We start from the raw sequence: 144179 nt of genomic DNA, 5'->3' as shown, positions 1-144179 counted from the left end.
TGGACGTTACATTGAACTGCGTTATGCGTCTCTTGATGCGTACTTTATGACGCATACTGATCGAATGAAAACGGCGCATGCGGCACATTTAAAAACAAAATAAACATTACTGAGCATGTGCAAACATTCTAACGCAGGGAAATACGAGTATAACGCACAGCATGCTGCACTTTCATTTAACGTGCTGCGTTATACTCCAACGCAACGTGGGCACTGTGAACTGCCCATTGATTTATCATTACTGTGAGTTGGGCTGCGTTACAGGCTGCTGTAACGTGGGACTTTAACGTCCCACTGTGAAAGCAGCCTTAAAATAAAAAAAAATACTTACCTAAAGAGGGGGGAGGCTCTGGGTCCTGCAGAGCCTTCCTATTCCTCTCCTTGTCCCCTCTTTCCAGCGCTGTCTCCGCCGTTTAAATCTCCTGCCATAGGAGGCTTCGGAAGTCGTTGGCAGCCCAAGTGGTCCCGAAGACGGGCGGCACCGCACTGCGCATGCGCGAGAGAGCTCGCCCATCCATGCGCACTACGGAGCTGCCCGTCTTCACTAGTGCTCAGGCTCCTGTAGACCCATCAGTCGAAGACTGCTAACAGGAGTGTCTGCGCTGTAACAAAAGGGACCAGGAGAGGAACAGAAAGGCTCTATAGAACCCAGAGCCTTCCCCCGCCTTAGGTAAGTATCTGTGGTTTTTTTTTTTTTTTTTTACGCTTCAGGTTCACTTAAAACTCTATCAGGTTCAGGGCTGATTTTCCATAAGGCACTGTAGGCACCTGCCTACAGGCGCCTGATGATGAAAAGGCGGCTCACTCCCATTCCCTAGTGCCTCCCTCCCTATGCAGAGGGCTGAGCAGAGTGTAAATGAGACACATTCCACTGACGAGAGTCCCTTCAGTCAGGGGCACCACTAGCTACTTAATACGGAGGGTACCTCTGGCTACCTAATACTAAAGGGCACCTGTAGCTACGTATGAATGGCAAGGAAAGTAAGGGAGAAGTGACAGCTGGGCCAGCCAGCACACTTGCGGTGCGGTTCGGTGGGGGTTCGTAGGTTCATGGAGGGAGAAGTCTAGGGTGCCAGGACATCTGTACCTATAGGCTCATGTGATGTAAATCCAGGCCTGATAAGGTTCCATGCTGAAGCTCAGTTCTCCAGCAAGCTGCTTGTAGTTTTGGAAGCTTGGTAACCCAGGCCGGGTTGTGGGCTTCTGTGCATGCATGGGCAATGTGCACCGTGATCACTCTTCTGTCGTAGGGAGCGCTCTGCACATGTGCAGTAGTACAGACTTTAAACAGACTATTCAGCATAACATAAACATTGTATGTATCTCCTTCTCACAAAAAGTTATGACTTGCCAGGTCTCTCCTCCCCATTTCATCCCGTGAGCCCTTCCAACGCACACTCTGACGAAGCAGCAGGCGTGTGAAATGCATCAGTGGCGGGGCTATGTACCTCTCTATTGGAGTGCTCTGTTTAAAAAAACAGCCCCTCACTCGCATGTTTCAACAGCTGATCTAGCACTGCTCTTGATAGCTGAAGCTAGGTCTATGTCTTCAGTGTGTGGCATGTGACTGTCACTCCCACCTTGTGGTCTGTGAAATCTAATTAGGTGGTTGAGCTGGATAATATTATTAGTCAATTGCTTGTGCACATGCCCAGTACAGAGAAGCTTGTTGGTATCGGAAGGGAGCACTGCCAAAAGCAAAAGAGGATCCTGGGCAACAGTGGTGGGCTCATGGAGGATCTGAGAACCATCTGAACCACCCAGGGGCTTCCAGCTACTTAAAGTGAACCTCCAGACTAAAAATCTGGTGTTTCTTTAACAGTGTCACAGCATCAGAACTTTGTTTTTCTTACGCAAGCCTCACTTTTAGCTGCACAGAAGAAAACTGCCTGGGCATTTTTCCCCTGATGCTGTGCAAAGCATGATGGGATGGTGTTGCTGTTCTTCTGCTGTTTTGGTGCACATTTTTTTTTTAATTTGAGATTTGAAGCCTAGCGTGCGCAGCTGGGAGGGGTGATCAGTACACAGGACAGTTGGAACTGTGTCTCCTGCCCCTTGTCACCTCCTTTCAACCAAAAAGATGGCAGCCCCCATGAAAAAGATGGTTGCCCCCATGAAATCACAAACATTTGCCTGTTCTTTTAAAACAGGGTGGGTAAGAGATTATATTGCCCTATCTATTTTAATTGACATAACTAATGTAACTTAATGGCAGTATGTTTGTTTAGACTGAAGTTCCTGAGGTTTTTCAGACCAGGAGCTGAGAAGCCGGTCATGCTGTACATGGAGGCTCCACTAGGTGGTACACTCTAGCAGGATTGTAATTATTGTGTCATTTCTGGGTGACATTACAGACAGGTTGCAGTCTCGGTGTCACAATCTAGTTTAGTCACTGGCAAGGAACAAGCATGCAGTCAGCGCATCTTGTGTACCTGTTCCAGCTCAGAGTCTCACCAGACAGTGATGCCAGGAGTGACAGCCCTGGAATGTGCATGGCTGTAAAATAAACTATGTCAATTCCCTCTTATCAGGCCTTCCCCCCCCCTATCCGTATTGCCCCCTTCAATCGGTAATGAATGTGGCAGCCAGACTGATCAACGATTCTCATCGCAGCGCCTCTACGACTCTGCTCCTTAAAGCCCTTCTCTGGCTCCCCATCCACTTCAGCATCAACTTCAAAATTCCGTGCTTGGCTACAAATCGGTGCACAGGACCTGCCTGACCTACAACTCAGATCTTGTCCACAGGCACATACTGGCCCGCCCCCTCTGATCCTCCAACGACCTGCATCTGTTCGCACCGTGCATATCTCACTCCCATGCACGATTGTAGGACTTCACTAGGGCTGCCCCCCCCCCACACGCTCTGGAACTCGCCCCCACCTTTAATATCTACAAACGAGCCCTCAAGACTCATCTTTTCCTACTCACCTACACCCCCCCTCCCTTCGGTTCAGTATCATAATATGTTCGGCTGGGCACCCTCTCAACAGACGCACCTGTTGTCTCTACTTAGACAGAGATTGACCCAGAAATACACATAATTGGCAGCATTTACTCCCCAAATTCACTTAATTTGGCCGTTTCCCACAAAATGAGGCAGCGTTTTCCCACAAAATGCACGTAATGTGGCAGCATTCCCCCCCCCAAAAAAAAAACACAATTATGCATTCCTCCTCCCCCCCCCAAAAAAAAAAAACATAAAATAAGGCAGCTTTTCTCCACAAAATACACATAATGTGGCAGCATTTCCCCACAAAATAAAATAAAAAGGCAGTGGTTTCCCCAAAAATACACATAATGCGGAAGTTTCCCACACAATGCATATAATTGGTAGCATTTCCCTACCACACATAACTAGGAAGCAGTTGCCCAACAAAATATACATAATTAGGCATGACACTGAAGCAAAAAAAAAAAATATGATATAATGAATTGGTGGTGTAGTTCAGATAATTAGTAGCAAAGAAAATGGTCTCATATTTTTATTTTCAGTTATACAGTTTTTTGTTTATAACATTGCATCATTCTCTAATATTTGCAATTTACACACTACACTCAGCATTCTAAATGAGTTCACAGAGCAGGCTAATGACCTTTTGAACTTTCCTCTGCAGGAAAAAAAACAAAATACAGACACTTGAGATAATAAGCTTCAGAAGACAGAGCTCTCTGAGACTTTGAAAGTCGGAGAGATCAGTGAAGCTCTTTTGCATAGAAAACAACTGGAGTTTCTTAACTCTTCCTGTACTGGAAACAATATTAGACTCATATCGGTGCTGCTAATGTTTTATTTCTTAGCAGTACTACACATACAAATCATTATATGATAAGTTGATTTTCACTTCAGATTTTCTTAAAGAGACTCTGTAACATTAAAAACCTCCCCTGGGGGGTACTCACCTCGGGTGGGGGAAGCCTCGGGATCCTAATGAGGCTTCCCACGCCGTCCTCTGTCCCACGGGGGTCTCGCCGCAGCCCTCCGAACAGCCGGCGACTGTGCCGACTGTCAGTTCAATATTTACCTTTGCTGGCTCCAGCGGGGGCGCTGTGGCTGCTTTCCGTTCCGAACTACACGGAAATACCCGATCTCATTCGGGTCCGCTCTACTGCGCAGGCGCCGGAAACTTGCGCCTGCGCAGTAGAGCAGATCCGACGGCGATCGGGTATTTCCGTGTAGTTTGGAGCCGACAGCCGTCAGAGCGCCTGCGCAGGAGCCAGGAAGGTAAATATTGACGTCACCGCTGCCCGGACTCCACGGAGAGCTGCAGCGAGACCCCTGACGGATGGAGGACGGCGTGGGAAGCCTCATTAGGATCCGGAGGCTTCCCCCACCCGAGGTGAGTACCCCCCAGGGGATCTTTTCATGTTACAGATCCTCTTTAAGCAAAAAAAAACAAAACACATTAGGCAACATTTCCCCCATAAAATATATTAGGCAGAGTTCCCCTTCAAACTTTTTTTTCTCGTTCTTCCAGTTGTTGCCTCCTAATATCCTTGGCATCATAGAAGGCACCTAAAAATTATGTTTTATTCCACTGTTTTTTGCAACATGTGGTCTTACCTTAAGGCTATGTTTACACTATAAATCGCCAGCTCTTTTTGAAGCGCTGGGCAATTTTTTGCGATTTTAAATTTGCGTTTCCCTGCGCTTTATAAGCGCTTTTCTAAGTGCTTTTGCAGAGGGTTTTTTTTTACTTCCTTACAACAGTCAGGTAGTGAACTCCTGTACCCGGAAATGAATAAATACAATGTATTTCTTCATGAAAGCACTTGGGAAATTGCTATACAAAGTGCTTTTTCAAGCGCTTTGCGATTTCCCATACCTACCATTATAGGCAAACCGCCCAGAAAATGGTACAGACAGCACTTTGGGGAGTGGATCGGAATTGAACCGCTCACATGTGAACACTCTCATAGGGAATCATTGCACAAGCGGTTTTTAGGGCGATTTCTCAAATCGCCAGCGCTTAAAAAACGTAAAAACCCTCATAGTGTGAACAAGCCCTAAGAGGATTGATTAAAAATTTGGGGAGATTTGCACGAGTGCTCCTGGACTCTCGTTCTTCTGTCCTCCATCACTGCTCCCCGACCTCCATTGCTGCAGCTCTGGCTGCACATCTCCCGTGCTTTGCTGACAGAGCAGGGCTGCAGGAGAATGGTGGTTGGAGCCGAGCACTGGAGACACAAATAGACTCTAGTGCTGGGCTTCGGACACCATTTTTCCATAGCCCTTCTGCCGAGAGTCCCGCAGCCATGCTGGACGCTGCACCTACACACCTGGGGGCAAAATCTGCCATTTTGTCTGCTGGCCGCTGGGGAACTCCCTGACAGGTGCCGATGTACACCCAGGGGCCACAAACGCCAGGCTGAGGGACGCTGCCTTCAGAGGCGGGACAAGGTCCTTCAGCACCCAAGGCTGAGACACCAAAGTGCGCCCCTCCATCCCTCCCACCCCAGCCGTCACACACTGATCGCTATTAGACTAATAGGTGCCCCAAGGCCCCCCACCTCCCCAACACCTTAATATCTAGTTATCTGGCTTGCAGTCACTGTCATGTATCCTCTTTTCTTATTTATTTCTGCTTCAAACACAATTGGGAATGACAGCTGAATGAATTGTGCGCCCCCTCCTACACTGCGCCCTGAGGCTGGAGCCTCTCCAGCCTCTGCCTCGGCCCTGGCTGCCTTAGCCCTAGTGCACACCGAGCAGTTTTGGTAGTGTTTTTAAAACCGCTTGCGTCTGCGGATACGCTTGGGTAATGTAATTCAATGGGCTGGTGCACACCAGAGCGGGAGGCGTTTTGCAGAAACGCATACTCCCGGGCTGCAGCATTTTTGGGATTGTGGAGGCGTTTCTGCCTCCAATGTTAAAGTGAACCTCCGGACTAAAAATCTACTCAGCAGAACTGAAAAGGCTTGGTGTTTCTTTAACAGTTTCCCAGCATCAGAACTTAGTTTTTCTTACCAAAGCATCATTTTTAGCTGCATTTTTAGCTAAGCTCCACCCGTCAAAGAAAAAAAGCATGGTGGGATTTCCTATGTTGTTGTTCACGTTGCCTAGCAACTGGGAGGGGTGATCAGCACACAGGACAGTTGGAACTGTGTCTTATGCGCCCTGTCACCTCCTTTCAACCAAAAAGATGGCTGCCATCATGAAATCAAACATTTGCCTGTTCTTTTGAAACAGGGTGGGTAAAAGATTATATTACCTATCTCTTTTAATTACCATAGCTAATGCAACTTAATGACAGTATGTTTGTTTAGGCTGGAGTTCCTCTTTAAGTATAGGAAAAACACAAAATGCCTGATAAAATGCTAGTTCAGAGCGGTTTTCCAGGCGTTTTTGTTACAGAAGCTGTTCAGTAACAGCTTTACTGTAACAATATCTGTAATCTGCTACACAAAACCGCAAAGCACTAGCTGAAACGCTTCATAATAATAAGAAAAAATGCTTCAAAAACCGCTAGCATTTTGCGGATCTGCTAGCGGTTTTTGGTGTGCACTGGGCCTTAGAGCTGTACCCCGTTAAATTTCTGCACCTTGGGGACTTCCTCTGCAGGCTTCAGAAGCACTCGTGCCCATACTGTGCTAGCTCTGTCTTTTACACCGGAAGTATTTATTAAAGCGGACCTGAATTCAGCACTTACTCTACTATAAAAGATAAGCAACAGCATAATAATAAGAAAAACAGTTCTTTGATACAGCTGATATACATCCTGCAATAAATCTGCAGTGTGTTCACTTCCTGCTTTCATAGAAGCAGATATAGGGTTAACATCCTGTGTTTACAAATTAGCAGCTCTGCTGTGGCAGAGGAGATTCCTGAGCTGACACAGCTGAGAGATCAAATTACAGTGGTGATTAGTCACAGATGAGGGGGAATTAGACGGGCTAAACTCTCTAAATACATATAGGCCTCGATTCACTAAGACAAATAGCATGCCTTATCAAAGTTTACATGCCTTATCAGAGTAGCATAGCGAACTGGCTAATTAGCAATGACGAGAGCTCCACTCGTCCTGCCCTGAGCCCCTGCGGGTTCGTAGCGCTCGCTATGCTACTCTGATAAGGCATGTTAACTTTGATAAGGCGTGCTATATGTCTTATGCTGGGTACACATGTTGCGATTTCCTGCTCGATCCATGGGATTGATCTGGATCGATTATTTCCAACATGTTCGATCAGTTTTCGATCGATACAGCCGTCGATTTTGCATGTTAAGTATGCAAAATCGACGGCTGTATCGATCAAAACCCGATCGAACATGTTGGAAATAATCGCTCGATCCCGCGGATTGAGCAGGAAATCGCAACGTGTGTACCCAGCATTAGTGAATCAAGCCCCATAAGGTGCATTTATCTCTGTTTTCCTTCTGTCCGGTGCAAGAGTTCAGCTCCACTTCAAATGGACTTTTTTATGAACTGCAACTGGGGCTTATTTTTGGAGTAGAGCTTATACTTCAAGCATCCAGAAGAATCATGCTAATACACGGTACTATAAAAATATTCGATTTTCCCGTTTATTCGACCAAAACGATTGAATCGAATGAAAGTCTAAAATAATCTTTTTTTTTTTTTTTTTTTCAATCAAGAAAAATTAACGATTATTCAGTTTTTTTCAATAAAAATTTGATCAGACATGTTGAAAAAAATATTTATATTCGATCAAACGGAGTAAATCGAACTAAATTATCTAATCAAAAAAAAAATTTGTACCATGTATGGGCACCATAAGGCTTATTATCGGAGTAGCAGGGGCGTAGCAATAGGGGGTGCAGAGGTAGCGACCGCATCGGGGCCCTTGGGGCAGAGGGGCCCCGAAGGGCCCACCCTCAATTACAGTATTAGCTCTATTGATCCTGTGCTCATAATAATAACTTCTATAGATACTTTGAACAGTGGTAATCATTAACAAGCTATTCCCCATCCCCTTCTTGCACCTCTGACACTGTAGTTGCTATTGGCAGGTTTTGGTCCGCCGTATCAATTGTTATGTATAGAGTGCTTGGGGGGGCCCCATTGTAAAACTTGCATCGGGGCCCACAGCTCCTTAGCTACGCCACTGCGGAGTAGGTCTTTTTTTGGGGGAAACGATAATCATTGCATTATCTACATCCATCCATACAATGTGGGTGTTTGTACAGATGTAGTGTGTGTGTTTTCGAACAAACATATGCAGAAAGTGTGTGAGATCCTAACACAGCGGATTATGTAACAGTGTGGCTATGGCCTCATTGTCTGCTTGTTCCAGAAACACCACGTCCTTTGCCAGCACCAATCACAGGCGCTTGCAAACTTCGCTGCTGCTGCTGCTCTGAAAGTTGTTTGCTGGATTTGTGGTTTATAGGCGGGTGTCATTGCTAGAGGAAGAAAAAAATAATAATGAACTGCACACACACCACACTAACACACACATACAGGCTGGGCAGTGCATAGACTCCCTGCAGGCCTCTGACCAAAGGCATGTTCCTTACCCAGCCAAAACAAACAATCTGACTTTCTCCTCCCCCTTCGCTTGAAATATCAAACTGGTTGAGACTAGATCGTTCAAGCCTGTGCTCTTGGCTGCAGCTTCCCATAGCCCTTTGCTGTGTGTGTGTCTGCAGGCTGCTACAGGCTCTTGTCTAGCACCCCAGTGTCCCTCCTCTCATCGCAGTACAGGATACACACTTTACTAATGGAGAAACGCAGCCACTGGGAAATCTCGTACTGCGTCAAAAGGAACCTAAAGTTACAGATTGCCCAGCAAGCCCGTGGTGAACCAGAACTCCTGGGAGTGTGTAAGGGGCTGAAAAAGGACCAAAACAGCCCTCTTACCAAAATGTTAGGAAAAACAAAAGTGTGCCTTCTTAACCACTCTGCGACCAGCCGACCACCTGACGCCGATCGGCGGCCGCTGAGTGGCTTCCTTGATCCTCAGTCACGCCAATAGGTGTCATCTTGCAAGGAGCAAGATTAGACGGGAGCTCACATGAGAGCGAGCTCCCGTCATTGTAAACAAGCCACCGCAGCGATCAGCCTCCCAGCAGCTGAATACCGCTGGCAGGCTGTTTACCGCATAAAGGATTAAAAATGTGTATATAGCGCTGCCATCTGACGCAGCACTGTACAGAGAACAGCCTTAACTGTCACTCGGAGGGGCTCACAATCAAATTCCTATCATAGGCATATGCCTTTGTATGACAGTTATGTGTAGTGTATGGATCGTAGTGTAGGGCCAATTTAGGGGGAGGATTAACAAAAATGCTAAAATGTCACTTTTTTTTTAATTAAAAATAAACCTGTTAATCGCAGCAGCAGTCAGAGACCTCCAAAAGAAAGATCTATTTGTGAGAAGAAAAGGTGGTAACATTCATTTGGGTGCTAAATTGTATGACTGAGCAATAAATCGTTGTGAAGTGCGGAATTGTAAAAAAATGGCCTGGTCGCTAGGGGAGTATAAACCTCTGGTCCTCAAGTGGTTAATTAAAACAGAAGGTATTTGCGATTATACAGATTGGCGTGAGCCTATGATGTCTCCCACGATGCATCACTGCTGAATATGCAAATCATCATTTGTTGTCCTTGTAAGCTAGCCACACCCCCAGAAGCGCTGGAATGCAATGATGTGTCAGCTTGTTAATTGTACAGAGCCACAATAGTTCAGTATGCATACAGACTGTTTTGGACTAGATGATCCTCAAGGCATGGCATGGATTAATGTGGCTTTATGGGGTAGGAGGACTTAAAACACCCAGATTTACAGATTACCCAGCAAACTCATGGGTAACCAGAACACCTAGGAGTGCATCAGGGGCTACAAAGGACAAAAAAAAAGCCCTCTTACTAAAATGCTAGGAAAAACAAAAGTTTGCCAGAAGTAATTTGCGATTATTCAAAGGAACCTAAAAAAAAAAAAACCCTTCTAACAAAAGAGGACGGCTGCTAATTACAGTATTTAATATGGCTTCCTTAAAGGATCACTATTGTGAAAACTTGTAAAATTTCAAATACATATGTAGAAAATGTACATTTGTCCCAGAGTAAAAATACACTACAAATACCTTTTTTCCTACGTCTATGTCACTGACAATAGGCTGTAAATATCTGATGGATCTGACAGGTCTTGGACTATGCCATCTTCTTCATGGGGCTACTCTGGGTTTCATTATTTACAAAAGGACTTCCTCAACGGCATTTTCTCAGTCCAATTGCTGAGATAGTGTGCAAGTGAGTAGGGAGGTGGGCCTGCATCTTTCTGTACATCTTTTCCATAGAGTGCTTTTGTAAAGAATAAATAGAATAGAGGAAGTACTGAAAATCCCCCGTAAAGAGGTGGACTATTCCAAAACCAGTCAGATTACTGTAAGTGACAGCATGGCCACGCGCGTGCTCGCTCTCGCGCACGTCATCGGGAGCTCACTGTGCAGGCACAGTACAAAGTTTTCTTGTACTGCACCTGCGCAGTAAGCTCTCGATGACGCACACGGCCGTGCAGCCGTAGTTCTATTCGTCTAGTAGTTAGACGAATAATTAGTAGGTTACCGGCGGCGGGGAACGGAGCATCAGAGAAGGACGGAGCGGGTCATTACAACTGCAGGGGGCCGATAGAAGCCCCAGGTAAGTGTCATTTTTAGCTTTTTTAAAAATACAAGAGAACCCCTTTAATGAAGTTCTGTGGTGTTTTTCAAACACACTGATATAAACATACTAGACAGCTAGTATCGCCGGTGATTAACGCATATTGGCAAACGTGTAGCCTGCACCATTTTCAGCCGATTTCCCAGCGATCACTTTTCAGTGCTATAGAAGCGCTAAACGCGATTGTGGAAAAATTGCTGCAGTGTCCAGTGATTTCACCGCGTTAAATCGCGGAAAAATCACTCCCGCAAGCTTTGCACTTTTAAGTGTGAATGGGCCCAAAGAGAACCCGAGGTGGGTTTTACAAACTAGGTCTGCATATAACGCCCAACACACAGCGTGTTGCTAGCAGGCTGTTTACATGTATACTATCACTCTCCACCGCTCCCCCGCCTCTATGTCGCCACTCCCCGCCCGTGTCCCTTACCTCCAATCAGCGGGGAGGGAAGGGACGTGGGCGGGGAGCGGTGACACAGAGGTGGTGGGGGAGCGGTGGAGAGTGACAGTGTACATGTAAGCAGCCTACTGGCGAGACGCTGTGTGTTGCTAGCACGGTGGTTTACTTTGGGGGGCACAGCAGAGCAAAGGGGGGGCCTGGGGAGAGATAATATAGCAACGGAGGCTGGGCATTATATGCAGACCCAGCCTCTGTATGCAATTAGGATTTGTAAAACCCACCTCGGATTCTCTTTAAGTACCTCGGGCTTAAACCCCCCTAGTGGCCAGGCCATTTTTTTACTAATTAGGCCACTGCAGCTTTAAGACCTCGCTGCAGGCCTGTACAACTCAGCACACAAGTGATTGCCCCCCTTTTCTGCCCACCAACAGAGATTTCTGTTGGTGGTCTGTGATCGCTCCCCCAATGTTTTTTTTTTTTTTACAAATATTTTTACGTTTATTTTTACAATAAATTTCCTTATTTTTTTAACCCTCCCTGCCTCCTCCTGCCAGCCTATCAGCCTATGACAGCAGATCGCTTTTCTGCCACCAAGGGGGACAGCCGTGTCACATGGCTGTCCCCAGTACAGCGCTGCCGTAGATCGCAGCGCTGTACGGAGTAAATAGACAGCGAAACTTTTCCCAGTCGCGATCGCTGCTGGGAGACTGATGGTGGAGTGGAGCTCTGTCATTTTGATGGCGCCCAAATTCCTGTCTGAGCGCCACTATAGCCGTAATTCCTATTACGCACTATGGCGGCACATTTTTGCACCCCGCCCAAATTTCCATGTGCCATTTTGAGTTGACTTGTCTGCCGTTTGCCAGATTCTGACATTGTTGTACAACCTAGCATTTGTTACTTCCTCAGAAAAAAGCTCTACAAGCTCTACAAATCTGTGTGACAAGAGGAGATAACTGATTGGTTGCTGTGAAAAACACAAACAGACTTAATTCAGAAAAAGAGGTGAGGTCTGTTTTGAAAAGAGACGAAATCCAAGAATAATGGCTGCTGGAAATTCCTGGTTTAAACTGAACTTTTCCCTCTCAGCAAAGTCTCCTCGGATGTCTTCTATCTGGACAAGTAAACAAACACATTCAGCTACTGCCAGGCCAGCGAGATACTACGACTGACCACACACATGTCCCTTGTTCCACCGCACCCCGCCCACTCATGTTCCTCACAAGACAGTCCAGGCAAAGTTTTCTTATATGCATTGAGCAGAACATAATTTTAGAACATTAGATCCAGCCAGAAACAGAAATGCTTTTTAAAAATCATTTCCATGAACTTTCATTAAAATCACAGTAAAATTCACGTAAAAATCGCTGCATATGCAATTTGAGCGGGCGCTGCAATTTTTACATGATTTTTACTGCGATTTTAATGAAAATGAATGGGATTGATTTTTAAAAAGTGCTCAGCATTCACAAGCGCTCATAAAAGTGCTTATAGTGTGGATCCAGCCAATCTGTTAGCATTGCTGATGAGCACATGTTAAGCACTATGAGCACTATGTTAAAGAGAAACCGTGACCAAGAATTGAACTTCATCCCAATCATTAGCTGATACCCACTTTTCCACAAGAAATCTATTCCTTTTCACAAACGGATCATCAGGGGGCTCTGTATGGCTGATATTGTGGTGAAACCCCTCCCACAGGAAACTGTGAGGACCATGGTCCTGGCAGTTTCCTGTCTGTGAACCTTGTTGCATTGTGGGAAATAGCTGTTTACAGCTGTTTCCAACTGCCAAAAAAGTAAGCAGCAGCTACATCCAGTGACATCACCTGCCAGCAGTAAAAATGTCACCATGTCATAAATGTCTGAATGTAAATCAGGGACAGGGAAAGCTTATACAATGGGCAAACACTGACTAAATCATTTATACCTAATCATTGTAAAAATAAAGCACTTTTTTAAAAAAAAATTACATTATTTTCGCTGGAGTTCCTCTTTAAGCAAGTAATCAACCCACTTTGGTTTTGTTGAACAAAGTACCAATGCACAAGAAAAAAAAATATGGGTCTATTGGTATCGAAAAAATAGTCACAAGCCCATGATTAGAGAGATTTTTTTTAAAAAGTTTGTATTGTATTTTATTAATGGACTACTTCCAAAGACATAAAAAATATCTAACAACTAAATAAAATCTTCCTGGCATAACTGATCGTTACCAGTACCCTCTGCAAAAAGTTACAAGAAATGTGTATGATTGATTGACTGTAAATGGTAGAATAATCACAAGAATCACACTGGGTAGCCAGCAACAATAGTGTACAACAGTAGTGAGAAAACCTTCCTAAACAACTATATAGTCATGTGGAGTCCATTAATCCTAGATATCTTTGAAAGTACAATGCAAATACACAAATAATCAGACAATACAAGTGCAAGAACAATAAGCAATCAGATACAATAAAGTGTTCTGTGCAATCAAATGTGTGCATACACACACATATAAAAATATAACATGTGTATGTACATGCACGCATATGTAAACAATAACAAACAAAAGATTTCAATCACTGTCCTCCAGAAGCGGTTAAAGAGGAACTGTAGTGAAAATATCATAATGAATACAATTGCTTATTCTTTACAATATTCATTTATAGATTATTTAGTCCGTGTTTGCCCTTTATAAAATCTTTCCCTGATTTACATTCTGAAATGTATCAGTGGTGGTGACTTCTTTAGTTCTGCCAGGTGATCTGTGCAGAATGTTTGTTACTGAGAGTTCTATGCATAGAGGGAGATGCTGCTTGCTTGGCAGTTGGAAAAAGCCATTATTTCCCACAATGCAACAAGGCTCACAGATAGCAAACTGTTAGGACCATGGTCATGACATCACACTGTGGGAGGGGTTTCACCACAATCTCAGCCATACAGACCCTCCTGATGATCTATATGAGAAAAGATAAAGATTTCTCATATGGAGAATAATTGGATAAATGTTTTACTTTTGGACGACTGTGGATTTGCGCATACAGTATAAAATATGTTTTTCTGTTGGTTTTGAATGTATTTTAATGTGCTTTAACCTGTTTCGGACGCAGGTAATTGAGATCTACAGGCTTCTTGGAGCCTCTTACTCCTGGCAGGGGGTAGATTTCAATGTCCCATGGCCGCGCGCTCCCGTTGCTATCTCTGCTCCAATGACTGCTGAGCTCCATTCACTGGCCAGTTTTAATTGGCTTCTGACCCTGTGATCAATGTGAGCCAATCACAGTCGAAAAGATGGGGGGGTCAGAACGTTCTAGTAGGGAAAGGGTTAAACTACTTGCAACAATAGTAACTGGTAGCCTATCATAGAGATGACAGCTGGAAGGTAGCCTATCCCAGAGGTAACAGCTGGTAGGTAGCCTATCCCAGAGATGATAGTTGGTAGGGATACTATCCCAGACATGACAACTGGAAGGTAGCCTATCCCAGAGATGACAGCTGGAAGATAGCCTATCCCAGAAAGGACAGCTGGTAGGTAGCCTATTCCAGAGATGATACCTGGTAGGTAACCTATCCCAGAGATGTTAGTTGGTAGGTAGCCTATCCCAGACATGACAGCTGGAAGGTAGCCTATCCCAGACATGACAGCTGGTATGTAGCCTATCCCAGAGATGTCAGCTGGTAGGTAGCCTATCCCAGAGACGATAACTATAAACAGGTAACTTGTACCAGAGATTATAACAAGTAACCTGTAGCTTATACCAGAGATGAGGGCAGGTAACAAGTAGCCTATGCCAGAGCAGAGGCATAGCTACTGTTTTCAGCGCCCGCGGACAAAGACAGATTTTGCACCTCCCCACCTGGACAAAATATGAGTTGTCAACATCAGAATGTTGACGTGCTCATGGGTGGAGTCAAATGTACAAATGCTGTTTGGATAGCCAGATGTACCCCCTAAAGATAGCAATATGTGCCCCCTTCCCCCCATTTAGATCGCCAAATGTTCCTCCCTTTAGATAGCCAGATGTACCCGCATTTAGATAGCCAGGTGTGCCCTACTATAGATAGCCAGATGTGGCTCCCTTCAGATAGCCAGATGTGGCTCCCTTTAGATAGCCAGATGTGGCTCCCTTTAGATAGCCAGATTTGCCCCGCTTTTCTGCTGCTGTTAACGCTTCTGCATTCCTCTGCAGAGGGAGGGAGAGAAGCGGGGGCACTTCTAGACAGCCAGAGAGCAGCCTCTCACGCATGTGGGGGTGCAGCGGCCATGCTGAGCCCCCTAACAGTGCTGTGCCTGGGGACATGTGCCCCCCCCCCCCCCCCGCCCACCCTTAGCTACGCCTCTGTGCCAGAGATAATAAAAGGTAACTGGTAGCTTATCCAAGAGGTACTAACAGGTAACCCATAGCCTATCCTAGAGATAGGTAGAGGTAACTGGCAGCCTATGGCAGAGATGACCGCACAGCGGTTGTGGGTTAGTGACTGGCAGTCATTACAGAAATAGCACAGAGTTCTTTCATCACAGCTGGGGGAACCCATGAAGCCCGTCCTTGGTGTATGGGTGGAGGAGACCGGCTCAGCATGCCCAGCTGCCTTGCACAGCTCACACTACTCCTGGGGAAAGCACTAATTTTAGCTGCACAGTGACAGTGTGTGACAGTGGCAGCTGGATTCTGGATGCGGGGATGGCACAGGAAGGAGGGCAAAGTGACAATTTACTTAAAGTACTAAGAATTGTCACCGCAGCTGAGGGCAGCACTTAGTCACGTCTGGGTGTCACAGCAAGCTGAGCTATTTATAGTGTCTCCCTAAAATAATCCGTCCCACAGAAATGTCCATTCATCATGAGCCATAATAACAGCGCGACCCATCACACAGATAGGTGGGCAGACGGACACAGAGGCAGACAGATAGCGGAGGGCTGCCACTGACTTAAAGGGGGAGTCTACTCTTGCTGTGAAAATTTAATCCATTTAGTTAAGCTCTACAGCTCTAAAATTATGTTTGCAGTTCGTTATTGGGCATATAGAGCAGGTGCCTTTGTACATCGAGCAATATATGGGCAGATCGACCAAGAGACAGACCTGCCTCAGTCTGATCGGAGAGAGATCTGTCAGCTGGCCATGCACCGCAGGCCGATTCCCAATCAATTTCATGCTGAAATTTCTCAGGAATGGGCCTTTTGACACCAGAAGAATTTTTAGGCATAGGCATTACAGGCCACTGCCTGGAGTGCCACTGGTCCTGGGGGGCACATAGCCCAGATAAAGCCCCACCCCCTGAACTAAGCCACTCCCCATCCCTGAACAAAGCCATACCCCCCACGCGTGTTTGAACCTCCTTCTGTTCCCTTGTGCCTTCTTCTGTCTCCTTGTGCCACCTTCAGTACCCCTGTGCCACCTCTGCCCCCTTGTGCCTATTTCTGTCTCCCTTTGTGCCTTCTTCTGTCTCCCTTTGTGCCTTCTACTGTCTCCTTGTGCCACCTTCAGTCCACCTGTGCCACCTCTGCCCCCTGTGCGTCCAGAGACATCCAAGAGATGCACAGTGAAATGGTGCCCTAGGCAAGCAATGACTTTGAGCTCACACTTGATGGCATGGCCACCTAGCTTTTTTGGCAAGATTTGTTGGGAGTTAGTATAAATTAGGCCCCTAGACTCTCTCCAGGCCATAGGCACCTGCCTAAGTTGCCTTGTGGATGATCTGGCTCTGTGTGCCTCCTGCTCTCCCCCTTTGTGCCTCCCTCTGTCCCCTTGTCCCAATATTTGTTCCCGTCCTCCTCCTGCGCTCCCCCAGTCCAGTGTGTAAAGGCAGAGTATGGCGCAGCAGAAGCTGTGCTCTAACCTCCCCTCTGGAATCCAGAGCTGTGCCTGTGTGACCATCCTGTCTGTTTTCTGCTCCCTCCAGTGCTGGCTCTCCTCATGTAGTGTGTAATCACATTACATGCAGTAGGAGATGCTGGGCACTAGGGCAAGTAGTGAGCAGAGAGGCGGAAGCACAGCACTGGACTCCAGGGGGGGAGTGAGAGCTCAGTTTCTGCTGCACTATACTCTGCATTTTACACACTAAGCTGGTAATGCAGTTGTTTGTATCTCAAGCACTCCCTGTATTATGCATCCACCCTATACGGCACATGGTTAATATTCTTTAGTGTGTGGTGTTTTATTTTCCGGGGGGGGGGGGGGGGGGGGAGGGTTCCCTGGAGTGACAAAAAGGCTAGAAACGCCCATGTGTGACGCGGCATCCACCGCCTTGCCGACCCTATCCCCCCCAGTAGAAAATGTGCCCGGTGCAGTATACTTTACCTGTCGTTGTCCACCGTTGGCTCCGCCCTCCGTGCACATACATGCACCCCACGTGGTTGGTAGCATAACGTGGGCGCGTGTGTCGCGCCCACAACCCCAAGGGGCGCATGTATGTGCACAGAGGACGGAGCCAATGGCGGACACTGACAGGTAAAGTATACTGCATGGGGCATCGGGGGATACATTTGGCATGGGGGGGAGATCAGCGCCCGGGGTTCCATCGCGTTCGTCACTCGTTCCGATATTGTACACTGTTACCACTAAGAACCCGACCAAACAAGCAGTATGGCCAAGTCGCATGATGTATGGCCAACTTTAGGAATCACAAGCCCATTCTATACATTTTCATTGTGCTTTTATCTGTGGGGCTGCCAGGCCCTTTAAATAATGCATATGATTTATGTAGAAAGGGTTAATTTCCTCAGTGAAGAGCTGGCCTCGGTAAACCCGCCGGTATTATTCCAGAGAATGGCAAGCTTTCCCTGGCTGGCACGCGGCACTCTAGACATGCCCAGTCAGCAGATGCGCCCGCACCTTGCTGTCATTCTCTGATTGTTACACATAAGAGTCATTTACATGCAGGAAGCTGCCAGTGCCTGAGGCAGAGCACACAGTCAGCGATCCTGGATTACTGTTACCTCACAACTGCTTCACATTCTCATCAAACTCACACAGGGCTGAGACAGCTACAATACAAACTCACACAGGGCCCAGGACTGCTACAATACAAACTCACACAGGACCTGGGACAGCTTCAATACAAACTCACACAGGCCCAGGACAGCTACAATACAAACACACACAGGGCTGAGACAGCTACAATACAAACTCACACAGGGCCCAGGACTGCTACAATACAAACACACACAGCTCCAGGACAGCTACAATACAAACTCACACAGGGCCAGGACAGCTACAATACAAACTCACACAGGGCCAGGACAGCTACAATACAAACTCACACAGGGCCCAGGACTGCTACAATACAAACTCACACAGGGCCCAGGACAGCTACAATACAAACTGGCACAGCTCCAGGACAGCTACAATACAAACTCACACAGGGCCAGGACAGCTACAATACAAACTCACACAGGGCCCAGGACAGCTACAATACAAACTCACACAGGGCCAGGACAGCTACAATACAAACTCACACAGGGCCAGGACAGCTACAATACAAACTCACACAGGGCCCAGGACAGCTACAATACAAACTCACACAGGGCCAGGACAGCTACAATACAAACTCACATAGGGCCAGGACAGCTACAATACAAACTCACACAAGGCCAGGACAGCTACAATACAAATTTACACAGGGCCTGGGACTGCTACAATACAAACTCACACAGGGCCCAGGACAGCTACAATACAAACTCACACAGGGACAGGGTCACCTCGGTAAACCCGCCGGTATTATTTCAGAGGATGGCAAGCTTTCCCTGGCTGGCACGCGGCACTCTAGACATGCCCAGTCAGCAGATGCGCCCGCACCTTGCTGTCAGTCTCCGATTGTTACACATAAGAGTCATTTACATGCAGGAAGCTGCCAGTGCCTGAGGCAGAGCACACAGTCAGCGATCCTGGATTACTGTTACCTCACAACTGCTTCACATTCTCATCAAACTCACACAGGGCTGAGACAGCTACAATGCAAACTCACACAGGGCCCAGGACTGCTACAATACAAACTCACACAGGACCTGGGACAGCTTCAATACAAACTCACACAGGCCCAGGACAGCTACAATACAAACTCACACAGGCCCAGGACAGCTACAATACAAACTCACACAGGGCTGAGACAGCTACAATACAAACTCACACAGGGCCCAGGACTGCTACAATACAAACTCACACAGCTCCAGGACAGCTACAATACAAACTCACACAGGGCCAGGACAGCTACAATACAAACTCACACAGGGCCAGGACAGCTACAATACAAACTCACACAGGGCCCAGGACTGCTACAATACAAACTCACACAGGGCCCAGGACAGCTACAATACAAACTGGCACAGCTCCAGGACAGCTACAATACAAACTCACACAGGGCCAGGACAGCTACAATACAAACTCACACAGGGCCAGGACAGCTACAATACAAACTCACACAGGGCCCAGGACTGCTACAATACAAACTCACACAGGGCCCAGGACAGCTACAATACAAACTCGCACAGCTCCAGGACAGCTACAATACAAACTCACACAGGGCCAGGACAGCTACAATACAAACTCACACAGGGCCCAGGACTGCTACAATACAAACTCACACAGGGCCCAGGACAGCTACAATACAAACTCACATAGGGTCAGGACAGCTACAATACAAACTCACACAGGGCCTGGGACAGCTACAATCCAAACTTACACAGGGCCAGGACAGCTACAATACAAACTCACACAGGGCCAGGACAGCTACAATACAAACTCACATAGGGCCAGGACAGCTACAATACAAACTCACACAAGGCCAGGACAGCTACAATACAAATTTACACAGGGCCTGGGACTGCTACAATACAAACTCACACAGGGACAGGGCCCGGGACAGCTACAATATAAACTACGCTGACCATACGTCCCGCTTTACCCTGGACAGGTCCCGGATCTGGGGTCCCCTGTCCCAGGCTGCATGAGGTCCCGGGAAACGTCCCGGCCTCGAGACTCTGGCCACCGCCCATTGCATGAACTGGCCGCGGCGTCTAATAGAAGCCGCACCAGTTCATAGCCCGCAGCCCCGCTCCAGCCTGCATAGTCTTCCGGCAGGCAGAGCAGGGCTACGGGAAGATGGCGTCTGAAGCCCTGTATTGGAGACTATTTGTGTCTCCAGTACAGGGCTTCGGGCACCATCTTCCCCGTGCGTTATTTTCTGCTGAAATGCTGCCCACATTGCGTTTATTTTCTGGTGAAATGTTGCCCAAATTGCATTTGTTTTCTGCTGAAATGTTGCCCAAATTGCATTTGTTTTCTGCTGAAATGTTGCCCAAATGGTGTTTGTTTTCTGCTGAAATGTTGCCCAAATGGCGTTTGTTTTCTGCTGAAATGTTGCCCAAATTGCATTTGTTTTCTGCTGAAATGTTGCCCACATTGCGTTTTTTTTTCTGGTGTCTGGGGTAACTGTTGCTGCATTTATTATTTAATGGTCATAGTTGGCTATATTTGCTGCTTTGGGGTTACGGTTATGCTCCGCCCATACAATGTCATGGCCACGCCCATTTTCGGACGCCACCCAATCCCTCCCACAGTACCGCGCTGCAAATGCCCCCCCCCCCCCCCGATCCCCACGCCCATTTTTCAAGGCGGCGCGCGTAGAAAACCCCCCCCCCAGTGCCCCCCGTCCCAGGTTGGACCCACAGAAATCTGGTCACTGTATATAAACTCACACAGGGCCTGGGACAGCTATAATACAAACTCACATAGGGTCAGGACAGCTACAATACAAACTCACACAGGCCCAGGACAGCTACAACACAAACTCACACAGGCCCAGGACAGATACAACACAAACTCACACAGGGCCCGGGACAGCCACAATACAAACTCACACAGGCCTAGGACAGCTCCAATGCAAAGTCACACAGGGCCAGGACAGCTACAATACAAAGTCACACAGGGCCCGGACACTCACACAGGGCCAGGACAGCTCCAACACAAACTCACACAGGGCCAAGACAGCTCCAACACAAACTCACACAGGGCCATGACAGCTACAATGCAAACTCACACAGGGTCAAGACAGCTACAATACAAACTCATACAGCAACAACAACAACAACAACAAATACCATTTGTAAAGCGCTTTTCTCCCGTGGGACTCAAAGCGCATAAGCATGGCTCAGACCATCGTGGTACAGAGGAAGACATTTTATAAATCTGGAAATGCCAGGCTAAACAGGTGGCTTTTCAGTCTGGATTTGAATAGCTCCAGGAATGGTGCTGTCTTTACTGGGTGTGGTAGGGAGTTCCAGAGAGTAGGGGCAGCATGGCAGAAGGCTCTATCTCGAGATTTTTTGAGGTGCACTCTGGGAGTGACCAAGTTTACAGAACTTGCTGATCTGAGGTTGTGAGAGGTGTGGTGCAGCTTCAGCAAGTCCTTCATGTATCCAGGGCCTAGACTGTGCAGGGATTTGAATGTCAGCAGTCCAATCTTGAAGAGTATTCTCCATTCTACTGGTAGCCAGTGCAGTGAGCGAAGGATCGGTGTAATATGACAGTGGCGAGGCTGGTTTGTTAGCAATCTGGCAGCAGAATCCTGCACTAATTGCAGGCGACGCAGGTCCTTTTTGGGGAGGCCAACATAAAGGGCATTGCAGTAGTCCAGACGTGATGTGATGAAGGCGTGGACTAGGGTTGGAAGATCCTCTGGGGGAATCAGATGTTTAATCTTTGCAATGTTCTTCAGATGAAAGAAGGAGGATTTAACTACAGATGAAATTTGGTTTCTGAAACTCAATTCCCCATCGATTAGTACGCCAAGGCTGCGCACAAGGTTGGAGCTGTTTATGTCTGAATTCCCAATCCTGATTGGTGTTGCTTTAGGATAGAGCTGTTTTGATGGCGGGCACTGGCTTTGGACAAACAGGACCTCAGTTTTGTCAGCATTCAGTTTCAACCAGTTATCATTCATCCATGCCTGTAGCTCAGCTAAGCAAGAGTTTATTTTTGGGGTAGGGTCTGTTCCACCAGGTTTGAAGGACAGGTATAGCTGTGTGTCATCGGCGTAGCAGTGGTACGTCAGGCCATGTCGTTGGATAAGTGTGCCGAGTGGCAACATGTAGATTGCAAACAGCAGAGGGGATAGGATTGATCCTTGTGGCACTCCGAATTGTAGAGGTGCAGGTTTGGACATTATGGGACCTAGGGATACTCTCTGTGTTCTGTCAGTCAGGAATGATCTGAACCACTGGAGGACTGATCCACTGATGCCACAGTACTCCTGCAGTCTGTTAAGCAGGATTTCATGGTCAACTGTATCAAAAGCCGCTGAGAGATCCAACAGGATTAGGATGGAGCATTGTCCTCTGTCCCTTGCCATGAGCAGATCGTTACAGGGTCAAGACAGCTACAATACAAACTCATACAAACTTACACAGGGTCAAGACCGCTACAATACAAACTCAGACAGGGCCAGGATAGCTACAATACAAACTCAAACAGGGCCAGGACAGCTACAATTCAAACTCACACAGGGCCAGGACAGCTACAATACAAACTCACACAGGGCCAGGACAGCTACAATACAAACTCTCACAGGGCCATGACTTTCCTGCCACAAATCACGGTTCGGGGGGGGGGGGGGGGGGGAATGATGCTAAGATTTAGGTGGGAGGGTTAGGGTTAGGTGCTGGGGGGGTTAGGCATGGGGGGGGGGGGGTCTTACGGTTATGCACCGCTGGGGGATAAAGGTTAGGCATCAATTGAGGGAGGGTTCTGTGTGAGAGTAGGGTTAGGTTTAGCCATAGTACGGTAAATATCAGTAAACATCACTGATATTTTACCCTCGGAATCCTGCAATAGAATGTTGCTAATTAAAGCAATAATCCACTAGCAGCAATCCCCTTGCACCTTGTCAGCGCTCCTTCCATTCCTTTGCCTATAACTTTATTACTACTTATCACAGCAAAACAATTTATATCTTGTTTTTTATAATAGTATGGATATTTAATGTGAAAATAATATATAGATAGTCCCCTAATTACAAACAACTTGAGTTACAATGGTCCAAAGATTCAAAGTTGTCTTCATGTACAAAATATCCAATACTGTTTTTGTATTATGTTTCTGTTGTTACACGTTACAGTGTTGTATGAACTGTTACAAGTAGTTCAAAACACTTTAAAAGCACATTCAAAACAGAAGAAACATAGTTTATTTTGTATAACCAAATCCAGAGGTGTACGAAAGTAAAGCATTTATCCCGCCAAAGTGCTAGCGCAATACAAACATGAGGGTTTACCTACACATTCTGTTTATAGTATTCCAAATTTTTTTGCCCTCATACTACATGGAAGTGAAAAAAAATTGGTCAGTGATTGGATAATCAAAATTGGAAATGTGTACCTGGCTTAAACGTCTGATACTATATTAGTGCACTATCGACCTTGTCTTTGTCCATTAAAGCAACTGTCAAGTGCCAAGTCAGATTTCTTGTAAGTGTAAACTTATTTGGCCAAATAAAATGATTTTGATTTTCGGAAATTCAGAGCTGGATTTCACTGTGGTGAAATTAACATAATGAATAAAATGTGTTATTGTTTACAATATTTATTGATAGGTTATTTAGTCAGTGTTTGCCCATTGTAAAGTCTTTCCTCTCCCCGATTTACATTCTGAATTGTATCACTGGTGACAGCTTTAGTTCTGCCAGGTGATCTCTACGGAATGTTCGTTACTGAGAGTTCTATGCACAGAGGGAGATACTGGCTGCTTGGCAGTTGGAAACAGCTGTTATTTCCCACAATGCAGTGAGGTTCACGGACAGCAAACTGTCAGGACCATGGTCATGACATCACACTGTGGGAGGGGTTTAACCACAATATCAGCCATACAGATTCCCCTAATGATTCTTGCTGACTCGTGGTCAGTTTTTTTTTTTTGGGGGGGGGGGGGGGGTAAGGTAACTTTTTAAACGGAAACCAGAGATCATGAAAATAAATAAAACGATACTTACTCTGGGCTTCCTCCCACCCCGTCCTATCGCAGTCTGCGATTCAGCCGCGGTGAGCCCCGTTACCAGGCTCAGTGACATCAGTCCAAGCCTACTGCGCAAGCACAGTTGGTCCGCACATGCGCGGAAGACCCAGACTGGATGCAACTGAGCAAGATACCAGGGCTGATCGCGGCTGAATGGCAGACCGCAGGAGGACTGCGTGGGAGACGTGTTTATGGGCAGCACGGCGGCGTAGTGGCTAGCTCTCTCGCCATCCAAGCGCTGGGTCCCCGGTTCGAATCCCAGCCAAGTCAACATCTGCAAGGAGTTTGTATGTTCTCCCCGTGTCTGCGTGGGTTTCCTCCGGGCACTCCGGTTTCCTCCCACATCCCAAAAACATATAGGTTAATTGGCTTCCCCTAAAATTGGCCCTAGACTTGGATACATACACTATATGATACATAGACATGTGGCTAAGGTAGGGATTGGATTGTGAGCTCCTCTGAGGGACAGTTAAGTGACAAGATAATATATACTCTGTGCAGTGCTGCATAAGATGTCGGCGCTATATAAATACTAAATAATAATAATATGGGGCGGGAGGAAGCCTCGGGTAAGTATCGATTTTTGTATTTCCGTGATCTCTGGTACACTTTAAATTGAAATACAAAGTTACCTTTTAATAACATTGATTTACAAATGCTCTGGAGGAACACTGATGAGTTTGCAGCAGTTCTCAATGGAAGTGTAAATTCACTGCAAGGCCTTGTTTACAGTGATAGTCGCGCCTTCTCCTGGGACGCCCGTCGCTGAGTATTCTGCAGTGACACAGGCTGTGCCGTGTCAGCGAGTTGTGTCTCCACACACAGAGGAAAGAGGCCAGATTAACGGGTGGGAAGCATCTTTCCTGCGATCACTGTTCCCCATTGTGTTCTTTCCTTACGCTGTGAAGCCGGCAGACAGAACACTAACCCGTGTGAAAGCAGAACTCTGCTGTCTAGCAGCTCTGCTCTCTAATGTGTCCAGCTATACATGTGCGAGACAGATACTTCTACCCCCTTTCCATGCATTTCATACCCCGTGAATGCAGCCCACACCCCCTGCACAACTATTTTCACACTTAGGGCCTATTTCCACTAGTTCTGCATCAGTTTTTCTGCGTCCAGATTTCTGGATGTAGCTACTGGCTATGGAAAGCGATGCATGATGCAGAAATCTGCAAATCACGATTAGTGGTAACAGGCCCATAGGCTTTCATTGGAGTCAGTTTTTCTGCATCCAGAATCCACCAGTGTTGCCAACTCATCCCTTTAATTACTGACATATCTAAGTCATACAGGTTCTGGGGCTACTTACACATAATCGGTGCATTAACTGCATCTCTACCTAGCCACGAAACCTGTATAATTCATATGTGTCAGTAATTAAAGGAATGAGTTGGCAACACTGGAATCCACGTGTAGTGGAAACAGGCCCTAAGGCCCGGGGCACACTTTTAATTGCGCAAGCGCTGTGCCGTGATTCCTAGGCATTTTGTGATTGGCTGCTTACAATTAGCAATTCCTACATTTTTGTAGCTGTAAATAAAGTTAGATATACTCAACAGGTGTCCAAATGTCTGGCTTCCGTCCATAGCCCCGCCCTCCAGCAGAAGAGGTCATAGGTGCTTCTCTAAGACCAATCAAGTATAACTAACTTTCTTTAAGACACAAAACATTCGGCTCTGCAAATTCGCTTTGAAAAGTGATTTTGCAGCACTTGAAGTGTACCTGAGACTTAAAAAAAAATAAATAAATATATATATATATATATATATATATATATATACAGGGCCGGCCTTAGGTTTCCCAGCGCCCTGAGCGAAACCAGATTTTGGTGCCCCTCCTTCATCCTTTTTACGCACACACGCAGGCTCATATGCAATTCATCTTTTCTCCTGAGTTATCCACTAGGATCATTTTCATCTTTGCTTTAAAATAACTTTTCAACATTTTACAAATGAAAAAGTACCTCAGAGTTGGTGAAAAAGTTCTATTAAGATCCCCCTCTTTAGTGTATATAATCAGATCCCCATTTTAGTGTATAAAGGCAGATATTCCTCCCCTTAAATGTATATAGGCAGACCCCCTCCCCCCCATCCTTTAGTGTATATAGGCAGATCCCCCTTTTAGTGTATATAGGCAGATCCCCCTTTTAGTGTATATAGGCAGATCCCCCTTTTAGTGTATATAGGCAGATCCCCCTTTTAGTGTATATAGGCTAGGCAGATAAATAGTGTATATAGGCAGATCCCCTTTAGTGTATATATAGGCACCCCTGACTGCCCCCCCCCCCCCCCTTCCCCAACTGGAAGGCAGTTGTGGAACCTTACTTTTCTTCTTGACTTGTCCACTGTGTAGCTCAGGTCAAAGGCCGGCCATGTATATAAAAAATATACATACCTGGGGCTTCCTCCAGGCTGATCGCTCCCTCACTGTTCTCATGCGCTGTCTGGATCGTCTGCAATTCGTACCGTAAAGTCCTCCGGTCTGGGGTGTAGTGCGCGTGAGCAGTCTGGCTTTGCGTCGATGGAAGTGTAGTGTTCCTGGCCAAGGGAGTGTGATGGGAAGCACGTACGGCTGGCCTGTGCCTGTGCCGGCTGGCTGGGGTGAATTGCGGATGATCAAGACACCACAGTGAGGAAGCAAGCAGCCTGGAGGAAGCCCCAGGCATGTATAATGTTTTTTTAAATCCCCCTGTCTCAGATACACTTTAAATACTTTGCATTGAGCACAAACACGCCTAATATGCTGCATGCCCTGCAATTTTTCTGATCACAATTGCACTAGTGGGTTCAAACACATTACAATTCATTGGCAAAGTGTTTTTTTTTTAATCGCGGGCGATTGTCGGCGATCCAAAAAATGCTTCCAAAATTGCTCTTGTGCCCCAGCCCTGAGGGCCCATTCACACTTGCTGATCGCAAAACTCTAGCGATTTTGCTAGCGTTTTGCTCTGGCGTTTTTATTAACGCCAAAAAAGCACCATTCACACCTGGCGATTTTTTAGCGATCGCATTTTGCGCTTCTATAGCACAAACGTGATCGCAGGGAAATCGCCTGAAAATGGTGCAGGCTACGCGTTTGCGTTTAGCGTTTTTGGGTGATTTGCGGCGATTAGCACAAATCGCCCAAATGAGAACGGGCACATAGACTTTTATTACCTTAGCGCTTTGGAAAGCGCTAGCGTTTGAGCGTTTTGCCGAAATCGCCGGCAAAACGCTCAAGTGTGAATTGGCCCTTAGAGAGCTTTTCAGGAGCTTTTTTTGATTGCCATTGCTTTCGGCCTGAAGCTTACTAGTGCGGGTTTCAGATGTTAATTCCGCTTTTTCGAGGAATCAACAGTGATTCAGAACAGTGCTGGTCGTAATGGAAAAATCTACGCTTACGGATCATTACGCGTAATTTTACGCTATTACGCATTACGCAATTACAGTTACGGCGTAGGAAATTATCTATGGTTCATCACTGTAATTACGCGTTAACTTACGCAGTTACGCGTAAGGATACCGTAATGTAGGCGCTTACACTACGATGTTACGCGTAGTGCCGTAATACCCATTAATGCGTATTTTTTGACGCATACGGACGATGTGTACGCAATAGCCATCAATGTGACAGTTATTGCGTACACATCATTCGTATGCGTCAAAATGTACGCTTATACTGAAGGGCGGGAGTTGATACTATTGGTTGCTTAGGATGTTGACTGATTGGCTACTCTTAGAAAAGGGGAGTTTTTACGTTAGTAATTACGCGTAAAATTACGCGTAAGTCTTCGTAAAATTACGCATACCTAGCAATTACAGTAGACAGCGTAATTACGATACCACTTAACTGCTTACGCGTAAATAATTACGCGTAAGACCGTAAGTTACGCGTAGCACTTACACGTAAATTTACATTGAATTACGATGCGTAATTACGCTCATGCGTAATTTCGGCCCAGCACTGATTCAGAAGGAGTTGGGCTAATGTAAGCCTATTGCGGAGATTCCACAGGAGCAATTGCGATTTGCCAGAATTGCAAACCACGGTGCCTGCAGCATTTGTGGATTAATTTCATTTAATTAATCTCTTCGGTTTGCTCTGTGATTTCTGTGAAAAATCTTTAGCAATTTTGATCTTTATTGAGTCCCAACTCTTGCAGTGTTTTGAGGAGTGGTCGGACAATCCTGTGGGCTTTTTTTTACACCAAATTGCAATGAAATCACTCCAAAATCAGTTAAGGCGGCCATACCCAATTGATTTTGGTGTTTAATCAGATCGACTAATTGACTTCACAGACACAACGTTTAAGGTCAACCAGGCGCCAACTACAGCCGCGGTAGCGATTCAGAAATTAGTTACAATTACCTTGATTTTATCCGCGATTTCCTGGAGTGATGGCAAAAGGCCCTTCATTGCCTTGTATAGCGATCGCTCCAGTGCAATGGCAAAAGTGCAACAAGCAGCATTGCTTAGGACCTTGCCCTATAGTGCTGCACTGGTGCACCTTGACGATCGGCAAGCGCTGCAAAAGTGTTGCTAGTGGGCAATAGCTCTAAAGATCGCTGGCAGCTCTGTGCACTCTACAGCAGTGATCCGTCATGTCGGTTCTTCAATATGCCTGAGCAACATAATGGATCTTTATTTTATCGTACTTTTAAAGTGTACCTGAGATGGGGCCTTAAAAAGAAAATATACATACCTGGGGCTCCCTCCAGGCGACTGAGCCTGGAGAGCCAGGCGCCGTCCTCAGTCGCCGCCTGGTTCATCCGCAGCTGGCCCTGGTAAGGTGTCCAGTCGGGGGCAGTCAGCACAGGCACAGTCCGGCCACGTGTGCTCCCTCAGTACTGGGAATATTCTGCACCTGCGCAGTAGCAATGCGCAGGTGCAAGACGCTCCAGGCAACGGGAGCGCAGGACTGCACATGCTCAGTTGTCCCCAGATCGGAAGACTTTCCGGGGCCAATTGCTGATGAATGGGGGGGGGGGGGGGGGTTACGACGACAAGGGAGCGATCAAGCTATAGAGGGCTGGAGGAAGCCCCAGGCACGTATATTTTCTTTGCAAGGCCCCATCTCAGCCCCAACTTCATCCCGTAGCTGACACCCCCTTTCCCATAAGAAATCTTTACCTTTTCTCGAATAGATCATCAGGGCGGTCTGTATGACTGATATTACTGTTCAAGAGAAGGAGAGAGAGGAGAAGAGACCGGCACTGCAGTCAACTGTTTATTCCATAATGCAGCAAAATGACATGCATGAAAATACAAATAAGTGCAGACTTGTGACATACCAATCTTGACGGCAGTGTGGGTGGTGGTGGGTGCTGGGCACTGTATGCCTCTCCTCTCTCTCCTTCTCTTGAACAGTACATGGCTATCCTATTGACCAGAGCACGCAGTCTCAGCCATTCAGTGTGAGAGGCATTGTGGGTTCTACCAGCTCCTTGCTCAAGAACAATTTCTTGCTGCAGTCCCAACCTAAACAACTTCTCTACCCATGACTGATATTACGGTTAAACCCCCTCCCACAGGGTGATGTCATGACCATGGTCCTGACCGTTTCCTGTCTGTGAACCTCATTGCATTGTGGGAAAGTACAGCTTTCTCCAACTGCCAAGCAAGTAATATTTCCCTCTGTACATAGAACTCTCAGTAATGAACCTTCTGTACAGATCACCTGGCAGAGCTAAAAATGTCACCACCAGTGATAAATTTCAGAATGTAAATCATGGAGAGGAAAGATTTTACACTGGACAAACACCGACTAAATAATCAATAAATTAATATTGTAAACAATAAGCAGCACGGTGGCGTAGTGGTTAGCTCTCTCGCCTTGCAGCGCTGGGTCCCTGGTTCGAATCCCAGCCAGGGCACTATCTGCAAAGAGTTTGTATGTTCTCTCCGTGTCTGCGTGGGTTTCCTCCGGGCACTCCGGTTTCCTCCCACATTCCAAAAACATACGGATCAGTTAATTGGCTCCCCTAAAAAAAAAAAAAAAAAAAAAAATGGCCCTAGACTACAGTACTTACACTACATAATATAGACATATGGCAATGATAGGGATTAGATTGTGAGCTCCTTTGAGGGACAGTTAGTGACAAGATATATATATACACTGTACAGCGCTGCGTAATATGTCGGCGCTGTATAAATACTAAATAATAATAATAATAATAATATTACTCCTTATGTTACTTTTCACTACAGGTCCTCTTTAAGCTTTAATTTGTTATTTACATTTTCAAATGTTATCTGAAGGATGAGTCGTTCATTGTTCGTTTTGAGCGATTTTTTTCCTCCCTGCATGTGTGAGGGGTTATAGGCAGTTGACTTCATGCTGCATGTAGGAGTAAAGACCCATCTTTAGTACTGGTATCATTTAAAGGGAACCCAAGCTGAGAGGGCTATGGGGGTGCCATATTTATCTCCTTTTAAACAATGCACATTGCCAGGCTGTCCCCCTGGCCCTCTGCCTCCAATACTTTTAGCCATAGACACTGAACAAGCAGCAGATCAGGTGCTCTGACTCGTCTGATTAGGTTAGTTGCATGCTTGTTTTGGGGTTGTGACTCAGACACTACTGATGCCAAAAGATCAGCAGGACTGCCGGGACACTGGTATTTTCTAAAAGGAAATAAATATGTCAGCCTCCATATCACTCTCACCTCGGGTTTCCTTTAGAGGGGAACTGAAGAGAGAGGTATATTGAGGCTGCCATGTTTATTTCCTTTTAAGCAATACCAGTTGCCTGGCAGCCCTGCTGATCCTCTGCCTCTAATACTATTAGCCATAGCCCCTGAACAAGCATGCAGCAGATCAGGGGTTTCAGACTTTAAAGTCAGATCTGACAAGACTAGCTGCATGCTTGTTTCTGGTGTTATTCAAATACTACTGCAGAGAAATAGACCAGCAGGGCTGCCAGGCAACTGGTATTGATTAAAGAGAAATAAATATGGCAGCCTCCGTATACCTCTCTCTTCAGTTCCCCTTTAATTACAATCAGATTCCTACTAGAAAAATAATGGGTTGCAATTTCTCCAGTAAGTCAGTCGGAGAAAGCTGAACATTAAAGGGGTCAGCTGCTTATCCTGCTGCATTCCTTTTCATCAACTAAACCTCCACCATTCCCAGCCAGTCTCTGAAGATCCCTGAATGTCCAGATATGGAAGTTTAGCACATCCCCCACCCTTGCCATATAATGACCTCGGCCAGGAAACACAATTATGCAGCCAGCCAGTCCTGATCTGCTGGAGACCCATGTCAGGAAGCAATGTTCAATGTGACCATGTTAGATGAAAAATGCATTGCACATGCTAACAATCAATGCGAATGGTAATGCAATTATTGTCAACTGCAGATAAAGGCCTGTACCAACTACATGATTTTCCTGTTGACTGGCAATTTTTTTAAGTGATCGTTTAGCGATTTGTGGCAATAACGACTGCCTCGCGGGAATCAGACCTTTAAGATCTCCGATGGCTCCCCGCAAAGTACCCATTCCTGTTTGTCGTGTCACGTGACGTTGTGCATACCCGCTGGCAGGAAGGTGGCTCGGGGAACGCTTGTCGACGAGGGTCATCACTGGATCCATTTTCCTGTGACGCTATGGTGAGTATTCAACTTAAAGGGACCCTGAGCAGTACATAGAATAAAAAATGTAACTTACCTGGTGTTTCTTTTTTAAGGGGTCACTATGGAGAAAAAATTGTAAAATTTAAAATATGTGCAAACATATACAAATAAGTAGTACATTTTTTCCAGAGTAAAATGAGCCATAAATTACTTTTCTACCATGTTGCTGTCACTTACAGTAAGAAGTAGCAATCTGACAGAAGCGTCAGGTTTTGGACTAGTCCATCTCTTCATAGGGGATTCTCAGGGACTTATTTATTTTCAAAAGCACTTAGTGAATGGCAGTTACTCTGTCCAACTGCCAAAAAACTGTGTAGCGAGCAGGGAAACTGGCCAGCATCATTGTTTAAATCCTTTTTAGGGAATATCTTTATAAAGAATAAAAGCCTTGCTGAGAATCCCCTATGAAGAGATGGGCTAGTCCAAAACCTGTCGGTAATGTCAGATTTCTACTACCTACTGTAAGTGACAGCAACATAGGAGAAAAGTAATTTATGCCTCATTTTACTCTGGAAAAAAACGTACTTCTTATTTGTCTGAAAAGAAGGTAGGATAGAAAGGTGCTGGCACTGCAGCTAGGGGTTCAGGGAGGGTTGCAGGGTGCAGACCAGGTATCCGGTGAGATGCAGATAGACCAGCGTGCTCAGCCTCAGATAGACATCATATGCAGGCAGAGAAAAGGATGAGAAATGCCGGCACTGCTGTAAACTGCTTGTTTATTCATAACACATGGTGCAACATCGTGGATTCAAATGTTTGCATATTGAGACATAACATACCGGTTTGCTGGTAAAGCTGTGCGGTGGGTGCTGGGGGATGAGAGCCTTAGGGCCGTTTCGCTCAGATGCGCTTCTACGGAGGCTTCTTATTTGTCTGTTTGCACATATTTAAAATTTTACAAATTTTCACCGTAGTGCCCCTTTAACCTCCTTGGCGGTAACCCCGAACGTAGTTCGGGGTAAGTCGCCGGAGGGTGCCGCTCAGGCCCTGCTGGGCCGATTTGTTTAATTTTTTTTTTGCTGGACGCAGCTAGCACTTTGCCTCCCAATGACATCCCGACGTCAGTGACGTCGGTGATGTCATCCCGCCCTCCAGGAAATCCCGTTCTTTGAGCGGGATTTCCTGATCGGAGATCGCCGAAGGCGATCGAAGAGGGCGGGGGGATGCCGCTGAGCAGCGGCTATCATGTAGCGAGCCCTGGGCTCGCTACATGATATAGGAAAAAATTTTAAAAAAAAAAACTGATGCGCTCCCTCCTGGCAGATTTTTTTATACCGCCAGGAGGGTTAATGAACAACAATCTCCTAACCAATCCGATCAGATGAATGATACGGGTCTGATTTTCATGCGCTCTTTGCGTGCATTTTGCCCATAGCAGAAAACGCATGAAAATTGCATAGTATGAAAGGTGATGGCCGCACAATAACATGCCGGGTTCACAAAGAAGAATCGTTTGTAAACTGGGACTACCTATAATATTTAATAAGTGGTGCTGTGTTAAAACGTTCGCAAGTACACAGAGGTTAAAACGAGCGATTGGATAGTTCAGAACATTAAAGCGGACCTGAACTCAGGACTTCCTCTCTGCTCTAAAAGATGAGCAACAGCATAATATCCTTAAAAGAAAAAACATCTCTTTGTTACAGATGATACATATCCTGCAATAAGTCTGCAGTGCGTCTACTTCATGCATTCATGGAATGAGACAGAGGGTTACCATCATGTGTTTACAAGTTAGCTGCTCTACCAAGGCAGTAAGCTGACACAGCCGAGAGATCAAATTACAGTTGTGATTAGTTACAGATGAGGGGGAACTAGACAGGCTAAACTCTCTAAATATACACAGGGTGCCTTTCTCTGTGTTTTCCTTCTGTTCTGTGCGAGAGTTCAGGTCCATTTTAATGCAGGAAAATTTGCTATTTGGGTAGAGACCGCCCGAAGCGGAGGCGCAGGCCTAGCCAGCTATGATGTGGGCTGAGTGCAGCCTGGGGTACGCTCTGTACATTGCAGAGTCTATAGCTGGCGTGCCGGACTTCTGACGCCACATATAAGATTAGATTTACATGCTGCAGCGATCAAATGTTGAGGCTTATCCTGGCTTATTCTGCTCTGTACATTCTTGTAAAAACCGCACAGCAGCCGGGGATAATTGCAGAGAGAGGGGAAAATGTGGCGTGTATTCCTCGCCAAATACCATGTACTGTATAGAGCTACAGTATATAAAATGTATGTACAGTGTATATATACACCCATACAGTGGAACTTAATGACCTATCGCCCACAGCAGCTGATAAAGCCCAAATCTACCCAAAAACTTTCACTTTGGTTTTTGAAAAGAGTGAGAAGACATTACTACGTAATGTTTTTATTGTTGTTGGTGTGCTGCTGAGAATTCCCCTCCCATCCTACAGGTAACTTATTTCACTGGTACAGGAAGTGGCGTAAATCTCTACAACCGATACGCAGCCATTAACAAAATCTTTTTTTAGTTCTGGGTAAGTTAAAAAACCTAATCCATATCCAGGCAAATCAGAAAACAACCTTAAAGGATAACTGAAGGAGGAGAAAAAAAGTACTTACCTCAGTAGAGAGAAGCCTCTAGATAATCTTGAGGCTTCCCCATCCCCTTCGCCAGAGCAGGGACAAGGTCCTCCAGCACCCAAGGCTGAGACACCAAAGTGCGCCCCTCCATCCCTCCCACCCCAGCTGTCACACACTGATTGCTATTAGACTAAGGGCTCGTTTCCACTATCGCGAATCTGCATGCGTCCAACGCATGCAGATTCGCACATGTAATGCAAGTGAATGGACCTGTTTCCACTGTAGCGTTTGCGTGGTGCGTTTTTATGAGCGGTGAAAAAACGCACAAAAGAGCCAACGAATTCGCCTGCTAGTGGAATGCATGCGAATCGCCGCTAATGTATTTAATAGGGAAATCGCATGCGTTTTTTTACGCGTTATTTTACGCGATTACGCATGCGATTCCGCATAGGAACCAATGTAAATTAACACAGGCAGTGACATGGTTAAAAACGCACATAGCCTAACCTATGCGAAATCGCATGCGTAATCGCGTAAAATAACGCGTACAAAAACGCACCTGCATGCGATTTCTTCTACGGTGGAATCCAGGCGATTCCGCACCGCTACAGTGGAAACGAGCCCTAAGAGGTGCCACAGGGCCCACAACCTCCCCAACACCTTAATATCTAGTTATCTGGCTTGCAGTCACTGCTATGTATCCCTTCCCCTTTTCTTATTTCTTTCTGCTTCATACATAATTAGGAATGACAGCTGAATGAATTGTGCGCCCCCTCCTACACTGCGCCCTGAGGCTGGAGCCTCTCCAGCCTATGCCTCGGCCCGGCCCTTCGCCTCCAATCCAGCGCTGGAACTCCTGTAACCGTGTAGATGAGGGCTTTGATCACATGGTGCACATGGCCACGCTCCTGTCTGTTAAGGAGCCCTAGTGCAGCGCTGGGCAAACTACGGACCCGACCTGTGTGCGCTGTACATCCAATTCCGGACGGATTCCACTCTTTCCCTACTCCCTCCCTGCAGAGTCGCAATTGAGCGATTAGTGGGGCTTAACTCACCTATATAGCGCTTTTTGCGTCGCGTCTCCATAGTAACAGGACATAACACGGCAGCGTGTCACCTGACGGCCTGTTACTGTGGAGACGCGACACAGGAATCGCAATGTGAGTAAACCCCTGCTAATCGCCCGCTCTCGACTCTGCAGGGAGGGAGAGGGAGAGAGGAGGAGGCCAGGCACGTTAGGAATGTGGCCAGCAGAATGCGGCCCGGGCTGTGCAAACGTTGCCAAGGCCTACCCTAGTGGCTCCATACTACTGCGCAGGCACAACTTTTTATTTCCCTTTTAATGCATTCCCAAAATTGTATTTGCTTCAGCTGCAGTGGCTTGGCATTAAATACGATTATTTAACTTGTTGTCGATGAGTACTTCTAAGTCCTTCTCCAAGTTTGATGTCCCCATCTGCATCCTGTTTATTTTGTATGGTGCTAGACCATTGGTACGACCGAAATGCATGACTTTATATTTTTCAACAATAAATTTAATCTGCCATATATACAGTGGGTTGCAAAAGTATTCGGCCCCCTTGAAGTTTTCCACATTTTGTCACAATACTGCCACAAACATGAATCAATTTTATTGGAATTCCACATGAAAGACCAACACAAAGTGGTGTACACGTGAGAAGTGGATACATGATTCCAAACATTTTTTTTTACAAAGAAATAACTGCAAAGTGGTGTGTGCATAATTATTCGGCCCCCTTTGATCTGAGTGCAGTCAGTTGCCTATAGACATTGCCTGATGAGTGCTAATGACTAAATAGAGTGCCCCTGTGTGTAATCTAATGTCAGTAGTACAAATACAGCTGCTCTGTGACGGCCTCAGAGGTTGTCTAATATTGGGAGCAAATACACCGTGAAGTCCAAAGAACACACAAGACAGGTCAGAGATCAAGTTATTGAGAAATTTAAAGCAGGCTTAGGCTACAAAAAGATTTCCAAAGCCTTGAACATCCCACGGAGCACTGTTCAAGCGATCATTCAGAAATGGAAGGAGTATGGCACAACTGTAAACCTACCAAGACAAGGCCATCCACCTAAACTCACAGGCCGAACAAGGAGAGCGCTGATCAGAAATGCAGTCAAGAGGCCCATGGTGACTCTGGACGACCTGCAGAGATCTACAGCTCAGGTGGGAGACTCTGTCCATAAGACAACTATTAGTCATGCACTGTACAAAGTTGGCCTTTATGGAAGAGTGGCAAGAAGAAAGGCATTGTTAACAGAAAGCATAAGAAGTCCCGTTTGCAGTTTGCCACAAGCCATGTGGGGGACACAGCAACCATGTGGAAGAAGGTGCTCTGGTCAGATGAGACCAAAATGAAACTTTTTGGCCAAATGCAAACCCTATGTGTGGCGGAAAACTAACACTGTGCATCACTCTGAACACACCATCCCCACTGTCAAATATGGTGGTGGCAGCATCATGCTCGGGGGGTGTATCTCTTTAGCAGGGACAGGGAAGCTGGTCAGAGTTGATGGGAAGATGGATGGAGCCAAACACAGGGCAAGCTTGGAGGAAAACCTCTTGGAGACTGCAAAAGACTGGGGCGGAGGTTCACCTTCCAGCAGGACAATGACCCTAAACATAAAGCCAGGGCAACAATGGAATGGTTTAAAACAAAACATATCTATGTGTAAGAATGGCCCAGTCAAAGTCCAGATCTAAATCCAATCGAGAATCTGTGGCAAGATCTGAAAACTGCTGTTCACAAATGCTGTCCATCTAATCTGACTGAGCTGGAGCTGTTTTGCAAAGAAGAATGGGCAAGGATTTCAGTCTCTAGATGTGCAAAGCTGGTAGAGACATACCCTAAAAGACTGGCAGCTGTAATTGCAGCAAAAGGTGATTCTACAAAGTATTGACTCAGGGGGCTGAATAATGGGTGCTCCCCCAATAATGAATATGATGGTACACAATATCCCTAGTCTTGGGTGTGAGGTCCGTGGTCTCGACACCCTGGAACTAGTCTGGAGCATAACACAATGATAACACAAAGTCCCTAATCTTGGGTGTGAGGTCCGTGGTCTCGACACCCTGGAACTAGTCTGAAGTATAACACAATGATAAACAGAAGTAATCTGGCTCAGTGTGAATTCCCAGGTCCTCCTGGTTCTAACACACTGTAGGATCTGACCAAGGACTGAGTGCTTCCACGTAAGTGTTCCCAACGGCAGACAACCTGAGACTGACCAGAAGTGACTATATATAGCGCGGCGCTCTCCGGCGCCACCCATCAGCGATCAACCAATAGCCACTTGCTTTGAGGTCAGCTGACCAACCTGGTCAGCCGATCCCTCCTTGTTTGTCATAAAGGTTCTGCCTCTCAGCGCGCGCGCACGTATTCCTCAGCCTGTGTGAACTAACAGGCCTAGCCACACCAGACGCACGCTGCTGCGTGCAAACCACCGCGCTGGACGCGGAAACAGCCGCCTTGCCGCCAGTACACGCGGCGGCTTTTCCGCGTTTTATTACAAGATTCTTCTGCAATATGCCACTATCTTCCTCAGTGTTGATAATTCTGCACAATTTTGTATCATCTGCAAAAATAGCAACATAACATTCTACTGAATCTACTAGGTCATTAATAAATAAATTGAAGAGCACTGGACCCAGTACAGACCCCTGTGGGACCCCACTGCTAACAGTCACCCATTTTGAATATGAGCCATTGACCACAACTCTTTGTTTTTTGTCCATAATAGCCAGTTCCCTATCCATGCACAGTTGCACACAGACTCTTCCCCAGTCCTTGCGTCCTCAACTTTTGCACCAGACTTTTGTGGGGAACAGTGTCGAAGGCCTTTGCAAGGTCAAAGTATATCACATCTACAGCATTCCCAATATCCATATTAGCATTCACTACCTCATAAAAGCTGAGCATGTTAGTCAAACAGGACCTGCCTTTAGTAAACCCATGTTGATGCTTTATTAATCGCTGGACCTGGTTACTACTGACAGAAGAATTTTGTCAGCTATAATCTTACCTGGATACCTGCCTGCGTCCTAGAAAGCTCACCACTGAGCTTCTTCAGGCTAATAAGGTGAAGGAGATACCCAGGTGCTTACAAGGATAGGTAATCCACTTTCTGCAGCTAAAAGCGTCTTATTATACAGATGTATTTGTTTATGCGACAGTCTGAAGGGATGTACGGTTTTTAGAACAGCTTTGTAACGATTGTGGAACTTTCTCCGTGATCAGCGCACAACGCGTGCGCTGACACGGCGGAAATCCTCCACAAGCGTGTAATTGCAGGCACCCAGCAAAAGGTGCTATGCACCTGTAGAGGGAAATTCCTGTTGGCAGATGGCGCTGGGGAGTGCAGAGGAACCAATCCTCTGTACCTCCACAAATGCCAGACAGGAATTGTACGAAGCGCAGAACGCAATTGCAAGAGAGGCGATTGCGAATGAGAACAAGCAAAGGAACAGGTTGTAGGTGTGTGCGCCAATCCAGTCGCCACCCCGCGACCGCGCACACACAACAGCAGATATGAAATAGGAACGCGATCGCGAGAGGTGCGATCGCCAGACATGACACAAGGCAGATCAGGACAGAATACGAGGTGAGCAAAGGCACAGCAAATAATACAATGAGGAGATACAGAAAATAACAAACGCTAGCTAACCGCGAACACCGCACTCATTCGCAACAGTGCACGCGGTTATGCGCGGTCTCCACGTGTTAAGCACAATAGAGACAAGCACGCCTAACTAACCATTAACAGACAAACATGAAACAGAGGACGGGAGCGCTTGCTTAACGGTTACCTCACCGAGGCTCCAGCAAGCGTAGCAGACAAGACAGACACGAAAACAGGGACAAGCGAGAGATAGGATCCACAGCACTAGCGAAAAGTGGCTAGCGCGATCCCAGGAGACAGAACAGAAGGATCCACAGCGCTAGCGAAAAGTGGCTAGCGCGATCCCAGGAGACAGAACAGAAGGATCCACAGCGCTAGCGAAAAGTGGCTAGCGCGATCCCAGGAGACAGAACAGAAGGATCCACAGCGCTAGCGAAAAGTGGCTAGCGCGATCCCAGGAGACAGAACAGAAGGATCCACAGCGCTAGCGAAAAGTAGCTAGCGCAATCCCAGGAGACAGAACAGAAAAGATAGCTGGTAGCAACCGCTGCACCAGCTATACTCCAAGAACAGAGATCAGAACCGTTTCCTGTCGACCACCGCTGGGACAGGACAACAGCATCAGAACAAACAAACAGATAAACAATCTTAACTGCACTAGGGAATCTGCCTATCACAGTTTCCAGGAATTACTCTAAACTGATCTTCAAACCAAGAGCATGGCTGACACTCTCCCGAGCGTTTCACAGGAAGACTCCTTATGACCAGCCAAGCATTGTGGGACACACATAGTACTTATAGTACACACCTCCAATGAATGTGGCCAGGCAATTTGCATGACAACGTATGCAAATTCCTCAGCAAGCACAAGCTGCAAAACTGACAGAAGCTCTTCTTTCCAGAGTCCTGCAGCATGCAAACCTACACAATGGTCAAAAGGCTGCCTGCCTGCACAGGCAGCTGAGCAAATCATCACAAGCTTGGCTGCGTTCTTCCGCCACAGTCCATTCAGTTTTCTGCATACTAGAACTGAGCACCAGGGACGATTTTCATTGGTCCACTACTCAGTGAACCATTGAGCATCCTCCCTAGGGAGGGCCGATTCCCATTGGTCTATTGAAAATCAGCAGGAGCCGGATGAGGTTTGGATCGGTTTTCTGGCATTTGAATTCAAGGTGGCGGTGGAAGGACAGGAATGGATGGCGAGCATAGGCGAGCACCGATTCCGTCAGCCTCTACTTTGGCCGATACAGAATTATGGGGCAGGACTAAATGTGTTCCATTTGTCGGGACAGATAGAAAGGATCCATTCTGAATAGACTGATGTGAACAGATCCTATTACTTTGCATAGGATCTGTTCACCTCCATGCCATTTCATTACGCTGAACCACACATGTCAAACTCCGGCCCGTGGGCCAAATCTGGTCCTCCAAGCCATCAGATTTGGCCCTCAGGTGGTTTCTCCACTTTGCATTATGTTTGGCCCACTCTAGACCACCAGAGAAGCTATATTGGAGAAATCCCCCGGAAAACCATATGGGGAAGGGGACAACACTAGACACCAGGGAACTGTATAGGAGAGGGAAGGGGGCCACTAGACACCAGGCAACTGTATAGGAGAGGGAAGGGGGCCACTATACACCAGGCACCTGTATAGGAGAGGGAAGGGGGCCACTAGACACCAGGCAACTGTATAGGAGAGGGAAGGGGGCCACTAGACACCAGGCAACTGTATAGGAGAGGGAAGGGGGCCACTATACACCAGGCTCCTGTATAGGAGAGGGAAGGGGACCACTAGACACCAGGCAACTGTATAGGAGAGGGAAGGGGACCACTATACACCAGGCTCCTGTATAGGAGAGGGAAGGGGACCACTAGACACCAGGCAACTGTATAGGAGAGGGAAGGGGACCACTAGTCACCAGGAAACTATAGGAGAGGGAAGGGGACCACTAGACACCAGGCAACTGTATAGGAGAGGGAAGGGGACCACTAGTCACCAGAAAACTGTATAGGAGAGGGAAGGGGACCACTAGTCACCAGGAAACTGTATAGGGGACGGAGGACCATTAAACATCAGGGAATTGTATAGGGGATGGGGGGGAAGAGGGGCATTCGACACCAGTCAACTTTATAAGGGAGGGAGTTGGACACTACACATTGAGGTCGGCCCGCGACTTGGGTCCAGAGTTCAATTTCAGCCCACTTTGTATTTGCGTTCGACAAACCTGCGCGAAACGGAACGTGTTTAGTGCCAGTGTGAATGTGGCCTAATACAGCTTGTTAAAACGCTTATGATATATAGAGATAATGACTGTCTACAAATAAGTGCCAGTTAGGGCCTATTTCCACTAGCCTCAAATTGCGGCCGTTGTCCACACGCCATTTTGGATGCAGGATCGCAGCCCATTAAAATGAACAGGCTGCAGACTAATTGTGTGCGGGGGAAAAATGATTCATGCTGCAGTTTTCCGCGGCATGCACCCGGAAACCCAGAGCCATGCATGGCACAGCAAAACGATGCAGATTCAAATTCGCATCAGTATGGGTGCCACGCCCGTTTTGTAAATGATTGTGGTATACCAGTAGAAATGAAGCCTTAAAGCAACCCTGAAATAAAAATAAAAAGTCAAAATAAACACACACAAGTCACAATTACCTCCTGTGTAGTCTACTCCTCAATCTCTTCTCTGCATCCTGTTTGTCCACTGTGATCGATGGGATTCTCAGTCCTACATTTTGCAAATGGCTATTACCCCATAACAGCTTCCTGGTGAGCACACTGTTAAACTGTAATATCACCCACTTGAGCCATAGGGAAACATGGGCATTACATTGCACATCACTTGTCCTTTCAGTTATAACTGACAGCATCTGATAACTGACAGCAACTGATATATAGTTCCATTCTGACAAAATGTTTTTAGAAATGGAAGGAATCGTTGTAAGAAGAAATTGGTGAGCTTCTGAGAGGAACTGACAGCGAGGTATGTATGTAATACTCATTTGCAGGTACATCGTGTTTCTTTTACACAATTTTACTCGGTTCAAATTCAGGTCTAATTACCTCCTTCAACTCGTCAGAAAGGAATGAAGTGCTCTATAAGTGTGACGAAAAAAAACATGTTCCAGAACTAAGAAAAAAAGTGCCCAGTTGAAGCGATTGTATTTGTATTATAGCTTTACCATGGTCTGGACAAATGAGACCCTTCACTTAGATACTATTGCCACGGCTACAAAGAAGCAAAAATAAAATTAAACTTCTGGCAATTATAGAAATCCACAGCGGGCTAGAATGTTAATGCTTCGCTGAGAAGTTAAAGCGGAACTCCAGACAGCAATACGATAACATGGAGTATTTTTAGGAGATAACCTAGAATCAACCTGTATGGAGAAAACCAGAAACCCTATGAAGGTGCGTACACACGAATGATTACAGTCAACCGCAGAGGTTGGGACTCCATCCCTTGGATAACATTTTGGGACTGAGTGCTGTACAGATACATCGCTAGCCTACAGACTACTGACGCGTTCAGTTGCCATGGAGGGGGGGGGGAGAAGGGAAGACATGCAGTGCATGACTGAGTGGGAGGGGTAAGGAGAACAATGGGTTTGGCTGAGATGTTTTTTCACTCTGTAAATAATACCACATGCCATTCATTGGTCCAGTTGTGATGACGGCAACAGAACACCAGATGCGCAATCCTGTATGAAGAGATGAATGGCATGCCAGTGGCTGGCCGCCCTGCCTGCAGCTGTACTTCATGCAGCCTGTTGTGAATGGTTTGGTTGCACACAGGCATAGCCGGATTTGAGGCAAGGTCGCAAAGGCCATGGCCTAGGGCACCAGGAAGCAAGGGGCGGACAGCCACTGGCACCACCAGATTTGGTCAGAGTGATGAAATCTACAAGGAATTGATTTCCAACATGATTCCTTTTTGATTAATTTTGACCTAAAATCAATCAAAAGTATCTAATGGACTGGATAGAAGATTAAAGAATCATTATCGCAAAAAAAGAAAAGAAAAAAAAAAAGTAGGCAGTTAAAATCTGACAGAACCAACAGGTTTTGGGCCATCTCCTCATGGGGGATTCTCAGGGTTTTCTTTGTTTTCAACAGCATTTCCTGGACAGCAGTTTAACTGCCAAATTAGTAAGATACCAGCCAGCCTCCATAATCACTTGCAGACTATTTTTTCATTTAGACTTTGCAACTGCTGTTCAGGAAATGCTGTTGAAAACAAAGAAAACCCTGAGAATCCCCCATGAGGGGATGGACCTGTTGGTTCTGTCAGATTTTAACCCTCCTGGCGGTTTGCAAAAAAATCGCCAGGGGGCAGCAAATCTTTTTTTTTTTTATTTTTTTTTTTTTTTTCATGTAGCGAGACAAAGTCTCGCTACATGATAGCCGCTGCTCAGCGGCATCCCCCCAGCCCCTCCGATCGCCGCCGGCGATCGGAGATCCGGAGATCCCGTTCAAAGAACGGGATCTCCCGGAGGGCTTCCCCCGTCGCCATGGCGACGGGGCGGGATGACGTCACCGACGTCAAAGGGGATTCCGATCCACCCCATAGAGCTGCCTGGCACTGATTGGCCAGACAGCGCACGGGGTCTGGGGGGGGGGGGGGCGGCTGCGGCGCGGCGGATCGGCGGGTAGCGGCGGCGATCGGGCACTGCACGCAGCTAGCAAAGTGCTAGCTGCGTGCAGCAAAAAAAAAAATTATGCAAATCGGCCCAGCGGGGCCTGAGCGGTGCCTTCCGGCGGCATAGCCCGAACTCAGTTCGGGCTTACCGCCAGGAAGGTTAACTGCCTACTTTTTTCCGCAATATTGGTCCTTTAAAGGACAACTGAAGCCTGAGGGATATGGAGGCTGCCATATTTATTTCCTTTTAAGCAATACCAGCTGCCTGGCTGTCCTGCTGATCCTCTGCATCTGATACTTTTAGGGCTCGTTCCCACTATCGCGAATCTGCATGCGTCCAACGCATGCAGATCCGCACATGTAATGCAAGTGGATGGGCCTGTTTCCACTGTAGCGTTGTTGAGGTGCGTTTTTTTCAGCGTGAAAAAAACGCACAAAAGAGCCAACGATTTCGCCTGCGTCGGGAATCCGTGCGAATCGCCGCTAATGTATTTAATAGTAAAAACGCATGCGTTTGTTACATGCGTTTTTACCCGCGATTTCGCGTGCGATTTCGCACCTTTTTCAATTTTATTTAGCCCTGGCAGTGTCATGGCGAAATCGCATGCGTGCCATGCGAAATCGCATGCGAAATCGCGGGTAAAAACGCATGCGGAAACTCATCCGCATGCGTTTTTACAAGCGTCGGAATGCGGCCGAAATCGCGTCGCAACAGTGGAAACAAGCCCTTAGCCATAAACCCTGAGCAAGCATGCAGCAGATCAGGCATTTCTGACATTATTGTCAGATCTGACTGGAGAAGCTGCATGCTTGTTTCTGGTGTTATTCAGACACTACTGCAGCCATATAAACCAGCAGTATGGGCCGGTTCACACTCAAAGAGCAAATTGTGAATCATCTTGCCGTGATTTGCATCTTTTCCCATTCAATAGCAGCAGCGCTTTGCTGATTGCCAGCGATCAGCAAAGCGCTGAAAAGCGCACAAGTGCAGAGGAATAACTAGACTTACAGAGGAACTCCAGTGAAAATAATGTAATTTAAAAAAAAGTGCTTTATTTTTACAATAATTATGTATAAATTATTTAGTCAGTGTTTCCTCATTGTAAAATCTTTCCTCTCCCCGATTTACATTCTGACATTTATCACATGGTGACATTTTTACTGCTAGCAGGTGATGTAAGTGGAAGTAGCTGCTGCTTACTTTTTTGGCAGTTGAAAACAGCTGTAAACAGCTATTTCCCACAATGCAATGAGGTTCACAGACAGGAAACTGCCAGGACCATGGTCCTCACAGTTTCCTGTGGGAGGGGTTTCACCACAATATCAGCTATACAGAGCCCCCTGATGATCCGCTTGTGAAAAGGAATAGATTTCTCATGGGAAAGGGGGTATCAGCTACTGATTGGGATGACGTTCAATTCTTGGTCACGGTTTCTCTTTAATGGGGCTCCCTTTGTCCCTGAACCCCATGAGAGTCACACAATTGGAAGCCAGCGGATGGTAGCGGGGAGTGTTCTGCTGTGAAGCAGCCTCTGTAAGCAGGGAAAATATTACCCGCGCACCTGCACACTTTTTTTTGGGGGGGGGGGGAGGGGGGGTGAATGGGGAGGGTTCTTTGCTAATTGGCTGTACTTGCAGTTGGGGAGAGGGAGGAGGAGGGTCCCTCAAAGCCTCTGGGAGTCGCGAGGGTGATTGCTACACCCATTGACGAGTGTGAACCAGCCCTATGCCAGGCAACTGGTTTTGTTTAAAGTGAACCTTAAAGTGGATCCGAGATGAACTTTTACTCATTACATAATTGGGTTCCTTTCCTATTGCTTATAGGGCATTCCTCAAGCCAAATACTTTTTTGTTTTTGTCTTAATACTCTAATTCCCTATAAACTAAAGAAGCCACACAGGTTTTCAGAGAGCCAAGGCACTTTCAGACAGTAGCAAGGGCTCATGGGAGCTCAGTCTGGGCAGAAGGGGGAGGTATTACTAACCAGAGATTTCAGAGGCAAAGAGGAGGAGGGGGGATTAGGTTTTTTTGCTCAAGATGCAGATAAGCCTGCCTCTGTGTAATGTTTACAAACAACATGGCTGCTGTCATTGTATCACAGGAATAATCAATCATATTCTATTAAAGCTGTTTGCAGCTAGATTTGCTGTGTAAATTATCTAAACTATAGATAAGATATATAGACAAGTTACTTGTTATAGTTAGTTTTTCATCTCGGAAAACAAACAAAAAGAGTTTCACTAACCTGAGGCTTCGACCCCCCCAGAAGTCCTGTGCCCGCAGCATACAAAACCGATCCTCCGTTCCCCAGCTCAGTTTCGATTCTGCCGACAGTGGGGGGGGGGGGGGGGGGGGGTGCAGATCGAGGCCCCTGGGTAAGTGAAACTTTTTTTGTTTACAATTAAGGTTCTCTTTAAAAAGAAATAAATATGGCAGCCTCCACATTTTTGTCACTTCAGTTGTCCTTTAACACAGCACTGCAGTATTTAGCATGAAGCCAATTCCCTGAACCAGAATTGCCATTACACCTCTTGCACAAAGCCTGTTTACACACCAGGCTTGTATGCCTGTTGTGATGATGAAAGGGACTTGTCACTAAATGTCACCTATTTACAGTTCAGCATACATTTTTATTTTAGCGTTTGACAAGCAAGCAAGAAAGTGACAAAGATCTTCCATTCATGCGCTGACACCACATAATAGAGTCACCTCCAGGGCTTTTGTAGAGTATAAAGGCAGTGTCACATGGGAGGCATAGCTGCTGCTACTAGTTGCAGCTGCTGATAATCTTATCCTGTGCAGATGAGGCCGGTTTTACATCTATTTTTTGTGTTGTGCGGTGGGGATGTGATGCTGCAAAAAGAAAAAAATAACCTTGCACCAATCTAACAGGGTCGTATGCATAGCGCCGATGCCGCCCCCTCCCCCCCCCCTGCTCAGTGATGTACTCCATGCTGGGCAGGAAGTACGTCACTGGGATGACGCACCACACCCGTGCTCCGTAGTTTTTCTGCACGGTGCTTGGGGTAATGGACGTCTATTGGCAACGCGCACAGTGTAAAACGACGGAATGTGGCGCAGCGCGCATGCGTAGCCCAACAGGAATTTACCCTCCCACACCTCTGTTCCTCTCTGATTGGCCAATATTTCTCCTGCTAAGACAATGCACTTTCTATAGTGAAGGGGGGCAATGCATACATAATCAGCCAGAGGAGAGTAAGGCCCCATTCACACTTGCGAAACGCTAGCACTTTTGGTAGCGTTTTGCTATGGTGATGATTAAAGTGAACCAGAGACGAAGCACCCTTGTGTATTTTACCATAGAAATCAGTGGGAACATTAGAGAAAACATTTACCATGCTCTCTGTTCCATCCTCACTGCTAAAAGTGTCTGTTATCTAGCTGAGATAAGAATCCCGGAGTGAGCATTGAGTCTGGCTTTGCTATAATGACTCAGCTATAATGATTCCTGAGCAAAGCCAGCAGGGGGCAGGCTTGGACTTGAAGACAGCAAAGAACACAGTCTCAGCTATAATTATTCTGTAGCAAAGCCAGACCGACTGCTTAGTCGGGATTCTTATCTTAGAGGTGATAACAGGCAAATTAAACAGAGAACAATGTAACAAAGAGCAGATTAGGTGTTTACTGTCATGTTCCCATTGATTTATAAGGTAAAATACATGAGGTTGCTTCATCTCTGGTTCTCTTTAACGTGAAAAAAATCGCCATTAACACTTGCCGATTTTTTCACAATCACGTTTAGCGCTTCTATAGCACTAAACGCGAATGCCGGGAAATCGTCTGAAAATGGTGCAGGATACAAATTTGTTTGGCGATTTGCGTCAATTGCCAGCGATTAACGCAAATCGCCAAAGTGAGAACGGTACCATAGGGTATTATTGCACTAGCACTTTAAAAAGCGCTAACGCTTGAGCGTTTTGCCAAAATGGCCGGCAAAACGCTCTAGTGTGAATGGGGCCTAAGGGAGGAAATGACATCAGGATTGGCTTCAAAATAGCCACAGTTAAAATGGTAAATGCTAAGAAGGATTTTTTCTTTTTTTTTAATGTAGAAAAATCACTAAACTCAAAACGTGGACAGTGCAATACATATATTATGTAAGTAGACCAAGTATTTGAACTCTAGTACAAGAGGCTTGCCATCAGAGCGTAGGTCTTTGCTGGGAACACGGATGCACTGGGAGGAAAAATGAGGGATTAAAGACTAGAGGTAGACTCCCTGAAGAAGCAAGTATGTTTTCTGCTTACAGGTTTGCTTTGAACTCTGTGCCCGGACTTCCACTTTAAGGTCACGTGCCAGATTACTGGACTAAACAGCTACACTGAGCAGCTAACAGGCACCAGATTCTGCCGAGCGTATATAGCCTGGGGGGCTGCTGACCGAGTGGGGGAGGCAGGATGTGAAAGACGAGGCTGCACATGAAAATGGCGTCATATTGCGACTTCTGGAACGGTCTGTCTGGACAGAGCAGTTGGTATGAATGAAGGGAAAGTACATTTGTAAAAATAATAATAAAAAAAACCCTAATCTTTAACCATCACCATAGATCTGGTCAATGCGATGAAAATAATTCTGACAGCGTGCAATCTTAAAGTGTATCTGTAAGGGCTCATTCACGATTGAGCGGGAATCGCGCAATTCCCACAAACCACTAGCAGTTTTGTAAACCGCGTAGCTGATGTTTCCCTATGGCAGTGTTCTCACTGCCGCGATCGCGGGCGTTTTGCGATTAGCGGTAATGGCAAACGCGTTACGTGCAGCATTTTGGCTGCGACTTCATGAGCGATCACGATTACCATGTATAGAACCGCAAATCGCAATCGCTCCCAAAACGCTAGTGTTTAGTGATTTTTCCGAGTTAATCATGGAGAAATCACTCTTGCAAAACGCTAGCGGAATTCGCTAGCGTTTTGCGATTTTAGGTGTGAACAGGGCCTAAAACAAAAAAAAAGTTGAAAGTGATTCCTAAGGCTGGATGCACAGTGGTCCATTGCACGTGTTATAATGAGTGTGAACTGCAATGGAGACTAAACATACGTTAAAGCAGCCGCGACAGAAATACTATCCAAGGAAAAAAAACCCCACATATCTAAGTAGATAAATACTTGTTCTACTTACATAACATTTGCATAGTACTTTGCATGTTTTGATTTCAATGAATTAATATATAGTAAACAAAGAGAAAAGTGTTCCAGGCATTTTCCAGCTTTACTGCCTCTGACTGAAGCTAATCCTGATGTCATTTCCTCCCTTACTTTTTTTTTTCTCCTGTCTGAAATGGTGTAAGCATTGCCAGACCCACTGAGCTCTGTACTAGGAACTGCACATCTGTCATATCTAGCTTGCTTTGTAAACACGTGAGCACAACATAGATCGTTTTTCAGCAGCTTCTGCAGAGGAGTGAGGTGTATTTCCCTTCTCAGCCGCCTATTACTGGTACACTGTACTGCCCTCAGCCAATCAGTGAAGAGCAGAAATGTGGGAGGGGAGATAACAAGCTTCTCTCTCCCTGGCAATATACCAGAAAGGAGCCAGGCTGACTGAGACAAGATTCATTACAGCCGACACATTTTTGATTATATTGGAATACTTACAGTGCAGACTGCATGTAGACTACATATTAAACAGAGAAGTGGGTAAATGGAATTTAATTTTAGGGCTGACAATCCCATTTTAATACAAAGCCTGCATGCAGCAAGTTAGAAAAATGTGATCCGTTATAATGCAGCGCTGTGAACAGCCCCAGCCCACCCATGAGGCGGGTTCCTCAGGCGACAGAAGTGTGTGTGTGTGTGTGGGGGGGGGGGGGGGCGGCACCTGCCTGGCCAGTGGTTGGGGGCGCCAAGCTGAAGGGGGTAGCAGGCAGTAAGGGGTCAAATACCTGTGGAGCACAGTGCCGCACCCCATAGGTAGTACAATTGCCCCCAGTATAGGTAGCCTGGAGGGGGTGGCCGGCAGGAAGGGGGGGGCAGCAGGCACAGCAGTGGGGTCAGACCCACCACCTCGGTATGCGCTTCCCCATCAGCTATTACTGCAGTGTACAAGTAGGCAGCAGTCGGGGAAGCGATGACTCTCCTCCTTCCGCGTTCCAGCGCTCATCACTTCCTGCAATGCCATCCACTGTACAGTACACGAGCGCTAGAATGCGGAAGGAGGCAAGTCATTGCTTCCCCACCCGCTGCCTACTTGTACACTGCGGTAATAGCTGGAGGGGGAACACATACCGGGGGAACCCAGGTGAGGGGGGGTCTGACCCCACTCCCCACCACTGTGCCTGCTCCCCCCTCCAGGCTACCTATACTGAGGGCAATTATACTACCTATGGGGGACAGCACTGTGCCGCTTCACAGGTACTTGCACGAGCGCAGTGGCCGCGCTCATAGACAGATGGGAACGCAACTGCCAAGAAGAAGAGGATCCCGGTGGGGTGGAGGATCAGAGAAGCCTCTGGAGCATACTCTACTGAGTCAAGTATCTAACCTCTTACTTTTTTATTTCCTCCACTGGTTTTAAGGCTAGGTTCACAGTGGGACGTTGCGTTGTAAAGTTGCAACACAACAAAATAGTGGTGATGTAGATTAACCCTATGTTACATTAAGCAGGCACAGTAAAGCCTTTTTATGAGTGCTTTTTGGCCCTCAGAGCTTTTTAAAAAAAACGCTCCAATTGACACATGAAAATCACGATAAAATCGTGCAGAAAGAGAGGATTGGGAGTTTTGTGTGAAAGGTAGGTCAAACTAGCTACATCCATGCTATTTTGTCAATGCACACTACTTTGATGGAACAGTGTCTGTAGCAATCACAGTAAGGGCCCTTTTCCACTAGCAATCGTTAGCGTTCGCGCTAAACGCTAGCGATTTCTGAATCGCAAGTGCAGGAAACTTCCTGGCGATTGCGTTCACGATTTTGCTATGCAATGCACTGCATAGCAAAATCGCGGCAAAGATCGCAAACATCTTGAAAATGGACCAAACAAATTTTCAAAATCTCAGCAGGATTTGACTGGCTCATTTTCAAGCTGCATAAATATGCTTAATTCTGCATTAACACAAAATTACTTGCATCTCAATGACCATCCCTAATACGCAAAACTTCCAACCAGCCCTGCAGCTACCATTAGTTATTGGAAAATGAACCTCAACCACAAGAGGGGGGAGAGGCCCTGCAGAGCAGCTCTACGGCTGTGGTGAGCGCCATACAGGGCAGATCACACTGTATATGGATTGCTATGCGAGTGTCTATACATATAGCTGGAGGAGCTCCAAGACTATCCCCCTCCTCCATCCTCATCGTCAGACCGGGCTGCCCCAAGCACTTCCCCGCTGCTGCTGCGCCCGGGGGAAGCCCCCTCACGTGGATGCCTGCACGTAGACAGCGCGAGCCGGCATATACCGGTCTGACTCCGCCCAGCCGCCACGCCTCCCCGCTGCCAATCAGTGTGCAAGCCTGCCCGACGCACGCGCGCGCGCTCTCCGGGACGACCCGGCAGGCACGCGGTGCCCGCTGCGGCTCCTCCCCTGTTTCCATAACAAACGCACGAGGTCCCCGAATGCTGTGTGTGCGCGCGCGGCCTGGAGCGAAGACAGAGGAGGGGGCGGGGCCCTGGCATTCCTAGCGAGTAACCACGCCCACCCGCGTAGAGAGTGATGGAGAGAGATTGTTTACAAGCGCCGCTATAGCAGAAGAGCAGTCACGTGTTGATGGGAGACTGACAGGGCTGGGCGGCAAGAGGCGGTGCGGCGGCTAATGTGACAGATCCCGTAGGGCTGGGTGCTCAGATTATGGGGGTGGGGGGAGAGAGTTTGGGAGGGCTGCAGAAGCCGCTCATCATATTGGAGAGGGCTGCAGTTGGCTGATTTTATCACACACCCTATTTGGGAAAGGTTGTTGTTTTCATCCATGGCCTGGATTGTTGTAAGCTGCGCAGTGGCGTAGCTAAGGAGCTGTGGGCCCTGATGCAAGTTTTACAATGGGGACCCCCAAGCACTCTATACATAACAATTAATAAGGCGCACCAAAACCTGCCAATGGCAACTACAGTGTCAGAGGTGCAAGGGGATAGGAAACAGTTTGCTAATGATTACCATTATTCAAAGTATCTATAGAAGTGACTATTATGAGCACAGGACCAATAGAGAGCTAATACTGTACTTGAGGGAGGGCCCCTCTGGCCCAAGGGCCCCGATGCGGTCGCAACCCCCATTGCCACGCCCCTGAAGCTGCATAGTAATGCAGTGATTGGTAGAGAGCGCTGCTTGCTGATACTCTGGCGTATGGGGAACAAGAAAACAAGGGTGCGCTCCTATGGTGCATTAACTTTTTATTTGATAATTCCACGCTAAAAACAATTTGCACTTACAGTGTATGTGCAAGTTTTGCACATGTAGGAGGCCGCCAGCGAGTATCACCCACGTCTTGAGCCTGGCCAGGGCTTCAAGGATCCGTCTGCGATGGAAAGCAAGGGGACTGGGGACCAACCGCCGGCTCCTACACCTCTCGGCAAGCCGTCTGATCGTCACAACGCGTTTCGGCGCTTAGCCACGCCTTCTGCAAATTGTTTTTAGCGTGGAATTATCAAATAAAAAGTTAATGCACCATAGGAGCGCACCCTTGTTTTCTTGTTCCCCATACGCTAGATTTCTGGCACCACCCAGTGGAGGGAGCAGCACCGTGGGCATAACATACATTTAAAGGGCCATACCGAGCTGAAGCTAGCGCAGGATACACAACTTCTCTTTTCTTGCTGATACTCTGCTCAGTGTTCACACAAGTCTGCTGACATAGATGCACTACTTACATACCTGGGGCTTCCTCCAGCCCGGAGCGCGCTCTGCACAGTTGGCCGTGTACAGGGGGACTTTCTGGCCGAGTCAGAGATGAGAGAGGCTCCAGCTTCAGGGCGCAGTGTAGGAAGGGGGCACAACTCACTCAGCTATCATTCCCCTATTGTGTTTGAAGCAGAGTGAAATAAGAAAAGGGAATACATGGCAGTGCCTGCAAGCCAGATAACTAGAGATTAAGGTGTTGGGGGCCTGGGGTACCTCTTGGTCTAACAGCAATCAGTGTGTAACGGCTGGAGTGGGAGGGGTGGAGGGGCGCACTTTGGTGTCTCAGCCTTGGGTGCTGGAGGATCTTGTCCCGGCTCAGCTTTCTGGGGCCAATTGTGAAAGAACGGGGAGGGAGAAGAGGGTGCAGTGGGAGCAATTAGGCTGGAGGAAGCCCCAGGTATGTATATTTTATTGGAGCATCCCCATCTCAGGGTCACTTTACAGAAAAAAGCCAGTTAGCCCCTTACCTGGGGCTTCTACTGGCCCCCTGCAGCCGCCCTGTGCCTGCGCCGTCTCTGAGCGTTCCTCCATTCCCCCGCAGAGCCCCAGTTTTGGTTCCTGCGAGTCAATGGCCTTTGAGATTGTGTTACCAGGAGCTTCCTGTGCATGTGCAATACAAGAATCTCGTAGTGTGCAGGATGCTTCCGGTGATGGAAGTGCGATTGAGGAGGTGCACAGTCAGGGTCACGCAGGAGCAGTAGACATCGACTCGATGAGTTGCCGGAACCGAAAATGGGGCGCTGCGGGAGACTGGAGGAATGCTTAGTGGCGGAGCAGGCACAGAGTGGCTGTAGGGGGCCGGTAGGAGCCCCAGGTAAGTTAAACTGTTAAGGTCAACATCTGCAAGGAGTTTGTATGTTCTCCCCTTGCCTGCGTGGGTTTCCTCCGGGCACTCCGGTTTTCTCTCACATCCCAAAAACATACAGATAAGTTAATTGGCTTCCCCCTAAAATTGGCCCTAGACTACAATACATACACTACACCAGGGGTTCCCAAACGTTTTGGGTAGAGGGCTGGGTCAACATACTTTAGACTGCTGGGGGGCTGGAACATACATAAAATGATGTAGAAGTCTTTGCGGGCCAGACAGTGAAGCATACCCAGGTGACAACCTGCAGTCCAATTGGGCAACAGTGTCACCTGATGTGGAATTTGATTGGAAACCAGCGAATTACTGCTTTCTGTATTCATTCTATATGCTGACCACCAATATTTGAAGATGTAGCTGACTGCATCTATAATACATTTTGTGTGTGGGGGCCCAGTAAAAAAGCCTCGGAGGCCACATTCGGCCTGCGGGCCTTAGTTTGAGGACCTCTGCAGTACACGATACATACATAGACACATGACTATGGTAGGGACTAGATTGTGAACCCCTCTTGAGGGACAGTTGGTGACAAGACAATATACTCTGTACAGCGTTGCATAATATGTTGGCGTTATATAAATAAATACATTACTTTAGGTTTCCTTTAAATGCTTCCAGGGATGGAAATGTCTTGATTGTTTGTGGCAGGGAATTCTAAACTGTAGGGGCAGCATGACAGATGTCTCTGTCTCCAAAGGCTTTGAGGTGGACTCTGAGGGGGACTTAAGTTATTAGATCTTGTGGTGGGTGTGATGCGGTTGAAACAAGTCCTTCCGGGATCCAGGGCCCAGATTGTGCAAAGATTTGAATGTCTAAGTCAATCTTTAACAGAATTCTCAATTTTATCGGTAGCCAGTGGAGTGAGCGAAGGGTTAGCATTACTTGCGACAACATTCTGTACTAGCTGTAGATCATGCAGGTCTTTTTTGTGGAAGGCCTGTATAGAGAACATTGCAGTAGTCCAGCCGTGATGTGATAAAGGTGTGAACTAGGGTTGGAAGATAGGGATGCTCATTCGGATTCCGCGGAAATGCAATTTCCGAAATTCCGTTCGGAAATTGCATTTCCGCATCGGAATGCGGAAATCGGTAATGCAAGCGACGTAGGCGGATTTCCGCCCCGGAAATCGCGGAAATTCCACCCAACTTCAACATCAATTTTCTCAAAAACTATAATGTCTTTTTGAAAACTTTTTTTGCATCTTGTTCACAAGATTTCGTTTAATAAACCCTGAAAATTTGGTGTTTCTAGGACTTAAGGGGGCTTTGCTATTAACCGCTAAAGTTGGAGGATTTTTACTGTAATGTAAAATGCAGAAAATCGGCATCTGCATATTTCCTGCATTTTACATTACAGTAAAAATCCGCCGACTTTAGCGGTTAATAGCAAAGCCCCCTTAAGTCCTAGAAACACCAAATTTTCAGGGTTTATTATACGAAATCTTGTGAACAAAATGCAAAAAAAAAAAGTTTTCAAAAGGACCTTATAGTTTTTGAGAAAATCGATGTTAAAGTCGGGTGGAATTTCCGAGATTTCCGGCAGAAATTCCGCATTGGAATGCGGAAATTGGTAGCGGAAAGCGGAATCGGTAATTGGTACATGACGGAATGCGGATTTACCGCGGAATCGGAAATTGGCATTCCGACCATCCCTATTGGAAGATCCACTGGAGGTATGAGGTGCTTAATTTTTGCAATAGTTGAAAGAAGGAATGTTTTACAACAGCTGAGATTTGATTTCTGAAGCCTAATTCCCCATCAATCAGTATACACAGGCTGTACGGAAAAGCCTGGTACACACTTTCAATTAAGATTGGCCAATCACTGACCAATTTTACCACTTCCATGTAGTATGAGGGTCTTTAAATATTGAATATTATGAGCAAATTGTGTTGGTAAATCCTCATACTACATGAAGGTTGTAAAATCGATCAGTGATTGGCCAATCATAATTGATTGTGTACCAGGCTATAGTCTGCTCTCCCTATCCCTAGTGGTACCGGCTGAGAGTGGAGTTGTTTTGCTGTCGAGCGCCGACTCTCAGATCCCCACAAGAGGAATGATTTGCGTATTTTCTACCTTAGGGCTTAATTACACGTAACACGTAACAGCTCACATCCCCAAGGGCTCGGCGCACTATATGCAATGATGTCAGTTCTAACGCACTGCAAAAAAAAACCTCAGGACAAACAAACTTCTTGCCATAAGTGTGCCTGTAATACAGAAAGTGCAAAACGCCCACGATTTGCATAGTCATGAAGTGCTGCGATTTACCGGATCGATCACGATTTGGCTACTGCAGGCGCAGATGCGATCGCTCCAGGATTGCTACCAAACTGCTGCAAACAGTTCTTTTGCAATAATTCCAGGATTGCAACGCTGTTAGTGGAACCACCCCCATCAGGATGCACGGGCAAAGCGTTTTGCTCTATCGGGTATCAGTTTCCTCATCCATCTCCCCCATGTGCAGCCACCTCTTTCCTATGCAGTAACCTCTCTCCCATGGCTGGCTGCCCCCGCCCAAGGCTGTGGCCTATTGGGTCTTTGCATAAAGCAGGTCCTGACTATGCCGAATTACAGTGTTTTAATAGCAACTTCAGCTCCGTCTTCTGACGGCGGCGAAGTTACTGACTGACACAGAGGCGTGGCATGGACCAGGGAGCATGTCTCTGTATCCCATCTGCTCCCCCCGGTACACTGTAAAAACAATCATTTTCAAATTTGTTTTTACCTTATTTATTCAAAAACACATGCGTTTTTTTTCACCATAGGAAAGCATTGCATGCAGAACACATGCGTTCTGTATACAGTAGGCAGAAAGAATGAACTTGTTTTAAAAACGCATACCTATGCATTTGTGTGGCCCATATACTATTATTATGTTCAGTTTAGCATGAGTTTTCAAAAATGCATGCCATTAGCAGAATCGCATGAGTTTTCCCCATACTTACTGAGCCTCCAGCGATGTCTTGCAGCCTTCCTCATGTTCCTAGCGGCTTCTGGCGTCTGTGCAGGCAAGCCGGTGTCACATGATCCGATACGGAAAGCCGCTAGGCGCATGGAGGAAGGCTACAAGACGTCACTGGAGGCTCGTACTTGATGGGGGGGGGGGGGGGGGGGGGGGGGGAGTCTGTGCTTTTTTTTGCCGGTTGCTTAAGCAAGCACATATATGGGGCGGGACATCCCCGCCGGTGCTGGATATTGGGCACTGCTTACAAAGTGCCCAAAGTACTCTGTAGCACAGTAAGCAACCGTGGTCATTATTTTAGGAATGTCTCTTCTCTTGCAGACTGTCTTTAGGTCTGTGGCTGTTAAAGCACACCTGATGTGATCTTCAGTGGCAGATAACGGTGGAACAGAGGACGGGGGAAGCCCCATTAGGATCCAGAGGCTTCCCCCTTTTTTTTCCTTTTTCTCTTTTTACAGCGTACATTGCCTCTTTAAAATAAATAAATATGGTAGTCCCTCACACTTCATCATTATATTAATAATAAGAACTTCAGGTTCCCTTTAAAGTCAATGGGAACGGTGTTAAAAAAAAAAAGATACTTACCTAAGTAGAGGGAAGGCTCTGGGTCCTATAGATCTTTCCATCTCCTCACCCAGTGCCCATTCCAGTGCTAGATCCCCCCTGGCAGTATTTGACCAAATTAGACAAATGCTCCTCTGTTCTCTGCTGAAGGGATGCTTCAGAAGTCTTCAGGGAACCCAGGTGCTCCCGAAGATGGAGCTGCCTGTCTTTAGGAGGGGTATTTAAATGGAGGAGCTGCCGCTGCAACAGGGAGACCGGGAGAGGAGAGGGAAGGCTCATTAGGACCAAAGTAAGCATCTGGTTTCTTTTTTTTTTTTTTTTTTTTATATCTGACTCTCATTAGCTTTAAAGGGAACCTAAACCAAAGCTAAACAAGAGTTTAACTTACCTGGCGCTTCTACCAGCCCCTTGTGCCCATGCCGTCATGGAACGCGCAGGATGCTCCTGCGGTGAGAGTGTAATGGAGGACGTGCGCCTTCAGGGCAGCACAGGGGCAGTGGCCATCAACTGGCTGAATCATCAGGACCGAAACTCAGCTGCTGTGGGGGACCGGAGGATTGTTCTGTGGCGGCGTGGGCACGGGGGCTGATAAAATTCCCAGTTAAGTTAAAGGATACATATGAGGAGTATTAAAATTAAAAAATCCAGCTTCTTTCAGCCCCTGGCAGCTGTCCTGTGCCCTCGCCGCAGCTCTGCTCCCCGCCAGTGGCCCAGAGTCCCTTCCGTTACCAGAGGCCTACATGCGTTTCAGCGTGCGTCTCACGTAGTCACGCTGACATCATCCGGACTGTACTGCGCAGGCGCAGTAGCTCTGCGCTGTGCATTACAGTCCAGAGGGCGTCAGTACGACTAAGTGAGCCGCATGCTGGAGCACAGGAGAAGCCGACCTGGCGAGGTCGGTTTCTCTACCGCAGGGGACCAGGAGCCACCGGAGCTGCGACGAGGGCACAGGGCGGCTGCCAGGGGCTGGAGGAAGCCCCAGGTAAGTGGATTTTTCATTTTGATACTCCTCGGCCCTTCCCTTTTAAGCTTCGGTTTAAGTTCCCTTTCTCTCAGCCTCTTGCTGGTCCAGTTTAACCATGCAGAGTGCCAGCTAAATTGTAATCCAATAAGGCATTGCGCAATATAACAACATACCACAGCCTACTTTAGCATTGCATAGTGTGTGTGTGTGTTAGTTACAATATGATCCAGTCTGGCACTGTGCAGTGTTAGTGCCTGCTAGAGTATAATCCAGCGTAGCACACGGTTGGTGCCAGCTTGATATAACCCAGCAGCATTGCACATTATGTGCAGTAATCATCCTTGTTTTCGCAGAGTAGCTGCCAGTTTAGCAGGAGGGTGTGTTCATGATCTAACAATGCTGAAGTTAATTAAAGTTCAGCCAATTGTAAGCATATAACTAACGTCAGGCGGTATGCCAGTACAGTAATGTTACAGCATTGCACAGCATGGAATACAGTAATGTTACAGCACTGCACAGCATGGAGTACAGTAATGTTACAGCATTGCACAGCAGGGCAGTACAGTAATGTTACAGCATTGCACAGCAGGGGAGTACAGTAATGTTACAGCATTGCACAGTAATGTTACAGCATTGCACAGCATGGAATACAGTAATGTTACAGCACTGCACAGCATGGGAGTACAGTAATGTTACAGTATTGCACAGCATGGGAGTACAGTAATGTTACAGCATTACGCAGCATGGAGTACAGTAATGTTACAGCACTGCACAGCAGGGGAGTACAGTAATGTTACAGCATTGCACAGCAGGGGAGTACAGTAATGTTACAGCATTGCACAGCTGGGGAGTACAGTAATGTTACAGCATTGCACAGCATGGGAGTACAGTAATGTTACAGCATTGCACAGCATGGGAGTACAGTAATGTTACAGCATTGCACAGCATGGGAGTACAGTAATGTTACAGCATTGCACAGCATGGGAGCACAGTAATGTTACAGCATTGCACAGCATGGGAGCACAGTAATGTTACAGCATTGCACAGCATGGGAGCACAGTAATGTTACAGCATTGCACAGCAGGGGAGTACAGTAATGTTACAGCATTGCACAGCATGGGAGTACAGTAATGTTACAGCATTGCACAGCAGGGGAGCACAGTAATGTTACAGCATTGTACAGCAGGGGAGTACAGTAATGTTACAGCATTGCACAGCATGGGAGTACAGTAATGTTACAGCATTGCACACCATGGGAGTACAGTAATGTTACAGCATTGCACACCATGGGAGCACTGTAATGTTACAGCATTGCACAGCATGGGAGCACAGTAATGTTACAGCATTGCACAGCAGGGGAGCACAGTAATGTTACAGTATTGCACAGCAGGGGAGCACAGTAATGTTACAGTATTGCACAGCAGGGGAGTACAGTAATGGTACAGCATTGCACAGCATGGGAGTACAGTAATGTTACAGCATTGCACAGCATGGGAGTACAGTAAAGTTACAGCATTGTACAGCAGGGGAGTACAGTAATGTTACAGCATAGGAGCACAGTAATGTTACAGCATTGCACAGCAGGGGAGTACAGTAATGTTACAGCAGTGCACAGCATGGGAGTACAGTAATGTTACAGCATTGCACAGCATGGGAGTACGGTAAAGTTACAGCATTGTACAGCAGGGGAGTACAGTAATGTTACAGCATTGCACAGCATGGGAGTACAGTAATGTTACAGCATTGCACAGCATGGGAGTACAGTAATGTTACAACATTGCACAGCATGGGAGCACAGTAATGTTACAGCACTGCACAGCATGGAGTACAGTAATGTTACAGCATTGCATAGCATGGGAGTAGAGTAATGTTACAGCATTGCACAGCATGGGAGCAGAGTAATGTTACAGCATTGCACAGCATGGGAGCACAGTAATGTTACAGCATTGCACAGCATGGGAGCACAGTAATGTTACAGCATTGTACAGCATAGGAATACAGTAATGTTACAGTATTACACAGCGTGGGAGTACAATAATGTTACAGCATTGCACAGCAGGGGAGTACAGTAATGTTACAGCATTGCACAGCAGGGGAGTACAGTAATGTTACAGCATTGCACAGCATGGGAGTACAGTAATGTTACAGCATTGCACAGCATGGGAGTACAGTAATGTTACAGCATAGGAGCACAGTAATGTAACAGCATGGGAGCACAGTAATGTTACAGCATTGCACAGTATGGGAGTACAGTAATGTTACAGCAGTGCACAGCATGGGAGTACAGTAATGTTACAGCATTGCACAGCATGGGACACAGTAATGTTACAGCATTGGAGCACAGTAATGTTACAGCATGGGAGTACAGTAATGTTACAGCATTGCACAGCATGGGAGTACAGTAATGTTACAGCATTGCACAGCATGGGAGCACAGTAATGTTACAGCATTGTACAGCATAGGAATACAGTAATGTTACAGTATTACACAGCGTGGAGTACAGTAATGTTACAGTATTACACAGCAGGGGAGTACAGTAATGTTACAGCATTGCACAGCGTGGGAGTACAATAATGCTACAGCAGGGGAGTACAGTAATGTTACAGTATTGCACAGCATGGGAGTACAGTAATGTTACAGCACTGCACAGCATGGAGTACAGAAATGTTACAGCATTGCACAGCTTGGAGTACAGTAATGTTACAGTATTACACAGCAGGGGAGTACAGTAATGTTACAGCATTGCACAGCATGGGTGTACAGTAATGTTACAGCATTGCACAGCATGGGAGCACAGTAATGTTACAGCATTGTACAGCATAGGAATACCGTAATGTTACAGTATTACACAGCGTGGGAGTACAATAATGTTACAGCATTGCACAGCATGGAGTACAGTAATGTTACAGTATTACACAGCGTGGAGTACAGTAATGTTACAGTATTACACAGCAGGGGAGTACAGTAATGTTACAGCATTGCACAGCATGGAAGTACAATAATGACAAGACAAATAGACAAGACAAATAACATTTATATTGCGCTTTTCTCCTTGCGGACTCAAAGCGCCAGCGCTACAGCAGGGGAGTACAGTAATGTTACAGCATTGCACAGCGTGGGAGTACAATAATGCTACAGCAGGGGAGTACAGTAATGTTACAGTATTGCACAGCATGGGAGTACAGTAATGTTACAGCACTGCACAGCATGGAGTACAGTAATGTTACAGCATTGCACAGCATGGAGTACAGTAATGTTACAGTATTACACAGCAGGGGAGTACAGTAATGTTACAGCATTGCACAGCGTGGGTGTACAGTAATGTTACAGCATTGCACAGCATGGGAGTACAGTAATGTTACAGCATTGCACAGCATAGGAATACAGTAATGTTACAGTATTGCACAGCATGGGAGTACAGTAATGTTACAGCACTGCACAGCATGGAGTACAGTAATGTTACAGCATTGCACAGCATGGAGTACAGTAATGTTACAGCATTGCACAGCGTGGGTGTACAGTAATGTTACAGCATTGCACAGCATGGGAGTACAGTAATGTTACAGCATTGCACAGCATGGAGTACAGTAATGTTACAGTATTACACAGCGTGGAGTACAGTAATGTTACAGTATTACACAGCAGGGGAGTACAGTAATGTTACAGCATTGCACAGCGTGGAAGTACCCTAATGCTACAGCAGGGAGTACAGTAATGTTACAGCATTGCACAGCGTGGGGGTACAATAATGCTACAGCAGGGGAGTAAAGTAATGTTACAGCATTGCACAGGATGTGAGTGCAGGAGTGTATTGTACAGTGTCCAGCATTGCGCAGAACAGGTCAGTGCAGGGAATATTGCACAGGATGTAATAGTCAGTGAGTGCAGGTAATATTGCACAGAACAGGATGTAATAATGAGTGCAGGGAATATTGCACAGGATGTGAAGGTCAGGGGGTGCAGGGAATATTGCACAGGATGTGATGGTCAGGGGGTGCAGGGAATATTGCACAGGATGTGATGGCCAGGGGTGCAGGGAATATTGCACTGGATGTGATGGTCAGGGGGTGCAGGGAATATTGCACAGGATGTGATGGCCAGGGGTGCAGGGAATATTGCACTGGATGTGATGGTCAGGGGGTGCAGGGAATATTGCACAGGATGTGATGGCCAGGGGGTGCAGGGAATATTGCACAGGATGTGATGGCCGGGGGTGCAGGGAATATTGCACAGGATGTGATGGCCAGGGGGTGCAGGGAATACTGCACAGGATGTGATGGCGAGGGGTGCAGGGAATATTGCACTGGATGTGATGGTCAGGGGGTGCAGGGAATATTGCACAGGATGTGATGGCCAGGGGTGCAGGGAATATTGCACAGGATGTGATGGCCAGGGGGTGCAGGGAATATTGCACAGAGTGTGATGGTCAGGCGGTGCAGGGAATATTGCACAGGATGTGATGGTCAGGTGGTACAGGGAATATTGCACAGGATGTGATGGCCAGGGGGTACAGGGAATATTGCACAGGATGTGATGGGCAGGGGGTGCAGGGAATATTGCACAGGATGTGATGGTCAGGGGGTGCAGGGAATATTGCACAGGATGTGATGGCCAGGGGTGCAGGGAATATTGCACTGGATGTGATGGTCAGGGGGTGCAGGGAATATTGCACAGGATGTGATGGCCAGGGGGTGCAGGGAATATTGCACAGGATGTGATGGCCGGGGGTGCAGGGAATATTGCACAGGATGTGATGGCCAGGGGGTGCAGGGAATATTGCACAGGATGTGATGGCCAGGGGTGCAGGGAATATTGCACTGGATGTGATGGCCAGGGGGTGCAGGGAATATTGCACAGGATGTGATGGCCAGGGGTGCAGGGAATATTGCACAGGATGTGATGGCCAGGGGGTGCAGGGAATATTGCACAGGATGTGATGGCCAGGGGGTGCAGAAAATGTTGCGCAGGATGTGATGGCCAGGGGGTGCAGGAAATGTTGCGCAGGATGTGATGGTCCGGGGGTGCAGGGAATATTGCACAGGGTGTGATGGCCAGGGGTGCAGGGAATATTGCACAGGATGTGATGGCCAGGGGGTGTAGGGAATATTGCACATGATGTGATAGCCTGGGGGTGCAGGGAATATTGCACAGGATGTGTTGGTCAGGGGGTGCAGGGAATATTGCACAGGATGTGTTGGTCAGGGGGTGCAGGGAATATTGCACAGGATGTCGGGGGTGCAGGGAATATTGCACAGGATGTCGGGGGTGCAGGGAATATTGCACAGGATGTGTTGGCCAGGGGGTGCAGGGAATATTGCACAGGATGTCGGGGGTGCAGGGAATATTGCACAGGATGTGATGGTCAGGGGGGTGCAGGGAATATTGCACAGGATGTGATGGCAAGTGGTGCAGGAAATGTTGCACAGGATGTGTTGGTCAGGGGTGCAGGGAATATTGCACAGGGTGTCGGGGGTGCAGGGAATATTGCACAAATTGCATTCCCTAGCATTGCACAGGACAGTAGTGGTTGTTGGTGTATGGAGAGGAGTGGTGCACACATATACATACAATCATACATATATATGTAGAACACACACATAACATAGGTGCACATGCGGCAGACATACATACACACATACGTTATACACACGCACATACATACGTAGCGCACACACAGCACTCCCCTCCTCCGGGTGGGCGGTGGAGCAGGGGGGCGGCTGGGCTCCAATAGGCGGCGGAGGGCTGAGCATGTGGGCAGCTTGTTTACAACTAAGAGCAGCTCCAGCCCGGCCGGCAGCAGCAGCGGGGGGAGGAGGAGGAGGGGAGGGACGCGGCTCCGCCACACACTGACATGTAAGTAAGAGGAGCCGGGAGCAGCTCTCCGCCATCCCCGGGGATCACAGCAGCCGATCACAGCTCCGCCCGTCCGGGCTGCAGGTGAGCACACGGGGGGAGATCGGGCGCTGCACCGAGGGGGGTCGGGCGGTGATCTCCGGTGGTTGGCAGGAGATCGGGCGGCGATGCACACGGTGCAGGGGAGATCGGGCGGTGCACGGCTGCAGCCGGGGGTGATGCAGGTTGCAGGGAGGAGTGTGTTGCACGGTACATTGGGGGAGGGGGGTGCCCGGTGCCCCCTGCCATGTGCACGGGATAGCGGTGTACACGGCGGCACGCTGGGGAGGGGGGGAGAGACCCTTGTTTATCTGCTGAGGGGGCGGGGTTGGCTGCACAGTACACATGCTTCGCCTGCAGCGAGTCTTTTCTGGACGGTTTTCACATTTTTTTTTTACGGCGAATACTCCCGCCTACGTCTGCGCACACCCCCCTCTTGCTCCGATACGGGTGCCGGAGACACGCCCCCCTGCGCTGCCAGCGGCTCCCGAGACACGCCTCCTGCTGAGATACTAGCGCCGGGGACACGCCCACTCATGCACTGCCAACGGCACCCGGGACACACCTGCTCAGATACAGGCGCCGGGGACACGCCCACTCCTGTACTACAGCGGCACCCAGGACACACCTACTACTCAAATACAGGAGCCGGGGACACGCCCACTCCTGTAGTGCCAGCGACACACGGGACACACCTCCTGCTCTGATACAAGCGCTGGAACACCCCCCTCCTGCGCTGCCAGTGACACCCGGTATATACCTCCTGCTCAGATACTAATGCCGAGGATACTCCCCTTTTGTGCTGCCAGCGGCACCCGGGACGCGCCTCTTGCTGAGATATTAGCGCCGGGGGCACGCCCCTCGTGCACAGTTCTCGGCACACGGGACTTCTTCTCTGCTTATTTACAAGCCAAGGGGACACGCCACCTCCTGCGCGGCCTGAGGCACTCGGAGACACGCCTCTGCTCCGATTCATTCGTCGGAGACACGCCCACAACTGAGTTGCCAGCGGGATACGCCCCACCTGCACTGGCATAAGCTTTTGACGTCTTCACCCTGGGACACGCCCAATCTTTAGAGCGAGCCGTTTATTACCCACCCACTATTTAATAAAGACACGCCCTCCCATCGGTTTGTACTCTTGTTTATGACACGCCTACCGTAGTACTGGCTGACGTTTGGGACACACCCCGTTCAGCCACAGGCGTCGGTGACACGCCCACATCCGGGCATCTTGGAATGGTGCTGGAGAGATCCAGCTGTAACCATTGGGGGGGGGAGATGGTCAACTCACTACTGACTGGGGTTACTAGGTTAGTCTGCGTCTTGCAGCCCACTACAAATCGCTAGCGTTTTGTAAAAGATTTCATGAGCTTTTTCTGGCGATTTTGTCAGCGATTTTAAAGTGTGAGGGCCCATTCACACTTGAGCGGTTTTGGCAAAACGCTCAAACGATAGCGTTTTTCAAAGAGCTAGGGTAATAAAAGTCTATGGGCCCATTCTCATTTGGGTGATTTGCGCTAATCGCCGCAAATTGCCCCAAAACGCAAACGCGTAGCCTGCACCATTTTCAGACGATTTCCTGGCAATCGCGTTTTAGTGCTATAGAAGCGCAAAACGCGACTGCTAAAAAATTGCCAGGTGTGAATGGCGATTTTTTTTTTTTTTTTTTTTTTTTTTTGCGTTAATTGACAAAAGACGCCAGAGCAAAACACTATCGATAGCGTTTTGTGATCAGTAAGTGTGAATGGGCCCTAAGCGGTTTGCCAGCAATTGTGTAATTTAGCGATTGGTGTTTTTAATTGATAAACAATTCTAATTTGTTTATGGTGTGCAATCATTTCAATATACTAGCAAATCGCTCTGTGCAGGTTTTGACGAGCCATTACGCCAGCGTTTATATACTTTACATTGCAGAAACGCTAACTGCTAAAAATGCTGCATGCCCTGCGATTTGGTAATAGCTCCAGTGAAATCTGGCGCATCCGCTAACATTAGCTGAGCGTTTAGGAAAATCGCTAGCGTTTTGAATCGCTCCCTAAACGCTCATAAAATCGCTCTAGTGGGTTTGAGCCCCACTTTAAGGAATCCAGTAAAAAAACCTCACAGGGAAATTCAGCTAATGTGACTGCCAGGTTTCCAATAGGTTGTAGTAAACTGTGCTGACACTATTCAGCCAATCACAACGCTTTGTGCATTAGAGAGTGCTGCGATTGGTCAGCTGTTCCCTATGAGGTTTCCTGCTGGGTCCCCTAAAGTAGATTAGTGCCTGGGTTACAACGTGTATGTATAATAAGCCATGTTATGCTAGAACAGTGATGGCTAACCTTGGCACTCCAGCTGTAGTAGAACTACAAGTCTCATGAGGCATTGCAAAACTCTTACAGCTCTAAGCATAACTCAGGGAGGCAGAGGCATGATGGGATTTGTAGTTTTGTCACAGCTGGAGTGCCAAGGTTAGCCATCACTGCTAGAATGTGCTGTCGCTAACTATTTGTCTCAGGCATTCTTTGGTGTGAAAATATGCTGGGAATACACCATACATTTTTTTTGCTAGATAGATGGGTTCGATAGATAATTTCCGTCATGTCCAATATTCCTTCCGATCGTTATTTGGGTTGATTTCTCATAGAAGTGAATGGATAAAGATAAGAAAAGAGCTGAAGATGAGAAAACTGAGCGGGGAAAAAAAAAGATCGAATGGAAAGTCGAGCGAAAAAACGTATCGTGTACCCAGCAATAAACACACACCTTTTGTCCTTGCAGCTGAAGTGCAAACAATCTGGTTACCTTGTTCTCTCCAGACTCCAATAGGGAGACACGGGTCAGCTGGCCAGAGAGGGTGGTCACAATGTCTGCAGCTGGTAACTTGTGAAGTACTAGAAAATTTAATTTACGCGTTTTTACTATATTTTGTGACTGCTCCAGTAGTTTAGCTTTAAAGAAAACCTGAGACGACAAAAGGAAAAGATTTTATACTTAACCCGGGGCTTCCTCCAGCCCAATAAAGCGCGTCTGAACTTAGAACATTATCTCTGCTTTAAAAGATCCGCAACAGTCTTTAAAGGAGCTATCAATGATGAAAAATGAGCTTTACTCACCTAAGGCTTTCTCCAGCCCCTAGTAGCCGACTGTCCCACGCCGACTGATCCGCTCCCCGCCGCTGTCCTTGTCTCCGTACTCTGTGCGAAAGCCAACCCCGAGGTCGTCCGCACTGTGGCTTCCGCAAACCGCCGCTGTCAATCAAGGCCACGTTGTATGCGGCTTACTGCGCCTGTGCAGTAAGCCGCATACAACGTGGGCTTGATTGACAGCGGGGGTCCGTGCAGGCGCAGTGCGGACGACCTCAGGGTCTGCTTCCGTATGGAGAGCGGGACAGGCTCTTCTGTCTAAAAACACACGGTGCATTTCTCTGTTTGCCTTCTGTCCTGTGCAAGAGTTCAGGTCCACTATAAGCACCGCTAGTCTCTGGCCGTCGTCCTGAGTGCCTTGGTTCTGCTAGTGGTCCCAGTCACTGGCTCAGCTGTGCTAGTCAGGCTCTTTTGTGCATGTGCAGAAGAGACAGACTGGCGCAACGGAGCCAGATTACCGGGACCGCTAGCAGGAGAACGGAGGCACTCAGGACGGCAAGGGACTTAGCTGTGCTTATGGGACTGGAGGAAGCCTCGGGTAAGTATAAAATCCTTTCCTTTTGTCGTCTCAGGTACACTTTTAAGTGAGAGGGATATTTTTGTACTGACTTCATTTAGACCTGGTTGTTGTTGTGCTTCCCCTCTGGATGTAAACAAAGGTTTGGTTAACATTTGAACAGGAGTGTTGTGTTGCATTTGAATGCAGCTCTCAGGTCCACGTTGCAGGCTGTGTCGCTTTCTGGAGCAGGTCTTTTTAGCAGCGGGCTGCAGCAGCACAGAGTAATGTGAAATGGCCCACTGGAAGTTAGTGCAGTTCTTCAACCCATCCATTTCCTGTCTGCTGCCTGGTTCATCCAAATACAGATTTGTGAACCAAGGCCAAGTCCTGACTAGGACCTAGTGCCTGTGTGTGAGGACAAGGCGGGTTATCAGGCTCGGGCCTGTATAAAAGGACATGGTGAGTTGTTTAGGCTTGGGCCTGTGTGAGAAGACATGGCGGGTTGTCCAGGCTTGGGCCTGTGTGAGAGGACATGGCGGGTTGTCCAGGCTTGGGCCTGTGTGAGAGGACATGGCGGGTTGTCCAGGCTTGGGCCTGTGTGAGAGGACATGGCGGGTTGTCCAGGCTTGAGCCTGTGTGAGAGGACATGGTGGGTTGTCCAGGCTTGAGCCTGTGTGAGAGGACATGGTGGGTCGTCCAGGCTTGAGCCTGTGTGAGAGGACATGGTGGGTCGTCCAGGCTTGGGCCTGTGTGAGAGGACATGGTGGGTTGTCCAGGCTCGGGCCTGTGTGAGAGGACAAGGCGGGTTATCAGGCTCAGGCCTGTATAAGAGGACATGGTGAGTTGTCCAGACTTGGGCCTGTGTGAGAGGACATGGAGGGTTGTCCAGGCTCATGCCTGGTGCCTGTGTGAGAGGAAAAGGCTATTGCAGGCCCTTCTGGGGGTCTGAGAGCAGCGTTCAGGAGAGTGAGTGTTATATTGCACAGGTCTTAACATATTAATAAAATCATAAGTGTAATTGATCAATCGGAACTCAATTTGCAAACTAGCATCTCATTGACCCTTTGAAGTTGAGCTCTTCTGAGGGACAGTTGAGGCCCATACACTTGCGTGACTGATGTCTCCCAACGGGGATCAGAACCCGATCCCTTGGAAAACCTCGCTGGGCTGAGAATGTACAGTTGCAAACAAAGCTGTACAGCTGACAACGCATTCGGTTGTTATGTGGGGAGGCGGGGGCTGACAAACGTGACATCACACGGTGGGTAAGTAAAAGAAGGCGAGTGAGTTTATCCACCTGATGAATTGCTTGCTGGTTGGGGGCCACTAAACACACGCCATATTATCGGTTATTGGCTGCCTCAACCGACTTTAATCTAGCATGTGTACGGGGTTTGAGCGACCACTGCAGACTTAAAGGGAACCAGAGACGAAGCACCCTCATGTATTTTACCATATATAGTGGGAATATTAGAGAAAACAACTACCCTGCACTCTGTTTCATCTTTCACTGCTCAGCCTGCTTGTTATTAGCCCTGATAAAATCCCTGACTGAGCATTCAGTCTGGCTTTGCTAAGGAATCTTTATAGCTGAGTCTGTCTTCTGTGATGTCTTTTCAAGCCCAAGCCTGCCCCCTTGTGGCTCTGCTCAGGAATCATTATAGCTGAGTATAGCAAAGCCAGACTGAATGCTCAGTCGGGGATTTTATCAGGGCTGATAAGAAGCAGGCTGAGCAGTGAAGGATGAAAGAGATCAGGGTAGGTGTTTTCTCTAATGTCCCCACTGATATATATGGTAAAATACATGAGGGTGCTTTGTCTCTGGTTCACTTTAAAGGATAACTGAAGTGAGTGGGATATGGAGGCTGCCATATTTATTTGCTTTTTAACACAATACCAGTTGCCTGGCAGGTCTTCTTATCTATTCGGCTGCAGAAGTGTCTGAATAACACCAGAAACAAGTATGCAGCTAATCTTGTCTGATCGGACAATGTCAGAAACCTCTAATCTGCTGCATGCTTGTTCAGAGTCTATGGCTAAAAGTATTAGAGGCAGAGGATCAGCAGGCAACTGGTATTGTTTAAAAGGAAATAAATATGGCAGCCTCCATATCCCTCTCACTTCGGTTATCCCTTTAAGAGCAGCGATCTATAAATAAGCAATGATAATAATCTGCTTGACAGCCGGGCAAATAAAGATGGGCTTCCATATTTCTCGCTCTTTCAGCTTCTCTTTGAAGTGTGTGTGGATTTGTGCACATCACGTAGCAGAAGTCCTTCCCGTAGGCTCAGAGCTGTGATCGCTGCACAGGACATGTGACCAGACTGTTACACACTCTATCGCCAGCAAGATTAACAAGTGTCATCAATATTGCATAGAACAGAATTGCATAGAACAGAATGCCGATGCACGCTGATAGCGCTCTGCTTATCTCCTGCCGGCTGCCGCCTCTCTCTTCTCGTCTTGTTTAGCGCTGGCTGCGTGCCAGGACGGTCTGTGTGTAATTCTCGCCTGTGACGAGGCGCGTTGCTGCGCTCTGTCGTGTGGTTTGATAAGGGTGCTGCATTTGGACTTTGGGATTGTCTGGTGTGGAAGACTGTCGGGCGTTAAGTGAGGCGGTTGTTGTGAAAAAAGAGTCACAGACAGGGGAGCTACAACCACATCCCCTCTGTGGCTCTGCGGATTGGCGCTTCCCGAGCTTCTTTCATGATTGCGTTTTGTAGGCTGCCTCTGAGGGTCCCTTGTGTATCGTGGGATGGATCTGACGCTTTGTAGCTCTCTGCTCATCACAAAACATCTGCCTTGATTGTGTGCAATGTTATTTTTTTTAGCTCAGTGGTGTTCCGCCACTGGCGTGAATGGGTCACATGACAACGGTACAGGAACTCATTGAGCAAAGATTTCACTGAACAAACTGATGCAGTTGATGATGGTGGTCGGGTAGACAAGATAGTCCCCCGAGTGGGAGGAGTTTGTGATTGCTGCAGATCACATGATCCACTGTGGCGACTTAGAGAGTTGTTTTGCAATTTTTGAGGTGGCCAAACTGTACTTGCAGTGTGATGCTAGTGACATGCATCATTTTTGTTTTTTTAATAACCAGATGGGGGGGGGGGGGGGGGCTGCTTGCAACATTTCTAAGGGCTTGGTTTCTGGCATAGATATCTGTCCAATTTCGATCTTAATGTATTACTCTGCTAGAGGTCGCTGCCACAACATGGCCAACCATACGGTCAGATTTCAGCCGAGGGCGCTCAAAACTATCGATCCGGCATACTGGAAAGATCTTGCTCAGAAAGGTGCGTGTCGCTGATGGCGTTCGAAATTCTGACAGTTGAAGGGCCCTGGCCATTCTCTTTCCCGCTCTCCCATTCAATGTCATGTAATGCTAAGATCTATTGGAAAATGGCGGTGCAGTGTGTGTGAGCAGGTCATCAAGTGGTTAATCTGGTGGCAGATCGAGAGATGTGGGGGTACCTGACGTGAGCAAAACGTGGAGGCTGCCATATTTATTATTCACTTTCAAACAATATCAGTTGCCCAGTAGCCCTGCTAATCTGTTTGGCTGCAGTAGTGTCTGATTTACATTCAGACGTTTATCACACGGTGACATTTTTTACTGCTGGCAGGTGATGTCAGTGGAAGGAGATGCTGCTTGCTATTTTGGCAGTTGGAAACGGCTGTTTCCCGCAATGCAACAAGGCTCCCACAGTGTGAGGTCAGTACCTCAGTGCTGTGAGGCGCTGACATCACACTGTGGGAGGGGTTTCACCACAAAATCAGCCATACAGAGCCCCCTGATGATCCGTTTGAGAAAAGGAATAGATTTCTCGAGGGAAAGGGGGTATCAGCTACTGATTGGGATGAAGTTGAATTCTTGGCTACGGTTGCTCTTTAACTTACCTGGGGCCTCTTCCAGCTGCCTGAGTCAGTCGTGGGCTACTGCACGTGTGCAGCCCTGGCTGCCTGCCTCCTTGATGGCGCTCACGTAGCTGGGAGTGTTCAGTACATGCGCAGTTGCCATTTTTACTAGCTGTGCAAGCGCAGTTTGCTCCTGTCCATGGGAGTGCGATCGAGGAGGTATGTGTAGGGGGGCCACGCATGCAGCTTTCTAAGGGGACAGCTGCTGAAGACAGAAAAGTAGAATGACTGCAAGAGACCAGTACGACTACAAGGGGCTGGAAAAAGCCCTAGGTCAGTTCAGCTGAGCATCTTAGTGTCTTTTTTTTAAAGTGGACCTGAACTCAGAACTTCCTCTCTGCTCTAAAAGATAAGGAACAGCATCCTCACCTTTTTAAAGATAAAACTTTCATACAAATCCTGCAATAAATCTGCAGTGTCTACTTCCTGCTTTCACGGAAGCAGATATAGTTAACATCCTGTGTTTATAAATTAGCTGATCTGCCAAGGTAGCCAGCTGGCACAGCTGAGCAAATTCCAGTGGTGATTAGTCACAGATATGGGGGAATTAGGCTAAACTCTCTAAATACATACAGGGTGCATTTCTCTGTTTCCCTTCTGTCTTGTGCAAGAGATCAGGTCCACTTTAACTTACCTCCAATCAGTTCAGATTATTATTATTATTATTATTATTTATTGTATTTATAAAGCGCCAACATATTACGCAGCGCTGAACATTAATTTAGGTTACAGACAATATTTAGGGGTGACATACAGCAATATGACAATACAGGAATAATAGAAAACCAGACCAGGCAGCACAGTATGAGTACAAGATAATGCTTAGTCAGTCACTGGATTGAGCATGGAGATTAGGCAAGTTAGGTTCACTCAGATGCCTAGCATGGGTTCACAGTAATGGAGGTGCATGATCAGGTAGGACACAAAAGGAGGAGGACCCTGCCCAAAGGCTTACAATCTAGAGGGAGAGGTAAGGACACGAACGGTAGGGGACCAGAGTTCAGCTGTAGGTTTAGAGCACTTGTGAGGGGTAGTAGGCCAGAGTGAAAAGGTGAGTTTTGAAGGCTTTCTTGAAGATGTTGAAGGAGGGGGCTGCCCTAATGGGTGGAGGTAGGGAGTTCCATAGTGTTGGAGCAGCTCTTGAGAAGTCCTGGAGGCGTGCATGGGACTGGGTGATGCGGGGGGCGGTTAGGCGAAGTTCATTGGAAGAGCGGAGTGAGCGGCTAGGTGTGTACCTCTGAGTAAGATCGGAAATGTAGGTTGGACAGGTTTTGTGGACAGATTTGTAGGTCAGACACAGTATCTTGAATTTGATTCTGGGCTGGATAGGAAGCCAGTGGAGGGATTCTAGGAGGGGATCTGCCGTGGTGGAGCGATGGGAGCAGTGGATAATTCTGGCTGCCGCATTCATGATGGACTGCAGTGGGGCTGTTCGGGTCATAGGGAGACCAGACAGCAGGGCATTGCAGTAGTCAAGGCGGGAAATTATGAGGGCATGGATGAGGAGTTTGGTGGCGGCAGAGGTCAGGAAAGGCCGAATCTTACAGATGTTACGAAGGTGGAAGTTGCAGGACTTTGTGAGGATTTGGATGTGGGAAGTGAAGGAGAGTGCGGAGTCCAGGGTGACACCCAGACAACGGGCTTGAGAGGTAGGGCGAATGGTAGTGTGGTTAACAGTGACATGCACATCTGGGAGGTTCGTGGATGGCCGGGGTGGGAAGATCATAAATTCCGTTTTGTCTAGATTTAGTTTCAGGAACCTAGCGGACATCCAGGAGGAGATGGCTGATAGGCAGGAGGAGACCTTGTCCATGGTAGTGGTGGATATGTCAGGGGTGTGGAGGTAGATCTGGGTGTCATCTGCATACAGATGATGGTTAAAACCCATGGAGGAGATAACCTTGCCAATGGAGGATGTGTATAGGGTGAACAGTAAGGGGCCAAGGACCGAACCTTGGGGGACTCCCACCGAGAGGTGGTTGGGGGTGGACGAGGACTCATTGAAGGCGGTCGTGAAGGAGCGGTTGGAGAGGTAGGATGAAAGCCAGGACAGGGCGAGATCGTGAATGCCCAAGGACTGGAGGGACTGGAGGAGTAGGGGATGATCTACTGTGTCAAAAGCTGCTGAAAGGTCAAGGAGGAGGAGAATGGAGTATTTACCTTCAGCTTTAGCTAAGGCAAGGTCATTGACCACTTTGGTGAGAGCAGTTTCGGTTGAGTGGGCAGGCCGAAATCCAGATTGCAGTGGGTCTAGGATTGAGTTGGCATTAAGGTACTGGGTCAGGCGTTTGTGAACCAGACGCTCCAGGAGTTTTGAGGCAAAGGGGAGGAGGGAGATAGGACGGTAGTTGGAGGGTAGCGAGGGGTCGAGGGAGGGTTTCTTGAGCAGGGGTAGTACAGTGGCCTGCTTGAAGTCTGAGGGGAAGGTGCCTGTGGATAGGGAGAGGTTGAACAGGGTAGTGAGGACTCCTCAGATGTTCATATTGAGCAATATGGGCTATTTACTCTCTTCAGCTAATAAGTTTGGCAGGAAGATGAGAATTTCTAGGTAGTACTTACTTCAGAGGATGTTTAGACTGCAGCCTTGCAAAGAAATGCAGTGCGAGTTTACAGTTTTTTTTTTGTTTTTTTTGTGGAGGAGGGATGATTCTCTTGACTATGCTCACTAGGCCTCCACTGAAGCAGCAGTGCTGCAAGCACGTAAGGCGTCCCTTTTCTCCTCTGTCAGCTGATCCCTCTTGGTAAGCTTATATTTTTCCCTTTTTTTAATATTCCTATACTGTCTTTGCACTAGAACTTTTTGCATAACAGTGAATGTTTTTTTTTCCTTCCATTGTACAGCTCATTTGTTCTTTGTACTGTAAACTTGTATTTTCCTTATTGTTTTTATGGTCACTTGCGCTAAAAGGGATAATTTGCATATTCAGTAGTAGTGCATTGTGGGAAACCACAAATGTTCGCTTATAACTGAATTATTGCAAATTTCCTTCTGTTTTAAGAAGGCACATTACACCAAGCTTTGCTTTTTTAGTAGGAGGGCTTTTTGGTTCCTTTTATCCCCCTATACATTCCTAGTGGTTTGGGTCACCCTGAGCTGCTTGGTTACTCTGTTGCGCTTTCAAGATTGGGCTGCTTATATATTGCTTTGAGATGTTTTGCACGTTTGCAGTGTTTTGTACTATTGTAGTGAGGAGACTTTGTTGTATATTTTTACACACCCAAAATTACTTACTCTTGAGGTACTACATTCTACGATCTCATTATTTGAGTATCTGCGACAGGATGCCTGATTATAATTGGCTTCAGGGGCATTGTTTTATCCTGTTTTTACTTGTTTTTATGTATTTTTTTTGTCAGCAGTAATTATGAAATAAACTTTTTTCCATTACTTGAATCTACTCTGTAAGGAGTTTTCCTGGTTCTATATTTATATGTATATATGTCATCATAATACACAACATGGCAACTTTTTCTTTTTTGAGATTATGTTCACAAATTGGAGACAAAGTGTGGACCCCTTCAGAGTTGTCAGTTTTAGTGCGTCCGCTCTCTCCGACTCCGTGACCCCCGACAACAACAAGCAGCAGCTGCAGCACACTCAGGAGGAGGTCATCTCAATCAATAGGGTTTTCCCCAATCCAGGGGTACAGTTACTGGAGTTTTGCACTCAGTTTCAGGCAGCGTTGGTCGCCCTCTTCGCTCGCACACACTGTTTATTTGGAAGCCAGTATCTGCGCGGCGGGTTGTCGCCTGCCAGGCCACTCCAAGCGTCTTTTAAATGCTGATAGGGCAAAATGCTGAGCAGTCGGTTATCCGGAGACACACCCCCTTCTAGTTTGGGTTGGGGAGAGTCACACCCACCACATTCTGCTGTGTGTAATCTGTCCAACATGCTCTCTCTCCCACTGTTTACTGCTGAAATCCAGGCTGTCTGCCTGCACAGCTCCGCTGGGTACTCTTCCTGAAGGGAGCTCTCCTTGCTTTATTGCTGTAATGTGGAGACTCCAAACTTGCTAAAAATCTGCCTTATTATCAGACCCACAGAAGTCTTTATTTCATTAAAAGCAGAAGTCTGGGCAGAGACAATTATTGTGTAAAATGTGAACTGTTGTTGACCTTGTAAAAGACCTTAGGCACGGTATTTATATACATTTGGGCAGCACGGTGACGTAGTGGTTAGTGCGCTAACTTTACAGCGCTGGGTCCCTGGTTCAAATCCCAACCAGGGCACTATCTGCAAAGAGTTTGTATGTTCTCCCTGTGTCTGCGTGGGTTTCCTCTAGGTACTTCGGTTTTCTGCCACTTCCCAAAAACATACAGATACGTTAATTGGCTTCCCCCTAAATTGTCCCTAAACTGATGCATACATTATAGACCTATGACCAGAGCTGTGGAGTCGGAGCAAGGTTATGGTAGCTGTAGTCTTGAGTCGGTGGTTTCATAAACTGAGGAGTCAGATGATTTTTGTACCAACTCCACAGCCCAGTATAAGGCATGGAACCTACTACAAGTCGCAAATGGCAATCTTGGGCGTTTTGAATTGGTGATTTCATGAGCGTTTTTCTGGCGATTTTTGGTAGCGATTTTAAAAAGTGTAAGCTTTTTGTGATTGGTCGTTTTTTATCATTTTTTTATGTTTTTTTTTTTTTTTTTTTTTTTCGTTTTTTTTTTTTTTACAGTTTGCATTCATTTAAAATCGCACACAAAACGCTGTGTGTAGCAATTCATGAGTGATTTGCCAGCACTTCAGAACTTAGAGCACAAACGCTCCCAAAATACTGCATGTCCTGCGATTGTGATTTGGCTAATCGCAATCGCCGCTGTGGAACTTGTCACATCCATTTTAATTGGCAGAGCGTTTAGGCAAATGGCTAATGATCTAAAGCAATTCCTAAACTCTCCAAAAAGCGCTCTAGTGGGTTCCAGGTCTAAGACTATGGTAGGAATTAAACTGTGAGCCCCTCTGAGGGACAGTTAGAAGACCAGACAATATACTCTATACAGTGCTGTGGAAGATGGTGGAGCTATATAAATACTAAATGATGATAATATGCTTTGTACTTTAAAGGGATACTGTAGGGGTCGGGAGAAAATGAGTTGAACTTACCTATGGCTTCTAATGGTCCCCCGCAGACATCCTGTGCCCACGCAGCCACTCACCGATGCTCTGGCCCCGCCTCCGGGTTACTTCTGGAATTTCAGACTTTAAAGTCTGAAATTCCAGCTGTGCCTGCGTTGCCGTGTCCTCGCTCCTGCTGATGCCACCAGGAGCGTACTGCGCAGGCACAGACCATACTGGGCCTGTGCAGTACGCTCCTGGTGGCATCAGCAGGAGCTAGGACACGGCAACGCAGGCGCAGTGGTTTTCAGACTTTAAAGTCTGACATTCCAGAAGTGAACCGGACGCGGGGCCGGAGCATCGGTGAGTGGCTTCGCGGGCACAGGATGTCTGCGGGGGACCATTAGAAGCCCCGGGTAAATTCAAACCCCCCTCCCCCCCCCCCCCCCCTTACAGTATTCCTTTAATTGTGTTTTTGAGGTTTGTTTTTTAGTTTTTGCAAAGCAGCTGGCTAGTGCAATTGGCTTTATTTTTTGCCATCTATTGACTAGTGGTGATCAAATATGGACATTTTTATTTCATTGCATTTTTCATGAATTTTTGCAAAACCATTTTGGCACGAGAAAACACTTTCGTCAAATGCATTGACGTCCAGGTCAAACACATTTTCAAGAAAGTTCTTATTTTTCTTAATATGTGTAACTATAGTCCACTATACAGTATTTTTGCAAACCGTGAACCGAGCACCTTTTTTATCATTCAGGACATTTCTATAGCACATGAAAAATGCATGCCGATAATCTGTTTCATTATTAAAATAAACTTTCATTTTACCTTGTATTTTACATTCAAAGTAGATTAATTACCCTGTTTCAGCAGGGCTGCCCGGCCGTCCCCGGCCCGCAGAGCTTTCAGGTCCCTAATTGTTTTATTGGGCTAATTACCAAGAGGTAAACAATGCTATTAGACAACAAAGGGGGTTAGTAATTAGGACTGTTTCTTCAAAGACGGAGTTTGTGTCAATGTGTCAAGAGCATCTCTGACTTCTGTAAATAAGGAATGTGAGAAGGGGAGGGGGGGAACATGGCAGCTTCTATGCCAGGAGAGATTCCATTGAAAGAGAATGTGCTCAGTTCCCTTTAAGTAAAGTTGGAAATTCAAGTTTTTTAAAAGCAAAAATTCCTCCTGCAAAATTTTGCTTGGCTTAATTCCCAGCTGTATACAGCTTGTATGCAAGCCACAATTTATTATCTACTTGACAAAACACTTGAAATAAGTAGACTGTTTTGTTTGTTTTTTTGTTTTCCTTCCACGTAACATAACCGGTACCTGAACTCTGTAAGGATGGGCTGGTCGTCGCTGACAGCCCGGCGCTGGAATAGTAGCTGTGAGCGCGTCACGGATCAGGTGATGGTGTGATGATTGTCACTTATAGGGTTAATTGTGCTTTGGCGTTTCCTCGCAGCACGGAGAGGAAGGTTACTGCCGTGCAAGTCCTTCCCCTCTTCCTGCGCTCTGAAAATATCTTTCTTTAGCTGTCACAGGCCGGCCCAGCCTGTTGCACTTTCTACAGCATAGCTGACATGTCAGCAGAGCTGACTGAGGGGGGTGTGACCGTAGCCATGAGCTGCAGACGTGTTGTAAACGTGCTCGTCTGTGTGTGTGTGTTCTCCCTATCAGCTGCCAGAAATCCAGCTAATCATAAACTAGGCTTCAGAGCTCTGGTGAAACAGGATTTGTGTTTCAACACAAACTTACAGCAATGGCAGTTTACATAACCTCCCCGCAGCCCTCTTCCCCGGCCAGCTGTAGGAGTAGTGTGCTGCTGTGAGTGTCTCCTGCGCACGTCTGCAGTGGCCGGGCAGCAAAGCAAGGGGACATCTGGCAAAAAGGTTTTTTTACTGAAGGAATGCTGTTGGCCAACACACATTGAAACTTCAACCAAACCATAAATGTATTGCTCGATAAAATAATCGCATCTGTTGGCCCGTTTCACACTCGCACAAACTGATCCGTGCCTTTTAAAAGACTCGGCCCCATTCCCACTTGCTGCCATGTCCGCTCCGATGGAGCCCAGGGCAAATGTTACCCCCACAGGCAATATGGGGGAGCGCATGCGCCTGGCCCGGGATTATCCTGGACTGCAACGGAGTCGTTCACTCTCTGCTAAGCAATGAGCAGAAAACGGATGAAAAAAAATGTCCATTCTCTGCTCTAGTGGGAACAGAGCCCCAGTTTTCCACCCGCGACCCTCCATTCCGCACGGCCCAGTACGATGCATCCATCGGTTGGGAAAAGTCACAGCAGACCCAATTCTTTGGTCCATTCGGCGGAACGCGCCAAACAGTCCCGTCTCACCAGTCCAATGTGAACGGCTCCATTGACTAACATTGGATCTGTTCGGGTTTTGTTACGATCTGCTAAACCTCCAGTTTTTCAGGCCAATGTAAACCGGCTCTAAAGAGGAATTTTAACCTATTGCCCATATGAATATTACAAACATTAGGTTGTTCTCAGTATGATATTATTAGTGATAAAAAAAATTGGAAAGTAAAGTTTGCCATATGCTATTAGGCACTAGATTTGACCAACTGATAGATCCCTCTCACATCAAATCTTATCTCGGAGGTATCAAGTCCTTCCACACGCTATTAGGGCTGGTGCACACCAAAACCCGCTAGCAGATCCGCAAAATGCTAGCAGATTTTTAAACGCTTTTTTTTATTTTTATGAGGCGTTTTGCTAGCGTTTTGCGGATTGCTGCTGCGGTTTTCAGTATAGTAGATTTCATATATTGTTACAGTAAAGCTGTTACTGAACAGCTTCTGTAACAAAAACGCCTGCAAAACCGCTCTGAAGTGCCGTTTTTCAGAGCGGTTTGCGTTTTTCCTATACTTAACATTGAGGCAGAAACGCATCCGCAATCCAAAAAATGCCTCACCCAGGCATTTTTCGTTTCTGCAAAACGCCTGCCGCTCTGGTGTGCACCACCCCATTGAGATACATTGACCAAGCAGATCCGCAGCCGCAAGCGGATCTGAAAACGCGGAAAAAGCCGCTCGGTGTGCACCAGCCCTTAAAGAGAATCTGTAATTTTAAAAAAAGTGCCGGGGGGGGGGGGGGGGGTAGGGGGTGGCATGAGATGAGGGCTCTTTCACACTAGGAGCTGATCCGATCGTTTTGACGGATCGCTCCTAGCTTGTGTTTAGAAAGGCAACATGAAAGTCTATTTGACTTTTGTTACCTTTCACATTAGATGACACGTTCCAGAGCGTTAGGTTGCAACACATCTGGGAGCCTTGTAACGTCCAGCGCCGGCGTTTTCCCATCAGGTAAATTAGAACTACCGCCGCTGATCAGCATCGCACCGCAACCTCCCGGCGCCGCGCCGCAGGCCAATACTGCATGTAGGAAATCTGCTCAAGCAAGCGTTTGGTAATGTGAAAGAAGCCTTAAAGAGAATCTGTATTGTTAAAATCGCTCAAAAGTAAACATACCAGTGCGTTAGGGGACATCTCCTATTACCCTCTGTCACAATTTCGCCGCTCTTCGCCGCATTAAAAGTGGTTAAAAATGGTTTTAAAAAGTTTGTTTGTAAACAAACAAAATGGCCACCAAAACAGGAAGTAGGTTGATGTACAGTATGTCTACACATAGAAAATACATCCATACACAAGCAGGCTGTATACAGCATTCCTTTTGAATCTCAAGAGATCATTTGTGTGTTTCTTTCCCCCATGCACTGAAGTTTCAGGCTGCTCTTTTCTTCCTGCAAACAGCTTTGCCCTTGTTTGTAATTCCTCAGTATGTGAAAGCCCAGCCAGCTCAGAGGACGATTTATCCAGCTAAATAGAGCAGCTTCTCTCTTCTCTCTTATCTAAATAACACACAGGCAGTGTGCATAGAGGGGCCAGGAAGGGTGAGTTCATAGCAGAACCACAACACTGAAGAACTTGGCAGCCTTCCAGACACAGGCCGACAAGTCTGACAGGGGAAAGATACATTGATTTATTACAGAGCCTGTCATAGTAGAAAGTGCTGCAGTTAGCCAGAACACATTAGGATAGCTTTTGGAACATGTAGGATGATTAAAAACAGGATGCAATTTTTGTTACGGAGTCTCTTTAAGGGCCCTTTTACACTTAATCAATTGCTTTCAGTTATAACTGAAAACTGATTTTCAAAGTAATGCCCATGTTTTCCTATGGCACCTTTCACACTTAACGCGTTTTAACTAAAGTTTTCTTCCCAATGCACAGCTATGGAAAAAAACGCGTACCAACATACTAACGCACACCAACTGATTAAGTGTAAAAGGACCCTAAAAGCCTCTGGATCCTGATGAGGCTTCCCCCATACTGTGCAGCACGGATCCAGTACTGGGACCCCTGGATAGCAGCAGATGATATTTTGGTATTCAGCGCAGACACAGAACAGTCTACTGCGTCTGCGCTAAATCCCAAAGGTAAATATCGCCTTTTGCTAGGCCTGAATGATTTTAGGAAAAAATTGAATTGCACGATTTCTGCCAGAAATTGTGATTTCGAGTCACGATTTTCAATGCACAAGGATGGATCAGCACACTGATGGTGAATGAGTTCCCTCAGTATAGGTAACCACATATAGGTGCCCCCCAATATAGTTTAGCCAGCTATATGTGCCCTAGGAAAGGTTTGCTAGCTATAGGTGCACCAATACAGGTTAGCCATTGTATAGGTGCTGCAGTACAGGTTAGCCATTGTATAGGTGCCGCAGTATGGGTTCGCCAGTGTGTGTATAGGTGCAGCAGTACAGGTTAGCAATTGTATAGGTGCTGCAGTACAGGTTAGCCATTGTATAGGTGCTGCAGTACAGGTTAGCCATTGTATAGGTGCTGCAGTATGGGTTCGCCAGTGTGTGTATAGGTGCAGCAGTACAGGTTAGCCATTGTATAGGTGCCACAGTACCGGTTAGAGCTTACACTCGCCTATCTGCCAGCGTGTGTGTTGTGTCAGACAACATGATGGATTTGCCAGTGTGATGCTATGATATTGTAATGTTGCGATCAGTAGGACTCATATAAGCTCTGCAGTTAAATAGAAACTCGATGCATGCAGGGCAGTACCATATTAACCTACCCAGCGTTCAATTTCCCCAGGATTTCTGTGCAAACAGTGATAAAATGTATTTTTAAAACTTTTTTTTCTCTGTAACTTGCCAAAATGTGTCAAGCAAGGGTCTAGTATACAGTGCAGGAGAGTATTGATGTGTATGCATGTTTATACTGTTCACAGCATGTTTTTTTGAACGGACATTTCTGTCCATACCGCTAGGGAGGTTAAGTTGTAGTGAATCATACTTTGTAGGTATGCTTCACTGTGTGTGCCATTGTTATGATAGGCTTCGTACCCCAATGTATGTACTGTATGCTTCACTGTATATAACATTGTTATATGATAGACTTCGTACCCCAACGTGTCCCTGTGAACTTGGCCTTGAGGTACATTCACAATGTGTGTTGCCGTGTATTATAACGTAAGTTTTATAGTCCCACAGTCACGCCGTGCCTGGGGTCTGGGGAGGCCTTTTTTTTGTGCGTTGACCGCGATGATCGATTTGTCACAATACTTCTACATTCTCTGGTGCAATGCTTCCGAGTTCTGTGACTGGGCTTAAATTGCCGAGTTTCCGATCGGAAATGCGGAAATTTCTATTCCGCGGATTCCGAACAAGCATCCGTTGCTGTTGCATGATATACACAATACAATACAATACAATAACATTTCTATAGCGCTTTTCTCCCATAGGACTCAAAGCGCTTAGGCTCTCTCAGATTCAGTAATTAGTAGGATGAAGTATTCACACAACAAAAGTTATATTTCTGCAAATGCCAAACTGAACAGGTGGGTTTTCAGTCTGGATTTAAACACGTCCAGGGATGGAGCTGTCCTGATCTGTTGAGGTAAGGAGTTCCAAAACGTAGGGGCAGCATGACAGAAGGCTCTGGGACCAAAAGTTTCCAAGTGGACTCTGGGTATGACTAGATTATTAGAACCTGTTGATCTGAGAATGCGGGGATTGCTACGCAGCTGCAACATATCTTTCATGTATCCAGGGCCTAAATTATTCAGGGATTTAAATGTCAGTAGGCCGATCTTGAATAGGACCCTCCATTCTATAGGTAGCCAGTGAAGGGAGTGCAGGACTGGCATTATGTGGCAGTGACGGGGTTGGTTGGTTAGCAGTCTGGCAGCAGTATTCTGTATCAGCTGTAGTCGGTACAAGACCTTTTTTGGAAGGCCAGTGTAGAGAGCATTGCAGTAGTCCAGTCGGGATGTGATGAAGGCGTGGACTAAGGTTGGCAGATCTTCTGGGGGTATGAGGTGCTTGATTTTTGCAATGTTCTTCAGGTGAAAATAGGATGATTTCACCACAGCAGAGATTTGAGTTCTGAAGTTTAAATCCCAATCAATTAGAACTCCCAGGCTACGCACATGATCAGAGCTGCGCAGATCCGTGCCTCCTATTCCCAGTGGTGAAGACTGCAAGTTAAGTTGTTTTGTTATCATGCTCTGCCCTCCTATCAGAAGGACTTCAGTTTTGTCTGCATTTAGTTTCAGCCAGTTGTCATTCATCCATTGCTGTAGTTCACATAAGCAGGCGTTCATAGTTAGAGTTGGGTCTGTCACACCAGGCTTGAAGGAAAGATATAGTTGAGTGTCGTCTGCATAGCAGTGGTATGTCAGGCCATGTTTTTGGATTAGTTTTCCCAGCGGTAACATGTAAATCGTGAAAAGCAGGGGAGAGAGGATTGAGCCCTGGGGCACCCCATACCTAAGTGATACAGGGGTGGACAGGAAGGGCCCCATAGACACTTTGTGGGTTCTGCCACTCAAGAAGGATTGGAACCACTGAAGAACTATGCCATCAATGCCGCAGTATTCCTGTAGCCTGTTTATCAAGATGTCATGGTCAACTGTATCAAAGGCTGCAGAAAGGTCTAGCAGTATGAGGATGGAGCACTCTCCTCTGTCTCTTGCCATGAGCAGGTGGTTGCATATTTGGATGAGGGCCGTTTCAGTGCTGTGGTGTTTCCTGAAGCCAGACTGGAATGGGTCATAACTGTTGTTTTGTAGGATTTTGGCTTCTAGCTGGAGGTAAACAGCTTTTTCAATTAGCTTGCCCAGAAAGGGAAGGTTAGAGACAGGTCTGTAGCTGGTCATTGCATCTGGGTCCAGGGAGGGTTTTTTGAGGAGAGGCCTGATGATTGCTTCCTTCAGTAAAGCAGGAAATATCCCTGATTTTAAGGAACAGTTAACAATTTTTAGGAATGCCGGTACGAACAGGTCGGGGCAGTTCAACATGAACTGTGTTGGGCCAGGATCTAGGTCACAGGTAGTTAGGCGGACGTGAAGGAGGATGCTTGATGTGACTTCTTCATCAATTTCTTTGAAGTTTGACCAAGGTGTTACATTGTCTCTGCTAATGGTCTTCGGCGCTATATTAGGCTCAGATGCTGTAAGTTGGATGGCGGACCTTATAGCGGAGACTTTGTCTGTGAAGAAATGGGCAAATTGGTCACAGAGGTCCTTTGAAGACTCGATGTTAAGTTTTTGACATGCCGGGTTGCAGAGTTTTTCCACTGTGCGGAACAGTTGGGCTGGTTTGTTAACTGCATTTGCAATCTCTTGTGATAGAAAGGATGATTTTTTTCCCGTGATTACCTTTTGGTAGCTCTTCAAGTGGAGGATTAAGGCATGTTTGTCTTCTGGGGACTGAGATTTGCGCCACAGTCTCTCAAGTTTTCGGCCTTGTCTTTTCAGCTCTTTTATAGCGTTATCAAACCACTGTGCATGATGGTGTGGAGTAAGATATTTGGTGCGCAGAGGAGCAATGGTCTCAAAGGTGGAGGACACACATTTGTTGTATTTAAACACCAGAGTATCAGGGTCCAAGCTGGAGTCAGTCAATTCATCAAAGCTAAGGTTATCTCGGATATGTTGAGGTGTTAGCCCTTTTAAGCGGCGATATTTTATTTGATTCTTGACCTGGTGTTTGACAGCTGGTATTGAGAGGGAGAAGTGGATAGTGTGATGGTCTGACCAGGCAACAGGATGAATTTCCACATTGGCTATTGACAGCCCAGTATGGAATATAAGGTCCAGAGTGTGGCCTTTCCTGTGAGTAGCAGAGCTGATTGATTGGAGGAAGCCCAGTTCATGTAAGGCACGAGGTAGCTCAATTCCAAGTTTTGAAGAGGAGTCATCCACCCATGTATTGAAATCTCCAAGAACAATCCATCTGGGGTGTTCCAGTGTTAGGTTGCATAGGAGGTCTACAAGTTCCTTAAGGAAGTCTGAGTGTTTTTCTGGTGGGCGGTAGATCAGCAATATGTTAATGTTTTTCGCAGCTGAAAGTTGCACCCCCAAGCATTCAAACGAGTTGGTAGGACCTACAGTAAGTGGTCTGATTTTCAAAGCTGATCTAAAGCAAAGTGCAACCCCTCCTCCCCTGCGTTCTTTCCTGTTGCAGTATATCACGGAATAGTTTGTTGGCACGGCAGCCTCCAGGGTGGGGCCAACTGGTTCAGAAAGCCAGGTTTCAGTCAGGCAGGCCAGATCAGAAGACTCTATTAGATCATGTATGATTGCTGTTTTGTTGTTTATCGATCTGACATTACAGAGGACAGCCTTGATGGGGCTACCCTGGGAGCTAGGGTCTGAGATTGATGACTCCAAGACAGAACAGTCTCCAGATGTGTGGCTGTCATCTCTGCTGGATTGTGCTGGAGCTATTAGGGTTGTTGGCTGGGTGTACTCTGCAGATTTTGTCACAGAGTTATTTTGGTTCGGCGGTGAAGAATATCTTTTCCCACGTCCTCTCGAGCCTCTCTTTGTCTTTCTGAAGATTCCAACAGACTTCAGTAGAATTATTGTGGATTTGTCAATTGGATAGATATTTCTTGGTTGGTATACAGCTAGAAGTCTCTCTGCTGAATATTGATGTTTACACATTAGGATGGACAAGAGACAGCTCAGGGCTCCTGCTGAGATAGGTCCTATTTAGAGTCAAGGTGTGAAGTTTGTCAGCTGTGGCTGGTATCCTGCAGAGATCAAAGGGCCTGTATAGACTGAATTGTCCTTACACAGAGATGTATGGATGGACAGCATGAATTTGAAAACACAGTTCTTTGTTTAGGAATTTGAAGATATAATGTATAATATATGTAGAAAAATATAGTCTATTGAGCATAGATGCTGTAGATAATCGATGAAAGTTACTCACAGGATGGGAGAGGGCAGGCACAAAGAGGCAGAAAGTCTTTAAGGTCTCAGGTCAATTCCAAGGAAGGTGTGCAGTGTTCAGCCGTGTTACTCGTTAATGGTGACAAGGTGTTGCCATGAGACGACTATTTTAAAAATCATTTGCAATGTGCCACAAAATGATTGGATTAAAATCTGTCCATGTGTGACAGATGTTAGTCTACAAAACACTCCATTTAAGTTTATTTGTATCCGCTGGTCTTCAGCACAGGCTCCACTTCTTGACTGGTGCTACACTGAATTTATGCACGGCTCGTCAAAGCTTTGGTAAAAAAAAAAGTAGGTCATATTACAGAAGTTCATTAACCATCAAGCTTCAGATATTTCTTTATATATTTTCCTTTTTTCAAAATTCCTATTTTAGTTCTAGCTCCTCCCCCTGACCCAGAACAGTGGTGCAGGGGTAGCCAGATGTGCCCCAGTGTTCAGTATTCCCCCCAGTATAGGGAGCCAGATGTACCCCCCCCCCCCACACACCACACCCTCACTGTATAGGTGGCCAGATGTGTAAGGAATTACTTCCCACCCTGTGTAGGCATCAGGTGTTCCCCAGTATGAAGTAGAGCCCCAGCATACAGAACAAAACTCCGCCCCCTTCCTCTTCCCTATATAGGTAGCCAGCTGTGCCCATAATATGAAGTACCCGCCCCCAGTATAGGTAGCCAGGTTTGTATTAGATTAGTAACGGTTGCGCTCCTCTAGTACCCTGAGCCGCGCTGATTGCATAACTTGCAAAAAGGTAATGTTGCCGTGTGCTATGTGTGCATGCCAGTATTACCGGTGTAATCTACATTGGACCATGTATGGTGAGTTTTTGCGGTTAATTGCATGAAGGAAATGGCGGTTTAACCACCTTATTTCCTCGTCTAGTCATTTGTATAATCCTGGTTCCCATGACAGGTCCTCTTTGTATACAAGTGTGTCAAGTCTGCCGCTTCCTCCAGGACTTCTAGGGATGTTCCTGGAAAGTCTCTTGCCCAAGGCGGCAACTGAAACTGCGCCCTTCCTTCATAATAAATCTTTTATATGAATCGTCCCTTCTTAATAGGCATTGTATTTTTATACCCATTTCATCTGGCTGCAGAGTAAATATCCGCTCAGGTGTAGTACATGACTTGTGGTTTTGGGATTTTTTTATTTATTTTTATGTAATAGAGTGTGGAACTCAAAGAACAAAGCACAATAGATATAGGGCTCTGTGCTCTATCATGTATGTACCAGTCAAATATTGTTTTAGGGGCCAATTTGTGAAGGTGAAGTAGGAGATGCAAAATGTGATCATAGGGAGCTCTGTATACATAAGATGGGGAGGGTGTTGGGACGACAAGAGATCACTGGTACAAAAAAAACCGGGGCCTACCGACGACATGCCGCTGCAAGCCCCTCGCTCTGCCGTTGCTATGACGGCAGCGCTCTGTAAGCCAGTCAGGAGCCAATTTCATTGGTTCCTGACCCTGTGATCAATGTGAGCCAATAAAATCTACACCCTGTCAGGGATAATGAGTGCAGGTCATCTAAGCAGTTCGGCGCAGGGTGATCCGAATTACGACTCTCCCTGCTGCTGCTAAACTCCCCGACAGCGTTAAATACTATTCCCCCTCTGAGTCGTAGCAGGTGTAATTGGGAGTCTGGCAACCACCGGAGCCCCCAATTACCATTACACAGGGTGCACAGCGTAGCATTGCTGGTATGACGGCACTTCGGCGCACGGCGATCATAATGATCAAATCTGCCCGAGATTGATGCAGCGACATGGCCACAAAAATTATGAGCTCCGGTCAAATCGATCAAAACTTTTGCCCTGGGATGCTGGAAAGCTCTCACTAGAAAGGGCTTGGTCAGGTGCGTGGCAATATCGGCATTACATTATTATTATTTTTTCTTTCAACTTTATTTTAGTGGGTTAGGCTTGAACCCACTGCCGGTTTCATATTGCTGTTTGTGTCCTGACTGAAGATTCCTTCCCACTTCCTGTCTGTGGTAACACCCATACATGGGATAGGAAGTGAGTGAAATTTCCTCAACAGAGCTACAACCATTTAACTACCTAACGACCGCGTCACGCCAACTGGCGTGAACACGGCGGCAGCCCCAGGCCCGCCTAATGCCAATTGTGAGCTATCCAATAAAGAAAGAAAGGAATAGAGTTTGCATTAAATGCACTAAGGGGCAGGATATGTTGTAGTTACAACCCAGTGGTGCGCACTCATGAATACAGTCCAAGTTGTAATTTGATCTGTCAGCTGTCTGCTTCGGCAGAGCAGCTAATTTGTAAACACAGAATGTTAACCTATGTCTACCTCCATGCAAGCAAGAAGTAGACACTGCCGATTTATTGCAGGATTTCTAACAGCTGTAACAAAGAAATGTTTTTCTGTAAAGGTTATTCTGCTGTTGCATATCATTTAGAGCAGAGAGGAAGTACTGAGTTCAGGTCCGCTATAATTTGAGTCGTTACCTCTGGCCGGGCTGGAGAAGCCGCACATGTGCAAATAATATACCTACAAGTCTTCTACAGTTTCACTTCCTCAGATTCTAGCACAAGATTTACATCTCTCTGTACCTGGATAATCCAGACATTCCCTCCACATAAATAAATAGCAGAGGGGGTCGCATATGGATGCAAGATGTGGAGCTGTGCTGCAGATAAGGGCAGCTCAATGAACGTTTCGGGTCTTAAGATTCTGCAGCTTACAAATCTGTGCAGATATCAGATCTATAGAGGCCTTCGGGGGGCAGCCCACGTTCAGGGGAAATCGATTTGTGCAAGTAGACAATTCATCATTTCACTGAGAACTGGTCTGTACTTGTTGCACAGAAAACCGAATCCACAAAAAAGTTGCATTGTTTGAAAAAAGGTGTTAACATTTACTGTTGTATTAAATCTGTGCAGAAAATAAAGTAATTGAACATGCTATTGCTAAGAGCCGAAAATGGTAATATTGGGGACCATTCACCACTGTATTAAAGGACAACTGAAGTGAGAGGGATGCGGAGGCTGCCATATTTATTTCTTTTTAAGCAATACTAGTTGCCTGGCTGTCCTGCTGATCTTCTGCCTCTAATGCTTTTAGCCATAGCCCCTATTTATTTCCTTTTAAGCAATACTAGTTGCCTGGCTGTCCTGCTGATCTTCTGCCTCTAATGCTTTTAGCCATAGCCCCTAAACAAGCATGCAGCAGATGAGATGTTTCTGACATGATTGTCAGCTGCATGCTTATTTCTGGTGATATTCAGGCACAACTGCCAAAAAGATAGCAGAGCTGCCAGGCACCTAGTATTGTTTAAAAGGAAATTAATATGGCAGCCTCAAGATTCTTCTCACGTCTGTTGTCCTTTAACCACTTGATGACCACAGGGGTAAACCCCCCCTCCCCCCCTAAAGACCAGGCTAATTACTAAAATGGCCACTGCAGCTTTAAAGCCAAGCTGCAGGGCCGCACAACACAGCACACGAGTGATTTCTCCCCCCCCCCAACAGACCTCTCTGTCGGTAAGGTCTGATGGCCCCCCCACTTTTTTTTTTTTTAATCAATATTTATGTTCGTTTTTTAATATATTTTTTTACTATTTCTTAAATTTTTTTTTTTTCAGCAACCCCCCCCCCCCCCCCCCCCCAGCCGACCAATCAGGCGATCGGCTGTCATAGGCTTCTGCCTATGAGAGCCGACCACTCTCTTGTCCCCCGGGGGGACTGTCCCCAGTACAGCGCTGCTGCTGATCGCAGCGCTGCACTGTGTAAATAGACGGCGATCACGCCGTCTAACAGTCTCCCGAGCGGCAATAGCCGCATTGAGACTGAAGACGGGGCGGAGCTCTGCCCCCCGAGAAGGAGATGCGCACAATCTCCTTCAGTAGCCGGCTCCAGGACCTAACGCCTATTGGCGTTAGGCAGTCCCGGGGCTGCCGCCGCGGCCACGCCCATTGGCGGTCTTTGAGTAGTTAAAGTGAATCGGAGGTGAAAGTGATATTGAGGCCTCTTTCCCAGTGGGACCTTAAAGTCTCACGTTAAAACATTTAACGCAGAATAACTCACTGCAATGAAAAATCAATGCCTTGTTCACAGTGCACACGTTGTGTTGGTGTCTAACGCTGCACGTTAAGTGAAAGTGCTGCATGCAGTGTGTTATACACGTTATTAGCTGCGTTGGACTGTTTGCACATGCTCAGTAATGATAACATACCTTTCATTGCCTGTATTCTCTACTGTATGCGACCATAACGGGGCATTAAGTTGCGTTGCGACTTTTTTGGGGCATTGCAACTTGCATTGCGACTTTAACGTTGCATCAAAACGCACCGTCCTACTGTGAAAGAGGCCTGAGGCTGCCATATTTTGTTTCCTATACCCGTTGCCTGGCAGTCCTGCTGGTCCTCTGCCTCTTAATACTTTAAGCCATACACCCTAAACAAGCATGCAGCAGATCAAGTGCTTTTGAAATTGTCCGATTTTGCCAAGATTAGCTGCATGCTTGTCTTTGGTGTATTCATACACTACTGCAGCCAAATAGATCAGCAGGGCTGCCAGGAAACTGGTATTGTTTAAAAGGAAATAAATATGGCAGTCTGCATATCACTCTCACCTCGGGTTCACTGTCAATCCTTGCAGAAAGGAACAGGCTATTGCATTGTGCAGAATATGGTAATATTGGACAGGAAGCTGGCTGTGTCTGCAAATGTCAGCCCCTCCCTCCGGACACAAACTGTTTACAGGTGCGCTAAATGGCCCCTGACACTTGCTGCACACAACTGAATAAGCCCAGATTTGTGAAACTGGCAATCTTTGCTTGAGTTTGGCCATTCTCCTAATGCTGAAGAACCGAGCAGGATTTACTATTAAATAGGAACTTAACCACTTTACCCCCGCCTGTACGAATTTCTCCGTCCCTTTTTCCATCCTTTAACCCCCAGGGACGGAGAAATCCGTACTTTCCGCGCTCCCGCCGCTGCCCGCGCTCCCGCTCGTAAACACTCCATTCCCGTTCGTTGATCTAAGCCCCGCAATGATCCGCTGCTCTCCGATGGGTCGCGCGATCATTGTGAAAAATAAGAAACACTCACAGCCTCCATGTACTTCTGGACGCTCGCAGGTTGCAATAAACAAAGTTACTGTTGCCATCTTGTGGCCAAATAGTAAAACTACACCCTAAGCATTTTTTACATAGAAAAAAATTAGTGTTACACAAAAAATTAACTCATTACCTCCCACACTCCCCATTTTTTTTTTTTTTTTTGTAATTAAAAAAAATTAAAACATTTACAATTAAAAAAATACATAAATAGTTACCTTAGGGACTGAACTTTTTTAAATATTTATGTCAAGAGGGTATAACACTGTTACTTTATAAACTATGGGCTTGTAATTAGGGATGGATGCAAAACTGAAAAAAAATGCACCTTTATTTCCAAATAAAATATTGGCACCAAACATTGTGATAGGGACATAATTTAAACGGTTTTATAACCGGGACAAAAGGGCAAATTTCATGGGTTTTAATTACAGTAGCATGCATTATTTAAAAATTATAATGGCCGAAAACTGGAAAGTACTTTTTTTTCCCCACATTTTTCCTATTTTCCCATTAAAACACATTTAGAATAAAATAATTCTTGGCATAATGTCCCACCTAAAGAAAGCCTAATTGGTGGCGGAAAAAACAAGATACAGTTCATTTCATTGCGATAAGTAATAATAAAGTTATAGACGAATGAGTGGAAGGAGCGCTGAAAGGTGAAAATTGCTTTGGTGGTCAGGGGGTAAAACCCCTCAGTGGTGAAGTGGTTAATATAAATTTGTAATAAATAAAACTGCTTATTTTTTACAGTATCACTTTTTAAATTCGTAGTTTGCGTTTGCCCATGGTAAAAGTCTTTCCTCACCCGATAGACATTTTGGACATCTTGCCTCACCCTGATTTACACCCTGATATACATGGCAACATCTTTCCTGCTGACCGGTGTATCACTGCGGAATGTTTGCTCATTATTTGAGCAGAAAGAACATTCTGACTTGTATGCAAATTTTATGTGGTTGGGAACTGAGCCAATCAAAATTGTCAGGAAGGGAATTTGATAGGCTCATTTCCAATCCGAAAGCCTCTTCCAGATGGGAGGCTTGCGGAGTCTCCTGTCTGCCCGCCGGTGCAATTTTTAAATTATAGCGGTAGTAACACCATGTGTGCCGAGCGCTAACACGTGGTGGTGTTAAAGGGTAGCGGTGGACCGCAACTTGTCGAGTCTAAACACTGCTATGGTCACGCTAAAGGCTACTTCACACTCAGCGCTTGGAGCGCCGCTAGCCCGCGATCGCTATTGGCTCCACTATTGCGATTTTAACTAAAATCTCCCGTGTCTGCCGTGATTTGCGCTTGTGATTCCCGTTCAATAGAACGAGAATCCCATAGCTATCGCCCCCAAAACGCTGCATGCATCGTGTTTGTGATAAATCGAAAGCGCAACCGCTGCAGTGTGAATGTATCCATAGGGATACATTGTAGCAGTGCTTTGCTGGCGCTGAAGAATCGCCAGAGTGTGAACCAGCCCTAAGATTTGACTATGGGGGGCCTCCTGACTAGCGCTGTTACCAAGCACTAAAGAGCTCCCACCCAGCGCAGGAGAGCAGCTGACAGGCAGTGAATTCCCTGCCTGTCAGTTGCCAGTGTGAAATGGCCTAATGAAGATTGAAGGGAAGGCTCTCTAATTGCCATTTAGAGATTGCTATTTATGTGAACACGCAAGGTTCCTTTTTGATTATATAAATTTTGCTAGATGTGTAGGCAGCGCTCCTTTTAGAGATGAGTATCTCTAATATACGTCTTAACTGATGTGGTGTTTTTGTTTCTCCTTTTCTAGTTACCATGGCGAGCATACTGTCTAAACGTCTTGGGAAGAGATCCCTGCTCGGTGCCCGGGTCTGTACCCCGGTGTTATCTCCTGATGGGATGTCCAGCGAGGGAGCAGGGGACCTGGCCGGTGCCACTTACGAGAATGGATACTACAAGGAATGCTTGGAGGAAAGCACTTGTCACTCTGCCATCGTACCCAACAGCCGATTCAAGCTGTACCCAGGTCAGAAGGTAAGAACCTATAGCAAGTCTATCTTCTACCTCCTGGGCAGTTCAAGGGTAACTGGCAATTTCTAACAGTAGTCTGCAGAAAATCATTCTGCATTTTGTCCTGTGTGCAGATGCTGTTTCAGATAGTGGAGGAATCGGAATCCGTTTATTTCGCCAAGCATGACATGGTTTTAGCAACAACATGGCACCATAGGCAATTAAACACTGATAGTCATAGCTCAGTGTGCCGTTGAGTACATCGGCCTGAAACATGTGAGCTTGTTGCAATTGCTGGTCAAATTTAATTGGATATGTTTACAGTATCGATTTTGGACTGACTGACCTGGTCCTAGTCAGAGTTGAGCGGTTTGCCCTGATTTAACACTGACAAATAAGACTGCGGCAGCAGCAGAAATGACAGTAGCAAACAATGACTGGGCAAAATAATCTTAACATTTGTATATTAATCCAAATATTTCTATAGCGCTTTTCTCCTGTTGGACTCAAAGCGCTCAAGAGCTGCAGCCACTGGGACACGCTCAAAAGGCCACCCTGCAGTGTTAGGAAGTCTTGCCTTGAACTCCTTACTGAATAGGTACTGACGCTAGCCAGGATTCTAACCCTGGTCTCCCATGTCAAAGGCAGAGCCCTAAACCAGCACACTATTCAGCTACTGGATAAACAAAAACCCTTTCAGTAGATACAATGACAGTGCAAAAAGTAAACAACGCTTTCAGTAACATGGGGGTGCAACAACCGAAGGGGCAGGGGGTGTAGCTTGGGAGCTTGGAGTGAGTTTAAGAGTCTCACCACTGAGAGGAAGAAAGTGTTCCTGTGCGATCCTTGTTGCGCTGGAACGCATTCTGAATGAGCTCCAGTGGGGGGGAGGGATTTCCCAATTATTTTCTCCGCTCATCTGATGACCCTCTGAATTTTATCTGTCACTGACAGAGGAGCTGGCTTACCAGATGAGGATGGTGGAGCTCAGCACAGCCTAATGGTGGCGGAGTAGGACTTCATGGTCCATGTCGAGCTTCTTTAGTTGACGCAGGAAGAGAAGTCTTTGCTGGGCCTTCTTTTGGGTTAAGATGGTGTCGGCCCTCCAGTTCAGGTCATCTGACATGGTTGTGCCCAGGAGGTGAATGCTGGATAATCTTTAGACTTCAGACCCGCCGATGTAGATCGGAGGTCCACATAGGCGGGTCTGAAAGCAATGCTGGATCAGTGAGCTGTACAGAAGATGTCAGTGTGTGAATTGTCACATAGGAAGCGGCGCTTGATCAGTGACTTGAAACAAATGCTTTTATTCTACAAATATGCTTGTTTGAAAGGTTGGCGAGTCCCAAATAGCATGTGGACAAACATTCCAGGCTATGGGAGAGGCGGCTGAGAAGTCCTGCAGATGTAACTGTGAACAGGTAGAGAACTGAAGGTTGTTTGTAGAGACGAAATCCCTCCGTTGTGAACGGATATGCTGTGTCTATTGCAGTGAGCAGAATGTGGTACAAAATAATTACGGACATGTCACACATAAACATGCGATGTACGACATGCCTAATGTAACGGAGACTCTGTTGCATGCACGGATCTACTGCATTGTGGACCAAGCCTATTCTGAACTGTGGTCGGTATATAATGAATGAAAGGAGAAGTCCTCTATTGTTTACATAGCACACCACCTAGTGGTAGGATGGAGCAGTAGGTAAACAAAAAGCTGTGGTGCTGGTGATCTCTCTCTCCTGGGCCCACATGCAATTCATTTTTTCACCCGCGTTTTCTCCTAGGGGATAATTTCGCAACTTGTAAATTTAAAATGCTTTTTAAATCACCAGAAAGCAAAAAAAATAAAACATAAAAAAATAGTTTTCTGTACTTTTTCGTATTTTTTTTCAGTTGCAAAGTGCTGAAAAGTTATACCAAATAGAAGATGAAAAATTATCTCCTAGGAGAAAATGTGAGATTGCAAATAAGGCCAGGGCCCGTATGCAATTGACTTTTTTTCACTTTTCTCCTAGGAGATACATTTTTAAACTTCTATTTTAAATAATTTTTCATCATTTTGCAGTTGAAAAGGTATTAAAAAGTAGTTAAAGTACCATCAAAATTATTTTGAGCATTTTCTTGCTTGCTGGTGGTTTTAAAAGCATTTTATTGACAACTTAAAAGAGGGTCAGTATTTAAACCTTGCTGTGACTGTTGATTGCTGCCTGTGATAGCTCTAGCTTGCTGGTTGCTCTGTTTACATGCTGTTATTATATTGGATTATCTGGATTTTGACCTCTGCTCGTTTACTGGATTCCCCTTGTCTGCTGCCTGAACCAACCAATTGCCTGGATTATTGTTACGACTGTTTGCTGCCTGCCTTGACCTCAGATACTTTCTTCTCTGTTTACCCGTGTATGACCCGAGACTGGACTCTGCTACTCTGTATCCCTGTTTGGCCTGGAAGTTTATTCGCTCACTCTGCATTCGGCTCCAATACCTTGCACACTAAAGGCATGGGTGTAACCAAAGTTGGATATGCACGAATAAACTTTTCATATGAGATCTATGTTGATGGACAATTCACCTTCTAAGACCCAGGAGAAACTTCTATCAATATGGGAGGGAACATCTAGACTATAACATCCCCCAGGCGGCAGTTCACTTTTTACTGGCTTTGATAAAGGCGGCTGTGGACCGCTGAAACGCGTCAGCACTTCAGTAAATCCACCTGGGGATCCGAATTGCATTAAGGAATACAGCACACTACTTAAAAACGCACGGAAAACGACTCTTATCAAGTCCGTGCACTGCAGCTGTATAGTGTTAACCACGCAACCTTGCAATAGGAGACGCAGGCAACAGGTGACGTCACCGGAACTGAACTAGCCGCCTCCCGGAACTGCCACTACGCCTCACCGCTACAGAGGCAGAGGATTACACGGGAGACGCGAACTGTCACAAGTTGTAGAGCAGCCGGCCGTAGCTCCAACGCGTGAACTGGACTTATATCTAGAGGCATCCCAAAGGGGAGCGTGAGTATATATAAAACTACATCTAAACGGATTACCGCTCCTGAAATACCTATTGGACAGCGCTAGTACGGGGAAAAAACAGTATGCCACGGTGCTGACTAGTGAATCAGCACCTCTACTACCCAATAGGACTAATTACAAGGGGAACGGTAAAATCATCGAAGAGGAACATTGTGCAACGGATACTGATACTCCCCAATCTACTGAATTTCCATCATATAGTCAGTGGTCACCATCCATATCTAGTGCACAATATATTAGTACTCAAGAAGTTGTATGCGCCAAAACCCCTCCCCCTCTTGGCGTACTTATCCCAAATAACCCCATACCTATCCATTTCACACATCCTCTTCTTTTTTTACACATTGGAAGGTCTGAGTGTGTTTGAATGGATGAATGTTTTATGTTAAAGCAATCTTATTGATTAGATGGGTACCGATATTGTCTGATGTAATACAATTTTATGTGTATATTTTATGAATACAATTGTTTGATACATGTTTTATAAAAATAAAACCATATACTTTTAAGTACCAAGTCTATGAATAGGCATCTAAAATTATTGAGGATCCAAAATACTGATTAGTTATACCCAGCGCAACTAGTCTATTGTTTTATATTGGTGTTTCTTGCTTCGTGTGGGTCAGTGGGACCCCACACGTGACCAGTTAGCAGCGGGTGAAATAGGAATCTCTGATACCAACCTACAGTAGCGCCCTCCACTCTTTTAAAACTTAAAAGAGAACCCGAGGTGGGTTTTAAGAATGATATCCGCACAAAGCAGCTGGGTCTGCCTATACAGCCTCTGTTCCTATGTAGTGTCCCCCCAGCAGAGCGCAGGGGGACTGCTCTCTATGCCCCCATAAATCACAGCCGCGCTGTTGACCCGCAGCGGGCTGTGTTTACCTATGTAGTGTCACTCTCGCTGCTCCCCCGCCTCCTGCATAGCTCCGGTCTCCGCCCGCGTCCCTTCCCTCCAATCAGCGGGCGGGGACTGGAGCTATGCATGAGGAGCGGCGAGAGTGACACTACTGAGGTAAACACGGCACGCTGCGTGTTGACAGCGCGGCTGTGATTTATGGGGGCATAGCAGAGCGCAGGGGGGGGCCTGGGGGGGACACTACACAGCAACAGAGGCTGGGCAGTATAGGCAGACCCAGCCTCTGTGTGCGGATATCATTCTTAGAAACCACCTCGGGTTCTCTTTAAAAATATCACCTTGGAGAAAACTCGGGTGAAAATGTTAATTGCATATGGCGCCAGGTGTATACAGTTTTGGAGAGTTGGCAGCATGTTACTTTTTGTAAGGGCTGGTTTACACCAAGAGCGCATTTTAAAGTGCCTAGCTTCTATGAAAGTGCAAAAAATGCACATTGGTTCAAAAAGTGCTTAGCAAAGTTGTAGTGCAATTGCGTTTTGCAGTGTGAACTAAGCCTTAGGCCTCCTTCACACTGGGGCATTTTTTGCTGACAATTTGTACTGCGATGGGATTACTCTCACTGCAGCAATTGCGGCACGATTGCGATTTCGCAATCGTGCTACTTGTACCATTTTCCCAGCGATTGTGTCACAATTCTCATTCACTGGAAAGAGTCACAAAACGCAATCGCTGAAAAATCGCAGAAAAAAATTGCATTTGCCTAGATCGAGCCTATTTTGATGATTTTATCAAACCTATCCTATACCATTCAATTTTCAAAGCAATCAACCGGATTTCTCCAACACATCAATCAGATTTTTTTTAATAGATCGAAAAAAATATTTTTTTTCAACTGCTTCTCTATTCGATTGTTCTGGTGAAGTAAATGGGAAAATTGAACTATTTGATTGTACAGTGTATGGGGCACCTTTAGTGCTGTTTTACAATCCATGGCAGTTTGCTGTCCGGACACTTTGGCGCAGGGTGAGGCCAGTGATGATGACCCAGTCGGCTTTAATTACTGTTCCCCCTCCGAGTTGCTACACAATAGTCGGAACCCTGTATTACCGCTATGTGGCCCGTGCGCTATAGCATTGTGTCTATAGCTGTGCCCAATTCAGGTGCTACATGCTGTGCACCAAGAAGCCCTGCCTCGCTGGTTTACACTAATGTAGGATTTTCTAGGGTCATATGTGATTTGCAAAATGAAATTGCGTCTCTAAAATAATGGAAGTCACTAGAACCCTTTTACACTGGGTGATCCGATTTTTTTTTTTTTTTTTTTTTTTTTTGTAGTTTTTGTAAACGCCGGCCCTACTGTGCGTTTTTTTTTTTTTTTTTTTTTTTGCCTTTTGGGTGTTGTGTTCCTAGTCAATCCACTTATCTTATGCTAGGTACACACCATACAATTTTGTGTTAAATAGATGGTTCGATGGATAATTTCGGACATGTCCCATCTTATTTTCGGTCTTTTTTTTTCTGAACGATTTCTTATAAAAGTGAATGGAAATCGATAAGAAAAGATAACGGCATTGAATCGGATGGAAAATCGGCCGAAAAAAACGCATCGTGTGTATCCAGCATTAAACCTCCTATGCAGACACAAAAAGGCAAAATGCTTAGAATCGCTTTGTTGAAATGGTGATGCAATCGTACTGCGTTTGCACTTGCTTTTTTTTGCGATTTGCAGTGTAAAACGGCTCTAACACTTGTTTGGCTCCAAGTTACACTGTGATGCAAGCACAATGCTCATTGCAAACTAAAAATCGTGCTTGCATCACAGTGGAATGGAACAAACGACTGCACAAAAACTGCCACAATGGCGCAGTTGTTTGTCCCATTCTCTCACTTTTGATTGCACATAGCGCTGCATTTCTGGCATGCATTTTTCTTGCTAGAGCAGGAGAACCCCCATAGGTGCCGCTCACCCCAACGTCCTTTGAAAAAGTTTATGTACAGCCTGGGTCTTTACAGGTTAAGTTAAAACAATCAACAAAGCCGTACCCATTTAGATGTTAAAATTACCACCCATCCCTTTCTTAAAGGGGACATGAACTCAGTACTTCCTCTCCGCTCTAAAAGAGAAGCAACAGCATAATAACCTTTCAAGAAAAGCATGTCTTTGTTACAGCTGATACAAATCCTGCAATAAATCTGCAGTGTCTACTTTCTGCTTTCATGGAAGCAGACAGAGGGTTAACATGCTTTGTTTACAAACTAGCTGCTCTGCCGAGGCAGCCAGCTGACAGCTCAGAGATGAAATTACACCTGTGATTAGTCACAGATGAGGGGGATTTAGACCGGATAAACTCTCTAAATACATACAGGGTGCATTTCTGTTTTCCTTCTGTTCTGTGCCGGAATTCAGGTCCACTTTAAAGGAAATAACAGTTGGCTATAAGAATTCCATAAAGTACAGCGTGCTAAGACTCGGTGGTGCCCCCACCTATAGTTGTCACCCCAGGCATCTGCCTGGTTTGCCTGTGCTGTAAAAATGTGACTGCCATCCTCCCATGACATCCCACATCTGGCATTTAGGTTATCAAGCCAGAAAACCAGTATGTATTTTCAGGGGAAGTAAATCAGATGACGGAGAGAACATATGTTGTGTGAAAGATTTACAGCTTTATCTGGAGTTCCCTGCGTAGCTAAATGCGTGTGGAGGGTGACGTAGGGAAGTGTGCCGAGCTCTTCTACATAGATACAGAAATGAGATGTATGGCGGCCCCCATCTCACCGCACAGGCAGGAGCACATGACGTGTGTATGGCGCCCCCATCTTACCGCACAGGCAGGAGCACATGCCGTGTGTATGGTGCACCCAGCTCACCGCACAGGCAGGAGCACATGACGTGTGTATGGTGCCCTCAGCTCACAGCACAGACAGGAGCGCATGACGTGTATGGCGCCCCCATCTCACCGCACTGGCAGGAGCACATGACGTGTGTATGGCGCCCCCATCTCACCGCACAGGCAGGAGCACATGTCTTGTATGGCGCCCCCAGCTCACCGCACAGGCAGGAGCACATGACATGTGTATGGCGCCCCCAGCTCACCGCACAGGCAGGAGCACATGACCTGTATAGCGCTTCCAGCTCACCGCACAGGCAGGAGCACATGACATGTATGGTGCCCCCAGCTCACCGCACAGGCAGGAGCACATGACGTGTGTATGGCGCCCCCAGCTCACCGCACAGGCAGGAGCACATGACGTGTATGGTGACCCCAGCTCACCGCACAGGCAGGAGCACATGACGTGTGTATGGTGCCCCCAGCTCACCGCACAGGCAGGAGCACATCACGTGTATGGTGACCCCAGCTCACCGCACAGGCAGGAGCACATGACGTGTGTATGGTGCCCCCAGCTCACCGCACAGACAGGAGCACATGACGTGTGTATGGCGCCCCCAGCTCACCGCACAGGCAGGAGCACATGACGTGTGTATGGTGCCCAAAGCTTACCGCACAGGCAGGAGCACATGACGTGTATGGTGCCCTCAGCTCACCGCACAGGCAGGAGCACATGACGTGTGTATGGTGCACCCAGCTCACCGCACAGGCAGGAGCACATGACTGCCCCATCTCACCGGAGGAAGCCCCGGGTAAGTACCAAAGCTTTAGATTAGTTAATCTCTGGGTCATTTAAGGTATTCATGAGGCAACAGTGAAAATCTATGTTTACTCACCTGGGGCTACTTCAGCAGCTATTTCAGTCCCTTGCCACAGCCCTGGTCCTCCTTGGTGTCCCCGCTGGCTGCCCATAATCAGGGCTGTGGAGTCACGGAGGCGGAGCAATTTTGGGTATCTGGAGTCGGATGATTTTTGTACCAGATCCACAGCCCTGGTTGGAATTAGACTAAGGAGTCTGAGCCATTTTGGGTACCTGGAGACGGAAGTTTCATAAACTAAGGAGTCGGATGATTTTTGTACCGACTTCACAGCCCTGCCCATAATGATCGGGGTCCCGCCGGCGGGTTGTGTCTTCTGCCCCTGCGTGGGGACTTGTGTTCCCATGTCCACATCACCTGGCGCATGCTGTCTGCGCAGTAGTAGTGATGGACGAATCTGTATTGCTCAAGCGTGAACTCTCTCCTGCGCAGTGCAGAGCTGCTGGTCTTCGGGAGCACTCGACTCCTGGAGCTTTCTGCGGCGGGACAGAGCAGCATTCAATCCATCGGGAATGATGGCGATGGAAGGGGGGGACCGTGAGAGTAACAGGAAGGCACTACAGGACTTCAGGACCCAGAGCCTTCCCTCTTCATCTGTATTTATTTTTCTTCACTTCAGATTTGCTTTAACCTCTTGAGGACCAGAGGTTTATACTCTCCTAGTGTCCAGGTGATTTATTTATTTATTGATTTTTTTTTACAGTACCTTACAGCTTTAACGGTTTATTGCTCAATCATACATCTTGGCACCTAAATGAATTTTACCTCCTTTTCTTCTCCCTAATAGACCATTCTTTTGGTGGCCTCTGATTGCTGTGCAGTGGTGCATTAGATGGCAGTGCTATAAACATACATTTATTTGTGTAACGATTGCAGCCTGCCTGTGCTGATCAGCCGCTGGCAGGCTGCTCGCTGTGCCCCACTGTGTTTACAGAGAAAGAGCTCGTGGAAGCGCAAGCTCCCGTCTAATCTCGCGAGATCATGTCATATGGCGTGACTGAGGAACGAGGAAGCCACTCTGCGGCCACCAGAGTGGATAAGTACTCACTGGTTTTTGTAGAGGGCCACCTGTTTTACTGATCTCTGTAATAAATCATACAGTACTGTAAGAAAAAGGGATCTCAAATAGTGCAGTATGTCACAAGTATTGAGTATCAAAAGTACTTCTGAAAAAGGGGTACTCACAAAGGTGGGTTGCGCTAGGGGCAACCAACCACTTCAGGCACGTGGAGTGTATTACACCTGACTCCACTCAGGTCTGCCAGCGGTCCTGGACTCGGTCGCTCTCTTAGCAAAAAACCTTTGCGCAAGGCCCCCTCCTGAATAGGTGGGGGGAGTAGGGTACAGCAAAGCAAAAGAGGCGCCCAATATATATAAAACACTTTAAAATCAATAAAATAAAGAAGGTTGAGGTGGCTTACCTCATAGACCACAAACTCACTTAATTAAGGAAGTTTTAATGGATAATTAAGCACAGGCAACGCGTTTCGTGGGACTATGCCCACTTCTTCTGAGGTGCCCCGAGTTTGGCATATAGACTGCTCTGGCACTTTTGATTGGCCTGAGGAAGTGGGCATAGTCCCACGAAACGCGTTGCCTGTGCTTAATTATCCATTAAATCTTCCTTAAGTGAGTTTGTCTTCTATGAGGTAAGCCACCTCAACCTTCTGTAATAAATCGGTTTATATGTTTTTATTGCGTTTAGCGACCTTTATAAGAATAGATTTGAGTGTTTTTGTTTGTCCTTTGCCAGGTCTACATCACACACAATGGCAAAGAGTGGGTCGGGTTGGTGGAGCAGCACAATCACGTGGACGACGAAGTGAAGATTTTCGTTTTTGAGCTCGGGCTCCACCTTTGCAGAAAGACAGAAGACGTCCGTCTGGCCGAGACACCAAAAAACATGAGCATGGCGATGGAGCAGACTCTGTGCGCCAGTCCAGTGGCATCTGCCAGCGTGGCACAGAGATCGGTGTCCCGCAGCATTGACGTCCCCAAGAGGTGAGTGATTAAAGTAAAGGGATTTTTGGCTGTAGAAAAAAAGACAGTTGGCACTACAGCGTCTTACGTAGTGTGGAGGACAAGCATGTGTAGCAACTGCTCAAAGGAAACGGCATGCTCTGACCTGAAAATGCATACGTAATTTTCTTATTTGTGGCCATTGTTCTCTTATCCAGCCCAGGAATAGGTAAAAGCCCATTCCATTAACCCCTTAAGTATCAGCGGTCTCTGCCCCCTTAATGGAGTTATCAGGCAATTAGCGTCGGCCTGTACTGCGCCTGCGCGAGCCGCGCTGTCGATCACCGCCACGTGGGCTGGAGCGGATTGCGCAGGCGCAGAACTACGGCGCCTGCGCAGTCCGCTCTGGCCCATGTGGCGGTGATTGAGAGCGCCGCTTGCGCAGGCGCAGTACAGGCCGACCTGGAGGTCGCCCTGAATGTCATCGCCGGGGACCGGGACGGAGCTGCGGTGAACGGCTGCATACAGAGCTGCTGGGAGCTTTGGGCTGGAGGAAGCCCTGGGTAAGTAGCACTTATTTTATTTGCCTGATAACTCCTTTAAGGGGGCAGAGACCACTGGTACAATAAACGAAGGAATGCAGACGAATCGCCGCACATATCCACCGCAAGTGCCTTCCACGCCGGGAACCTCAGGCCACCCACTCTGCTGTCTCTGAGTGCAGAGTTCCTGTGAGCCAGTCTGAAGCAGCTTTCATTGGCTCCTGACCTTGTCTATCGGTGTAAGCCAATGGGAGTAGCTTACATTGATAGGCAGGATCAGGAGCCAATTAAATCTGCTCCTGACCAGCTCACAGGGCTCTGCCGTCATGGAGACTTCAGGGCAAGTGAGCTGCGGCGGGGAGAATGAAACGCGATTGGCAAGCGCGACGAGAACACAGAGTACGCGTGGCAGCGGTCAGTTGAAATCTATGCCCTGCCAGCCACAGCAGCATCAAAACAGGGCATAGATTTCAATTAGCATCGTCCAGAACTGGTTAAAGAATGCTGGGTTGTCTAATATAGGTGTGCATGGGCAGGGAAGAGATTTTAAATCTTTTGATGCCTCTGTCCCAGCATTTTATGATTTTAGGTGTCCAAAATAGGTCAGGCAGTCGGGTTTCGTTTGGCACCATAGCATGGCCCTAAGGTCTCTTATTGGGGAAAACTGAACCTATTGTTTCTAGCCTCTATGTAGAAAACAATCTAGTAGTACATTTAGGATTGCTACTGTATAATATAGTTCCATGTTTGGAAGCCATCCCCCCCCCCCTCTTCCTTTGATCTGGTTAAAAGTCAAAAATTGGTCCTAGTTTTTTTTTCCCCTTCCCACAAAGTAAATGTGATCGTTTTTGGTCTTAGATCTTTAAAGGTACCTGGAAGTGATGTTAGCAGTGTGGTTTGGAAAATATTTAAAAGCCTTTGTAAAATATCCATCTTAAAGGGACTCTGAGCTCAGCATAAAATTGCAATTTATACTTACCCGGGGCTTCCTCCAGCAGGCAGCAGGACCTGGGGCTTCCTCTAGCGGGACCAGGAGAGGAGCCAGGAGGATGCTGGGGGACCTCGTGGGCTACCCCCCAGCATCCTCCTGGCTCCCCTCCCGGTCCCGCTGCCCCAGATAAGTCCAAATTGCGATTTTATGCAGAGCTCAGGGTCCCTGTAAGGGTGACCTATAACACACGTGTGTAAGCTGTGCTCTTTGTCCCGCAGGCGATCTGATGCTGTGGATATGGATGAGATGATGGCGGCCATGGTTCTCACCAGCCTGTCCTGCAGTCCCATCGTCCAGAGCCCTCCTGGATGTGACCTCATCCCAGGTAAGGACCGCAGGCGTGGCTAATCTCTGTGCTCCAATCCTAGATTGTCCTGTTCACAGTACAGCTACCTTCCCCTTGTATGAAGCTTCACTTCCAGGAAAAAGAGGGAAAGAAAAATATAAGAGGGAAGGGTTCCGGTCCCATCCCTGAGACAACCTCAGATTTGTGGGGGCCCCTCAGGAAATGGCTCTTTAATACACAATGTATCCTATGTTCCCCTTCCCTAGTTAAGACTTTTTAGGGGGACCCACAATTCTACTGGGGTCACACAGTGGTTACTTGGCGCTGACTGGACGAGACAGTGGGGGTACTAGAACACCCCTCCTCCCTAGTGTTTAGAGGGGTGTGACTTGGGTAGGTGGGGGGGGTGTAGCAAGGTGGGTGTAACCAGGGGGTTTGGGAGGGGGGGGAAGTGTGCAAATCCGAGCAGGAGTGCTTCGAGCTGTATGGTGGGATCACATGACCTCCAAGTTGAGGTTCCATTGGGTGAGAAGGCTAGACGAGGTAAAATCATTGAAATTCCTAGAAATGGGCTCTTGGTTCAAGTCCCCTGAACTAAAAATGTCTGTCAGTAATTTTGGGAGTTAAGATTTATTAGTATTTTTTTATTTTTTATTTAATCCTTCTGTTCCAATTTGCAGCCAGCTATAAACATGTAAGACTTCCTGGGAAATTCATATTTCACCTTGCAGCCATGGCAACAGTGTGGCGTTTGATATGCAGAATGCCCCCAGGTGCCATCTTCTTTTATGAGCAATTATCTGCACAACGGGTCTTTCTGCTGTTTCACTGCTGGCTGTAGTACTGGAGGGTATTAAAGACCTTTTCTATTTGCTTTGCAGTCTGCTTCCAGGTTCCTGGGGAATGTAAAATGCGCTGGCTGCTGCTATGGGATAGGTCGACAACTGTTTCCGAAATTCCGGGTGTCTTCTTTAAGGGGGACGGCTTGGTTTGTGTTCGTGTGGGTGGTGCCTAAGGTCAGTCCAGGAAGCCTCTAAGTAAACCTGTGTCATGCTTAACATGGTGCACACTGAGAGTAAAGCTGCCTCAACGCCCTCCCTACACTGCTGATTATTTATGCTTTGTAAGAGTAGGAAGTTGCACCTGGTCTCTCAGAGCACTTCCTGGTACAGGAGATGCGTAACCACACCCCCACCTGAGCTTACACCAGATTTTTCAATAGGGCAGAGATTGGCGTATAGACATATAAACAGAAAGTTAGCAAATCTGTGCCATGTAAAGCCACGCCCACGATCCACATCACAAACCACCTCTTGAAGTCACTTGGGCGGGAGAGATTATGATCTAGCCTGTTCACCACTGGAGAAGTTGGTGTTTGGTCAGGTGAGCAGGAAGTGGGTGTGGCTTTGGTTTATTTTTCACCAAGTAGTACTGTATATACTCTAATACAAGTCAACCTTGTGTATAAGTCGATTCCAATATTTGACCCTCTCAAGCTGGAATTTTTCATTGACTGACTCAAGTATAAGTCTACCCAGCAAAGTTAATAGCTGCACTTGGGCCCAGGAAGAATTAACAGATGCACTTGGCGACCAGGAGGGGTTATTTGACGGCACTGTACAGTACTGCTGCCAATAACCCCTCCTGTCCTGCAGCCAATAATTCCTCTAGGCCCCCAAGTGCAGCAATTATTCTCTCTCACCTTCCTGTAGCCCACTATTCTTAGCGCCCCCCCCCCCCCCCCCCCCTCTCCTTGTTTATTGTTGTGGCCTGGACTTTCAGACCTGTGTTTTGTTGGCATTTCCGTTATCAAGAATGTGTCACTTACCACAGGGTAAATTGCTGTAAATGGGAATGTCAGAAATAGTACACACATTACTCAGTGTGCTCAGTGTTGCTGTGACTCGTGTACAAGTCGACCTCTATACTTTTGTTTAGTGAGTCAGACCTAAATTTCTAGACTTATACTTGTCAAAACAAGCACTACAGAAAGATTATGCAGACTTTCTCTTATTGGCCATAGTGTCAGCTGTGATGTCGGTTCAGAACAGAAGACACAGAGCCCATGACCATTATATTGCGCTTTTCTCTTGGCAGACTCAATGCGCCAGAGCTGGAGCCACTGGGGCATGCTCTATAGGCAGTAGCAGTGTTCGGTAGTCTTGCCCAATGTCTCCTTACTGAAAATAGGTGGTGGCTTACTCTTACTGAACAGGAAGAGATTTGAACCCTGGTCAACTCAAAAAGAGAGAACCACGCAGCATTCAATAAACATCAGTTTATTCATCAGAACTTTTTCTCTGCTCAAAAAAATATGCAACAGCAAAATAAAGAAAAACCTTTTTGTTTGTTACAGCTGATAGAAAATCCTACAATAAATTTGAAGTGTCTACTTCCTGCTTTTATGGAAGCAGACGTTGTTAACCTCCCTGGCGGTCTATTAAAACCGCCAGGGGGCAGCGCAACACAATTTTTTAAATTTTTTTTTTTTTTAAATCATGTAGCTAGCCTAGCGCTAGCTACATGATAGCCGCTGTGCAGCGGCATCCCCCCTCCCCTTCCAATCGCCTCCGGTGATCAGAGCAAACAGGAAATCACATTCAGAACGGAATTTCCTGTTTGGCTTCCCCGTTGCCATGGCGCCGATCGGGATGACGTCGTCCATGTCATGGCGCACGGGGGAGTCCCAATCCACCCCTTAGCGCTGCCTGGCACTGATTGGCCAGGCTGCGCAAGGGGTCTGGGAGGGGCAAGGCGTGTAGCAACGAATCGGAGCGGCAGCGATCGTAATGTACACGCAGCTAGCAAAGTGCTAGCTGCGTGTAATAAAAAAAAAAAGTTATGCAAATTGGCCCACCAGGGCCTGAGAAATCCTCCGCAGCGGCATGGCCTGATCTCCAGTTCGGGCTTACCGCCAGGGAGGCTAACATCCTGTGTTTTCAAATGACCTTATGTGCTGTGGCAGCAATCATCAAAGGTCCGCACCATCCAATATTCAAGTTTCAAGTTTCTTTATTTATAGCTCTTGTAAAAAGACATGATTAAAAACAAATCTGCATGATGATGACGCACAGGCGTTTCGATACTTCTTTCTCAAATCATTGCAGCATCTGACAATACATTGCACACCACACACATCTTATATAGGTCTCAAGTGGACCTGATGGAAGACTTACAATTTGCATATTCATGAGTGAACTCTATCATAGACTGTGAACACTGTCTTTGGATTTTCACAAACCATTCATTATGCATAATTAAAAACCCAATTTCCAACTTTAATTCACATTTCAAACATTAAAAACCCCTCTCCAATGTCTTATTTGCTGTTTTTTAGCTCCACGGGAGAAAATTGTCATAATGTGGGACATTCAGCCAATCAACAATCCGCCTACAACGTCCGCCTAAGACTGCATAAATACGCAATAAAACATCATGTCCAATCGTAATCCTGCCTACAACGTCCGCATAAAGACTGTGGACGCGTCACTTGCGTACATATGTACGCGTCCAGTCACAAAAGGCGTAAAAAACGTCCGCACAACGACATGAAAACGCGTAAAAGACGCGTAAAAAATGCAAAGGAACACGCAAAAAACGCGAAAAAAAGCGCGTCAAAAAACCGTAAAGTTCTAAAAAACGGCACATTGACTGAAAATTGTCTCCACACATAACCATCTCCCAACTAAACCTCCATCTATTCAACTCAAGATACGTTATATAATAAGTTTACAAATATCGTATTCACGATTTAACCCCTTGGGTTCCAAAGTATCAAGTCTTTTTATCCAAAAATACTCCCTTTTTAACAACTCCTTTAGTCTGTCACCTCCCCTCCTCTGTGGTGGTACCCCCTCCAAAACCTGTACCCTCAATTGGGACACACTGTGTCCAAATTTACAAAAATGTTCGGAAACAGTCAGTTCCAAATTCTTAGTCCTAATATTCGACTTGTGCGAAGCAATTCTGTCCCTGAGGCACTGGGTGGTTTGACCCACATACCCAGTGCCGCAGGGACATTTCAGCAAATAGACTACATATCTCGATTCACATGTATAGTATCCATTAATTTTAAATTTTGACCCTCTACTTGGATGTGTGAATGTGTCCCCTTTAACAATGTGACCACAGAGGTGACACCCAAGACAGGGAAACGTTCCATTTCTGGCAGTCACCCCTGCAGTCTCCGTACCAATATCCCCTCTAACCATCCTATCCCTCAAAGATGGTGCTCTCTTGAAGGACAGGAGTGGATGCACATGAAATTCACGTATTGTGGGCAATCCAAATAAGACATTGGAGAGGAGTTTTTAATGTTTGAAATGTGAATTAAAGTTGGAAATTGGGTTTTTAATTATGCATAATGAATTGTTTGTGAAAATCCAAAGACAGTGTTCACAGTCTATGATAGAGTTCACTCATGAATATGCAAATTGTAAGTCTTCCATCAGGTCCACTTGAGACCTATATAAGATGTGTGTGGTGTGCAATGTATTGTCAGATGCTGCAATGATTTGAGAAAGAAGTATCGAAACGCCTGTGCGTCATCATCATGCAGATTTGTTTTTAATCATGTCTTTTTACAAGAGCTATAAATAAAGAAACTTGAATATTGGATGGTGCGGACCTTTGATGATTGCTGTGGATTCCCTGTGACTCCAGGGGTGGTCTCTGCACGCCAAACCCATTGGTGCAACAACGCTGGTTTTGATTGACTTATGTGCTGTGGCAGTCAGCTGATGCAGGGTGAGATCAAATTACAACTTGTAATTGGTCACAAATGAAGGTGAATTAGACAGGCCAAACTCTCTAAATACATACAGGGTGCATTTCTCTGTTTTGCCTCTGTCCTGTGCAAGAGTTCATGTCCACTTTAACCCCCTTCCATGGTTTAAACTCCAAACACTCACAACAAAATGTATAACTCATAAAAATGACTAAACTTCCATAAGGCATCACTACAGTTGCTACGGTAACAGTTTTTTCCAGGCAGACTTCTAGACTTTCCAGTTCTCTCTTGGTCTAGTTTCCAGGCAGAAGTCAGAATAGTAACTGGAAACAGTTTGGAAAAAATAGTAAAAGGTTTTGTTCATAAATGTTGAAGTGCTAAAAATGCATCAGGTATAAGTTACAAATGTTGTTCAGTGCCTGATCCGATGCCACATCATGGAATGTTTCGGGGATGGATAGAATTAAAAAATCCATTTCCTATTGCTGTTTAACCACTTCGCATTCCAGCGCTTTACACCCTGTGCGTTCCTGACAATTTTCACGCCCCCTCCCCTCCTCAGAGAGACTATCTAGGCTCCTCTGGGCAATAGTTTATTTTGTTTAGGATTAGTACTACATTATCGCATACGTTTATTCACTTCTGGTCTGCTTTGACTAGCTGCAGGTACATTTAATAAAGAGCCCCTTAATTCCTGTCATTTTTTTTTTTTTTATTATCACAAACCTACTTCATCTAAGCTTAAGGGCCCTTTGTCACTGAGATGTTGCATTTTGGCGATTTACCACACTGCTAACGCTGCGTAATGAAAAGTTTATGGAGTCGTTTATATTACCTGAAGTGCGGTGGGCCAGAAGCTAGGAGGGGCCCGGTTTGTATCTGACGCTGGTCCAGAACTAAGTGACCATGTGTATCTGTTTCGCCCTGTGTCAGACCGGAAGTCATGTTAGTCTATGGCGATGCGGGGGTTTAAAAATGGCGGTGCAACGACACGCATGCATGGACGCATATTTTTACAGTACGCTTCCGTATACCCGAAGCAGGAAGTGACCACAAGTGCGCTGAATGCCAAACAGGAAATACAGTGTAATAACGCGGTATTCCCTGAAGTCCTGTTTTTGGCGGTGCGGTGGCCGTGCTGCGTCGCTAATGCCAAAATACAGTGTGAAACCAACCTAAAGAGTAATTCTGGTAAAAAGACAGAGCCTGTCTTAACGCTGCATAATCGCAGGCAGGAAGTATAGCGTATCGGTCCTGCTGCTGGGTAATGTATAATGCTCCACTCTGCATTATTTACAGAACTGGGCTCCTCCTAGCTCATGGCCCCCTTTACCCCTCCCCCTCTTCCCATATGAAGGGGTGTGTGGGGGGGTCTTCCGACAGTATACAAAGGGTACAGTATGAGGGGTCTGTCCACCCACAATGCAATTTTTTTTTGTTTTTTTGTAATGCAGTCTTTACAATTAATTTTGCACAAGCATTTCACCCTCCTGGCCACCCCTTGATTAGATTAGGTGTGCAGGGCTCACTTCCTGAGTATCCCCAGAACATCCAAGCCAACCAATCGTAGGAGTCCGCAACTCCTTATAACAAAGCATCAAGTGTTTAGTAAAGTTAAAAATACATCGCCCAATAGTGTTTTTTTTTTTGTTTTTCTTTTTTACTTTTTAATAACATTTGGTGTGGACTCCTACGATTTGCTTGTCTTTTTTTCAATTTATGGCCTTTTTTGCCAGCCTATCAGAGCTCTGTCTCTAGGCCAGTGATGGTTAACCTTTGCACTCCAGCTGTGACAAAACTACAAATCCCATCATGCCTCTGTCTCCCCGAGTTATACTTAGAGTATTGCATTACCTCATGGGACTTGTAGTTCCACCACAGCTGGAGTGCCAAGGTTAGCCATCACTGGTCTAGGCTGCGACTGTGGAGTCAATGTTTGGTTGCATTTAAACCTTGTTCTCCTCCACCAGCTCCTCAGGTAGCGTGTGACATGTGGAAGGAGAGCGGCGACGTGTCAGACAGCGGCAGCAGCACAACAAGCGGGCACTGGAGTGGGGAGTGCGGCCCCTCCACTCCTTCTCCTCCTCACACAGAGGCCAGCCCCAAGTATAACGGCGAGGCCTTCAGCGCTTCCCACGTGGACGAGGGCTTTGAGACCGACCCCGATCCCTTCCTTCTGGACGAGCCCGCCCCTCGCAAGAGAAAGGTAAGCCGCCTGTGATACCATCACAAACTCTTGTGGTTCCTTCTTGGTAAACTAAATAATGGAGATTTCTCTTTTTTTTTTCCCCCAGTAGCGACCAATCAGTTCTGTTTTTATCCGCCATCTTTGCTGCATTTGTTGAAAAACGAGGTTGCCGAGGGTTCTACTACATCTGAGCTACTGCATATGGGTGCTTGAATATAGCCACACCTCCGCTCACTTGATCATAAAGGGGTCCTCTACTGGTGCAGAAACTCTGTTGAAGCCATCTGTATTGGAAGGGACCTTAACTAAGCATATCCCCATGTGAGCCAGTATCCGCTTCAGTGCAGAGACTGAAGTGAAGTCAGGCACCTTCAGCTTTTTTTTTTTCAGTCCGGAGGGTAGGGAATCCTTTTGTATGGGTATTACCCGGTGCAGTCTCATCCACAAGGCAACCAAGGTGGTTTACTAGTGTGTGTGGGAGTGTCTAGGGGCCTGGCGGACGCCTCCTCCTCACCAAATAAGGTGGCAACTAGCGCATGACAAAGCTGCTGTTTTGCCTATCCACTCAGTAATAACTAATTGAGGAAATATAAAATGGGAGACAGAGAGCCCGATATTGTGTTCCATGTACCAGATTAGATAAATTTTTTACTTCACGGCAGAGTGATACTTACAAACCAGGGTAACTCCCTGGGGGGGGGATGAGAACAAATGCGGCACCACTCGGGTTATGAAGTCACTCCCTGTAGTGAGAATGGGGTGACACCTCTCCAGCAAGGGTGGATGAAAATTGAACGATAAAAACAGGTGCCAAGTTGATTATAATATATTAAAAATAGTTAAGAGAAGGTAGATGTGAACTTACCACCCAATTGAAGATACAAGCAGTCTTCTTTCAAACTGTTTTATCAGGACAAAACTCCCAACGCAACACGTTTCGCAGGTATAACCTGCTTCCTCATGGTCACAAATATAGAAGTATCTGTTTGGTAAACAAGTAGGGCGCCTACTGATTACTCCTGTATTTGTGAACCTGAGGAAGCAGGTTATACCTGCGAAATGCGTTGCATTGGAGTTTTCTTCTAGTGTAATAAAACTATTTGGAATGAGACCAATTGTGTCTTCAGTTGGGAGGTAAGTCAACCTTCATCTCCCCTTTTAAACTGTTTAATATATTTGAATCTACATGGTGCCTTTGGTGTGTTTTGTAAGGCACTTTTAATGGTTTCCTCCATGTGGGGTATTGCCTACACCTACGATAACAGGCTTGCTATAGCCTCCCCTCCACATCATTGCTTTGGTGATTCGGAGACAGACTGTCTTTTTTCCCTTTTTGTGTTCGTTAGATCTCAGTTTTGCTTCTCATCGCTCTGTTGCTCATGAATTGTTTTTGTGTTTCTGTTGTAGAACTCTGTGAAGGTCATGTACAAATGTCTTTGGCCAAATTGCGGCAAACTCCTGCGTTCCATCGTTGGCATCAAGCGCCACGTTAAAACCCAGCACCTTGGGTAAGGCTTTGTGTTTATTCCTTCTGGGTAATAACTTTCCAGTAATCCTGGCGTGGATAACTGTGGGCCATAACTAGTTGTGTCTTTTATGCGTTATTCCAGAACTTTAATTCGTTATCAAAGCGATTTGTCTTCCCAAATGTTTCTAAAATAAATGTGCCTATCCCTCACCCTTTACACCAGTGGTCTTCGAACTAAGGCCCGCGGGCCAAATGTGGCCCCCTGAGGCAGGCTTCACATGTTAGGTTGCAGTGCAGTAGAGCCTGATTGGTTCTTGGCACTTGATGGAAGGATATACAAAGACAGAGTCTGATACTTGCATATAATAGCTGTACATTACATAATACATTTATTTTTCACAAATGCAGACATTAAGCCAAATCTTTCCCCAAATTGAATTTATGGCCATTAAAGAGGCATCGTAACGACACACAGTAGAATGCACTAGATTACTCAAGATACCTACTTTTATGTTAAGTATCCTGGTTTCAGCATCATTCAGCAGATTTCCTAAATCTATATATTGCTTTATATTGGCGTGTAACCCCGCCTTCCCAGTGATGTCACAGCCTAGGCTGTGATATCATCACTTTAAAACACACAAACATTCCGCAGGGATGCACCTGACAGAACTAAAGATGTCACCAACTGTTGATACATTTTTGAATGCAGATCTGGGTGATTTTTACAATGGGCAAACGTTGACAAAGTAATATTGTAAAAAAATAAGCAATTAAATTCATTAAGCTGCTCTCAGTAAAGTTCCACTTGTTAATGGTTTGGGGTTATTTTTCACAGAGACGGAGCAGATTCGGACCAGCGTAAGAGAGAAGAAGACTTCTATTACACAGAGGTCCAAATGAAGGAGGAGTCTGAGGCTGAGAGCACGCCCAGAAGCCCGAGCACTGGCAACCCTCCCCTTCTCATCCAGCCTGTGACGCCCAGACCCGAGACGCAGGCTCTAGAGGTGCCCAGTGTGGAATCCCCATTGTCCAGTGCACTCAGTCAGTCTGCTCCAGGCTCCTTCTGGCATATCCAGGCTGACCATGCCTACCAGGTGACAGGCTCTGCATTTGTGGCCTATGTTTGGCGTGCTCCTTGTCTTCCTCTATCCTAGCCTTCCTACTTTTTTACTTTTTGCTTTCTTTAACCACTTAAGGACCACGGGCTTAAACCAGTGACCAGGCTATTTTTTTTTTACAAATTAGGCCACTGCAGCTTTAAGGGCTTACTGCAGGGCCGTACTACTCAGCACACAAGTGATCTCCCCCCCTTTTCTGCCCACCAACAGAGCTTTCTGTTGGTGGGCTCTGATCGCTGCTGGGGTGTTTGTTTTAAATATTTTTTGTACATTTTTTTTCTTGTAATAAAAATGTTTTTTTTTGTTTTTTTTTAATTTCCCCGATCTATCAGCCGCCAGCCAATCAGTGATCAGCTCACATAGACATCAGCCTATGAGAGCCGATCACTTCCTGAACCTCCAGAGGGGACAGCTGAGTGACACAGCTGTCCCCATTACAGCGCTGCCTTAGATCGCAGTGCTGTACACAGTAAACAGATGACGGTTTTGCCGTCTAACAGTCTCCTAGCGGCAATCGCCCCTGGGAGACTGAGCGGAGCTCAGTCATTCAAGTGGAGATGAGCTCGCAATCTCCTGCAAAACCCCGCATCGGGACTTCACGCCGTGAAGCGAGCCTGGGGCTGCTGCCGCGTTCACACCAATTGGCGTGGAGCGGTCGGCGAAGGGTTAATAGAATTTTCACATACTGTAATTACCTGTTCCTGTTTTGTAGATATTGAGGTAGGCTACGGCATAAACAATCATTAGAGGGTAATGTAGTCACATGATCACTTGGTTGTAATCAACAGTTCACAACCTCAGCACCCTTTTAGGCCTTGTTCACTTCATAAATCGTTTTTTTTTGTCTGTTTGCTCAAGCAACCGGCAAGCACATGTATCCAGCGTCAGGCGATCCCCGCCAATACTGTGGACTTGGCTGTAGAGTGAAACGTCTGCCCTATTTCCCAGCCTTGTAGTGTGGCTGGGAGGGTGTTGCCCTCAGTGCAGAGTACAGTAAGTGTGTATAATATATGCTGGCATGTGGCCGCTGCCCTGTCTGATGTCCTACGTAAATGTCACAGCCATGTGCTGCAGTGTGGTGTGGTCGGGCTGTATTGCTACATGCACTGAGTTAACAATGAAATTCCTTACAGCTGATATAAATCTGCAGTGTCTGCTTCCTGCTTTCATGGAAGCAGACATAGGGTTAACATCCTGTGTTTACAAATTGGCTGCTCTGCCAAGACAGCCAGCTGATATAGCTGAGAGATCAAATTACAGTTGCGGTTAGTCACAGATGAGGGGAAATTAGACAGGCATACAGGGTGCATTTCTCTGTTTTCCTTCTGTCCTGTGCAAGAGTTCAGGTCCACTTTCTTTTTATAGATGGCACTATTGTACTTGCAGCTGTAAATTATCTGGCTGACTGTAGGGTGTTCATAGCTTATGCAGCTGATGACTTTTGGGTTAGTGAATGTAACGTGTGCTTTTATCTCCATCAGGCTCTGCCTTCCATCCAGATCCCGGTCTCCCCCCACATCTTCACCAGTATCAGTTGGGCAGCTGCTCCCTCCGCCCTCCCCACCTTGTCTCCAGTGAGTAAGGACCCTGTAAGTACATTTCTCTGCTAATGCGCTCACTATGAATAGCCGCAAATGTGAATATCTGTTACAGTTTGGTAGTTTATGATATGTAATTAGCTGGTGCTGTGATTACCTCTCCCCCCCTGCTACTCACTGGCCTCAATTCGTTAAGGGCAGTTCGGTAAAATAATTTAGGTCGGTCAAATCCTTCATCCGTATTTTACACTTTTTCCTCCCAAATTCACAAAGATTTCCTGCATGCGGTAGAAGTTTGGTTCAGTTCACTAAAGGTGCATACACACATCAGACTATAGTCTTTGGAAAATGAAAGATCACAGACCAATCTTACCACCCTTCATGTAGTATGAGAGCCATGCTCTACACAGTCTATTCTATGGAGCTGAACTCCCCATCAGAAAAAAATCTTTGCAGGCTGCTGCACACACAGATGCCGTACAGACACAAAAGATCAGTATCTGCAAAAGATCTGTTCCTGCCAAAAATCCATTCCTGCAAATTGCAATGATAGTCTATGAGATCTGCAGATCATCATACACACATGATTTAACTGACATTCATCTGCAGATCAAGCAATCCTCTGCAGATCTGAAAATCCATCCTGGTGGATCTGATCTGCAGATGAATGTCAGTTAAATCATGTGTGTATGATGATCTGCAGATCTCATAGACTATCATTGCAATTTGCAGGAATGGATTTTTGGCAGGAACAGATCTTTTGCAGCTACAGATCTTTTGAGTGTGTGCAGCATCTTGCAAAGATTTTTTTCTGATGGAGTTCAGCTCCATAGAATAGACTGTGTAGAGTATGGCTCTCATACTACATGAAGGGTGGTAAGATTGGTCTGTGATCTTTCATTTTCCAAAGACTATAGTCTGATGTGTGTATGCACCTTAAGCCCTGCTTGGTAAGTCTCACCAGCTGTGGAGCAGGTCAGGCAGAAAGCTGTCAGTCAGACTGTGCACACTGGAGCGATGAGGTTTTGTAAAAAAAAAACAAAAAAAACCCCCATAGCATTACATTGGGAAGAGCTTTTGAAACCTCTAGCGTTTGGGGAGCTTTTCTGGTGTGTTTCAGCTCTAAGGGCTGATTCACACTAGGGACTGGTGCACACCAAGCGTTTTTGGTAGCGTTTTCAAAGCCGCTGCCGCCTTGGAAATGCTTGGCTAATGTACCTCCATGGGATGGTGCACACCAGCGGTTTGAGGTTTTTTGCAAACCGCAAACGTGGCTCATGCAGCATTTTTTGCAGATGCGTTTCTGCCTCAATGTTAAAGTTTCAAGCGTTTTTGTTACAGAAGCTGTTCAGTAACGGCTTTACTGCAACAATATATGAAATCTGCTGCACAAAAACGCTCCAAAAAAACGCTAGGCATGTTTAGAAAACCTCTCTAAACATGCCTAGAATCTCTCTGAAAATCTGTTTTTTGGTGTGCACTGGGCCTAAAAGAGCCTTTTAAACACTAGAGATTTTAAAAGCTCTTGCTAATGCAATTCTATGAGGGAGTTTTACAAAATCACATCGCTCCAATGTGCACACACACACATTGGATAACTAGATTTTTTAAAATCACAAAGCGCTTAGGGAAGCTCTTGTAGTGTGAACAAGGCCATACAAGTGTGTGCATGAGCTGATCTATTTTCTGTCCAGTCCATCCCTTTAGATGTGCAACTGTGCTAACTAGAGAAAGCTCTTCTGTGTATCCGTATACAGATGTGCACATCTAAAGGGATACAGAAAAGCCTTTTCTTTTAGGGCCCGTTTCCACTATAGCGTTGCGGAATCGCCGGCGAATCACCGCAGGCAAATCGCATGCGGGTTCGATTCCGCATGCGTTTTTTGCCGCGATTTCGCATAGGTAAGGGTGATGCGATTTTAACTATGTCACTGCCTGTGTGAATTAACATGGGTACCTATGCGAAATCGCGGCAAAAAACGCATGGGGAAAACGCATGCGATTTCCCTATTAAATACATTGCGTGCGATTCGCCTGCATTCCACACGCAGGCGAATTCTAAAGGCCCTACCCTGCAGATTTTTTCTGCACAGAAAAACGTGCGGGGAAACGCACAAGTGGAAACAGTCCCATCCACTTGCACTGGCTATGCGAATTCGCATGCGGGCACCGCATGCGAATTCGTGATAGTGGAAACGGGCCCTTAAGGTTTCCTTCTCCTGCTCTGCCTTTCCGATGTCCCGCCCTCCAGAGTATCGGATCAAATTGGGTGAGAAACAGGGATGCCTGGCTCTCCCTATTGGCTGTTTTCTACATCTGCCAACTTTTACCGCATGAAGAGTGGGAGTTACCAGCTGGTCCGAGCTGGAGATAAATAACAAACACTTTTACTTGATTTACTGAATGCTTTAATCTTTGTGAATTGCAATGTCTTTATATTTCTAGAGGTTGAAAAGAGTGTAGACCGGCACCATTGTATTATGCTCTTTCAATTAATTAAAAGACTTACAGACACATCGAAAACAATGTTTCGCAGGCGAACCTCCTTTGTCAAGTTATGTCTGTGTCACACAAACATAACTTGACAAAGGAGGTTCGCCTCCGAAACGTTGTTTTCAGTGTGTCTGTAAGTCTTTTAATAAATTGAAAGAGCATAATACAATGGTGCCGGTCTACACTCTTTTCAAGATTTAAAAGGGGATTCAAGTGCTGTGCATCCCACAACCAGGCACATTGGACAGGTGAACTACAGGAGTGCTGCCATTCTACTATTGATACATTTCTAGAGGTAACACAGGTCGGTGATTTACCTCACTAGTTTTTTACTTTTCAGTGCGGTAATAGGTTTATTGAATTGGCATTTGGCAAAGTGATCGGTAAAATCAGCTATTTTCTGCATTACCGAATGTGGTAATGCTTAGTGAATTGAGGCCTTTGTATAGCCAGGAAGAGTGACGCCACCAGTGGAGTTTCCTATATCTCCCTCCGTAAGGCTTGGTTCATACTTGATCCGGGTATCCGCAGTGTTTGGAGTCCGGAGGTGTTCAGCCATAGGTTTTCATGGAAAACTTCTTGTTTTGTCCGAAAAAAAATCATGCAGGTCAGGAGTTTGTGTTCTGCAACAGATACATTGTGATCATTTGTTTGAAAGGATCCTATTCATAACAGAATTCACATCTCCCTTTTTGATCCTGCAAAATGGCCCCCCCAAAAAGGCTGTTTTGCGTTGTAGTGTAATCTAATGGTGAACACGCATCCAATTTTTTAAATGAACAATCATTGGCTAATTTAAAGAGTTACTCTAGTAAAAAATAATGTAATAAAAAAGTGCTTAATTTTTACAATAATTCTGTATAAATGATTTAGTCAGTGTTCGTCCATTGTAAAATCTTTCCTCTCCCTGATTTACATTCTAATCCAATGGTAAAAAGAGTAGCACTCCAACTGGGACAGGGGTGCCCAAGCCTCAATGGATCCTCCCACCCTTGGATCCCTACTAGATACAAAAAGGGAGCCTTGCACATCCAAAAGTAAAAAATCTTTTATTGAAGTATCATGTTAAAACCATTTAACATACTTCAATAAAAGAGCTTTTTTACTTTTGGATGTGCCAGCCTCCATCTCCCTTTTAGTATCCTGATTTACATTCTGACATTTTTACTGCTGGCAGGTGATGTCCGTGGAAGGAGATGCTGCTTGCTTTTTTGGCAGTTGTAAACAGCTGTTCTTTTCCACAGTGCAATAAGGTTCACAGACAGGAAACTGCCAGGACCATGGTCCTGACATCACACTGTGGGAGGGGTTTCACCACAATACCGTCTTTCCCTGAAAATAAGACCCTGTCTTATATCAATTTTTGCTCTAAAAGATGTGCTAGGGCTTATTTTCAGAGGATGTCTTATATTTCTATCAGATAGGCCTAGTGCACACCAGAGCGGTTCGGCTGCGTTTTGCGATCCGCTTGCGGATGTGGAAACGCTTGGGTAATGTATTTCAATGGGCTGGTGCACACCAGAGCGGGAGGCGTTTTGCAGAAACGCATACTCCCGGGCTGCTGCAGATTTTGGATTGCGGATTCGTTTCTGCCTCAATGTTAGTATAGGAAAAACGCAAACCGCTCTGAAAAACGGCAGTTCAGAGCGGTTTTTCAGGCGTTTTTTGTTGCAGTACTAAAAACGCTTCACAAAACCGCAAAATGCTAGCTGAAACGCTACCGAAAAATAAGAAAAAGCGTTTCAAAATCTGCTAGCATTTTGCGGATCTGCTAGCGGTTTTTGGTGTGCACCAGGCCGAAGTGTCTCCCAGCAGAACATTTCCTGTTCCTTTGTACTGTGATGTTCATGGATTTGAAAGTATGCTACTGTACTGATCAGGCACCTGCCTTCTCTTCCCTGCACACAGCTGATAACCTTGCTGTGTGCTGGGATGACAGGATCAGTGCCCAATTGGCACTGCACCACTGTGTCACCACTTACTGGCTGCCTCTTCCTCCTCTTTAACTTCCGCTAGGGCTTATTTTCGGGGTAGGACTTATATTTCAAGCATGCTCAAAATTCCAGCTAGGGCTTATTTTCAGGGTAGGTCTTATTTTCAGGGAAAGAGGGTATCAGCCATACAGACCCCCTGGTTGATCCGTTTGAGAAAAGGAATAGATTTCTCATGGGAAAGGGGGTATCAGCTACTGATTGGGATGAAGTGCAATTCTTGGTTACGGTTTCTCTTTAACCACCTCCATTTAGTATGAGAGCTTACCTACACAATCTGCTCATAGTATTCAATATCTCTTGACCTTCGTAATACATGGAAGTAGTAACGTTGGCATATCATTGGCCTATCAGAATTGGATGTGTGTAGGCACCGTAAAGGTGCCCATACATTACTCTATTTTCCTGTACAATCTACCATTTGATTCGATCATTTTGCCAGATTGAGGAAGAATCGATTGTTCCATTCTTAAAGAGAACCCGAGGTGTGTTTAAAGAATGTTATCTGCATACAGAGGCTGGATCTGCCTATACAGCCCAGCCTCTGTTGCTATCCCAAACCCCCCCTAAGGTCCCCCTTGCATTCTGCAATCCCCCATAAATCACAGCCGTGCTGTGAGGCTGTGTTTACATCTGTAGTGTCAGTCTCGGCTGCTCCCCCGCCTCCTGCATAGCTCCGGTCCCTGCCCCCCTCCCTTCCCTCCAATCAGCAGGAAGGGAAGGGATGCAGGCGGGGACTGGAGTTCTGCAGGAGGCGGGGAGAGCAGCAGACTGACACTATAGAGATAAACACAGCCAGCTCTGACAAGCTGTTTGTCAGCAGCGTGGCTGTAAATTATGAGGGATTGCAGAGTGCAGGGGGACCTTAGGGGGGTTTGGGATAGCAACAGAGGCTGGGCTGTATAGGCAGATCCAGCCTCTGTATGCAGATAATATTCTTCAAACCCACCTCGGGTTCTCTTTAACGATCAATGGAAATTGGCTGATATCTGGTCAATTCAACCAGTTTACTCAATCGTACAGGATTCGAAACATTGGTTGATTCCAAAGGAACCTACTACTCTTCACTTGATTTCGATCGACACAGAGTTGGTTTCAGTAGAATTGCATTGGATCTTGCAGGCCACTAGTTGATCAACTTTTAATCAACCAAATTGTAGTTTATCGCCCAATAAAGTCTATCGTTTAATCGCTCAATTAAAAATTCAGTAATGGATGGCTACATTAAAGTGGAGCTGAACTCTTGCACAGGACAGAAGTAAAACAGAGTGAAATCTACGCTGTATGTATTTAGAGAGTTTAGCCTGTCTAATTCCCTCTCATCACATTTGGTCTCAGCTGTGTCAGCTCAGAAATCTTGGCAGTCTGATTCTCTGCTTCCATGGAAGGAGGAAGTAGACACACTGCAAATTTATTGCAGGATTTCTATCAGCTGTAACAACAAAGTGTTTTTCTTTTAAAGGGTATTATGCTTTTGCTTCTCTTTTAGAGCAGAGAGGAAGTTCTGAGTTCAGGTCCACTTTAAAGGTGGCCATACACTTATAGATTTGCAGCAGATTCGACCATCAGATTCCTGTCAGATGCCTGTCAAGTCGAATCTGATCTATCTGATGTGTGCCACACACTAGGAATAGATTTCAGAACGAAATGCATTATTGCACCCTTCAATCCAATGCAACTGTATGGGCCATCAATCTGCTGCCAGCAGCCAATCGACCTCGATTTTCCATCTGGACCGATCGAGCAAATCAATTGATTTTGCTTCCTGCTGCAGCGATTTCTAGCTGATTTCGATCAGAGCGGTCAAATCTGCCGTCGATCAATGGCTGAAATCGACCAGTGTATGGGCCCGTTAAAGGTAGTTAAGCCTAGAAAAAAAGTTTTACTTACCTGGGGCTTCTACCAGCCCCTGCAGCCGCCCTCGCAGTCACTCACGCAGCCTCCGGTCCCCCGCCGCCAGCTACTTTCACTTTGCCGACAGGTCTGGCCACGTGTAGCCTTCTACGCGTTCCCATCCGCAATAGCGTCCTGCGCAGGGCTCTATTGCGGACGGGAATATGTAGGAGGCGCAGTGATTCTGTCGGCCGAAAATGAAAGTAGTTGGCGGTGGGGGACAGGAGGCTCTGCGAGTGACTGCGAGGGCACGGGATGGCTTCAGAGAGCTGGAAGAAGCCCCAGGTGAGTAAAACTGATTTATTTATTTTTCTAGGCTTAAAGAGAACCTGAACTGAAAATAAAGTCAAAATGACCATACACAGGTCATACTTACCTCCTGTGTAGTCTACTCCTCAATCTTTCTCCTCTCCTGCGTCCCATTTGTCCACTGTGATCAATGGAATTTTCCGTCCTCCATTTTAACCACTTAAGCTCTGTCGTTTTCACTTTATGCATCCGAGCAATGTTCACCTCCCATTCATTCACCTATAACTTTATCACTACTTATCACAATGAACTGATCTAGATCTTGTTTTTTCCGCCACCAATTAGGCTTTCTTTGGGGGGTACCTTTTGCTAAGAGCTACCTTACTGTAAATGCATTTTAACACTAAGAATAAGAAAAAAAACGAAAAAATTCATTATTTCTCAGTTTTCGGCCATTATAGTTTTAAAATAATACATGCCTCCATAATTAAAACCCACGTATTGTAATTGCCCATTTGTCACGGTTATTTCACCGATTAAATTATGTCCCTATCACAATGTATGGCGACAATATTTTATTTGGAAATAAAAGAGCATTTTTTTCCGTTTTGCATCTATCACTATTTACAAGCTTATAAAAAAAAAAAATAGAAATATTTCATCTTTACATAGATATTTAAATAGTTTAGACCCTTCGGTAAATGTTTTTTTTTTTTTTTTTGTAATTTTTTTTTATTTATTTTTTTTATTAAACATTTTATGTGGGTATTTTTGGGAGGGTGGGAATTAAATAGTGTTTTATTTAGGGAAATATTTGTGTAGTGGAATTTTTTTTTTTTTACTTTTAGATGTAGTTTTACTCTTTGGCCACAAGATGGCAACCTTGAGTTTGTTTACATGACGTCACTCTAAGCCAGACTTTCTCAACCAGGGTTCCTTGAGGACTCTGCAGGGGTTCCTTGGCATTTTCCCCCATCGTGGCGGAAGTATATAGAGCACACTATAATAGGTGGTACTGTAACAATAAGCACTAATTTGGGGGGTCAGAAGACAGTATAATGAGGGGCAGTGTAATAGGGCGTAGTGAAATAAACAGCCAAACATACTTTTAAAGACCATGCCTCCTGCAAAAAAAATGCAGGGGTTCCTCGAGATCAACACATTGTTTGCAGGGGTTCCTTGAGATCCAAAAGTTATTTGCAGGGTTCCTCCATGGTAGAAAGGTTGAGAAAGGCTGCTCTAAGCGTACAATGTACGCTTAGAGGGACATAGAGTCAGAAAAAGCGAAGCTTCCAAGAGAAGCTGTCGCTTTTTCTGCGGGGGGAGGAATCAGTGATCGGGCACCATAGCCCGATTCATTGATTCCTGGGCTACCGAATCCGCGGCTGGGAGTATGCGTGCACGCGCGCGATCGGCCGCGGGAGCGCGCATGTCCTTGCCGTTTTTATACTTCAAGGAGGACAAAGTGGTTAAAAATGGCTATTACCCCATAACCGCTTCATGGTCAGCACACTGTTAAACTGTAATATCACCCACTTGTGCCATAGGGAAACAAGTAGGTGGATTCCGCTACACCTCGGACACCAAGATGGTGCTGGAACCAGGCGACTTGACCCAAATATGCAGAAAAACGAAGAAAGTTCCGCACAGAATCTTGTGTTCAATCGAGTCCCAATTTTATTAATACAGGTAAAAAGCCATACAGTCATGGAGCTGACATGTTTCGGACTCGCAGGTCCTTAATCCTAGCACCATGCTATGATTAAGGACCTGTGAGTCCGAAACATGTCAGCTCCATGACTGTATGGCTTTTTACCTGTATTAATAAAATTGGGACTCGATTGAACACAAGATTCTGTGCGGAACTTTCTTCGTTTTTCTGCCATAGGACAACATGGACATTACCTTGCACATTCAGTTGTAACTGACAGCTGCTGATATATAACTGACAGTAACTGGTATATTTCAGTTCTGACAAAATTATTGTTAGAACTGGAAGGGAAGAAAGAAAGGTAAGAAGAACATGGTGAGCTTCTGAGAGGAACTGACAGTGACGTTAGTATGTAATATTCATTTGCAACTATGTCATGTGTTAATTTTTTTTTATAAATTTACTGGCTTCATGTTCCCTTTAAGGATCCCTTTAAGTGTATGTCCCCTCTTAAAGAGACACTGAAGCGAAAACAAATATATGATATAATGAATTGGTTGTGTACTATGAATAATTACTAGAAGATTAGCAGCAAAAAAAAAATATTCTCATATTTTTATTTTCAGGTATATAGTGTTTTTTCTAACAATTGCATCATTCTATAATATGTGCAGATTACACAACACTCAGCATTCAAAATTATTCTTTCAACGCAGTCTGTGAACTAATGACCTCTCCTCTGGCAGAGAAAAAGTAAATAGTTCAATAACAGTTGAGATAATAAAAGTCAGAAAACAGCCCTCTCCACGACTTTGAAAGTCGTAGAGCTTAATTGCTTTTTTGCATAGAGATAACTGGAGTTTCTTAACTCTTCCTGTACTGGAAACAATTAGACTGATGTATCTGATCTTAATGTTTTATTTCTTAGCTGTACTACACATACAAATCATAATATCATAATTTTTTTTTCCGCTTCAGTGTCTCTTTAATGGACTAAGATTGGCTTTGTCATAACGGAACAATACTGGTTGGGCTCTGTGGATAATTCTCCTCTTTTCTTTTTTTGTTTGCTACAGATCAGAAGCCGGTCGCTGAGCTTCAGTGAACAGCAACAGCAGACACCCGCCGTGAAGTCACACCTGATTGTGGCTTCACCCCCGAGAGCCACCAACGGCAGCAGGTGAGAGCTCCAGGGACTGTGCTGTATCTGTAGCAAGGGGAAGACAATGAATACAGCTAAGTGATGAAGTATTGGAAATGCCTCCTAAGAGTTAAAACGGCTACAAAAGCAGCAACCATTAGATCCGTGTTTCTCAAACCTGTCCTCCTGACTCCCCAACAGTGCATGTTTTTCAGACAACCTCACAGGTGGGGTAATTAGTGTCTCAGCTAGGTGGATTCCATATAGGTGACACGCTAATTGCCCCACCTGTGCATAGGTGAGGTTGCCTGCATAACATGCAGTGTTGAGGAGTCACGAGGACAGGTTTGAGAAACCCTGCGTTAGATGTTTCATCGCTTGGGGACACCGAACGTCTTTCCTTCCTCTCCACTATTGTACATGCCAATACCAACAGCGGTAAACCTACCTTAGCACACATCAGTTAAAGGGACACTGAAGTGAGGAAATTCACTTTAGGCTAGAGACTTGTCCATAAAGAGTACAAACTCTGGGTAGTATAGAGGCTTCCTGTTCCGCTGTCTTTTGTTCCTCCATTGTCTGAGTTAGTTGCTACTGTGCATGTTAGAGTCCGGACATACAAAGTAGCAATGCACCCGTCCTTGGAACTACTCGGGGACATGAGTGGTTCCAAAGAGCTGTTTGGCTGTGCACAGCCTTACCGACTGGACAGATGGAGTAACGGAAAGCTCTACACCAGGGATGACAAACTTAGATACAAAGTGAGCCGAGATTGAGCACTAGGACCTAGTCATTGGGCCAACCTCAATGTCTACTGGCCACCTTTCTCCCTGGTGTCTAATGGCTCCCCTCCAACCCCTATACAGTTCCCCGATGTCTAGTGGTCCTTCTCCCTTCCCTATACAGTTCCCTGGTGTCTAGTGGCCCCCACCCTACCCTATACAGTTCTCTAGTGTTTAGTGCTTTCCCCCTCCCTCCCCCATATCGCTTCCCTGGGGTTCTAGGACTTCACCTCCAGTTCAGCTTTCCTGTTGGTCTAGAGTGGGCCAAACCTAATGCAAATTGCGGAAACCACTTGGGGGCCAAATTGAATGGCTCTGAGGGCCAGATTTGGCCTGCGGGCCGGAGTTTGTCATGTATGCTCTGCACGATCAAGAGCCTTCCCTATTCTTGGGTAAGTATCTGAGTAAGTGAATTGCTTTCTTCAGGTTTATGGAGATAACGGCTTGCATAGGGGAAGTCAAAAGTGTAACCAAAGGCAAATTTTTGAGATACAATTATATACGTGCCTCCGTAGAGGGGAAGCCTTTGGATAATTTCGATGCTTGCATTGTAGGCTGCATAGATTGATGAATGGTAGGGTCGATGACTCACACAATCGCCCACAATTCAATTTTTGTTCACACAAGAATTTCGTTATTGAGGTAAGCGACCTCACCTCTTCTTTTTTTTTTTTTCCTTTTTAACTGCTTTTAATAAATTTTTATAAATGCCTCTTTTCCCTTTAATTGTTCTCTGAAGCTGTGGCCTCCCACCACCTGAGTCTCCTCTGCCCACCCCCGGCCTAATTGGTGGCTGCCAAGCTGGGGCAGGTCATGCCAATGCAGGTGGGGGTGGCCACAGAACTTAGGACTTACGAAGTGTTATCTTCAACGCCTGGGGAAAGCTACACAAGGCTCTGTCTGTATTTACCGTTAAAATTCCACTTTTTAATAACTTTTTATTTTTCCTTAAACAGGAAAGTTCGTGGTGAAGCAAAAAAGTGCCGTAAGGTTTACGGCATTGAACACCGGGACCAGTGGTGCACCGCCTGCCGGTGGAAAAAGGCCTGCCAGCGGTTCCTGGACTGAGCGCCAATGTGGCGGACGCGCCCCATCCGCCGAGAGGCGCCGGAGCTTCAGTAAGGGCTGGCGGAGTCTGACATCAAATCATCTCTGAGAGAGCGGTGGCGAAGAAAGACTTGTAAATTCCATGCGAAAAAAAAAACAAACCTGTACAACGCTTTTTTTTTTTTTTTTTTTTTTTTTTGCCAGACTTTTTTTTGTCTTTTAAAAAGAAAAGCTCTCCATTTTTGTTTTTTAAAACAAAAAATAGACTGTGTTAGGGGTTTCTTCCTTTTTTTAAAAAAAATCTGTTGTTTTTAATCTTTTTGCGAAATGGACGCGCAGGGACCAAACCGTTTGAATCCCCTACTTTTTACCACCGCCGCGTTGCTACAGTTTTAAGAGTTTTTAAAAGAAAAATCGAGCTACCCGTCCTGTAATATAGTGTTGGCTTTACCTAATTCACTTGTACAATGTCAAAACAATCCCCCCAATATCCGTGCTTCTATTTTTTTGTTACGATATATTTTTTTCTAATGGAGAAAAGTGTACAGTAAAAGGATGGATTTATGACTCCCGCGGTGTCTGTTGGGGGAGGGGGGGGGATATGTTTAAATGCTGCTTGGGTGGCAAGCTAATACAATACTCCAGTCGCTTTCTTCTGATGATTACTCGTAAGGTGTTGGGAGGGGAGCGTTTTTTATTGTTCTATATCCGATTATCGATGCTGTGCAGATCTAGGTGGTATCGCCTATGGCGGGAGCAAATCGCAGCGTTTCATGGCGGGGAAGATGATGAATGAGAGAAATGAACCAAAAAATTCCTCAGTTGTGGTTAAAGAGAAACTGAGGTGAACCTCAGGTCAAAAATCAAATGCTTATCTAAGGAGGGCGAAGCTTCTGGATCCTCCTGAAGCTTTCCGCGCTGTCCTCCGCTATTGCCCAGCACTCTCCTGTACATCCCGACTAAGCCCTTCTTCAAGCACGAGCACGTCTGTGCAGTAGCACAGAGCTATTCCTGCCTGAAGTGGAGCGAGGGCGAGCTTGGAATATGGCAAGAGCTTTGGTGGGTCCACGCTTGGCAATAATGGACCGTAGGATGGGGTGGGAAACGTCTACAAGATCTAGAGACTTCCCCCTCTTCTTGGTTAAGAATTTGAATTGTGATCCGAGGTTTGCCTTGGGGACAATTTAAAGATGGCCGAAGTGATGTTAATAATCCTGGCTTCTATGCAAACTGTACGCAGTTTGGGCCAATCAGAATCAGCAGGAAGTTAATTTGATCGCCTCAATTCAAAGCTGCATGTGTTTGGCATACAATTTGCAGGCCAGCTGGGATTATTTGCCTCTCATTGACTGCCGCCAGTTGTGACGCAAGCAGTTTACGGTTGCTGGCCAGGTGTTTTTTGCACGAACAACGGTTTTTACTCTTGTTTGTGTTCACCGAACAGCAGCCCTCAGTATGTGTTCTTAAAGGTGCCCATTAACGGTACAATTTGTTAGTGAACAGTCGATTTTCGTTTAGGTTTTTCAGATCGTATTGTATGAAAACAGGGAAGCTGGCGGACTCCATCGGTACTGGATGATCACATTATCGATTTGTTTCCTTAACCTCCTTAGCGGTAACCCCGAGTCAGGCTCGGGTTAGAAATCCACAGCTCAGAGTGGTAATCCCGAACTGGATCCATCGGAAGTGTGGAATGTGCAGGGCTGCCGCAGATCTATCTAGCAGTATGATTTTTAGTGTCTAAAAGCTTGAGTAAAAATTGCACCGCTTTTGGACAGTAAATTTGGAAATAATTGTACCAGGGAGGTTAAAAAGCAGTCAAGCAGCAGATCTTTTAATAGATATGATTGCAGCTGGTTTAGATACGATCACAAGCTGGATTCTTGATGGTGTGAATCAATTAAATACGATTTTTTTTTTCTCGATCTGAATGGTCTTAACGAAAATATGATCGTTTGCTAAAAATCGCATTGTTAATAGGCACATTCAATTCAGTTTTTGGGTGAGGAGAATGAAATCAGAAGTTGCACATCTGTAAAATCCCTATCTTTTAATGCAAATGTGGTCTGGTATGCTTGTGGTATTGGCTAAAAGTACGATTGTCCACCTCTACAGTCGGTGAGCTATGGTTCGATGTTGGCAGACCTATCTCTGGGAAGATAATTTTGTGTACCCGAGTGTTTTATTTTTGCATTCGAATTGCTTTTTCGCAGCTCTTTTGAAGGACTCCGAAATGCAGGGCTTGAACTTTCAATGAGATCTTATGGAGCAGTGATTACCCAGGTTTGAAACCTGTTTCATTATCGTGTGTGTTCTATTTGTCCTATTCTGATGTGTTTACAGCCTACCCAAATCTTGCATTTTGCATAAAAGGTTGTATATTTACTTTACTGCTGTAAGTGTCCTCTTTGGGGGAATTTTTTGTTTTTTTTAAATTTCCTGTCCAAACAGGAAGTGGATACATTTCTTCATCAGAGTTCAAGATGGGATTGAAGGAAACCTCTTTGTTGAAGTGGGAAAAAAGCAGGTGTTGCTGTTGCTTAGGGTTTTTTTTTTTTGTGACACTGTGGGCTCTTGTTTCAGCCCTTGGTGTCGCATGGACAGGAAGTGAGTGGATTTGTCCAGAAACGGCAATGACAAAACTCCTGCTGTATGTAGAACTGGGAACAAAAGTTCAGCTTTTAAAACTTTCCTGATTGTTTTGAATTCAGCATTGTTTGAGACACAGGAAACAAGCATGCAGCTGGTGGAGTCTGATTACCTGAGAGAAACAACAAAAAAGAACAAATTTAATACCATATATCTGTTCCTTGTCTCGGGGTCCACCAACATTCATATGAAGGCCGTGGACATGGCAGAAGCTGAGAAAATCTCCCCAATGGGGCACAGACAGCAGTAAAGTCCAACCTGACTTGGCCTATGAGAGGCCGGTACTGGGCACAGAGCTGACGGTCTCTACTTCATCACAGGGAAGATCATAGGAAACTTTCTTGTCAGGGAAACAAGTTCTCAAGTTCTCACAGGTGTGAAATGTTCTTACATCTCAAGATTGGACATCTGAAAACCAGGACTATTCATTAGGAAACGTCATCCTGAGGGGTGTGGTGCTCTGTATTTACAGCAACGAAAAATAGCTTACATTATACCAGCCATAAGAATATTATGCTTGTGTGTCTGCTGATGGCAGTCACCGGCCACGCCTACTTGCCGTGCGGCAGCCATTTTGTTAAGGGAATCTAGGAGTGTCCAGCCTATCGGCTTTCATTTGGAAGCATGGCTGCTGTGGCATCATGGGAGCGCATGCGGTCTTTCCGATGCTACGGAAGTATTATTCTGTCAGTTCATCAGACCAATGTGTAATTTTTCATCAATTTCTGTGAGCAGGTAGTCTATATAGGGTCAAAATAATGCCATTTTCTTCCATTGTATACCATTTGCTTCAATTTTTTTTTCTTAACTGGTGTAATGCAACAAACTTTTGAGCCAGCGTAACACAAGCGAAGGGGTCGGTTGGGGGACATTTTGGATTCAGTGTTTTGGTTGAGGTTTTACAATGTCTCTGGGTGGAGATTGGTGCTATTTTATTATTTGGAACTTTCATTAGCCAGTGGCAGTGTAGTGTGCATTTCTCAGGTGGGTTCCTGGAAAACTGGAAATCCCACATCTGCTTGGCACCCCTCTATTCAGTAGCCAATGGATTTCCCTTTCTTGCAGCTCCTTAACTACAGATGGTCAATAATAATAATTCCGGCTTATTTATAATTTGCATGAAGCTTCGGACTGAGCCAATCAAATGAACTTCCTGTCAATTTTTAGTGGCGCAATTCTAACCAGCATACAATTTCCAGACAGGCCACACTTAACCCATGAGCAGATTTATTAGAATTATCTCGTTTGAGATAAGTGCACTACTTTGTGACCTCAGCCTGCAGAACTAGTGCTGTAAATTCTTGGAATGCTTTGGATCTCTCTCTGTAGTGGAAAATATAGAAACTGAAAGCAGAAGTCTCACACTGCCCCTAGTGACAAGTGGCCATAAATGCAACCCATAGCAGTACTAATTGGAAGCAAGGAAAAGTAACAAATAAGAAATTTAAAAACCGTGTTAAAGTAAATTAGCCTGGAGTACTTGCTTCTAAATTAAATTAGCTGCTAAGGGGTTAAGAATCTCATCAACCAGATCTACCCACAATTTATAGAGTCCACATAAATGTTCTATGAGGTGTTAAATTGACTTAGAGGGAAAACTGCATTTTCACAGATTGAGGAGCCTCTCTCTGCCCCAGCTGCCTAAATTAAAAGGATTGTAACAAACTCTCTTACGATCTCTGTTTTGGGCAGTCCTGAGACGGGCCTTCCCCCGCTGTGTGTTCCTACGAGGAAGTGATAAGTGGGATGGTCTACATCACAGGGAATAGCGCTGTAAAATAAGAATGGCGGTAAATTTCAGAGAGTACTGGGCATTCTGGTAATTTCTGTACTCACGCATATTGCTGCCATGACTTTGGCAGTTTTGGACAGTTGTTTAACCTAACCACGGAATGATGTGGAAAGGGATCTTTTAATATTAAACTAAAACATCACTGAAAGTAACTTAATGAATAAAATTGCTTCTTTTCTACATTATTAATTCGATCCATTATTTAGTAAGTGTTTGCACAGTGTAAAATGTCACTCCTCCCTGAGTGGGGGGGGGGGGGGGTGCTCCGGGGGGTTGGGCATGACATCATAGCCTAGGCGAAACATCACTGAGAGGGTGGGGTTACATACAAATATATAGATATAGGAAGCGTTTCTCAGGCCAAAACCAGGATAATGAATTACTTCTCCCATATGTCATTACGGTTCCTCTATAAATTACAAAATTATACCAAATCGGAATGCAGGTGGAGCGTTTCTGTTCACCTGACCATTAAAGGGAATCCTCCATGTGCCATAAATGAATGTTCGAAGATCTCCTATTTTTTATGCATAGTATATTTAAATATTTATTATAAATTTTAGCTGTGACTGTCACATCACGTTCTTCCAGTAGCAGATTTTGCAGGAATATTTCATCTATAGAACATTACCCATCTGCTGTCTTGCTTTGTGTCAGACAGTGCAGTCAGCTACCTTGCTGAATGGCTGCTGAGCAGATCACGACACAGACTTGCTTTGTTCTTGACTGTGCTTTACTGTTGCACTTGGACTACATTATTAAACAGGAAGTATACAAAGCAAGTAAATGAGGTATGATAGTTCTGTCCATAAGTTTTTTTTTTTTTTTTTTTTCGCTTCAGACAAACATGATCTAATGAATTGTATGTATAGTACAGATAATGAATAAAACATTAGTAGCAAAGTAGTCCTATTTTATTTTCAGTTATATAGCTTTATTTATAACATCGCAGCAGACTGTCAGTTGTAATTTACAAACCATTCTCTGTATTTTAAGCTATAAAACAGAGCAGAGCTAAGGACTCTTTAAACTTTCCTGCAGTAAAACCTTATCTCAAGCTGTCTCTTTCTTGGCTGTTTAACTTCTTCAGAAAACAGGACTGTATTTGACCCAGTGGGTCGAATAACTAGAGAAGCTCTTTTACATAGATAACTGAAGTTTCTTCCTGTACTAAACCATGAGACTTTTTCTTTACTAATGGTCTGTTTCTTAGCTACACATACAATTTATCTCATAAGTTTATTTTCGCTTCATATTTGCTTTAATCCCCATAAGTACTGGTATATATACCAGAGTAAATGCAAACAAAAATATTTTTCCGTAAACCTAATTAAAAAGCTAACGTTTATATATAGATCTATAAACATAACTTAAGTACACATGAGACTTCCCTTTAGTGAATACATTCAGGATGGCCTCAGAAAGTGAATAGAATTTAAATTGAAGATAAAGGTCCGTGTACATGTGGAAAAACTGAGCAGTCAACCTGCATTGACAATAGTTGAAGTCAATGCAAATGTCTGTATACTAAAAAGTCCTTAGGGATCCTCTGTACACCTGTGGTTGTGCTGCAGTACCTTGGTTTGAACACCAGGTGGCACTCTAGAATGCAGTTTGTATTCCTATCGATCAAAATCCAAAGTTGTGCAAGAAGGTGCTTCTGTGCTACATCATGGAGGAGTGCCTAGCAGATGGCTTCAGGCTTCCTAGAGACTGCATGACCTCTAATCCTTGGCAGTATGTGTAGAATTTTAGCTCAGTTGTGTTCAACGGGCACGAGGTCAGAGGCAGCCACGTTGTGGGCATAAAGCAGATTTTTGTGAATAGTTTTATCAGGTGATCAATTCATAAGATCGAATAATGTACTGTAGCATTTACCTTAAAGAAAACCTGTACTGAAAATTAAAAGTGAAAATCAACATACACAGGTCATACTTCCCTCCTGGGTAGTCTACCCCTCAGTGTCTTTCTCCTCTCCTGCGTCCTGTTTGTCCACTGTGATCAAGGGAATTCTCTGTCCTCCATTTTGAAAATGGCCATTACACCATAACCGCTTCCTGGTCAGCACACAGTTAAACTGTAACATCACCCACTTGAGCCATAGGGAAACATGGACACATCAGCTCTCAGCTGTAACTGACAGCAACTGATATATTTCAGTTCTGACAAAATGTTGTCAGAACTGGAAGGGATCACTGTAAGAAGAAAATGGTGAGCTTCTGAGAGGAACTGATGGCAAGGTAACTATGTAATGTTCAATTGAAGTTACCTCATGTTTATTTTAAATAATTTTACTCAGTACAGGTTCTCTTTAAGGCAAAAAAGGCAGCCTATTACCTTGGCCAGCACAAGTTTTATAGAGTATTCTAGTGAGTGTTACAGGACTGTCTCTGTTGTGTTCAGTACTTTCTTAGCCAAGATTACTGGAGTCCCTCCCAGATCCAGAGCTAAACAGATTATTCTAACATGCAAATGAAATCCAGTTAGCTGGTACCTGTTGACTGACAGCTGATTTATTTCATTTGCTAGAGGATCCCCTTAGTTCACCTCAAACCTTTGCATCCAGAGCATTCTGTCATGCTGCTCCGACTCTATGGAACTCTTGCCACACTCGGTCAGGACAGCTCCATCCCTAGAGGTGTTTTGAATCCAGATAGAAAGGCCACATGTTTAGACTGGCATTTTGGGACATGTATCTTTTTCTTCTGTTTAAACCATATACCGGTATGTATGGGAGAATGTTGTTGGTATTTTCTGTAAATTCACGATGTAGTATAGTTGACTTTCCTCTACTTGCTAATAATCTGTGAGTCGATATCCATTTCCCTTGCAGTGCATTGACCAGTTGTGACAGGAACTATCTGCTTTTTTCTGTGTTGTCTCTGTGCCCGCCTGGCAATATAGGAAATTGTACTGAAACACACACACACCCTACACCTCCCCTCACGTGTTAAATAACTTTCAGATGAGCTGTATTCATAAGGAATTTGTCAATCGTATCAACTTTATTTCTTACGTGTCTGTAGAGACAAATGAAGCCATTGCTTGTTTCCTCACAGCTGAATTCTTGATAGTTGTGTCAGTTTCTTGGTTACTTCAGGTTTATAGGAGTTCCAATGCTTCCTGTCACATGCATTTAACTGCCCACACAGGAAGTAAAGGATTTTAAGCTGCAGTCCTTCAAAGGTTGCACCAACATGGAAAGATCCCGAACAAGTCTAGGCACTTCTAGCTGGCTGCAGGTCACAATGGGAGGAACATTTTTAACTATATTCCAAAAAGCACTTTTGTTGCACTGCCGTATGCCCTAGTCATTTTCAACAAAAATGAAATTTCACTTTAAAGTGCGCTTTTAAGCCATGCCCATGAAGTGTGATTAGTCAGCCTATTTTCAAGTCATCAGTCCCAAGAGAATTGATTGGCCAGTTTTTCAGTTTGCCCCAGAGAATAACGGCATTTGCTAGACAGGTACCACTTAATAGAAAAACATGCACCTTGATAATTTATGTAGAATTTTAAAACTGGCTCCATTCTTCTTCTAAATTGTGAATGTATTTGTACATTTTTAGAATGGAGTTTTTGTTTTTGTAGCTTAGCTTTTGCAAATCTCTATTCAAGGTAAACTGAAAACTAGCTGTAGGCATGGCACTTATTGCCTTCTAGCTGTTGGCAGTCACGCATTATCCTATTGGCGGAGGCACTCAGCCAATCGGGGCAGGAGTGGGCATGTGCAGGACGAAAGAAATTTGTATAGATAGTAACCTGGCTAGTTAGCCCCTATAGTGCTGCTTGTCTCTGGACTGTACTGGAAGAGATTAACCTTTCAAATGCCATTTTTACATGTAGCAATCGGCTAACTTCATAATGTTGCTGCTGATCCAGGCGTAGTCTAATTAAGCTATACTATAATCAGTTCATCTTTTGGTTTACAGATTTTATTTTTCCTTTTTAATGACTTGTATTTACTAAACGAGTAAGCTGGTGTTCCTAGGAACCACTGAATGTAGAGTGCACTCTGCACCTGTCCATTATAGGACATCCAAGATCAGCTCTACCCAAAATCTAATATTCTCCCGGGGGTTAAAATCCCGCACCCCCTAACCCCCAACTTGGTGCATTTGGTTTCTATTATAATTTGGAGTAAATCTTGTATTTTTATAAATTACTCCACCAAATTTCACCTTTCCCCCGCCCCTGAAATGTCACAGCTGTGACAGTGTTCCTAATCGAGACTGGTAATGAGTACCAGGCCTGCTGGAATTCCTTAGGTTAGTGCAGGTGTGAAAGCTAGTAACAAGGGCAGCTAATTGCTCATGCAGCAAAACAGGAAAATCTAGGCAGTTGTTACACAAGAAAGCGAGGCACAGTACAGATTCTAAGTGCAGTTGCAGCTTACAGTCAGTGTTGGAATGTTTAGCAGACTGCAAATGTAAATGGAAAATGTAACATTACATTACAAAGAGACCTGTGGAGTAGCGTTTTAAATGTCTTTGGAAACCACTTAAGCTATGGATAATTTTATTCCCGGTAGAGAATTTCAAGCACCTTATCCTCATAGGACACTAAGGCCCATATGCAATTACATTTTTCTCTTAAGTTCTCTCCTGGGTAATATTTTCACATTTAATCAATAAATGATTGGACAGCTCCTCCTCCTTGCTCAGCACATGCCAATGTTCTTAAAACAGTTGGTTCAAGGACAAGGCATGCTTTGGTATAGCTGATGAGTGGAAACTTTTTAGAAGCACAAATCTTAAGCACAAGTCATTGCTTGTAGTTCACTATGTGTGTGGGAGGGGGGTTGGATGTTCCAGTACCTTGATGCTATGATTTTGCCTAATTGCTTTTATTCCCCTTTTAATGACCAAGGCCCCGTTTCATTGTAGGACCTTTAAACACACTTGTGCATACCAACATTTTGAATGCATGGATTGTTGAGTTTTTCCTCTATGGTCTTTATTTTTAAGAATACTTAAAATGACCCATGCAAAAACCTTTTAGTTTGATTCAGCGTGAAATAATTAAACTTTTTGTCCGAGGTGTAGCTGAACAAACCTCAGTAGCCAGGAAACCATGGAAGAGGGGAGGTTAAGAGTAAACCATGACCCAGCAGGATGCTTAGAAGTGGAGGCATAGATCTGCAGTTAGTGCCAGGACCTGTGCCAATTGTGACCGTTTCTAAGCTTACTGTGATGCAACAATACTAAACTTCAATCTTAATGAGGGACAGAAATGATCGGTGCTCCAGTGCTATTGGCTGCCTGTAAGAGGTCCATCTGTCCTTATGGAGATCTGAATGTGTTTCTCTTTGCGACGTGTATCCGGGTACAGAGGATTATGGGTCAATTTGTGTTGCTCAGAATTTGGGGGTTTTTTAATGGCTTGGTTGTCGACCCTTTTTTCTTTTCTGGCAGCTTCTTTTCAGATCAGGAAAATCTGACAACCGTTGCCCTAAAGCCAGCAGAGGAACTCTAAGCACAACTTTTTTTGTTTTGGTTAAAGATTAGAGCTTGATAGGCGTTGGTGTCCCCATGGTGGAGACTGTCCTTCACATCCTATCCCTGTGACGGCTGCACCATGATATATGGATTAATACCAAAAGTTAAACCTTTTGTTAGTGCTACAGGAGTTGAAAAAAAATAAGCTCAATGTGGGCAACTGTTTCACTGACGGCTCTCAAAAGTGGAGGAAGGATGTGTGAAGAAATCTCCCCGGGGGTTACGAACAAGAGCAAAAAGCTGGCATGCAAACACTTCAGGTGCACTACTTATACTTAAAGCTAAGAAAAAGTAGAATTTCACTGCTATGACAAATTCCGTCTCTGACCATCTACAAGGAAAAAATGCCAAATGCATAAACTGTGAACCAAATACAGGCTTTGGGCTTTATTTACTCTAAAATTGTGAGGTTTTTTTTTATTTACATTGTTAAAATGTTTTACAAAAGTGACCAGTTTAAAAAAAAAAAAAAAATCGAAATTTCCCTTTAAATTTTTTATTTATTATTTTTTTACCGACCACCAGCACATCTAAAATATTTATGCAGGGAAATATTTGGTCAGCTGTTTTTTGGATGAACAAGTATGCATTTTCTCAAAATTGCCAGCACTCCTCACTAAAATTTTTGTAATTGTTTTTTTTATCTCTCCTCTTTTGACTAGTTTTTTCCAAAGCTCATGTCATTTTCAAAATTTTAATAAAATACTATTTACTTCTTGGGAGACTCTCATTAAGATTCGCTATATGAATTTATAACTTTTGAGTCAAAACTCCAAACAAGCTCAAATATTTTTTATTTTTTTTCTAGCTGTTTTATTTCATTTTTTTTCAACAGACATAAATGCCCTGGTGCAGCGTGTTGTCAAACAATGTTTTAAAGCTTGATCTAAACCCAATTTATACATTTAAAAAAAAAAAGTTTTTTAATTTAAGGTCTTGATTTTGTTGTAATAGACATAATCTTATTCAGTTTTCCAAATTTAAGCATACCTACCTTCTCTAACAGGGCTGCCATTTTTAAGTATACATTTTTTCCAATAAAGATGTTTTTATTTTTATACTGTGAAAGGTAAAGAGGATTAAGACACCCAATTGTCCTGCTGGCTCTGGAACTCCATATTTCTTTAATAATACATTTCTCCACCACTAGACCAAAAGCTGGGTAAGGAATGGAGCTGCCTGCTAATAATACATGCAAAATTCAGATCTGACATGCTTTGTTAGTAGATTTGGTTGTTCTGTACAACGTTAATGAGCACTATTAATGTTTGATACTTGTAAAATGGTATTGCTTCAAAATGGACCTGTACAGAGTTATTACAAAAGCTGCACCTGCTGATTTTTTTTTTTTCTAAATCTAATAAAGAATTAATCATTTGGGATCAAGTAGGAACACCTCATAGTGTTGCCCTTAACAAATTAAGCCAATGCTTGATAAAAGTTGAATCTCCTGGCGCTTTGAGTCTGCCAGGAGAAAAGCGCGATATAAATGTTATTTGTCTTGTATTGATCTCAAGCAATTAAAGGGAAGGTTCAAGCAAAATAAAAAAATGAGTTTCACTTACCTGGGGCTTCTACCAGCCCCATGCAGTCATCCTGTGCCCTCGTAGTCACTCACTGCTGCTCCAGTCCCCCGCTGGCAGCTTGCCGACCTCGGAGGTGAGCGGGACACATTGCGTACATTTTTACGCATTCCCGCTAGTGCAGGAACATTAACACTTACATTTTTACGCGTTACTGGTTCAATGCGTAAATTTTTACGCAATGAACCAGTAACGCGTAAAAATGTATGTGTTAATGTTCCTGCACTAGCGGGAATGCGTAAAATTGTACGCAATGCGGCCCCCGACCTCCGAGGTCGGCAAGCTGCCAGCGGGGGACCGGAGCAGCAGTGAGTGACTACGAGGGCACAGGATGGCTGCATGGGGCTGGTAGAAGCCCAAGGTAAGTGAAACTCATTTTTTTATTTTGCTTGGACATTCCCTTTAAGCACTTCATGGTTCTATTTAAAACCCTTTCCTGAATCCTGAGGGAAGTACCTCCAGATGTGGTGATCAATGAATAGAGGCCTAGACTTCTCTGACTTGGAGCTCAGCTCATGTTCTTCGTACTGTCCAAAAATTATATCAAGGAGTAGATTTCTGATGGCAAAAGAGGAACTTGTCCCGGCTTGTTAATAACAGGAAGGGGCAAGAAGAGGTTTTTCAGAGAGACTGGACCTCTGTTCATTGTTTGCCTCGGTGACCCTCCTGTGCTTAAAAATAATGGATCTCCAGGTACCATTTTTGTGTCTAATTTGAAGCAAGAGGCTAGTTTACAAATCTTGTAAACTGCGGTTTTTGTTTTATTTTTTTTAAGTTGGCTCTTTTTATGTTTCTTATCAACATCTTCTGTTAATGTTTCTAACCTCAAAAGTTGAGACTTGGCAAAGTGGGCAAGGTTTTGTACAACCCTGAGAATTTCAGTGCATGGGGGACAAGATTTAAAGTCACAATTTTATATTTCTGATGGAATGTACCGTTATTTTGCTCTTATTTGTCAGGAAAACAAAGTATCACTTTCCTATAACCGAAAAGCTGATATTCCTTAGAGCCTACTTTGCGGGTTTTACTGTTGAGCTTTGTATGTACAAAGATCTTATTTTGCAGCAGTGCAGTAAAAATTAAAAGAGAACACCGTAAAAAAAAAAAAATTGGGTTCTAGTTATCAGTCACAAGGTCTGAGAACTTTGCCCGTATGTAGGACATCTGTAGGGAGTTTGTTAAATTAATTTTACTCTATAAAGGAAAAAAAAACTTGCTTTCAAATGGATATGTTGGTAGTCATGAACTAAGAACATCTATAAAAAAACAACAATACTAACCTGGTAGAGTTAGTGACTTGTCACAAGGGTGATGGTCTGTTGTGTATTGAAATGCGCACATAGACTTACATGCAATCTGTTTAAACAAACAACCATTTCAAACCAATCGTAAAAGAATCTAAAGCGATTGCTTGAATGTTTTGGATTTAATGTTGGCAACATTTTCCAGATGAAATTTGTAACCAGCATGAGGTTGTGAGTATTGCAATTGTTCGGGGACACTTTGTACTTCCGTATTGGTCTTCTCCACTTGGAGACAACTAATCCTACTTCCATCTGCTCCTTTATATCAAAACTTGTCTGTTGTATATAGCCGATTAACCTCTACAAGTGTGATTTTTAACCGCTAGTCATCTGTCAACAACTTATCAAATGAAGGATTACAATGTTAGATTTCCTGAACCTCGCATCAATTCTTCTGTCAGCAAAGACTGATCTCGGACAATAACTACGTTCCGGAAAAAAAATCGTAACTTTTTGTTTTAATACAGCTTTAGTATACTTTTTTTTTTTTTGCAGAGAAACAACTGTTAATTTGTATAATTATGTTGTATATGTGCATGGTGTAACACCCACTTTATCATTTCTCTCCGCCTCCTCCTCCTTGGCCCCACCCTCTCCGTTTTTGTTGGAGCTGTTTTGTTTTTTCAACTGTCTTCCAAGTATTATTTCTATTGTAATACAAGAAAACAAATGTGAACTTGTATGTTTATACAACCGCAATGAAATATATTTTATAAATAAGTTGCTTCTTTGGTGTGTTTTTATTTTGAGCGGGATTTTCAAGTGGAAAGTGAAATGCCTAAATTGGGACGCTTTTATATCTCTCCGAAAAATCTGTGCTAATTGAGGACTAGTTCTGCTTAATTCTGTCACCAATATCACATGACTCAAGGAAAGGACCTCCAAGGTGGTGTTTTCTCAAATGCTGCTATGGCACGTGCTTCATCAGAAAGGCAGCAGGAGCTTAGGGAATTAAATAAGTGGCTGAGAAGTTGGTGCAGAAAGGAAGAGTTTAGTTCTTGGAGAACAGGGAAGACCTTTTAGTTGGCTACAGGTTATATAGTAAAAATGGTCTACCATAATGGGGAGGGTGCAGCTGTGCTGGGGAAGACTGTTTGAAGAATTTTAATCTAGGACCTGGAGTGTTGAGAGTATGTGGGGACTAGCCCCCGGCGACTTCGGTGGTAGTCGTCCATGTGCGCCACCGGGCGCATCACGCCAATCGCCGTAAGCATCCTGCACATGAGCGGGACAGTCTTAAGAGAACCGTGCAGGATGCTTACGGTGACCAGCGGCTGTGCGCACAGGTGACTTTCTGCCGAAGTCGCCAGATTACCGGAGCTGCCAGTGGGACCGATGTGGTAGGAAACCTGAGTGCCCAGAAGAAACCCATGGAGAGATGGGGGAACATACACTTTGCATATGTTTTCCTGGCTGTGATTCAAATTAGGGAGCATCAAATCAACTGCAATTGTTGTACTGCTTGATGCAATGTTATGCTATGGGCGTTATCTGCTTTGGGTGACATTGGAGGCTCATTGTCTCATCCACTAACCCCTGTGTCACCTCCCTTAGTGTGTCCAACCCACTATTTTCAACATAGTTATTTAGGTCGAAAAAAAACTATGTCCATTGAGTTTAACCAGAAAATAAGGTACAACGCTAGCCTACACCTTCACATATCCCTATTGATCCAGAGCACCGCTGTCCAAGTTCAAGGATATGGAGGGCCAATATTTTTTTCAGACTACATGGATGGAGGGTTGACTTCAATAAATGAACTTCCTGCTAGTCTATCTCCCCCCATCTCCATAGCAGTTTTGCGGACAAAATACACATGATCTGGCAGCCGTTATCTGGCAGTAGTTTTTGCCTTCAAAGTACACATGATCTGGCAGCAGTTAACCCACAAAATACAAATAATCTGGCAGCAGCTTTGCCTACAAAATACACATGAACTTGGCAGTGTTTTCTGCAAAATACACATAATCTGTCATTGTTTTGCTCAAAATACATCTGGAAGCATCTCCCCCCCCCCCCCCCCCACACACACACACACACACAACATGATCTGGCAGCATTAACTTCCACCCACAAGAAGACCAGGCAGAGTATCCCTTCAACAAACCACCTTAGGCAGAGTTTTTATTTAATAAAATGTCCCACTTTAATGATATGAGCATTGCTGTGCCCCTGACATGCCTGTTGTCAGTCTTGGCATGGTGGTACTTGAAAACAAAAATGATTAACTCACCTGTGAGGAGACTCCTACAGTGCCAATCTCCACGCTTCAGTGGTGCAGCTCCGGTTGCAAATTTGCCGCCCAGTCATGAGTTCCGGATGATGCGGTTAGAGTGTGTATCGCTCTCCCATTATCTCCGCACTCATTGCAGCCAGCCCAGCATGTGCTAAGGTTGCCGCTCTGCCTTCCGGGACCTAAAGGTCCATAGACCTGCAGCAGGCGAGCCGCAGCAGGAGGCCTGGTGGGCTGACAGCACTGATCCAGAGGAAGGCGATAAACACGAGGCATGGGACAATTTGCCCCAAAAGGGTAAAAATTCTTTCCTGACTCCAGGTGGCATTTAGATAAATTCCTTGGATCAACACCACAGGGCATTACCTAGTAATTCTAGCCATGGATGTCTTTCAAGGCTGGGAAAGCATCTAAGCCCCCTTTAAACTCCGATCTAAAATTTCCCTTAACTACTTTCTGTGGTAAAAAAAAATCCACATTTTAATCACTCTTACTGTAAAGAACCCTTTCCTAAATGTCTAAAACGTTTCCTCCATGTGCAGATCATGTCCTCTAGTCCCTAGGTTCTCAACGTGTGGTACGCGTACCCCAGGGGGTACTTCTGTTGGTTCCAGGGGGTACTCGCGCTTGATATACATAACCAAGAATAACAAATTTAAAGTTTTAGAAAATAATACATCTCATTTAAACAACACCAAATTTGTATTTTAGCTAATTATAAGCAATAGTAAATGCTTGGAAATTGTTTAGAACCAATTATCATGTACTATGATTAAATATATATTTGTTAAGGGGTACTTGTGATAATGTTTCCTATGCTAGGGGGTACTTGGTGAGTACAGGGTTTTAAAAGGGGTACATACCAATAAAATGTTGAGAAACACTGCTCTAGTCCTTTGCACAAGCCTAAAAACAAAAAGCTCATCCGCCAAGCTTTTATATTGCCCTCTGCTGTATTTATACATGTTAATTAGATCCCCTCTAAGGCGTAAATAATATTATGCTAGCATCCTGAGTTTTTATATCCCTTTTAATGCATCCGAAAATGTTATTAGCTTTAGCTGCAGCGGCTTGGCATTGAGTACGATTATTTAACTTGTCGATGAGTACTCTTAAGTCCTTCTCCAAGTTTGATGTCCCCATCTGTATCCCGTTTATTTTGTATGGTGCTAGACCATTGGTACGACCAAAATGCATGACTACATTTTTCAACATTCAATTTAGTCTGCCATTTAGGTGCCCATATAGCCATCCTATCCATACCCTTCTGCAATATGTCACTATCTTTATGCACAGTTATGCACAATTTTGAATCCTCTGCAAAAATATCAACATTACTTTTTACTTCATCTACTAGGTCATTAATAAATACATTGAAGTATACTGAACCCAGTACAGACCCCTGTGGGACCCCACTGCTAAGTCAACCATTTTGAGTACGATCCATTGACCACAACTCTTTGTTTTCTGTCCATTAGCCAGTTCCCTATCCATGCACACAGACTCTTCCCCAGTCCTTGCATCCTCAACTTTTGCACCAGACTTTTGTCAGGAACAGTGTTGAAGGCCTTTGCAAAGTCCAAGTATATCGAGAGCATTTCCAATATGCACACTAGCGTTCACTACTTGATAAAAGTTGGGCAGGGGCCTCCTCCTAGTGTCTCTTATTCTGCTGTAATTTATCCTCTGAACATATACCAGTATTGGTGATGTCTCAACCCACTCATCAACTATGTATGTATTTGTATTGCTGGAGGTCCTGATTGTACTGAGTTTTGAATTCATGAATCTGTTCCCCACGATTTGTTTTGTACGATGTTGAGCGCCACGGAAGATGTTGGCACTATATAAATAAAAAAATAATCCCTGCCACCACTCCTACCCCACCCCCATGGCACCGAGACATTCCACTCCCATTGATCAGCCCTGATCTGTGCATAAAGGACAACTGTACTGAGAGCTGCCATATTTATTCCCTTTTAAGCTATACCAGTTGCCGGGCAGTCCTCTGCCTCTAATACGTTTAGCCATAGACCCTGAACAAGCATGCATTAAAAGGAAATAAATATGGCAGTCTCCACATACCTTTCTCTACAGTTGTTCTTTAAATTTGGATGGGAGTTCATCAGTTTTTAAGGATCCCTTAATATTTTCTTTTGGAACATAAGCCCTCTAGGCTGAAAAACCCACAACACTGGCTACTTAGGCACACACAGGCACGATAGCTAAAACCTTAATAGCCTTCAATTGAAGAATTGGACCTTATTTTTCTCTCTATTACACAATATTTATTATATGATATGTATTTTGTTAATGATAATAGAAGACATAGATACTAAATTTGGATGTGAGTTTATGTCAAACATTCCAATTCAATAATGTAATTCACCACTAGAGGGAGACCTTGTCTAGATTATGTTTAGGAACTGGCAGGACAAGGCTTTCATGGATTTTTAGGACAGCAGATACAGTGAATCCATGGTTTGCGAGCATAATTCGTTCCGAAGACCTGCTTGTAGTCCAAAACACTCTTACATCAAAGTGAATTTCCCCATAAGGATTAATGGGAATTCAGATGATTCGTTCCACAATCCAAAAACATTTAAAGAAAAATATTTAATTATTGTTTTTGATTTATAAAGTGCTAACATATTCCATGGTGCTGTACAAGTAAGAAAAACAAATGCGGAGTACATAATAATACAGACAATGGTGTACATGAAATATGGATTTTAGTACAAAATACAATATTGGTAATTACAGCGACAAATGTAAAATGAATAATATGTATAACAGATTGCAAGATACAAAATGAATAACAAATTCACAGAAAGCCCTGTACTTGTGATCTTACAATCTAAAGGAATAGGGGAAATAAAAGGTGGGGGAGTATGCAGTATTCATACAGGAAGTGCTTATCTAGTAAGGA

At 45.6% G+C, this 144179-nt stretch overlaps 1 protein-coding gene across 2 annotated transcripts; it reads left to right on the top strand.

The window, feature by feature from the left end:
• The first annotated feature begins 63444 nt into the window (after positions 1–63444).
• On the top strand, positions 63445–126759 carry ZNF395 (zinc finger protein 395). 2 transcript variants are annotated; one of them, XM_068280063.1, is made up of 10 exons: positions 63445–63597; positions 92317–92540; positions 101876–102123; positions 103833–103939; positions 110600–110835; positions 112225–112325; positions 113124–113382; positions 114888–114995; positions 124298–124401; positions 126101–126759. In XM_068280063.1, the coding sequence occupies exons 2-10, from the start codon at positions 92322–92324 to the stop codon at positions 126210–126212; spliced, it is 1494 nt and encodes a 497-aa protein (XP_068136164.1). In that variant the 5' UTR covers positions 63445–63597; positions 92317–92321; the 3' UTR covers positions 126213–126759. The 2 variants fall into 2 exon arrangements, with proteins under 2 accessions (XP_068136164.1, XP_068136165.1); XM_068280064.1 differs by lacking the exon at positions 63445–63597 and adding an exon at positions 64777–64865.
• Positions 126760–144179: the final 17420 nt, after the last annotated feature.

Source organism: Hyperolius riggenbachi, chromosome 4, assembly GCF_040937935.1.
Source record: "Hyperolius riggenbachi isolate aHypRig1 chromosome 4, aHypRig1.pri, whole genome shotgun sequence".
Lineage (NCBI taxonomy): Eukaryota > Metazoa > Chordata > Amphibia > Anura > Hyperoliidae > Hyperolius > Hyperolius riggenbachi.
The sequence above is the reverse complement of the archived record's forward strand: the minus strand, read 5'-3'. Positions and strand labels throughout refer to the sequence as shown.

Coding starts and splice junctions, on each gene's coding strand:
- ZNF395 (XM_068280063.1), top strand. CDS start 92,322: ATGGCGAGCATACTGTCTAAACGTCTTGGGAAGAGATCCCTGCTCGGT. Junction 102,124..103,832: donor AGCATTGACGTCCCCAAGAG/GTGAGTGATTAA, acceptor TTTGTCCCGCAG/GCGATCTGATGCTGTGGATA. Junction 113,383..114,887: donor AGGCTGACCATGCCTACCAG/GTGACAGGCTCT, acceptor TATCTCCATCAG/GCTCTGCCTTCCATCCAGAT.